Source organism: Heloderma suspectum, chromosome 4 (assembly GCF_057233095.1).
Source record: "Heloderma suspectum isolate Gila_16-S chromosome 4, 16-S_ref, whole genome shotgun sequence".
In the NCBI taxonomy this organism is placed as follows: Eukaryota; Metazoa; Chordata; class Lepidosauria; order Squamata; family Helodermatidae; genus Heloderma; species Heloderma suspectum.
The window spans coordinates 246,181,761-246,325,939 of record NC_139461.1 but is presented as its reverse complement, the minus strand read 5'-3'; the positions used below and the strand labels follow the sequence as shown (position 1 = coordinate 246,325,939).

General features: G+C 44.7%; 1 protein-coding gene across 2 annotated transcripts; it reads right to left on the bottom strand.

The window, feature by feature from the left end:
- Positions 1-72,400: 72,400 nt before the first annotated feature.
- Positions 72,401-143,199, bottom strand: MDFI (MyoD family inhibitor). Of its 2 annotated transcripts, none has more exons than XM_084853123.1 (5): positions 142,907-143,199; positions 142,424-142,531; positions 99,326-99,523; positions 78,105-78,371; positions 72,401-74,253 (listed from the first exon to the last, which is right to left on the bottom strand). In XM_084853123.1, the coding sequence occupies exons 2-5, from the start codon at positions 142,518-142,520 to the stop codon at positions 73,997-73,999; spliced, it is 819 nt and encodes a 272-aa protein (XP_084709249.1). In that variant the 5' UTR covers positions 142,521-142,531; positions 142,907-143,199; the 3' UTR covers positions 72,401-73,996. The 2 variants fall into 2 exon arrangements, with proteins under 2 accessions (XP_084709249.1, XP_084709248.1); XM_084853122.1 differs by having other exon boundaries at positions 142,376-142,531; positions 142,907-143,191.
- Between the last annotated feature and the right edge of the window lie 980 nt (positions 143,200-144,179).

Here is a 144,179-nt window from a genome sequence, read left to right as displayed (position 1 = left end):
GTGAATAAGGAGTTGACGGGTCGTGTGTCACTTTGCGCAGCCCGCACCGGTGGTGTAATGGCCACAGTAAGTGTCTGTAATTATACCCTGTCTCGCTGTATTTTGGCAGCCGTTGTGGGAGAACAGGCGGCTCAGTCACATACATAGGAGGAGGGGGAAAGACTTTGGGGGGGCAAATCCCTTGTATTACTCTCTGCATCATGGGCCAGCCCTTGCTCCTTCCTACCCCCTTAAGCGGCAGGTTTTCTGGACTTGGCCCACAGAATGAGTCAGCCTTGGAAATCTCCGGATTTCTCTTCTCATTTGTCTCCTGGCTATGGAGAAGGTGGGAGTCCTTATGAATGTGCCATAACATCTGTTGGCACCTTTCTTCCACTCTGCACATCATGAGAAGTGCCAGTCTCATCACAACAAAGACCAAAAGCCACAGATCAGATAAGCTGAAATTATCTGTTGCTTTTTGCATTCTTCTCTCCCCGCAACTCCCACCCTGCACAGCCCTCAGTTGTGACAGCAATGCTTCCCTTCCACTCTGGCTGCCTGCTTTGCTCTGGCTGCTTTGCTCTGACCTGGTTTTCTGGCTGACTCCATATACATGCAGTAGCCATTATCCATTTCCACAAATGATGTTTAATCAGCTTTTATGTTTTCTATCTATATCAAGTGAAAATGCTATAATGCAGATACAGTTTTAAACTTGCTCTTTTCTGTTTTTGATCCTGCTTGAACAGCTTTCACAAGAGACCCATTCCTAATTAACAGGTGTTACAGTCACTTGTGAAAACTATCTCTACCTGTGCCTTATTCCACCAAAGCTAGCACAGAACTGTTCCTTCCACCTTATTATTATGGAGGGGATTCTGTTCAGCCTGACCCTAACTAACCAACTACTCATCCCCTTTGGGAGAGATTTCGTCTCCTGGGTGCTGCCTTCCTGCAGGCCGATTTAAATGTGATAATGATCACAAAACAAGGGATCCTGATCTCCCTGGCTGGCTGCGTACTTCTGATATATTTAAAGAACTGCTTATTGTTTTGTTCTTAAACAAAAGATGTTGGTTGGATCCAGAATTAATCAATTACAGTAGACCTGTTGAAATTAATGGAACTTAAGTTAGTCATGACTATTAATTCTTTTCATTTCATGTCTATACCATTTCATTTCTCTGGATGGTTTACAAAAATTACAACCCAAAATACAACATAATAAAACCATAATATAAGATCTTAAACATACAACATTTAAAAACAATCATTTCCATTGATTTCAATGCGTCTACTCTAAATGTGACTAAGTCTAGATGCAACCCAATTTATTTTATTTTATTTGTTAATTTTGCATTAACTGGTCATACAGTATTCTTTCTCATGCATTTTCTGGAGTGTTCCCTGTACATGAGGGTTTGTGCATTTGAGGGGAGAAAAAGAAGCACTGCAGGTTGCTTAACTGAGGGGATGGAATATATTGCAGCTCTTTAGTGCATAAAGTCAGTAATGAAAGAGGGATGGCTGCCTACTTTAGTAGTTGTCTTCAGGCTCTATTAGGGCAGGGGTGGGCAACTTGTGGTCTTCCAAACACTGTTGGACTGCAACTCCCATCAACCCTCACCATTGGCTATACTAGCTAGGAGTTATGGGAGCTGCAGTCCAACAACATCTGGAGAGCTACAAATTGCCCAGTCCTATATTGGGGTGACCAGATGCAATAGAGGAAAAAGCTCCTGTATCTTTAATAGTGGAATAGGAAAACATAGAACCAGTGGGTGTTCCTCAGCACTCTGGTGTGTGTGTGTGTGTGTGTGTGTGTGTGTTAGTATTAGGGGTTTTTTGCAACTGCAGTTTTTAAATTGTTCTTTTAAAAAGAATGCCTGGAGCACAGAGAAGAGGGTTGCATCTAAGCTTAAAAAAAAAGTAAAGGTGTCCCCAACCAGTCGTGTCCAACTCTAGGGTGTGGTGCTCATTTCCATTTCTAAGCCGAAGAGCCAGCGCTGTCCGAAGATGCTTCCGTGGTCATGTGGCCGGCATGACTGAACACTGAGGTGCACGGAACGCCATTACCTTTCCCGCCGAAGCGGTACCTATTTATCTACTTGCAATTTCTTGCTTTCAAACTGCTAGGTTGGCAGGAGCTGGGACTGAAGACGGGAGCTCACTCCATCACGCGGCACTCGGGTCTCGAACTGCTGTCCTTCTGGTCTGCAGTTCAGCATCTTAACCACTAAGCCACCACAGCCCTTGCACATCTAAGCTTACTTCTGAGTAAACAGGATTACAAATTGGACTGTGTAAATCCCATTGATTTCACCTGAGAATGCCAGATCGCTAGTTTAGTCAATTTCATAACCAGATCTAATCAGAAACCTGATCTAGTCAGTTTCATAGCCCTTCCTTTCCAATTAGCAGGGGGCAAATGGCTCACGTAGATGGGGCCCTGGCTGGAAAACTTAACAACCCTGCTTGCTTGTTTGTTAGCTCTGAAGTGCTGACTAAGGAGCAGAAAGGCATGTGGCAAGCACCAGAGAAAGCAGGGGAATACTCAGGACATTATCCGCCTTCTCCAGGGACAACTCCTCCCAATGTGTTTCAATCGTGCATTTTCCTGTCCATATCTGCAAAGAGATTGCACTGAAATGCTTTTTCCTTCCTTAATGGATTTTCTGTGGTAAGAAAAAATACAGAAGTGATGGGAAAACACAGGAGGACTACAAACGGATGATGTTGCTTGGAACCTTCATAAAAAATAAAACTGTGTAAACAACGCATGGTGATTGCACATTAAGTCTCATCTGCAAGCACCCGCTGAACAATGCCAGCTAGGTTATAATGATAAATACCTGATGTAAGCCCTATGCAGGCATTCATCCTGCTTATACATGGGCTAGAAGTGGGGTGGGGCACACATACAAGCCCCACCCCCACTTTTCCTCTAAAGATCTTCATGCATTTTAGCACTATGGTCTGAAGGGAGGTTGTAAGTACATTTGAGCTTACAAACTTCCTCATGATCAGGAATCCTGATAAGCCCCCCCACCCCCCACCCCACACGCCTTCTCAGGTTTAGTCCTCACATGTTACAAAATAACACTACTACATTGTCCAAATCTTAGAAGATCTCTTACAGTACAGTCTTATATATGCTTGCTCAAAGGGAAGTCCACTGAGCTCAATGGAGTATACAATTGCAGCATTAACCATTTTGGGGGCTGTCCTTAGGGGAGATTTGCTGCAAATTCGGAGCATTTCAAGGTCATTTGCGGCACATTATGTCATGGCCAATCTGCAGCCACCCTGGAGATTTCCAGTGGAAAAACCAGATTTCCTGAAACTTCTATTACTCCATTTATTTCTTTAATTTGGGTTCTTCGCGTTTCTGGTGCTGTGTGCCCCTATCCTCCGCATTTACTTTGGCATGATAGCCATGCCAAGAGGTGTGTCTTTCACCTGGCTGACCTCACTGAGTCTTTCCAGCCTCCAGAATCTGCACTCCCATTTCACCAGTAATTAGCCTCCATGATAATACACTTCTCTGATGTTTACATTACTTCACTTCTCCATTGTTGTGTTAAATCACATCTCCAGTATTATGTCAAGTCACTGCTTTGATGTTATGTAAATTGACTTCTCAGATCTGGCAAGGTCTCTGGAGCCTATCATTGCAAGCTAGGGATGTACGAAAGGCACTTACCTGGTCCCGCTGCTTGCTTCGCGGTGGGGGGGAAGCGCTTCGGTTCTCCCCCTGAAGTTCAGGCCGGGGGGGAGGCGCCCCGCCTTGCCCGGCCGAAATTCAGGCCGCGGGGGGAGGTGCCCCGCCTCACCCGGCCGAAATTCAGGCCGGGGAGAAGCGCCCCGTTTCCCCGGCCGCGAAATACAAAAGTGAAAAAAAATACACACCCGTGATAGGCTACGTAACGATTTACGTAGCCTATCACGGCTAGATTTCCAAAGTCAGCTGTGATAGGCTACGTAAATCGTTACATAGCCTATCACGGGTGACTTTGGGGGAAAAAAAAAGTGCGTATGCAAATGGTGGCGCCCATGGGCGCCGCCATTTGCGTTCCTTATTTGGTCCTGGGTAGTCTACGTAAAGATTTACGTAGACTACGGCGAAAATAAGGGCAATGCAGCGTTGCCCTTATTTTCGCCATAGTCTACGTAAATCTTTACGTAGACTACCTGGGACCAAATAAGGAACGCAAATGGCGGCGCCCATGGGCGCCGCCATTTGCGTATGTGCACTTTTTTTTCCCAAAGTCACCCATGATAGGCTACGTAACGATTTACGTAGCCTATCACGGCTGACTTTGGAAATCTAGCCATGATAGGCTACGTAAATCGTTACGTAGCCTATCACGGGTGTGTGTGTTGTTGTTTTTTACTTTATTTTGTAATGGCAGTGGCGGCGGCCGGTCAGAAGACCGGCCGCTGCCCCCGCCCCCACTGAACCGCCACCGAACTGCCGCTGGGACCCGCCGCCGGGAGGGACATTTGAGGGAGGTAAGTCCCATCCGAGGGGGGCGGAGAATTTCACCGCCAATTTCGGGGGGGCCGAATGCGTTGGCATTCGGCCTCCCTGAGATTCATGGAGAAATTCTCTGCCATCCCTATTGCAAGCAGGAGAAAGTGCCCAGAGAAGGAGAAAGGGGTTGGGGAGCAATAACTCTACAACAGTTTGCTGGAATGGGGCAAAATTGTGTGTGGGGGGGGCTTCAGATGCTGCAATGGAGAATTGGGGATTTTGGCTTCTTCACTGAAAAGTATGCACATTGGGGAAAAGGGGGTGGGAGCAATAACTCCGTGACAGTTTGGTGGAATGAGGCAAAATTGGGGTGATCAGATGCTCTAATAGGGAGCCTTCAGATGCTGTACTGGAGAACCTGGGATTTTGGCTTCTTCAGGCAAAAATGGGGGAGCCTAGACAGGAGTGGGAAACAAGCCTCTCTCATTGGTTGAGCAGCCCCTGCCAGGTTGATAATGTTCCATTCTACTCCCCCCACCAAACCTGGAAGTATATTCCTCTGAAGTGTGAAAACCAGATTTTAAAGGTACGGTACACTCAGCTTTTCTTGCTTTGTGAGTCCCTGATGGACCAAATCCGATTCCATGAAAATCTGGATAATACTCCAACGCACTTCTCATTCCATTGTCATGAAGATCCGCCCTTGGTGGAGAAGTCCAGTTCAATATGACCGTAAATGGAGACCATGTCAAAACCACACAAACGGCTCCTGAGTCTTGGATCTGGCCAACAAGGTTACCTTGGAATTTGAAAAACTGTCATAACTTGTTCCTACAAAGACCTCAGTAAAATATAGGAACATAGGAAGCTGCCTTCCACGAGGTCAGAGATCAAAGAGAGGACACTAATAGGAAAGGGAATACAAAGCAGCAGCGCTGGCTGATGGCCCTTCTAGCAACTCACAATGCATAAAGATAGCCATATGTTTCATATTATCCAGCTTAAGTAGAAAGGAACATCAGAAGGATGATACTATGTGACAGGTGGTAAGACAGAGGTGGGCAACTTGTGGCCCTCCAGATGTTTTGGCCTATAACTCCCATAAGCCCTAGCTAGCATAGCCAATGGTAAGGGATGATGGGAGTTCCAGGCCAAAAACAACTGGAGGGTCACAAGTTACCCACCCTGTGTTAAAAGGTGGGATTTCTTTATAGTTCAATCTAATGTGTAAAATGTGGGGTTGCTGAACTTCTGGTATGGCTGGCCAGAGACCCATAAGATTCAGTATCATAATGTTATGTCCCACATGATTTCAAATACAGGATAATCATAAATCCATGTTAGTGGCAAGAGAGGCACCTTCTGGCCCAACATCTCCCATTTTTATTAGATTCCTCTCCCATGGAGAAGGGGCAGGGCCTAGGGAAGGAGCAGGGTTTGAGAGGGAAACCTTCATGGGCCCCATTTGGCCTGCAGGCTAGAGGTGCCAAATCTCTGGTTTGTAACTTGTGGGGAGCTTCTGTGCCTCCCCTCTCCTTTTTCCTGGGCTCCAACAAAGTGAGGAGCTGTCATTGTCACACTCACCAACTTGTCCTTAGCATCAACAACAGCACTTCACATTTAAGAGGCAAGAGTCTCTTGATTACTCTTGCAGCAACTTTACTCATGGTTCAAGGTGAAAGGTAAGGTAAGCTAGTTCTTTTCTTCTAACCACTTCTATTGACCATAAAGGGGAGGGAACCTGTTTCTTTTTAAATTCCAAAACACGTGGAGGGAAAGGCACATTCCCTCTTTAAGAAAGAAGAGTGAATTGGCCCTTAGTGCCACATCACCTCGATCTGAATGTGCTGCATCGACATATTGATAACTCTCCTCTCCCCCTCCTCAACACCTGCCACCCTGCAGTTTACACATGTCCTGACATGATCCCTGCCTTTCTAACCTCTGTTTTGACTAAACATAAGAAAACAAGCACCTGGCGATTCCTCACAACTCCAGCCTCCTTTAACTCATGCAGCGCCATCCCTGGGCAGCCCAAGCTCTTTTTATGTTGCCCATGTGCATCATTGCTCCAGTTGTCTCGGCGTGTTGCCAACCAAAGGTCTCAGAGGGGCAAAATTTGGGCAGCCTCCCTGCCTCCTCCTGCCCCAAATCCAAGTTCTGCAACACAAGATGGTATCCGGACAATTACCGAATGAAACCCTCTTTTGACTAATTCCATCTGTCAGGGGAAAACACAGATGCCATTGGGACTGTGCCGAGGAGATTGGGCACATCACAGGGAGCCGGCTTGCTGCGGAATCAATAAAAGTGTCTATTACAGAGATACAAGCTGCAGTGTTTTAGAGGACAATATCAATAAACTCTGGAGAGCTGTTCACACACTCAAATTGGAGGCTGGCAAGCAGATTGCTTCCCTGCGTCGGGGAGATCACGGCCATTGAAATATTGAAGTACTTGCATATAAACTGCTCTTTCAAGTATTTTTGACAAGGGTACTAATTAAATCTTAATTGACACCGCACTAATTAGCTTCTTAATTACATGGAACCACATAATTAGCAGCACACTCTGTGCTAATTGTTAATTAGGAAAACCAGGCCTCCCCCCTCCCCACGTTGTCTCTTTTAACTGAAGGGCCTCTTGTCTAAGAGAGGCTCTCAGAACAATAGGACTGGTAAATCCCTCTAGGAAGGAACCACTAGGGCTGTCATAGTCACTGCTATACCAGCCCTGCTGCTGTTGCTCTGAAGGCTGAAGGTTTGGAGGATGGGCTCAGGAGGCAACCCACTTCTACCAAGCCCATTGGTGGCCCCTTACCAGGGAAGGTGCTTAGACTGCTAGTAACCCTTGCCAACTGCTAATTAATTATTACAGTATTATTATTCAGCAGCATAACACAAGGTCAACATCTGGAGAGCTGGCCAATTAACCACTGCTGTGCTGGTTCTGCAACAGATCCTGATAGTGCCCCATTTGATGAACCTTTACTGAATCCAACAGAACTGTTCCGTATCCCTCTTCCAGACCTCTGCTATTTAACCCTGCCATGTGCCACATTCTTCATTTTGCCTAAATTCCTGATGGGGGGGGGAGGGTTCGGGGTAACTGTTTCCTTTCATAAATGAATGAGACCCTTGATTTAAACCATGGATATGTCATCATGTTTTAAATTACTCAGTGTGGTGCTTGCATTTAGTGTATGTAAAGCCAATCAACTCCTTGCATGCTATGGAATTTTACTTGTTCCTTCTCTTACAGGACAGCCCTATACATCTCCATTCAGAATTAAACTGCTCATTAAGTTCAGCAGGGCTTACTCTCAGGTAAACTGGTACAGGGCTGCAGCCTTTAATCCCTTCAATAGCAATTCACTGCAGCTGTAGTGACCAGATGCACTGGAACACATGGCTACTTTAGTTGTGTAGAAGAGTGAATTTTTGAAAATACAGTTTGTCAAGTCATAGTATCATGGAGAGGAGAAAAACTGCACCTGCAAAAATTATCTTTTAAGCAGTCATAATCATATTATTTTAATAAATACTAACATTTACTTTTCCAGTTCAAAGTCTAGATTAAGAGGGGAGAAAATAGTAGATTATTGGGCCAAAAGGAACAGTTTCTTCTAAAGAAAAGCATGGTGTTTTCAATACACCTACCTATCATATAGTTCTCTGTATTTTAGCATATTTCTTTTGTGTTTCCTGTTTGAAGAACGCTGATTTCACATAAACACATTCTAGCACTTAGCTCAAAGCATAGTGTGCACTATATTTTAACAAGTATGCAATGTACATTGGTTTCTCAATCCTGGGGCTGGAATATTAGATGTAAACCAATATGTTAATGGAGCAACATTTTTAGAGGTGTAAAAAGACCTGTCCTGACCTGACAGTGATATGCACCTTACCCTTCTCTATACAGCTGTGCATCCTGATTGATGGATGTGTCATTCAGGTGTGAATTGATGGTGATATATTATACTGTGAGGTTCTGGCTCATACTTTGAACCTGACATATGTGAATAGGATTTTGTATAGGTTGGGTTATGTATGCACATTTGCTAGATCGTGTTAGCATGTTATGATTACCATGAATGTTGCTTTGCAGATGAGAGCAATTCCCTATAGCAGACCATCTTGTAGTCCGGTAGATTCCATAGGACACAATACTCAAGACTCTTGACAGTTCAATAGAACAGGAAACCACTATTCCCAGTGAAATAATGGCTCCCCTGTTTCCCCTACCCTATAAGGTAGGGCTGCAGGGCCTCAGACCACACCCTGTTCCCTGGCCCCACCACCTTTGCCCCAACCACTAATCCTTAGTGGTTTCCTGGCTTTTCTTCAGTTTGTTCTCCATAGTCAAAAGTTGAAATGCCTCTCCTAAGGTAGTAAGATCTTTAATATGTTTTATTATTGTATGCCGCCTTGGGAGGGCTTCCGCCCTGAAATGTGGCCAAGAAATATTTTTAAAATAAATACATAAGCTAAAATATGCTGGTATTTTTGGCCCTGCCACATTTGCCTTAGACCCCATCTCCTCTTGATCACCACTCAAACGCAGCCCCAGAAACCTTCTCCAAAATGGAATTTGGCCTTCAGGCTGAAAGAGAATCTGCACCCCTGCCCGAAGCAGACCCAATTAGTTGACTTTGATCTTTGTTCAGAGCCTTTGTTCTTGTGTGATGCCTCTCATATGTATTTGCCAGCAGCCAGGCAACACACCATTGAATCTAAAGCATAATTTTGGAATTCTAAAGGGGTAGCCATATTAGTCTGTTGTAGCAAAAGCAACAGAGTCCTGTGGCACCTTAAAGACTAACAATTTTATTGTGACATTTTGTCATATGCATGAACTGCTTAGCCTCAGTTAGGCAGCGATCTTCACATGAATACAGAGAGAAAAACGTTTGTAAACAATGGAGCCAAAATACCATGAACTATGAGTTAGAAGTAGGGCAGTTATCTGCTAACTGAGTCTATACAAAATAAGAACAGTGTGACTTATTCACAAGAAAAAGATCTGGATAATTCAGTGCAAAAGAACCACATATGTTTAATGTTGGACAGAAGACTGAATGGTGGTAGGTGTTGTTTCCTACATCCTTCTTAAAGAACATGGAAGGCATTTATTCTTCAGTAAAGTTAGGGCAAATAGGAAGCAATGTATTCAAAGGTGCTTCCAAATGGAACATTTTGTGAGGGGCAGCGATGCTGCTTATATCAGTGCAGTCTATGCAGCAGCCGTAATGACCCCTGAGTGAAGTGACACAGATGAATTGGCAGCTATACAGATAAATCTCATGCTACTTGTCACCTTTTTGGCTCAGGTATCCTTTCTGGAATGAAGAAAAGGGAGATCTTCAAAATGCATGCTGCAAATGGTTGATTAAGACCCAGTACATCTTGATTCTGCATGAAACTGGTTCAGTTGCCACTGAAGAAGAATCTTCCAATTAAAAATGCTGTGGTCCTCAATACATAATTGTAAGTGCACCTTTTGAGGGGTCGTCTTCTCTTAATTCCCTTTAAGAGAAGGGAATTCTACCTTCCCTTTCTTCTTTCCTGAGGTATCCCTTATCAGTTTACCATTCGAAACACTGGGAGAAGCTGCCATCTGGATGCAGCCTAAGGTACAGAGAGATAAATTCAGAGAGCATGAACCAGTCAGAGTATCACATCTGAGTTCCATTCATCTCAACGGGAGAGATTTAATCAACATAGGAAGCTGCCTTACACTGAGCCAGACCACTGGTACATGTAGCCCAGTACTGTCAACACTGACTGGCAGCGTCTCTCCAGGGCTTCAGGCACGATCTCTTCCTAGCCCTGCCTGGAGATGCTGGGGATTGAAACTGAGACCATCCACAAGCAAAGCCTGTGCTCTATCATTGAGCTATGGCCCTTCCCCTAAGTATCGCCTTAACTCTGCTGTTGAAATCAGTCGTGTGTGAAGTGCTTAATTTTGGCTAGATTGTGCCTAGACTAAATAGTACGATGGATTTTCTTACTATAAAAGAACTGTTGGCCAATAGCAGGACAAGAGAAGTTGTGGGATCTCCAACAGGGGTTTTAAGGAGCAGCTGGCTGTATCTTAAAAATATTGGTCAGGTATTCCTTAATGCAGGAACCAGAAGAAATGGTCATTGATACCCTTTTTCAGGCCAAGGCTCCGAATTTTATATAATTCTATTCTGGTGTGGGAACTTGTGGCCTTCCAGATGTTTTGGCTTATAACTCCCATCAGCCCTAGTCAGCATGGCAATGGTGAGGATGATGGGGACTGTAAGTCAAAACATCTGGCGGGCTACAAGTTGCCCAGCCCGGCTCAATACAATAGTCACCTTACAGCCTTTAGTGGAGCATAGAACAGACTTTCAACCAGCTGCATAACATCCTTTTAACAATGCTTCATATATTACATTTTTAGTGGGTGCACACAGTGCACCTAATAAAACTAATGTGTGAGGGAGAGGAGCACATGTTTGGTTTTATTTATTTATTTACAATATTTGTATACTGCCCCATATCTAGAACAGATTTCGGAGCAGTGAAAACAAGCGACAAAACAGTAAAAGGATAAAAACACTAGATTAAAATTATGCTATTTTAAAAAACAGAGTACCAATAAAAACTGCGACTGGTCAATTAAGGAATGCCTCCTGGAACAGTGCTGTTTTCAGGAGGTGCCAGAAACAGCACAGTGTCGGTGCCTGCCTGACCTCCAGGGGCAGGGAATTCCAAAGAAAGGGGGCCGCCACACTGAAGGCTCTTCTCCTGGTGGACTCCAGTCGGGCCATAGGTCCATGTGGAACCACCAGGAGCATGCCCTCCGATGACCTCAGTGGCCGGGCAGGTTGGTAAGGGAGAAGGCGCTCTCTCAGGTATCCTGCTCCCAAGTTGTTTAGGGCTCTGTATGCTAGTTTTGAAAGATATGTACATGTGTCAAGAATATGTTGATTGGAGAAGCTCCCTGCCTTACCAACACTTCTTTAAATACAAGTGTTTGCCTCCTGGAATGTGAGAAGCAATCTGGATTGAAAGTTCATTTTGTTCTGCTGACCCTGCTTTACATGCATGTGTCTATGTATTCGATTTAGTCCTGTGCTAGTATAGCACCAAAGAACTGCATCTCTGTGCCGCTGAGTGCCCCGCTCCTACCTGTGCCTCTGATCTACTTCAGACTCTCATTTTACCTTTGAAGCATCCTCTTCCTCATTTAGCTGCTGAAGAACCAGCTTCAGTAGTCTCTTGTTAAGTGGCTTTCATTTCCACTCACTGCTTCTGGTCCTGCAGCACCAGTCCTTGTGCCTCTGCAAAGTCAAAACCCCAAGGCATGGGTTTTGAAAGTGTCTCTCTCAGACTCCCTCTCTCCTTTTAAAGTACAATTTTCCAGGAAATCTAACAGTGGCTTAACACCTGCCATACAGTTCAGCTTTCACAAGAGCCCGAAAGACTGCAGCTTTGGGACAGCAGTGGCTCCCTTTTTCTGAGAAATGAGGGGATGGGAGGGGGGAGAAAATATGTAGAGTTTCAATAGGAGGGAGGGCGAAAATAAGGAGCAAAGGAAATTATTCACATTTGACAAATCTTTCTAATTAGGGGCCAATTATATCCTCAGATTCCTAATTGGGATTCTGGCAGTTTTTCAGGCTTGTAGGGTAATTACAGTCTGGTAATTCTATTAAGAGGGAAATTTGGGAGAAATACCTTATCATAACATTTAGCTTTTGCCATCTGTGCTGATGAGCCATGGCAGGGGTGGAAATGTGGGACTTCTCCTTTGGGGCTTGAAGATCTTTCCTTGTCTGACAGGCATGCTCATTGAGTTGGACTTTCAGCTGTTGCAAAATGGCATCCTTCCACAGTAGTGGGGAAAAAAAGATGCAAGTCTTTTGCCTGTGGAACTTCTATAGGACACACACAGCGCCCTTGGTTCATAACATTAACTTTCCTCAGGCACCCTATAGGATATTGGACAAATATCCTACAGCTGGTATGTCAGCATCTAACATTAGGTTGGATTTTTTTTAAGCTTTTCCTGATGTGGTGTTCCCAGTGTTTTGGACTTCAACTCCCATCAGTGTGGCCAATAATCTGGGGTGATGGGAGTTGTAGCTCAAAATACTTGGAGGATATCACATTGGGAAAGGCTGTTTTAGGCCTATCACTTTTCTAAAGACCTTAGCAGCAGAGCAAAGATAAATTTACACAGATGAAGATCACTTATTAACAAAAATCCACACGGTTAGGAGTCTCTATTATTCATCCATATGACTGAGCACTCAGACTTTTCCTGTTGTGACCCTGCCCTCCCCTATGGTCAGATTTTCAACTGAATTCAACTTAGTGGGAACAGAGCCCACCCTGCCATGTATGGTGCAGGGGCGGCAGGAGGGGGGGGGCATTGACATGACCTCCCTTAGGCAGCATGATGAGAGGGAAATAGATGAAGGCAGGAATTATTGTCTGAATGGTACAGGAAGAGTTTAAAGTGTTGGGCTTAGTGGGGTATATGTGCACCATTTATGTTCCATTTCTGGCAAGGGGGGTGGTATTTGGGCTTTGCTTTGAGCAAAAAAAATTATTAGGTCGTCACTGGCTGGGAAAGTGAAAAAGTAGCTGATGACTAGAACTTGGGCTGCTTCCAGAGGGACGGTTCCTAGCGCTACCAATCAAAATACACTGTGCAGCTATTCTGTCTTTCGGTAGAAGAGATTCTCTGTGGTAAGAAAAAAGATGGGGAAAGTGAGAAAACACAGAAAAAGTGGGAAAACACAGGAGGGCAACAAATGGAAGATGACATCATCTGGACCCCCCGCCCCTGCATAAAATTCTGTGAATGAGGTAGGGCAATTTCACAATAAAAGTGTCATCTGGAAGCACCTTATAGTCCCAGACTATAAGTAATATGCAGTGGAATGCTAAACATGTCTACTGAGATGCAAGACCCACTGAGATCAATGGGCAGTATCCAGCGGTGTCATTCCGCAAACTCAAATAACGTTAGCGGAGCTCTGCAGAACCTTTCCATTGCTCAAGTGGCTGTTCATGTTTAATGTGCATTCTGTCCCCAATGCTGTTTAATATCTACATGAAACCGTTGGGAGAGATCATCAGGAGGTTTGGGGCTGAGTGTTATCAGTATGCTGATGACACCCAAATCTATTTCTCCTTAACATCTTTATCTAAGGAAGGTATGACTCCTCTGAATGACTGCCAGAAGTCGGTAATGGGCTGGATGAGGAGAACAAGCTGAAGGTGAATCCAGGCAAGACGGAGGTGCTCATCGTGAAGGGTCCTAATTCACATGTTGATGTATGTTCATTGTGAAGGGTCCTAATTTAGGTATTTAGGTATGTCAACCAGTTCTGGATAGGGTTGCACTGCCCCTGAAGGAGCTAGGTCGTAGCTTGGGAGTGCTTCTTGACCCAACCCTGGTCCTGGCACCCCATGTGGAGGCGATGGTGAAAAGTGCCTGTTATCATCTCCGGCTGATACACCAGCTATGCCCATTCCTGGAATCTGTGGACCTGGGAACGGTGGTGCACGCACTAGTAACCTCTAGGCTTGATTTCCAAAGTGCACTATACTTGGGGCTTCCTGTATATCTAATTTGGAAACTTCAATTGGTGCAAAATATGGCAGCCAGGTTGGTCTCTGGGACACTCTGTGGAGACCATATTACACCGGTTTCAAAATCGTTACACTGGCTGCCAGTTTGTTTCTGAGCAAAATATAAAATGCTGGATCTTGCCTTTAAGGCCTGATGGTCTGCGCCCAAGGTACCTTAGGGTGCACCTTCTCCCCTACGTCCCAGTCTGCCACTTAAGGTCCCCTGAGGGCTATCTGCTGCAGCTGCCTCATATGAGACTGGCAGCCACACGCAAGAGAACTTTTTCCTTTGCCACCCCTCAGTTGTGGAACGGCCTGCCGGTTGAAATGCGCCTGCTGACCTCGTTGAAGCTTAAGCAGGCAATAAAGACACTGTTATTCTGGCAGGCCTTCCCTTTTTTTGAACTCTTGTTCCTCTTTATTGACTCTTGTATACTGTTTTTATGCTGTGTTGGTTTTATTGTTGGATTTTTTGTTAAATTATTTTTAACTTTGTACACTGCCTAGAGTATTTGTGTATAAGTGGGTTATAAATTGAATAATAATACAATAACCAGTTGTGCAACTGCTTGTACAAATGTAGCTTTAGTTGGATTCTCCTCTTGGACATAGTTCAGAACCTAGTTTTCTGCTAACACAACATCATTTGCACTCACAGAATGACACAGTTGGAGACTATCAATGAAACTGATCCCTAATGGGTGTGCTTCGGATCAGCGATGGTGCACTCAGGACAGGAGGTGGAGCACAGATCCAGGCCTACACTCCAGGCCTACACACAGTGGAATGTACAGGGGGCCCACCAAACACAGCAGGGCTGGCATTTTGAAGTAAGTGAAGTAATACACAGTACCATCTAAATTAGGGGTAGGCAGCCTGGTGCCCTCCAGATGTTTTAGACTACAACTTCCAAAATCCTTGACACATTGGCTGAGGATGATGGGAGTCATGGTCCAATACACCTGGAATGCACCACGTTGCCCATCCTGGAAAGAGAGTTCCCCCAATAAGACATTTAAGTCCAGAGTCTAAAATTACTTAACTGCTATTGCTTAAGATTGCAGCCTTAAATTACTTTATGACCCACACTGCGCCAGCATTTTTAGAACTGTGCCTCTTTGCAGCTAAGTACCTTTTGCCAAGTAACAGATTGTGCTGGGTTTGTTCTCTTGTTTCCATGGTATGTATACATGCAATGTATTATCTATGCAAATTTTGGTACTGAGAGAACCAATTAGTTTCCGTTCTTAAAAAAACAATCCTGCCATCAAAATGTTTGTATTGATAGGAATTGCATTGTCATGCCAATGGATATATTTGAATAATCAGACTCTAATCTTATTAATACGGAGGGATAACTTATAAATGAAAACAAAATCCTTTTGTTTCCTGACAATACGCACTTTCTCAGTCATATTTTCAGGTGTATGAGTTAAGAACCTTACTTCCATTTATTAAATGAAAGCTGCGTTTCTGCAGTTGGAGATTAAGCAAAACTTGCAATTTTTAGTGAGGGAATAAAGGCATGACAGCCCGTGCCCTTGAAGGAAACAAGTGGTTAGACTACAACATGTAAACCAAACGAACCATTGAGGCCCACTGATAAGGGCTGTTGAACATACAGATGGACTCTTAATGGTGCAATGCTATATAAAGCAATTAGGGAATGAACTCCCCAGCGAGGCCCACCTGACACCAACATTGTTATCTTTTAGGCACCAGGTTAAGACCTTCCTCTACTCCCAGGCATTTGGCAGCATATGATAGGTTTTTAATCAGGTCATGGGATATTGTTTGGATGTGTGTCTGCTCTATTTATGTTTGTAGCTAAACTGTTCTTATATTATGCATAATACTGTATTTGTAAGGTTTTTAATCTTTGTAAACTGCCCAGAGAGCTTTGGCTATTGGGCAGTAGAGAAATGAAATATATATATACACACACACACACACGGCTTACTCCCAGGTGGGTGTGTATAGGATTGCTGCCTATATATCCTCTAGAAAGGTTCCCCAAATTCAGAAGGCTTTTGAGAAAACAATCATAGCCCTCACAATTTAATCTGGAGTAAAGTGACTGGCTATATGCAATTGACTTCCCCAATCTGGCGCAAATACTGCAACCAGTGGCTGCATTGGGATGATGGGAGTTGTAGTCCAACACATCTGGAGGGCCCCAGGTTGGGGAAGGCTGAACTAAAGCTAAAATGAAATACCAGTGCTCTCAATTGGCCTCTTTTAAAAACGTTGCTGAACTTTGTGCTGAGAGGAAAGGGTGAAATCTCCTCCTCCTTGCCAGACCCCCAAAGGGCTGTTGGTGACGCCTGCCTCGTAACAGAAAGCTGCTTTTGGCTCCTGTGATGTAAGTCTCATCTAAAAATACCACCTGATCGTATTTCATAATTTTTCAGATGCATCTGGGCAGAGCTGGCCCTGGCCATTCTAAAGTGCGCACTTAGGTGAGAGTCTCACTTAGGGTGGCCATATGTCCTGTTTTGTAGAGAACAGTTCTCTGTTTGAAGGGCTGCCAGAGGACTGATCTCTGTTTTGAAGGCGGCCTCTAACTGAAGGGCTGTCCGTTCCATGTCCGGTAAAATGATAACAAGCCATCATGAGGAAGAGCTGGGCCTTGAAGTTGCCCATCCACAGCACCTGGACAGCAGACTGAACAAGGCACCCCGATCACCTGGTCCAGTTTTGTATACTATGATGACATATACTGTATTTCTATTTCAATTATAGTAATTGTTTCTAAATTTGCATCTAGACATATGCATTAGCATATGCAAATTTGTATCCTTTTCTTGGGTGCGGCATGTCCTCTTTTTTGGCCATTCACGTGGCGATTCATGTCACCCTGGTCCCACTCCCACTACGCAGTAAAGAATCCAAGAAAGCTAAACCTTGCTGCCCTCTTTATTATTTTTTTGAATCCCTGGGCAGCAGCCATCAGCTGCATGATGTGAGGAAAAAAAGAAACACCTCCAGTTTCTTAAATGGGGGTGGTTGCTCCTAAGAAGCTTCACTTCAAGTGCAGTTGAGACCTGAGAGAACTGGAAGAGGGGTAGCCAAGATGAACATGCAGGAGCTCACAGAGATGGTGGCAGAAACCCCACCCAACACCCTTCTAATTATAATTCAAGTCAATTATTTTTCTCAGCTGCACTGGGGACTAATTCCCTCCCAAAGTCTCCCAGTAAACATTTTCCCAGTGCTATCAAATTTGCTACACAAAGGCAAGACAGAGCTGCAGCTTATCTCAGCTAAGTATTATTCCTCTATCTTTCACTATGTAAACCTACTCGCCTGCTGATAAGAGGCATTGCACAAAGGATCAAAGGAAGCAAGGCTCTTATGCAGAGAAGGGGTCTTCCCCTCCCCCGTGTTATTATAAATTTGCCAACACAGAAAGAGCTGCTTTCCATCCCAATAACCCAGATTAAAATAATTACCCCAGGCAGGTTTCATTAGCAAAAACCCAATCCCCCATTCCAGCGCCCGGGACAGGAACCTCCATGTTAGTTGCTTGGCGGCTTAGAAGGACTTCCATCCCTCCACAAGGATCCTGAGCTGAGTCTTAAAAGTGGTTTCATGCCCCCCACCCCTGCCACTTGTCCTTTCTTAGGGGTCTCATTAGCCTTTCATTTGGATGTCATTGAAAGAAAATGCCACCAAGAGTCTGCAATGGGATATACATTTAATAAATCAATAGTATTTGTTTCCTGCAGAAGAGGATGAGCCTATTGCTACTGGTACAGGCCAGATCTGTGATGATTCTGGAAGTGGGTCTTGTATGAACTTTGCTCCAGTCTAACGGCTGCTGGCCCACAAAGGCCGTGTTATCAAAGATCACTGTTTTTTTTAGAAAATCGGAGCCACTGTTGTTCATGGTCCATGCCTTTATTTCTTGTGCCCGGCTGTGATCTCTGGTCAAATGGGGGATTTCATATCCCTTCAGCTGTGGCCTGGGAAAAATTAAATCAGTCCTCACAGGTACTACTAAAATAGTACATGTTATGTTTTGGTTTGACTATTGTGGGTGCTCATTACGTAATGCCCAGGGCAAGTAACACACCTCACCACACTTTTGTCACTGCTCAGAGTAGCTGGAACTATTTTTAAATACTTTTAAACGTACCTTTTTTTCTGGGCGGCTGGGCACACTTCAGCATGAAGTGCTGGGCTGCACCCACTGGCCAATTTTATTTTCTAGAGACACCTCTGGGGCTGGAAGCTGGGACTTCACTTGGCAGCATGCATGCCTCTCAGTTGAAAATATTTTGTAATGGATGAAGTAAAGATCAGGAGGGTGGGAAGCCCGACGAGCACCAAGGAAGGTATCTGTGGGCACATTGGGCCCGCCTCACGCCCATGAGCACCACATGGGGGACCCCAGTGATATAGGATGTATGCCTAGCCACATAGGAATACTTGTTCATGTAGTCCTGTCAGACACGTTCTTTAGGGGCAAAACTGAATACAGCAGAGGCTGCTTGAAGCCTGACAGGTATGGGGCTAGAGAAATTAGAAATTAGGAAACTAGAGTGACTTGTCTTCTCCCACTTCAGCAAGGCTTCCGCATCTCTTCCCTAAATTATCATTGTAGAGCACAGGTGGACAACCTGTGGGCTGCTCTCTGTGTAGCCCACTGCAGAGCCCTGCCAGTTCTGTCCAGCTGTTCAGCTAATCAGCCATCAGCTGGGCAGCAGGGAAAAGATTACAGCGATTTTAGCCACATCAAAGTTGTGGGGGAAGAGACTTGAAAATCACTGTCCCTACACGGTGAAGTGCATCGGGATCACTGAGAGGGGGAGGTGAAAGCTTGTCCCCCAGTGATCCCATCCCCACTGAATGTGTATGAGAGTGAGGGGTTGGAGGGAAGGTGTGTGTGAGGTTCCAAGAGAGAGAGAGAAAAGGGGGGAGGTTATGTATGTTTATGTCTGTGCGCGTGAGAGGAAGGAGAGGCGAGGTTGTGTGGCTGCCTTTACCCTAAAGAAAAACCCTGCAGTCGTCCTGTTCTGGAGCCTTTCCACATTTACTGCAGGCTCCCAGACAGCAACCAGTGATTGCTGAAAGGGGAAGCCTTTATTTTTCAAGGTTCCATAGTGAATCAGCACCTTCTAGTGGCTGTTTTAATTGCGTAACATTCCAAGTTTAAAAGTTAGTTCGTTAGTTCCGGATCTTTTTGGGATAGAATAACCAGGAAATACCTCTGGATGTGCTCTGGAGGTTGACGATGTCATGAAAAGGGCCCACAAACTTCCATGAGTGAGCAATCTCAATAGCAGGATAAAAGCTCTGTGCGAAGGAGCCCTGTGTCTCTGTGTGTATGTGTCTGTCTGTCTGTGAGTGGAGAGAAGGTTGTGTGTCCATGTGCGAGAGAGACTATTTTATTCTCTCCCTTTACTCTGCCTTAAACCTTAAAGGCAGAGACTGTGAGAATATGCCCATTCAAAATGAAAGAGAAGCCCAGTGATAGAGAGGGATTGTTAGGTGCTTGTTTGTATTTGTTTCACACAAGACAGTGCACATGTCTCATGAGGAGATGTCAGGGCCAGCTGGTACGCTGGGGGCATGCGCTTCAGCACATAGGGAAGGAACTGCAACTCAGCACATCGAGACTTCCCAAAGATAGTGGACTTGTGTTGAACACGTTGTGTGTTTGGGTTGAGATGGAGGCTAGGCTCCAACTGTAACAACTTCGTCATACATACGGAGTTTACTGAGATCTACTCAACTCACATTCTTGGCATACCAATGGGAGTGAATGAATTAGCCTCCAGCGGAGGCTGTTCCCTGGAACATGTGGGAAGCAACATCCCATCTTTATCAACTTGATGCAGACTACATAGATGCAGTCAGAAAATACCTAAGATCTCCAGGCTACTTGCATCGCATTATAATAATGCATCCTAATGGCCAGGTGATAAGTGTGCATCATCAGCCTGGGTGAATGCAGCAAACAACTGTCAACTGATAGCATTCTAATGCTGGACAGGATTTACATGGCTGTGTTGCCCCACCGCAAGACATCTTTCTGCAGACACCTTACAGTACAGTTCCATAGAAATTCTAGTCCTGTGATTTATGAAACACCGAATGCCTTGCACTAACATGCATTGCACATACTTGATTTTTGAAGCTGAACCAATACGCACTGGCTGCTGACAATATGTGATGTTCCAAAGACAATGATCCTTGCAGATCCCTACCCACAAGTTAACTGCAGAGAAGAGAACTTTAAAAATTCTACCAATCCCTGATTATTTCTATGATGAGTGAGGGTGCGTGTGAGTGAATGTGCATCTCTGGGGATGTCAATGAGCAATGAAAGTTGCTGTTCCAAACAGCACTCTTCTGCTGGCATTTCTGGCATTTCCACCACCTGCAGAGGTGTTCATCTGACCCACCAACAGAATCATACAAAAGCAGACTGCCTCCAAGTGATGAGATTGGTGGGGAGCCTGAATAAAGGAGGTGGGCAGCTGTGGGGGTGGAGGAGGCAAAATATTAAAAGTATGATGGATTTCCTCTGTCTTCTTTCGAACGAATGAGCCAAAGAGACATCGAGGGGACTTGAGCGAGTGCCAAAAGGAATTTCCTAACTGCTCTTTCAACATCCCCTCTGCCTTCTTGGCAAGGACATGACTTCTTAAACATGAGGCAAGGCACAATGAGGCTGGGGGAGATCAGGATGGGGATGGGGAGGGGAGACGACGAAAGACCCTTCTGCCCAGCACAGCATAATCGGTTACCTATTAATCTGGCATTATTATTATTGTTATTGTTATTATTATTAAACGTCTCTTCTCCCAAATCATCTCTGAGCTGAAGCGATGTCCCCAGTAATAGCTCCATAAATTTCAGCCATAAAAAGTAATGGAGGGAGACAAATGAGATAATTAGGAATAAATCTTAGCGAGGTCTCTATTCATCAACATCCCCCGGAACTGGCCAATATTCCAAATCATTAGCAAAGCCCGTAATTAACAAAGAACCCAGGCTTCCAACGTTAATAAAGCTTTCCCGACTCTATATTATCAGGTAGCGGCTGACGAATCGGCCCCGTTAATATTATGGCCTTTGTTAAAGATCTCTCTTTCGTTCACTGCTCTCTCTTTTTTTTTTACTAAAAAAACCATGTCAGTTTTTTCCCCCTCTTCTGCTAAATTTTAATTAGATTTTGCATGTGCATCTGTAGAGGGCGAGTATAGGGACAAAAGGACATGGGTTTTCCTTTCATACTCAGCAATGCTGGCAAAAAGAAGAATTTTAACCGTGAGCTCCCCCCCCCCCATTTCTTTCTTCTGCTTCTATTCAGGAATATAAACCTCTCCTCTGGGTGCCTTTTTGAATCAGAGACCAGAACTCGTCCCCAAGCATTCCGGAACAGGGTTTCAAAAAGGCTCAAGATCAGTTTTCAAGGACTTAGTTCCCATTTAGATACTACTATAAAGTTATGTGCCTCAAAAGTGCCGATCGCCCAGTCGCTCACTCCCATTGTGGCTTGTCTGCAAAGGTTTTCAGAGAAGCCCAGCATCTCTATCTGCCTATGCATTTTTTTTCCAGTGGTGGGATGTTTCAGGGCAGCTTCTTTGGAGGAAGGAATATAAGAGACTTACAATACCTTGGTAGATATCTGTCTATTTAGCTACTGAACTGCTGAGAAAGAATGCAGAAAGAATGAGAAAGAATAGGAGTCCAGCTGCAAACGCTAGCTGTACTTGTCAGAGCTGGCCCAAGACATTTTCCGATGGAGGCAAAGGGCAAGGTGGCACCCCTCTCCCTAATTCCATGTACAGAAACTGACTGAACAGACTGTTGAATTTTACTTCAATACTGGCAATGGGATAGGGGCTGCCCATCATCACTGAGAGCAGCAAGCTTGTTTAGTTCTGTCCTTCAGCAGAGGGGAACCACGGGGGGGGGGGTCAAGGGGGACATCCGGAAGGCTGCAACCTGCTAGAATCTGCAACTTGAGGCAATTGCCTCACTCTCCCTAATGGTAGGGTTGGCCCTGGTGCTCCTTTCAACCCAGCAGGGTAGCAATGTGTCTTCTTTTACTGAAGACAGTTCTCTAGTGGAAGGGCTGTCAGAGGACCACTCACTATTTGAAAGATACAACCCGCTGGTCCCATCACCAGGAAGCATGGCTGGGCAGCTACTGAGGGTCCAGTGCTATTTCCTCAGAACTGGCCCCTTCAACCACCCACCCCCACCCCCTGTGATGCCACTTTCATTTCCTCCATCAGCACCACATCCTCTTCCTCCTCTCTCCCCACACATGCCTGTCTGCTGATAGCAGAATCAGGACGGTGAGAACGAGTGGAGGCCACCTGTCTCCCATGGCAGAGCAGGGTGGTGGCGGCATGCCAAGGAACCATGCGAACTTAGAGCAGGCCCTGACTGCTCCATTTATTGTCTACTCTGACTAGCCATGGATCTATTTCTCTGTTATAGTGCAAAGCACTATTTTAACCATTCCTGTCACAATAGATAATCATATGTTGATAATATTTGTTGCCCATCAAGAGTTAGCACCTGAACAGGCACGCACACAGGTCACCTGGTCACTGTCTTCCATATTATGGTGAGATGGACTCTATTTCTATGTAGATTCTAGTAATTATTTCTAAATCTATATCTGTACATACAAGTTAACATAAGCAAATCAGCAACCTCTTCTTTAATTATGTTTCCTCTTTTTTGGTGATTCAGAAGTGGCAACCCTAACTTCTGCCCTGGGACCCTCAACACACATCTCAGCTTTCTATCTAACACCCCTCCCCATGCAATCCACTTTTCCCCATGCCCCACTTGCAGCTACATCCATCCAGAGAAAGCTGGGGTTGACTTCTATATTCCAGGCAGCCAGTCAGCAGAGCTGGTTGTTAAAGCAGCCTTTCTCCCCATTTTTGGGGGTAGGAATACCTGTGTGATTTTCTTTGCCCCTTGAACACACTGGCAACGATGTCCCAAAAACAAGCAGCATAAGCACAAAACATTGCCTGTCCCCATCGGCACACCGTTCTCTCTAATGGCTGGCAGCTTTGGAGGACATGCCTAACTAAAACATCTCTTAGGGGAAAATTATGGGAAAGCAAATTCCTCACACAGCAAAGCAGCTGTCACAGTTCCTTCATCCTTGCATGGCCCATAGCATGTGACAACAACCAGCCATTCCTAGGCTACAGAATTACTGATGTAGGACACAGTCCTATGCATGTTTAGACAGAAAAAGTCCTACAACTCCCAGCATCCACCAGCCAGTCATGGATTGTGCTCTTAATTGGTTTAAAGCCAAATCTGGCCCACCTGGGTTCTCAATCCAGCCCTCCAGGGGTCCCCAGAGTACCTGTTCCCTCCCCATTCCCCCAACTGCCAGTTGTTTGGCAGTTTCCTGTGCATGGTTTGTTTCCCATTCTAAAAGCTTGAACTACCTCTCCTAAGGTTTTTTGTTGTTCAGTCATTAAGTCGTGTCCGACTCTTCGTGACCCCATGGACCATAGCACGCCAGGCCTTCCTGTCCTCCGCTCTCTCCCGGAGCATGCTCAAGTTCATATTCATTGCATCGGTGATGCTATCTAGCCATCTCATCCTCTGCCATCCCCTTCTCCTTTTGCCTTCAGTCTTTCCCAGCATCAGGGTCTTTTCCAGGGAGTTTTCTCTTCGCCAAAATTAGGTGGCCAAAATATTTGAGCTTCAGCTTCAGTATGTGTCCTTCCAATCAGCACTCAGGGTTGATTTCCTTTAGGATTGACTGATTTGACCTCCTTGCAGTCCAGGAGACTCGTAAGAGTCTTCTCCAGCACCACAGTTCGAAAGCATCAATTCTTCGGCGCTCAGCCTTCCTTATAGTCCAGCTCTCACAGCCATACGTTACTTCTGGGAAAACCATAGCTTTGATTAGACAGACCTTTGTCGGCATGGTGATGTCTCTGCTTCTTACTATGCTGTCTAGGTTTGCCATAGCTTTCCTCCCAAGGAGTAAGCGTCTTTTAATTTCATGGCTACAGTCACCGTCTGTGGTGATCTTGGAGCCCAAGAAAATAAAATCTGTCACTGCTTCCATTTCTTTCCCTTCTATATGTCAGGAAGTGATGGGGCTAGATGCCATGATTTTAGTTTTTTTAATGTTGAGTTTCAAACCAGCTTTTGCACTCTCCTCTTTCACCCTCAACAAGAGGCTCTTGTTGAAACTCTTCGCTTTCTGCCTTTAGGGTGGTATCATCTGCATATCTGAGGTTATTGATAATTCTCCCAACAATCTTAATTCCAACCTGTGATTCATCCATCCCGGCGTTTCTCATGATGTACTCTGCATATAAGTTAAATAAGCAGGGCGACAATATGCAGCCTTGTCGTCCTCCTTTCCCAATTTTGAACCAATCGGTTGTTACACGTCCGGTTCTTACTATTGCTTCTTGACCCTTGTACAGGTTTCTCAGGAGACAGGTAAGGTGGTCTGGTACTCCCATCTCTTTAAGAATTTGCCACAGTTTGTTGTGATCCACATAATCAAAGGCTTTAGCGTAATCAATGAAGCAGAAATAGATGTTTTTCTGGAATTCTCTTGCTTTCTCCATGATCCAGCGAATGTTGGCGATTTGATCTCTAGTTCCTCTGCTTCTTCGGAACCCCGCTTGTACTTCCGGTAGTTCTCGGTTCATATACTGCTGAAGCCTAGCTTGTAGGATTTTGAGCATAACCTTGCTGGCATGTGAAATGAGCGCTATTGTGCGGTAGTTGGAACACTCTTTGGCATTGCCCTTCTTTGGAATTGGAATGTAAACTGACCTTTTCCAGTCTTGTGGCCACTGTTGAGTGTTCCAAATTTGTTGGCATATTGAGTGCAGCTCTTTAACAGCATCATCTTTTAGGATTTTAAATAGCTCAGCTGGAATACTGTCATCTCCGCTAGCTTTGTTGTTAGTAATGCTTCCTAAGGCCCACTTGACTTCACTCTCTAGGATGTCCGGCTCCAGTTCAGTGACGGCACTATCATGGCTATCAGGGACATTCAGATCTTTCCTGTATAGTTCTTCTGTGTATTCTTTCCACCTCTTCTTAATCTCATCTGCTTCTGTTAGGTCCCTGCCTTCTTTGTCCTTTATCATGCCCATCTTTGCACAAAAGTTACTGGCAATAAGACCTTTAAGCTAAAATATGCTGGTATTTTTGGCCTCACCTCTTTTGCCCCACCCTTTTGCCTTAGCCACACCCACCACTGTAATGTGGCCCCCGAGAGCTTCTCTGAAATAGAATTCAGCCCTAGGGCTGAAAGAGGTTCAACACCTCTGCTATATACCAAGACCATAATAACATAGAATTAAATGTGCTAAAACCCACTGATTTCAATGGCCTTAAGCATTAAACATTGTTAACTCTGTGATAGTTTGTGGTCTGTAACAATAGTACAATAGTAAAAATACAGACACCAAAGTCATGATCCATTTAAAACCCACAAGAGAACTAAAACATTTTTTCTGTGCTTGAGCTATAATAATGAGTTGGCCTGGTGGGCCACATTAATTTTAAATTTAAACTATGCAATAAATGTATATTGATTAAAATGGTTGGGATGGGGGAATCAAAAATCCTCTTGTCAAATGTATTTATTTTTTGACTTTATGAAAGCGATTCACATTTGCAAATGAAAATCCAAAAATATTTGGAAATATTCAGACTGCTTCAGATATTTGGTTGCAACCCAGCTCAGTAGGAATGTACAGTATGGTCAGATCAAGGCATATCAGTTCATTTCTCTGTTTCTTCAGCTGTAAAATACCGCACTGTTTAAAAAAGAAAACAGCTTTCTGGTTCCTAAGGTCCCAATGCAAAAATGATTTATCTGAGATCACATGGCTTTATCAACACGAGGCATTGCCACAGATTATCTCAGAGTTTAAAAAAAAAAAAAATTAAAAAGGATGCTGAGACTCCAGCTTGCCTGAACTCTGAAATAATTTGAGGCACTCAGTTAGGTGGTCAAATAACTCAGCCCATGTGCTGAGAGATTCTCTCCAGGGGTGCATCCAGACAGAGGGCTCCTAGTGCTATCAATTAAGACACCGTGCAGCTATTCCATTTTTTCTTCCTTAGTGGATATCTTTTTGTGCGTGGAAAGAAAAAAGATGGAGGAAGCGGTGGGAGAACACGAGAAAGTTACAAGTTGAAGACAACTTCATTTAGAAACACACACCCCACAATATCATTCCGTGAAGCGGGCAGGGCCTCAACTGGAAGCACCACAGGCACAAAGGAATTCTAAATACATAAAGGCCCTGTTCAGACATCATGCTAAGGCATGATGGCTAGCGTTTTTGAGCTAACCATGATGGCTTAGTGTGATGTCTGAATGGCGTTTTCCCCAACCATGTTGGATTATTATCCATGGACTAACCACGCTCACTAATCACTTGCTGCAACATGGTTAGCAGCCCTAACCATGGCTTAGCGTGACATCTGAACAGGCCCTCATGGTTAACTGAGTGCATGCAGAGAGCTCCATGGCAACAGCAGCCAAAATCAGCCCAGTCCTGCCAGCGCTCCAGAGCTCCGTGGTCAAAATCTGCCTAGCAACACATGACGCAGCAGCTAAGAGCCAGCCTCCTCGCTCTCCATCCCTGCCCACAGTACAAAAATTGGAGACGCGCACGGGGAGAAAAGAAGCTTTTGATTCCACGCCACTGTTATTGGCACAGTGACCTTGAGCACGTAGCACTCCCAAACACAAGCACCTGTGTCCGCCACGATAAGGGGAATAATCTCCGCCTGGCTGGCATCTGGCCAAGCAGCAGCATCTCTGGCTCAAACAGTGCCCCTGCCCCCAAACCTGCACCCCCCAGCCCCCGTGAAATGGCCGCCCATGGCTGCTGCAGCACCGAGCACCAAAATGACTGCCTGTAGCAGTTTCCTCCACTGAGGCCCCAAAATGGCCATCTGCAGCAACTTCCTGCGCTGAGGTCACTGGGATGCATGGCGGCCCATCTGGAGGACTGCGGAGTTTAGTGGTAACCATGGTGGTTAGTGAGTGGTTAGGCTAACCACGCTGTGGGCCATGGTTACCTGCATGTGTGGCAGGGGCTCTTGCAGTGGTTAGTGCTAACCACCTGCACCATGGTTAGCCTAATCACCCTTTCCCAATGTGCATCTGAACAAGGCCAAATGGGCAGATCCTGATTTCCAGACTTGATATTACCTCTGAAACTCATTCCAGGAGCCATTTCCAGTGTGTATCAGTTCAGAATAAGCACTAGATTAATTGCTTTCAAGCTGTATTTGGGCCCATTGCAATGCAAAAATTTCTTACCTTGAAAACATGACAAATTTCCATTTAATTAATCTGCAGGTGACTTTGCTTTGATTCGCTGAGGCTGTGTGCCTTCAGATGTGAAGGGCCTCTTTGCCCTGTGAGCATAGAGTGACACAGCAGCCCACGACAGAGTGCTTCGCTCCACAGTGAGACTTGAGTGGAGATCTGGCTTAGCTGGCGGTGTGAAGTTTCAGGTACTTCTCTTCTTGAAGTTTGGTCATTAACTGCTGCTGAAAGTCAAGCGCAGGCTGATGGGATTTCCGCAGCAGATGCCTCTTTAATGCGGCACACAACTCAGTAAATGTTCTGAAACAGCCATTGGGAAAGGTGAGCACAGAGACGATCTTAACAATTCATTGAGTTTTTGTGAAGCCTCTTCCAAACGGGGCCTTGCTCTCTCTTCATTTTGCAGGGCTCATGGGCACACAGCAAGCAAGAGCTTAGATCACTGCCTCTCTGAAACCCATCCCTTCAATGACGATGAGACAATTGAAGGGGCCACCTACTTGACCACTTCCAGTTAACCCTGTTGATGGCTCAACAGGATGATACAGAGTGACTGCAGGGAACTGTGGGATGAGGATTCCTCAGTTTTGTTCCCACTTTTCTCCTTGCATCCACCCCGCCCCCAATATATTTGCATAATCTTGGAAACCCACTGTGAGCCATCAGTGTCCTGGCATAAGGGCACTAATGGGATTGCAACATGTATTACCTAGTACATTAGTACCATGTACTTTCAATACATAGTACATTCAGTACTTAGTACATCTCTGTATTAAAAAGCCTGCAAAGTCATCGATGAAAGCATGATAGCACTAGATTTTGCTTGGCAAGCTTGGTTCCAGTTTTTTTTTTTTTTAAATTCTATCACACGTACCTGGTTGGAAGTCATATAGATGCTTTGTTCTGTAAGAGTTGCCATGTTAGTTAACTGAACTCCCTGAAGTGGCACACTGTTTTAACAGTTTTATTGTTTTAGATTTTTAAATTGGTATTAGCTTGCTTAATGGTTTAATATGTTTTAGCTGTTTCAATTATTTAACGTTTTATACTGTTTAAATTGATTTTATCTGTACACCACCCTGAGATCTTAATTATATAGGGCGGGATACAAATGTTTTAAATAAATAAGTAAATAAATAACTATAAATGTTAGTCAGTTGCAACAAAAACAACAGAGCGCCCCTGTGGCATCTTAACAAGTGTATTGTGTCATGAGCTTTCATTGGCAAGATGGAGCCAACTTCATCAGATACAAAGAGGCTTTGTGTCTCAGAGCCTATTCTCCTGACCATTTTAGCCCCTGGAAGTCATAGGAGAAAGCTGTCCTGTCTGAGGTACAGTCACATCAGCGCATGGTGAAGTGGTTGCATCAACTTGCTGGTGTGCACAAGATTCAGCTTTGGCCCACCACCCTAAACCACCCAAAATAAAAGTTAGCAGTGGCATGCCAAAAGCTGGTCCTGTGTTTGCTAAGCGGCTTCTCTGGAATGTATCAATACAGACAGACGCAGCATCTAAAATGTGGGAGGAGCGACACTCCCTTTCACACATTCTTTCAATGTAGGCTGTTAATTCTTTGGGAACAAGATTCTCTTGTTCTTGTTTAGAGGTACACAATCATGCCTACAATAGTTAGGCTTAAGATCTTTGAAAGCTACACTCCTATACCCACTTGGCGGGACTTACTTCTCAGTAAATATACATAGGGTTCAACAATTAGAGTCCTGAGTTATACAACTTTTATACAACTTTTCAATCGAAGCCAATGGGAGTTCCCCAACAAAAGCAACCAATGACTCACTGCCGTTGAGAGCCGACGCGGTGCAGTGGCTAGACTGTTGAACTAGGACTGGGGAGGCCCAGGCCCTGGTCCCCTCTCAGCTATGAAACGCACAGGGTGACTTTGTACCAGTCACTGGCTCTTAACCTAACCTACTTCACAAGGTTGTTGTGAGGATAAATGGAGGGCAGGAGGACCATGTAAGCCGCCTTGGGTTCCTTGCAAGAGGAACCCAAGGTGAGATATAAATGTAATAAAAAAATAAAAAAGTAAATTAGGCAGCTTCCGTACATCAAAAATTTTAGGTGCACATCTAAACATTTGCGCATCCAAACCTGTAAAGTTTGTGTCAAGAATGCGATACACATGGATCTGCGCAAACACACGTATCATACAGGTCTATTCATCAGGGAGCCAGAACTGGAAGAGACAAGGGCTGGCAAAAGCTTCCAAGCTTCCTGTTTCTATTCCCACGCCACTGTACGGAGCAGGAAGACTAAAGCAGTGTTGCTCTTTATTATTTATTAAAATGTTTTAATACTGCCTTTCAGTCAATAGACCAGGAGTAGGCAACCCGGTGCCCTCCAGATGTTTTGGGCTACAACTCCCACCAGCCCCAGTCACCATGGTCAATGGTCAGGGATTATGGGAGTTGCGGTCCAAAACATCTGGAGGGCACCGGGTTGCCTACCCCTGCAATGGACTTTCATGGCAGTGTACAATATGTTTTTAAAATGCTTGTAAACCCATTTTTACGTGCGTTTAAAACAGAACGGTACAGTACATAAGAATGAGAGCAAGAGCCAGCTCATTCTAACTAGGGGTGTGCTCCAGGTTTGGCTGAATCTCAAATTCCAAACTGAATAGGTCTCGCTCTGGGAGATCTGAATTGAAACAGGGCTCATCCAAAGCAGATCAAACCTAGTTCTGAACCTTGCTGAAGCGTCCTTAGTAATTTGGATTTGGAGGGGCCCAGAGATCCAGACAGCAAAAGTGTCTGCAAAAATGGATATGGGAGGGGGAGCAGGGGGGGGTCTCACTTTGTGGCTAAAAGCTCCAGCTTCTACTCACAGTGGATGGTTTTAACAGGCCTTTCCAATCCCAGTGCTTTAGGGCACAGATGCTGAAGTAATGTATCAAAGGACGCCTATTTCCAAAATGGTGCAGGTTTCTTAGCTAGGGCCACCTCTGTGCTCTATGCCATTTTTATAACAATTGCTCACAAAGAACTTTGGCGGTGGGCGAGGGAAAGCACATCCTTTTTTGCAAACCTCTTGCGCCAAAACAGCTACACTTCATCTGAAACTTGGCAAGCTTGATCCCTTTAGAAGGGGCAACTATCTCCACAAATGGCATTCAATTTTGCTTAGAAATAAAAAAAAAGGTTGTCAGCAGTCCATTTTTTTTAAAAAAAACAACACCAACATTTAAAAGCATCTAGCACAATAACAACAACAACTCTGCACCTATTTGTCTGACGTTTGGCTGGTTTCATCTCCTCTCAAGGGGATATTATGCCTGAAAATGTCAACCAATTGCCAAACAGTACAAAAAGTTACAGTCATTTGTTGATTTCCAAAGATAGTCAACATGATTTCTGATCGATACTCTGATGTGCCCTTCCTGAGCAGGCCCATAGCCATGGATGGGGTAAGGGGGCCTTGGTCCCCCCTAAATTTTCTCTGCCCCTCTAAAAAATTTTTTAAACCAATACTTAAAAAACAGTTTACAATTTTATGTTTAAAAGGCCTGCAAACCAAATGAAACCCCCACACACACTTTTGGGGTGGGCCATGCAGAACTTTTAGGCTGGCTATGAGACAAATCAGGTGGCCTCCAAATTGCTTGGAGGCAAACCAGGCTGTTATCTGAATCACCAAATCAGGCAGGGTCTGATCCAAACCTTGTGGTCGGTGCACACCCCAATTCTAACAGTCATGAAAAGCTGAGTCAAATAAGAATGTCTTCACTGTTCATCAAAAGACAAGCAGTGAAGGAGGTACTCTTAATCCCTCTGGGAAGAGATTTCCACTAGTGGGGTACCACCACAGAAAAGGCCTTGCCCCCCGTCCCCACCAACCTAACCTCATTTGGTGGTGAGAAGTAGGCCAGGGCCTCAACCTACAAACATAAAGTGCAGGCAGGCTCATATGGAAGCAGGCAGTCCGGGAGATATCCTGACCTCAAGACAGGTTTGCCACCTCACTGAGTGACTGTGAGAACTATGCCTCATGCTGCAACAAGAATGCATTGTTTTTCTGGGCTGTCTCTTCATGTAATGAGAATAGATGTTGTATAGTGACTCAAAACTATTACTGTGAAATAACAAGACTGTACCAGAGAAACACCAATTTGACACCAGCTGAATAACTGTCCCTGTGTCTTGCTCCAGTTCATATAGAATCATAGAATCATAGAACAGTAGGGTTGGAAGGGGCCTACAAGGCCATCGAGTTCAACCCCCTGCTCAATGAAGGAATCCAAGTCAGAGCATCCCTGACAGATGGCTGTCCAACCTCGTCTTGAAGGCCTCCAGTGTGGGAGAGCCCACCACCTCCCCAGGTAATTGTATTGTAATATGCATTCATTACAATGGGCAACTCCTGTATATTTCTGAATCTTTTGTTTTTATGACTTCGGAATTTCTTTTGGTCTGAATGTGCTCCTCAGCTATATTTATGGATCCCTTTCTCTCTCTCTCTCTCTCTCTCTCTCTCTCTCTCTCTCTCACACACACACACACACACACACGCAGACACGCTGCAATTTACAAACCTGATGAACTAGAGCCTTTTTCTTCACTGATTGTCCCTTGTTTTTAATGGGCCTAAATTGACTTGAATCCAATACTCTGGCTTAATTTTTTTTCTCTCTTTCTGGGTTGGGTTTGTAAAAGGGGACAATACTCCTAGTTCTCTAATCCTGGGGTATTCATATCTGGGATTTTGTTTTTTCCCCATGATTTTAACAAAAAAAGTACCATTTGAAAATTTAATAGTTTTTTAAAATTTTGAATTTAACATTCTGATTTATTCTCACATATAATATGAAAATAAAGATGATATGATTACACCAGGGGTGTCAGATCAAGCATGATTTGAAACAGAGCTAGGGCCTAAGAAACCTGGATCCTTGTCTACTCTTAACTGACAAGATAGAAACAGGGTGGCTACTTACACGTAGCCAACAAAGAGGAAAGGCATCACTGAAAAAGAGGATGAAGCAGGACACACATTTGCACATGCTAATTTGTATGTATAGATGCACATTTGGAAATAATTACTATAATTTCAATAGAAACACAATCCATTTTACCATGTGGGAAACTCTGTGACCAGGTGATGCGTGTGCCTGTTCAATCCTCTGTCCAGCTGCTAGCTGTTGGTGGACAACTTCAAGGCTCTTTACTCTCCCTTCCTTTATGTTTAAACCTGATTCCTTTGTCTTCCTTTGAGCATTTCTACATGACGCTTTAATTGCACACTCGTAATTGGTCACTCATGGGCGTTTGTGGGTCCTTTACATGACGTTGTCAACTTTCAGGGTGTCTCCTGCACTTTCTGACCTTTATCTGGCTTTTTAAGAGTTTGGAGATAACCCAATAAGGAACGTTAGTCTGATATATCCGCTGTGTGTAATTGCGCTATAACCACAGTGCCATCTAGTGGCTATAAAATGAAACATATAGAACTTGCCAAGAAAGAAAGTCCCTTATTCAAAGCATGTGTCTGCCTGTGTAAAGGAGCCGATCTTAATCCCACAAAGAATCTGGAAGCAGAAGCCCCAGTAAGGATGCAGGATTTTAGCCTGGTATGGTGCAGCCCTTTCTCTACACAGCCATTCAAATAGAGGGCCATCCTCTGTAAAGTAGGACACCTTGCCACCGTCAGTAGAAACCTTCATGATTACACTACAGGCAAACTGGTTTAATAGTCCTGTCCCTCTCCTGAGGGAACTCTGGGAACTGTAGTCTTGTGATAGGTGCAATGGTTCAGGGTCTCTGACAGAAAATTCACATCTCACACCAGACTACAACTCGGGATTCTTTGAAGAAATCGTGAGAGTTAAATTGAAATAAAACCAAAATACATTTGGACTCTGCCTCTGCCAACATTTTGGTTCTTCTTGCCTTAAAAAAGAAAATTCCACAGAGAGCTGCTGCTTATCATTGCCATCTTTTAAAATCTAGCCCTGTGGATAATTTCTGGGTCCATTTTTATAATATAGGACCAGATTTTCCAGAAAGCAAAAATCTTTGTCTCAAGTTAGTTTTTTTTAATGGGGTTCGTTAACAGGGCTAAGCTTGAAGGCTTTTGCTGCTTATGGGGGGAAGGGTGGATTTTTCACACCTGCGTCTAAAGGTTGCCAAAACACATTTGCTTCATATAGCTCTCCAGCAGAAGAAAAGCTGCTCCCGTTCCCCTCAGCCACATGGCAGGGACAGAGGAGGAGAGCAGAGTTTGACTGTGGGACAGTGCCAAATCATAGTTAAATAGTCCCTGGAAATGGTTGCGGCTGGGGGGCGGGGGACATTTGGAGGGAACAGAGCATCTTGGGTGTATGTTGGGTATACAGAAGCAGTTGGAAGGGACAGGCTACGTGTATGGCTCTTGGCCATATAAAAATTTCAAATACAGCTCTTGAATTCAAGACTTTTGGGCTCTCTTGCTTCAGCAGATCAGTCGTTTTCTGGAACTGGCCAGATCCCCAGCTGCTGTAAACACAAATTGTTCTATGGAATTCAGAACAGACAAGTCCATTTTTAACCAGCAGGGGAGGGCTGACCCCAAATTCTACGTACCACCTTGCCCGAGGGTCAGCTCACCCCTCTGTGATATGATTTCTTTATGGTGACATGCGGAGGATATTATTGGCAATTGAAGGCCACAGTTTAAATGGTAGGGTGAGGAGCTGGCTCTCTAAATGAAGGAGGATTGAATTAATAATCAGCCATGAAACAGGCCACCTTTCAAATGTTGGAAAGGACAGCTGTGCTCTTGCAGCTGACAAGAAACTGAGGTAGTTGCTGACCCAAATGGCAGATGGAAGAATAGCATGCAGACTAAAGGAGAGAGCTGATTATTTGATAACATCTGGAAGCTATTTATGAACAATATTCTCAGTCAGAGCGAGGTGCAGAATTAGTAGACCAGCTAGGCTGATTTTTATAAGAGGGACCACTTATGCAGATGGTAAAATAAAGGAGGCACGTTCAATAGTGGGCAGAATACAAGTTTCCTTTTATTATTATTAATAATCTGTTAGCATCCATGGAGACCATTGTCCAGTAATGGAGCCTTCTTAGGCAGTGTGTAGCGTGTGAAGGGAAAGTAACTTCTGATACATCCAGAGAGCCTACAGCGTCAGGAAAACAGCTGAAACACAGCCAATTCAATCCAAATCTAAATCAATCGTATTTGTGATTTGGCAATTTTCCTTTTTGCATGTGGACATTAAAACTAGATATAATACAGGAAGGGCTGAAAGAAAGAGAAGAAGTCCTTAATGGGGGACCTCCTGCCGCCCAGAGGCCAGGGCTAGGCAACGAGGTGCCAGCAGGCACCAATCCACCCCCAGACACCTTTCTTGGCAGCTGCCAAACTTCCCTAGCCCTCCCACTTTTTTTAAATTAACATTTTCTGCAGTCACTGTCAGGTAGGTTTCTGTTGGTGCTGAAAACTATGGGTTCAAATGGGTTTAGTGTGTTGGGGCTCAGACCTCACCTGTACCCTGTACTCAGTCTTTTGGGCAGGTTACTTGTCCTTTGCCTTGCCTCCCACGGCAGCCATTTTGTGGTGGTGCCCAGGACAGTTTCTCCAATTGCCAGATATGGCCATGACCCAAAAGGGTTGCCTACCCCTGCTGCAGGCTGTTCTGGTGCAGTAGAAGATGAGGCATCCCATACATTTCACAGTTGACCAGATGAGGAAATATTATGCTGGGGCTGATCTGGGCTTGCAACCAAAGGTACACTCAGCAGGGAAATGCAGCCACTCCCAGCTTCCTGACAATGAGTGTACTTGTATGATAGAGGGCACATGCCTGGCACATCCACATTTTTAGGTGCACACTTAAAATTTCTTAGGTGTGCACCTAAAACTGTAAAGTGAAGTGGCTGAGTAATGCAGTTCTGTGGGCCTCCGCAAACTGAGATCATTTGCCCCACAGTGATAAGGATGCTAATATAAAGTGCTGTCTTTTTTCACAAAAGAAAGCACCACAGGGAATCAATTAACAACAAATGAACAGTACAAGAAGTTGAGGACACTTTAATTCTGTTAAGCACAATAGGCCTCATCCTGGTCTTGGGAAATCCATCCCTCAGGGCAGAATTAGAGAACATTTCTCAGTCCCAAGAGAACAATCCGTCCCATGGTACGCATGAATCCAAGAACCTAGCAAATGAAATCCAGATTCACCCTGAAAGTAGGAACTGTAGCATTAAGAAAGCATTGACAGTCTCTGGCTAAGGGGAAAATGACATGCAGTGCATTCAACTGCAGCTGAATCCCAGCAAGATGGCGGCACTGTGGATTGGTGGTTCTCAGATCCGGAATTAGGAGAATAGCCTGCTCTGGACAGGGTTGCACTCCCCCTAAAGGAACAGGTGCACAGTCTGGGGATATTCCTTGATTCCACCTTGTCACTGGAGGCCCAACTGGGTGCAGTGGTGTGGAGTGCTTTCACGAGCTCCAACTGGTTCATCGGCTACCACAGTTCCTGGACAAGGAAAGCCTGGCCAAAGTCATTCATTCATTCAAAGACAGTCAATTTGAAATAGCAAACTCAAAACTGGCTTTCAAAAATGATTCCTCTGAAATTTTGAATATTGAGGTTTTGAAAATGCCAACATTTGTGACAAGTTAGTTCTTCCAGTACTAAGTATCTTCAAGTTAAACACATTTTCTGAAATATGAATTTCAGAGTTTTCAGTTCGAGTAGTGCAGTTAAGTAATTTTGGACTCTGGATGTAACGGGCTTACAGAATAGTAGTAATTACTTTAAATAGTAATGTGTATTGTTTCACTTACTTCGACGTATGGAAAACTAGCACTATGGCATTTCCCTCCCTCTGCTCATTCTGCCCCAAAGTCCTGTCCTAATAGTGCCACTGCCCAGTTCTACAGAATCGCATGAATGAATGTGATAAATGAATGAATGTGAATATGAATAGCAAATAAAAAAAAGGGAAAGATTTTCTGTATGCTTCTCATGTGGGAGATTCCATTGCCTTTCACTCTGAATGCATTCAGACTCCTAGCTGTGTGCCAAGGAGCAGAAATGCTGTCGCTGTATCTTTGTTTTACTGATATAGGAACCGAGGCGTCAAAGATCCTTTCTCCAGACTTGAAAGAGATGGGATCTTTCTAAAGTTTGTTTTTAGAGGCTTTTTCTTTTCTCACTTTCTTTCTTTGCCAGCCTTTTTATTCCCTCCAGCAGAGGGCAGTGGTGCGTCTCTCTGGTACACACACTTCACTTGACTTGACTTGACTTGTTAGCCAGTTTATATTGTGGTGTCAAGAAAGCAGGCGTTCAAGGCCGATGAAAACGTTACTAAAAGAGCCGCACAAAATAGCTGGCTGCAGGTATAAATACGACACAGCAGACCAACATTTGCCCTCAGTTATACCCATGCAAGCCCTTTTTGAGTCTCTGTGGTTGCAACAAAGCAATTAAACACAGGATTTGGCCAGCTGTCTTAGCTAAGCAAGATACAGCCCAAGTTAATTACAAAACCCATCCAGACCTCAAAAGCAGCTGAATACACACACTCCCTCCTCAGGGTCCTTCCTCTCCCAGCGAGTTCTGCCTGCATTCATTTGTAGGGCAGGGCACAATTCACAACGTCTCTAACACTGAGACTCTTTTAAATGGTCCTGGCTCAAAAGGTTCCCAAACCCAAGTTAAAATCACCATAGGAGAATTCTAGGGAATCATATATTTGAGCTCAAGAGAAAGAAATATTGGACAACCAAGGGCCCCCATGAAATATCGTACTGGGTAAACATACCTCATCTCCAAAGGTACAGACATGAGGGGAAGAAATCTGCCCCCCTAAGCTATGTCTAGGCAATGAACTGATGGTCAGCGGGTGACGGAGAGCAAAAGAAGCTGGTTGGTCCATAAGAAAAATGCAAAAATATACAGTCAGGCAATAACTTTTATTAGGCCCAACCAAAATGTCACAAAACAGTGAGCTTTTAGTTTACACATAGGACTGGTAGGAAAAAGAAACTAGTCCCGTTTTTTTTAAAATCCAGCAGTTACCAGGATCTGTTCCTAGCATTACAGAAACAAACAGGCTCCTTGTAGATAGAGAAGACAAGTAAAGAGAAAGTATATTTCCTGACCAACTTAAAGGCAGTGCTACAGGAACATGTTTGAATAGGACATGCCCTTTTCCATTCCACTCCTCTCACCATCACCAGTTTTCTTTTTTCTTTTCTAACTGACATTAAACATCCTATGGCTACTGAGCATGCTCAGTCCTTACTGAGCTGCTTTTTTGCTCCCTTGGGTGTGTGTGTGTGATATATATATGTGTGTTGTGTGTGTGTGTACTTCTGCAAACCTTGGGGTTCCCTGAACATGCTAATACCTCCCTCTTGTTTATCAGTTGCTCCATTTTGGCTTAATTTCTGTTAGCACACACCATCTGAGTTCACTATTAGAGGGAGTGCTAGAGAGGGAAGCTATAAAGCATCTAGAAGGCAAAAACCTATGCCTGGGTATGTTTAGGATGGAGAAACTGAGGATGCTTTCAGATGGGGGGCTGATAGCGCTACCAATCAAAAGGTATTGCAAACCTATTCCATCTTTTCTCCTTAATTCATCTTAACAGTCCTTAAGAAAAAAGACAGAAGTGGTGGGAAAACACAGGAGGTTTATGAATGGAAGATGATATCTGGACCCCATGTAAAATTCTGTATTTAAGGCAGACCAATTGCAGGATAAAAGCCTAGTCTGGAAGCAGCCTAAGATTAAGCAGGGAATATGTGTTGCAAAAAGCTATGTTTTGATCTTGCAAGCCCAAGTTGCTAAAATCTCCCCTCTTTTTAGTTTTATGATCATGTCATTTAATCAGTGCAAAGTGAATTTAAGCCTGCTCGCTCTGAGGTGGAATTATTCCCCATTTCACTTTTGAATAGTCAGTGATTTGTGGCAAGCTATAAGAGGCACCAGCATTCTAGTCTTTCCAGTGTGTCCCAGAAGTTTTGTGAAAGAGTTACAATGCGCAACCCATGACTGCCCCACACTGGCTCCCAGGAAACTTCCAGCATCTGTGAAACTGATGTGGCCATGTAACAGGGATCTGAATCCTATGAAACACCACCAGCGCCAGCGTGTGCAGGAGTGAGCCAACTATAAAACTGCTACATTAAATCTTTCTGCAGCAATAAAACTCACCTTTCACTGGGGACGGGGCCAGCATGGAGTGTGAAGATAATCTGATGGTGTGTTTGTGCTGGGATATGATCTGTGTCTAGGGTGGTGTTTAAAATCCATCCTTGGGCAGGGGGTGGTTTGTAAATAATCCAGCTTTTCAGAGCAATCCCATTGACAAATGTTAACTGAAGAGATAAGGAGAACAATCAATTATTTATAGAGTGAAAACAGCTTCTGGTCGCCCATCCAGTTGCAAGCAAACACTCCCTAGGCTCAGTCACTTGGCAGGATTTCAGACCACATCTGAGCTCCTCTCTGCTACCTCCCCCACCCCCCTTGAGATCTGAGAACTCCTCTATCTGATCAGAATTTCTAGTGGACTTCAGCATCTATGAAGGAGGGTACTTTGAGATATTATGGTGACCCTGAGTCAGGCAATACCTTTATTAGGACCAACTTCCACAAAATCGTGCAAGCTTTTGAGTTCCCCACAACTCTTCATCAGGCAAAAAAGCGGGGGATAGGGGAAGAAACAAAGTCCAAACAATCAGAGGTGGCTCTATAATGGGGGCAAATGGGGCAGTGACCCCCTGCCTGTCCTTCATCCGATTGTGGCAGAGAGATCCCCCCACAACCAGGTACATTTGCTCCACTGTTTCCAAGTGCCACACATGGTCTTTGGCCCTATCCCCCACCCCACCAACCTCAGTGGGCACCACCCGCCACTGAAAACAATTGGCCAGGTGATATGGTCATGAGTATAGATAGACCCAGTCTCAAAATGGAGATCTGCAGTCTGAATTAATTAGCCAGTAGTAGGTGTTGTAGGGGACCCTTCGTTCTTCAATACGAAGCCAGTCGGCCTCTTCAGCTGGCTTCTTCCTAGGGTGGCCACTTATGGATCACCAAAAAAAGAGGAAATGCATCATCAAAAAGAGGACACCAATTTGCATTAAATTTGCCTATGCTAATTTATTTGTATAGATCCAAATTTAGAAATAATAATTATAATTTAAATAGAAATAAAGTACATCTCAGCATAGTGCGGAAGACTGTGACCAAGTGACCTGTGTACCTACCTGCTTAGTCTGCTGTCCAGGTGTTAGCTAATGATGGGCTTGCACCTGGACAAACTGATGGTTCTTCATCTTGAAACCAGAACTGGACAAGACAGCTCTTCAAACAGAGGACAGATCGCCACCTTACCTGTTGCTTTTTGCTCCTGCATCTTTCTGTGCTACTCCCCATGGCCTGTGGTGTCTCAGTCCTGGAGGCCAGGTTTCCTCAGTCCTATTCAGGCATTATTTTCTGAACCTGTGGAGGGAGGGGAGGTGCTGAGTTGCAGTTTAGCCCCACCCCAACATCCCTGTGCACACCAGCTGCATCCCCAACCATGCTACGTCAAGCAGGAGGATGTTTCACATCCACATCCATTTGAAAGGGTGGAGGACTACAGTGGGCATAAGCATCATCACACAGAGGATCACACAGACTGCCCATCTATGCACATCCATCCCCTTGCTCCCAGATGAATGCAAAGAAGAGCAGGTGTTTTACTTAAGGTGGCTCACTAGTGTGGTTCTGTCTTTGTCTGGGGTTCACCAAATGGTTCCTTCTAACCTCTGAAGCAGAAGTGAGTCCTTGCTATGCATGGTTCCTAACACACATTGCCATCAATTTAAGGGAAGAGCCAACCATTGAGCTCCTGTGACACAGTGATGGCTCCCCAATGTGAATATCTGTGAATCACAGCATTAGTTTAATAGTCGTGTAAGGTTACATAAGTGTGCAAGCAAGCTTCTGAATAATAAATCCTGCATCCAGGTGGGGATATACCCAGTGGAGGCTAATGGCTCCGATGTCAGTGGGGCGGTGAATCCGCTCTGAGTTTCAGTCAGAATCGGTCAGAACTCTAAAGGAGCTACCCAAGGTAGTTTTGCACCTTGGATAGCTCCTTTAGAGTTCTGACTGGTTCTGACTGAAACCTGGAGTGGATTTACCTCCCCACTGACATCAGAGCCACCAGCCTCCCCTGGATATACCCATTAATGGAGGATAAGGGTAGTCATGATGGCTAATATGCTACCTTCTGCATGCCTCTCAGTAACAGTTGCTATTACGCTTATGCCCTGCTTCTGGGTTCCTATGAGAAAGCATGTTTGTTTGGCCACTACGGGAATCAGTATGTGGGAGTAGATAGGCTTTTGGACTGATCCAGGAGGGCTCTTCTTATGTTCTTAAGGGTGCAATCCTATGCATGTTTAGACAGAGAAAAGGCCTACAACTCCCAGCATGCCCCAGCCAGCCATGCTGGCTGGGGCATGCTGGGAGTTGTAGGCCTTTTCTCTGTCTAAACATGCACAGGACGGCGCCCTAAGTGTAAGGTCATGCAAAGCTGAGGACAGACACAAAGGCCAGTAGAAAATGATTCCATTATGAGAACAGAGGGCTTATAATGAGTCAGGCTTACTGTGGCTCAGCCTTGTTTTCAGCACCAGCTCAGCCTCAAGTTGTGAAATATGTGTCATTAATCATAAAGTTTTCAGTAGGTCTCTGGACACATACAAAGTGAATTTCCGTAACCACAGCACTTCTGCACATAGCTGGAATCAGTAGTGCAACTAGGTTAGTTTAGACCCTGGACTTCATGGTCTTATGCCTCCCCTTTAGACAGCCATGTGTATTACATCAGTTGTGACGCACACAACTCACATTTTGCTTCTCCCCACCTTGCTATTCCATGCTTTAAACTGCTTCTGCATTCCTGATATGTTAGAGCAAAACAAACAAACAAAATTCTTTACCAACCCAAATAACAAAAGAAATGCTCTGAGCATGTGTAGTTTCGCATTCTAAGCTCACTTACATCATAGCAAAGGCTTGACTACGGGAACAAGAGGGAGTTTGCTTCTGCTGCCCTGACGCTAAACATATTTACTTGGGAATAAATGTCATTTTGCTGTAGGAAAGGATAATATCTTTTTAAAGTAAAAATAACAAAATGAGCATCTGGAACTGTGTATATGCCCAGCCGGATGACCCCTGACTATGAAGAATTAGAAGAAACGTTGTGGCAGTGAGCAGTGGCAGCCCTGGCATGCCCATGCCAGCCCAGGTGAAGATGCTGGGACACTGCCCCATCACTTCCTGCTCTCTGGGTGGTCATTTGGGGGCCCGCTTGGCTGCAGGGCTCTGGACATCAGCTGTGACATCCAGCTCTAGCTGTGCTACTGGCTGGAACTGGGGGGGGGGGGGCTTCCAAATCCAACACCATAGCTTCTGGATAGCCCATGAGACCCAGAACTTCAATCTTTTTAGAAATTAACCACTACAGGGATGTGTGTGTGTGTGTGTGTGTGCACGCGTGTGCATGCATGAGAGACAGAGAGAGGAATGCAGGCAGACCATTCTTTTTCTTTTAAAGGCAAAAGAAAAAGAAAAAAAGTTGCCATATTTTCACTCCATAACTCACAGAGACATAAGCCCATTCAGTGTATTTCGAAGTGGGTTAAAGGTATGTCCCTTAATTATCCTCTGAAAATATTCTCAGTTAATGGCTTTCAAATGTTGGCATCTGTCCTTTCCTTGTGCACTTTGGCTGCAACTCCTCCAGGACTGAGATATTTAAACACCATCTCCTCTCCGATTTCAGCCGCGTGTTGTAAAGAAAACAACTCCTGCCGGCTGCAGCAGGAAATCACTATTTGGCTTTATGAGGTACCTCTTCCTGACAGCCCTGGCTGAAAAGTCTTTGCTAGATTTACAGGGTTAGCATCCCACAGCCAGCACAAGCCCCTTTGCTCCCCACCATCACAACGCCTCCTGGAAAAGGCCGTGGTGGTGGGCCTGGAATGTGGCGCTCTCTGGAATAAGAGACCCTTGCTCTATTCCCTTGTTACGTTTGGCCATGACTGGAAAAAGGAAGTGACAGGGAAAGGAGGCCCTTGCTAGCTGCAGAACCAGAGACCAGGGGTATAAAAACCGGGAGGCCCAAAATATAGTCCAAACGCAGAATAGTGTGCCTGTGTAAACATGCCGTGGTAGAGGCCTGAGGCAGAAAGACATGTTTTGCTCCAATGTTTCAAACAAAGGAAAACACAACACTTGCCTTACCCAGCCAGTGATAATATGAGACCTTTCATTTAAAAACTACCCCCCCCCTCACACACACACACACACACACACTTCACTCAGAAAAATGGTTCATGGCACTAAGCAAAAGAAAAGAAATAGCTTCGCACAAAGGCACAGCTTGCCACTGGGCCAGGAATGAACAGACAAATGGACATTGGACACCCAGAACCAAACTTTAAGCCAGTCATAATTGGGAGGTACTATGCCTAAAAGAGTTCTGAGGGTGCTATGCTCTACTTATTATAATTCAGCAGGGATTGAATGCCTTGCCCATATCACAGGCTCATGAACCCCCTGGCAAACAGGACATGCACTTTCTTTCTTAGTGAACAGTATTTATTTATCATTTAAAACATTTTTACCCCGCCATATAGCCAAAAAGCCTCCCACAGCGGCTTACAAATATCAGTAGTATGATAGTCCCTGCCCTCAGGATTACAGTCTAAAAGACATGACACACAAGGAAAAGGGGATGGGAAGGGAGGAGGAAAGAAACAAACTCAGGCACCTGTTCTTAAAGTTACAGTTCTTTATAATGACCAGCTGGGATGGAAACACTTCAGGTGGCAGGTAGCCTCTTGGAATGGCTGCTGCTAGGTTAGGGCTGGCATCAAGGGTAGGCACAGTCGGGCACCTGCCGAGGGCCCACAACCCACCAGGGTCCCACTGACTAGGGCCCCCTGAACTTTCTCCTACTCTTCACCAGTGCAACCTGCTTGTTCACCTGCCTCTCGCTCTGGTCCAGACACTGGTGGTGGTGAGAAGGAGGAGCAGCAGATGCTGCTGCCTACTTGCTCTCTACCTGTCCAGCCAGCCAGCGGTAGCAGTGATGAGATGGGGGAAGAGGAATAGCAGCTGGTGACAATGGCAGACTCGCTGCGGGAGGGGCCCACTGAGGGTGTTCTTGCCCTGGGGGGCTCAGCAATCTGGAGCCAGCACTGCACTAGGTGGCTGTTGGTGAGTGTCAAGAGCCAGCTGGTCTCTCAGCAGAGAGAATGGCCTAGCCCTGCTTCCAGGGGAGGCTGGTGGCTCCGATGTCAGTGGGGCAGTGAATCCACTCCAGGTTTCTGACTGAAACCCAGGGCGGATATATCGCCCCACTGACATCACAGCCACCAGCTTCCACTGCCTGCTTCTCTTTAGCTGCTCTGCAGCCTGCTAGAATGGATGCAGGTAGGTAGGTTAATTAGAAAGTTAATTTCAGAGGGAACAAAGCCACACATTTCTGGCCAATTAGAGGTTTGTAACTAATCTCTATATTGAACGGCGGCTGCCAACGAGGAAATTTGATACAAATCATAGGAATTTAGGACTCCAGTAGAATTCACTCGTGTACTAGCTAAGGGTTCCTACCACGACCAATCAAAAGACATTTGTCCACCTCTTCCACCTTTTCCTCCTTAATATAATTTTTGTGGAATGAAAAAAGAAGGAAGAAGAGGTGGGAAAACATGGGAGGTTTACAAATGGAAGACAAAGTTGTTTGGAACCCTGTAAAATTCTGTGAATGAGGCAGGGCGATTGCACAATAAAAGCTCCTCTGAAAGAACCCTAAATCAACCTTCCAAATAGGTCCACAAAAGCTTATTACCTCATAAAAACCTTTAATAGCCTACTTATTTCTATATACCTATACGAGTCATGTGTGGTCTAAAAGGAAGTGGGGTGAAGAAGAGAACCAGCTTTTGCAGAGTTTCGTTGTCTGCTTGCCTGAGAGTGAGACCAAATTCATATGAGCTTCTCAGCATCCTTCTTTCATTGCTGGCGTGCATCTTTAAAGGTACTTTTATCAGGGTTTTCTAGGGGAAACAAACGACACTTGACATGAACAGTGCAATCCTATACATGTCTACTCACAAGTAAGTCCCATTGTTCTCAAGGGGGCTTACTCCTAGGCAAGTGTGCATAGGATTGCAGCCTAAATGCATCTTCGCATCCAACCTGCAGGTTTTTAAAACTGCAAATTGTGTGTGTGTGGGGGGGTGATAATTAACCAGAGCACAGCCTCAGAGCCACTGTGGAGAGGGAATGTAACCCTTTCTTCCCCTGCTTTTGTCCTGAGGAAAATCCCCCTTCTGAAGCTGGCATTTGCTTCCGCTGTGTGTGTGTCACATTGGCACCAATTCCTCTCCACACCTGCCCTGATCTTGTTAATTATCAGCCCTGCCCACCAGCTGATACAATTTGCATTTTTTAAAAACCTGCACATTAGGTGTAAAGATGCATTTAACATCATGTCAAGTTTAAGCCCTAACTGATTGATACTATGTTGGATGGTGTATTTAAAATCACATTTCAAATGTCCTTTTATTTTTATTTTTTTATGCCCCCTATGATGAGATGAGTTCTACCTGAAGTGACATAGCAGCATGGGAATCTTTTTCATCCTTCCACCTTCTCTGGTGGAACTGACAAAGCCAGGGGAAAGCTGTTGTTTCTTTGACAGGATTTTAAAAAATATCTATTTATTTATTTATTTTCATTTCTATACCGCCCAACAGCCAAATCTCTTTGGGTGGTTCACAAAAATTAAAACCAAACAGCACACAATAAAACAATATAAAACACATAGAACATTAAAACCACAGTATAACACTACAACCAGAATAAAACCTAGCAGTAGTGCAGGGATTTAAAATACAGATTTAAAATAGCAAAGCTAAAAGTCTAGAAAGTTAAAATGCTAAAATGCCTGGGAAAATAAAAAGGTCTTCACCTCGTGCCAGAAAGAATACAGTGTAGGTGCCAGGTGAACCTCACTAGGGAGCTGATTCCACAGCCAGGGTACCACAACAGAAAAAGCCCTCCTCCCAGTAGCCACCCGCCTCACTTCCTTTGGCAGGGGCTCACGGAGAAGGGCCGCTGATGATGATCTTAAGGTCCGGGCAGGCACATATGGGAGGAGGCGATCCTTCAGGTAACCTGGCCCCAAGCCGTTAAGGGCTTTGAATGTTAACACCAGCACTTTGAATCGGGCTCGGAAATGGACTGGCAACCAGTGCAGCTGAAAAAGTACTGGCATAATATGAGCTCGCTGGCCAGTCCCTGTTAACTGCCCTATTGTGCTGCCCTATTTTGGACCAGCTGAAATTTCTGGACCGTTTTCAAAGGCAGCCCCACATATAACGCATTGCAGTAATCCAGATGAGAAGTTATCTTATCAGAGTATGGATAACTGTAGCTAGGCGATCTCTGTCCAGATAAGGGCATAGTTGGTATACCAGCCTAAGCGGATAAAAAGTGCTCCATGCTACTGAGTTCACCTGTGCCTCAGTCAAGTGACAGTTCTGGATCCAAGAGCACCCCCAAACTACAAATATGATCCTTTACAGGGAGTGCAACCCCCTCCAGAACAGGTTGAATATCACCTAGGCAAGCGGACGAACCCCCACTAACAGTACCTCCATCTTGTCTGGATTGAGTTTCAGTTTATTGGCCCTCATCCAGTCCATTACCGTGGCCAGGCACTGATTCAGAACAGCCACTGCCTCACCTGGGTTTGATGAGAAAGAGAGGTAGAGCTGGGTGTCATCCACATATTGATGGCACCTCAACTCACACCTCCGGATAACCTCCCCCAGGGGTTTCATGTAGATGTTAAACAGCATGGGGGATAAAATAGAGCCCTGTGGAACCCCATGGCATAATTGTCATGGCATAGAGCAGTAATCACCCAGCACCACCTTCTGGAGTCGGCCATCCAAGCAGGAGTGGAACCACTGCAGTGCAGTGCCTCCAACTCCCAACCCAGACAACCTATCCAGAAGGATACCATGGTAGATGGTATCGAAAGCCTCTGAGAGGTCCAGGAGAATCAACAGGGTCGCACCCCCACATCCCTGTCCTGGCAGAGGTCATCCCACAGGGCGACCAAGGCAGTTTCCGTTCCAAAACCAGGCCTGAAGCCCAATTGAAATGGATCTAGATAATCCATTTCATTCAAGAGTGCCTGAAGCTGTCCTGCAAACATGTAGTAATGTTTTAATAATAACATTTATTATTAAAACATTACTACATATGAACATCAGCCCTGGAGTGTCTATGCATACCCTTTTGAAGGAACAACAACAACACCTTCTGGTGAAGCTGGCAGGATTTTCCCACAACCTTGTCAATTCCACCAGTAGGTGGGGGAAAATAGGAGTGAAATATCAGGTAAAGCAAAAAGGGTGGTTTAAACACTGACCTTGTTCACACAACATGACAAGCTAATGTATGGGTTGAGTATAGGTTCAGTGTGTGTTGTCACTGAACTGTGGGTTGTTGTATTGTGTGAACCCAGCCGTGGTCAGACTGCTAGCCTTGTTATGATGGGAATACATCCGAAGAAGGGCAGCATGAGCCAGCATCCAGAGTAAGCACACGTGGGAACATCTTCTTCCACACCAACTGGAGGGAATGTGGTGACATTTAAAATATTAAAAAGTGTGCAACCCAACTTCCCCTACCAGCAACCCCCTGCTTTGGAGGGAGCTATGGGTACTGGGTTCAAAGTGGAGAGGAACGGATGAGAGTTTGTCACACACCCCTGGTGTGTCCACCAGGAGTGGGGCTTTTATAAATCTAATGTATCTCAATTGCCCATTCAAGACCAGGCCACCTCAACATACCTTGCATTGCAGGAGGGAACAATATAAGGGAACAGTATATCGTTGCTGGGAAAATTCATTCCCTCCCACCACCCCAGCTGTTGTGAGGGTTGCAGCTAAACTCAGAGGGAACAGGGAAGTCTGAGGTGGGAGGCCAGATGACATCAGCATCCCTGCTAATGAAAAAGTGCAGGGACTGTGCACCTGGGAACCCCGACTGCACTACAGCACTGCCCTAAGGTGGGGAAAGGCCTGTGCTTGGGCAACCTATGGATTGCACTGTACAGGGTTAGAAGCATATGTTGAACTGTGGCCATGTGAATCAGCTGAAACAGGGTAAGAAATCGAATCCCATGTGATGATCATTGAAAATGCCTGTGTGATTTCATCCTCATTCTACTTGCCACAGGCAACTAGGCAAATTGGCAATTTACAAGCCTCAGTGGAATTGGTACAGTTGGAGGGTATGTAGCCCTCCACCTTCTGTCAATGTCATCTCCTCCTGCCCTGCGGTATACCATTCCCTGTAGTGTGAACACAAGCCAAGGGGAAAGCATTAGAGCCACCAATTGCTATATTATCCAGGCAGATCTGGAATTCTAAGTTGGCACATCACTGCCACTACAGAGGCTGTGTGTTGTTCACCCCCTGTTCATGCAGCTGGGTACAGCTGGGCATCCAGTGATCTGGTTTGACTATGGTAGGGCAGAGAAGAGGGATGGAATGTAATGAAATCAAGGCTATTGGGGTTCTTACAGCTCCTTTGGAAATTAAGAGCAGACTAGCTTTTAATCCGTGAAATACGATTGGCCTCCAATGTGCATATATCTGTGGAATGGGAGACTGAGCATACGCGACGATTAAAGTAGGAAAGATCTGCCAGCCATGTCACAGTGGCAGTGCCAGCTTTCAAAGCAGTAAACCCGTACCAGTTTGGTGTGAAAAAGAAAATCCGCTCCAGTCACCGGAACAGTTGGACAGCACTTCTGTGAGAATGGATGTAAACTAAACTGTAGTAGAGTGGCCACCCAGGGTTTTTTGGGAAGGGGGGCGAGAGTGAGTGAAGAGGAGGAATCATTTGTTATCATTATCATTGTTGTTGTTGTTTTATGCTGGAGCACAGTCATTATTTAAGCAAGACTGAAATCTCACTGGCCTGCCTGGGAAATGGAGATGATAACATTTCCCTCACTACTAGTGTCCTTTGTTTGTTTAGACTCTCCAAGCCAGTCATGGGCAATCACATTCCACAAAAGTCTGAAAAGCCACAACAAGCATGTTAATGGGACCTCAGTGCATCACTGCATATGCAAGCTGTCTTGGAGTTGCTCCACACACGATGAAATTCCCACATGGAAGACATTTCTGCATGACTCCTGTGCATAGATCATCATGTGTAGCAATTCTACAAAAATGTAACTTACTCTATGCAATGTAGTGTACATGTTTTGGGAAGCCACAACCATAGTGGCTTTCCCACACACATATGCAATTAATTACATGTGCAGGATCATCATGCATGACAACACATATGCATGCTTTTTGAGGGAATCATGCAAAATCCTTACACAGATGTGACGTCTGTGTTGATGGGCTTTTCTACATGAGGCTTCTATCATGCACTCGCCATTCCCTACTCATGGTTGTTTACGAGTTCTTTAGATGATATTGTGACCCTCCAATTTTGCTTCTGTGTCTAACCAGCACTTCTGGCGAGTTCTTTTTGAGCAGGGAAAATGAAGTATTAGTTGTGAAGGTGAAGAAAGCGTGATTTCCTCTTGTGTATTTGCGCTTTTCCATTATACCACAGTGTCACCTAGAGGTTATGTAGTGGAGAAAAGCAGGAAAGGAAAAGCTCCTCGTGTAGTGCTTGGAGCTCAATTCTGCAATGAAACCAAAAGTATAGGTAGCAGATTCAAAGACGTTTAACAGCCTTATGTAGAAAAACCCGAAATGTCATCATTTGAATTGTGATTTGGTTGGCCTTCTTTAATGGCCTAGGATGGGTTCTCAGTCTGTCATTTGGCCCTGTTCTCTATACTCTTTGTGACAGTGTTTGCCAGAAACCAATGGGTTTCTGGACAGCAGTCTTGTATCAGCTGGGGCCAGATTTTCAATGGAGCTCAGAATTATGGAGACCACGGCCGGCCGTACCATTAGGCAGAGTGGGGCAATTGCCTCAAGCAGCAGATCTTGAGAGATGGCAGCAAGGTGCTGGAGGAAAACTTGTGTGCCATGCAGCCTGCTCTGTGCTCCCTAGGTTAGCCTGCTGCATTCCAGTGCAACTGAGAATGCTGTACCATTGTCAGTGTTGAAGACAGATTCACCTGGCAGGCCAGTTGGCTTTCATACACAGAATAGGAGAGGGTGCCATCTTGTTCTTCACTTCAGGCAGCAAAATGTCTTGGGCCAGCCCTGATGGATACATAGGGCAGTACACAGAGTAGATGCATTGAAGTGAATGGGCCTAGTCTGTGTAGGACTACCATTGGATACTGCCCATAGGGGCTAAACTCTTAGGAAAATCCACTCTCTCCTTTGGATGCTGAGAGTGAGTGTAAGCATTCTACCTAGCACAGCTTGGGACCACAATACCTGACAGAATGCCTCTCCTGAAATGAACCTACCCGTACTCTGTGTTCAACATCTAAGGTCCTCCTCCTGGTGCCTCCTCCGAGCAAAGCTCGGAGGGCGGCAATGAGGGAGAGGGCCTTCTCAGTGGTGGCCCCCAACCTGTGAAATGATCTCCCCAATGAGGACCACTTGGCACCAACATTGTTGTCTTTTTGGCACCAGGTTAAGACCTTCCTCTTCTCTCAGGCATTTGGCAGCACATGATGAGTTTTTAATCAGTCCTGGATCTGTCTTTGGTTATGACTGACTGTTCAAAGTTGTTTCTAGTTATATGTTATTTTTGTGTATATTGTTTGTGTGTTTTATGTAAATAGCTTTTAAACTTTGTATATTGTATTTTAATGTTTTAATCTCTGTAAACTGCCCAGACAATTTTGGCTACGGGGCGGTATAGAAATGTTAATGTTAATAATAATAATAATAATAATAATGATGATGATGATGATGATGATGCACTTCTGATCTATACAGCATTGCTTTGTTTGCCGATTTGCAACTGGTAAGAACAGTCTATGTCCAAGAAAAAAGCTTAGTCACTGAGGCATTTCTTGAGCAAGAATAAATACTCACATATGATTCTGAAGAAAAATCCCCTTAAATGCTGATATCACTAGATAGAGATATTTAAATCCTTTCCTCCCCCCTCTGCCACCATAGGTAACTCCAACCAAATTGCACCTTTTCTCCTCCAACCTGGTAGCAATGCTTACCAGAACTTACAGAAATATGGCCTGTGCTCAATCGAGGACGTGCTGGAGAAGTCAAAGTTCCCAGACAGATTGCAGTTTGGCACGCAGAGGGCCTAAGTCTGCCAATTTGGCCTGGTTTCCAGTATTGCAGGATCCAGAATGCTTCTGTTCCCACAAGACATTACATGATAGCAACGCAGATCAGACCTGGCTTTTCCACTCCTAAGCAACTAGGCAAACAGTTTCAAGACAGAGCAAAGGTCTTGTGTCTGGGAACTGTCTGGAGGTAAATGCAACGCAGGGTAAATTCAGCATTATATTGAATATGTCTAATATAGAAAAGGTAGATAGCATATCTTTTTAATGTATTTTACCTGTGCATAAATAAAAAACAATATTGCATTTAGCTGCACATACTTTGTGAATCAGATTACCATTCCCATTAAAAAAAAAGATGGGGAATTGAGGCAGAGCATGATTCAATCACTGCAGAGTGTATCCATGGCAGAGGTGGGATTTGAACCCAGACCCTATTACAGCTCATTAGACCATACCTCTTTACTGCAAATGGTGCTGATAGCCAGTGTAGTCCAGCTGCTGGGATATAGGTATTTCATATTAGAAATGGAGGTTCAACTGTGAAGTTCAGTGGGTGAGCTTTGAGCAAGTCACGCTATCTCTGAGTTCAATCTGCCTCATGGGGTTGTTGTGAGATTCAAACACCACTTTCAACTCCTTGGAGAACATATGGGATACACAGAGTCAATAAATAAACACATCCTTAGTCTGCAGGTAGTTTTGCTGCAGGAGCCATGTAGAGAAGGCAATAGGGAGTGCTGCGCCAGCCTCCCCCACCTTTGCCTCTATAAATTCACTATTATTTCTCTCTCCCTCTATCCCCTTCCTGCCTGGAATATTTGTTTCTTAGAAGGAGATGAAAACAAGCAACTCAGGTTGGTGATGTGCCAAATGGATAGATGTGGCTTAGTAGCCACCAGTTGCTGACCCCATGGCTGTTAAACTGATGGGGTGGCTTCTTGTACAGCCTCCAGGTGAAATCTGAAATTGTAACTGAGAGTGGTATGGATATTTTCCATTCATCTTGCTGTTGTTAACTGATAAATCCCTAAATGGCATGGGACCAGGGTGCCTAAAGGACTGGCTGATCCCACATGAACCTGCCCCGCTATTAAAATTGGTCTCGGGCCCTGCGCTGAGTTCCCCTACCATCTGAAGTAAGATGCGCGGTGACTATTTCATGCTTATTTCAGTGAGCACTTTATTTGGTTCAATTTTTAAAAATAAGAACTTACCAAAATTCACCCATAAACAAGACAAAAAGAACTTGAAATTAAAAAAAAAAAAAACCTGATTGAAGGACAAAGCAAAACTGACACATTCGTCTGTCTTCACATACAGCTTTGAGTGCTCAGGTCTTAAACGTTTGTATTGGAATCCTTGTGTATTCAGTCATGTTTGTGATGCTGAATTAGGGTTGCTTCTTTTTCTTGAGAAGCCCTTCATTTTCAAAGCTACATGGCAGGTACAACACAGTCCTGTACCTATTGAATTTGTCAGTGCAGATGGGTGGGAATTTTATTCAGTTTTGTTTTGGGGCAGGAACTTACCAAAATGTACACATTTCTTCATACATTGGGGCAGAAAGAAATTAGATTTTTTAAAAAAAAAATGGAATGTGGGAGAAAGCAAAATTGACACGTTTGTCCATCCCTATCAGAGATGGGGCCTTTTCTGTTGTGGCGCCCCATTTCAGAGCTCTCTCCCCGAATATATATATATATAGCTTGGTGTCATAATTTGGCACCAGGTGAAATCTTTTTTTTATTTTCCTGACCCTTTTAAATGTGTTTTTATGTTGAATATTTTAAAGATTGCCTGCTGCGATTTGATTGTTTTGCATGTTTTGTTTTGTTTTCAAATTGAACTTTTATAGTATTTATGTCTTATAAGCAAGCCACTCTGGGAGCCTTGGCTGAAGAGCAGCTAACAAATATTTTAAATAATAAATAAAATGTTAGGAGCAATCCACATGACCATTTTTAACATGTCGAAGTCAATAGAGTTGATATTTCAGTGAACTTTGGTGTATTGAAGCAGTTTTGTTCACTTTTCTGGTGAGGCCTCTAGTGTAGTAGATCTCCCTAGATAACTAGTTTGGCCTTATCAGTTGAGCTATTCAGAAATGCCTCCTGTAAAGGCATAACTATAGCCACTTTTTCTACACACAGCAAACCTTTCTAGCATGTTCTTTACTTTGTTGGGTATTTATTGTCTTTGCAGGTTGAGAGGGAAGAGGCGGGAGAAAAGTTCTACACACACAAAATCAAGCCAGCAATTGTCTGAAGCGAGCAGGACAAGGTGAAGCTGCCGAGACTACAGCCGTCAAGCCATTTGTTTTCTGGAGGGAAAAGCAGCAAGTCGGCTGACGGATCTGAAATGTTAATTTCTTCCAGCTGTTGTCAGTCTGGCAGGCTCTCAAAGGAAGTTTAATAGACTGCAGCCTTCTCCGCTTGCCCTCGTCCCTTCACCGGCTCGGCTTAGCAGAGGCAGCATAGCACAACCCAATGATTAAACAAAAGTCCTCGTCTTCCTTGGATTTGTTTTTCTTTTTTGGCTTGGCTCATTGCAGTGCCATGTGTTTCCCTGCCCTTTAAATTTTCAGCTTGTTAAAGGGGAGGAAACCATTTCTGCAAAGAGAAGGCAACTGGTGGGGGCCACTTTTAAATGAAAACCAAGTCAGGTGACTGGGCCTTGTTGGAAGCCATTTCACGGCACTCCACAGCATGTGCCAGTTTGGTACACAGCCAGACAGGAAGAAGGATGAAGAAAGTTTTTGCAAGGCAGAAAGAAAAGTCATCTTTGATTGATTTTTTAAAATGTAGCTAGAAATAGCATATGAGGCCGAAAGCAATGATTGCCATAAGTGCAAGGAAAGTGCCAGAGTGAACCAGAGTACAGATGACTTTACTATAATATACTGTGATTGACAACAGCCAGTGGCAGCCACATCCCATGGTGAAGGAAAGGATAACCACAGCCTGGACTATTCCACTTAAATGCTAACCTCAATAAGGGTCTCAGTGCGTCTACAGATCAGCCAGGGAAAACACCCAGAAAAGCAATATATCTGCCAGTGGCTCTGACCAGACACTGAAATTTTCCCAGTTGTGGAATGCAAGGTACTTTGGTCCATGTTAGTCCCTCATCTTTCTACAAAGCTGACCAAGATAGCATGAGGTGTGCAGTCTGTCCACATGGCTGGCTTCTGTTCTCGGAGTGAGTCCTGCATGGGGCATCCCAGTAGAAAAGGTTTCCCTGGGACTATTTTTTTGCATCAGCAGGTGTTTGCTAGAGCACCAGAAGAGGAACATGAGAGACTGTGGTTTCAACGTGCCCCTACTGTTCGTTGAGAGTCAAGCTGACTTTTTTATATATAATAACAGACATAGGTGGAAGAAATCAAACATGGAGAAAAGTTTGGATCTTCTGACAAACATGATTGCTCCTAATGTAATCTTCTAGGCCCAGGACAAAAAAATTGTAAACTGAATGTAGATCTAGATCTGATCGTGGACGCTCAAAACTGCACTTCAAACCTAATATCAAAAAACATTTCTATTTGGGAAGAAAGTGAAAAAGACATGATAGAGAGGGGAAAATTTGTGTGAGGAGCCAATATCCACTAAATATCTTGGCTCAATAAACCCAATCATACTCTTTTTGTATTTATTCAAAGCCCACTGAATCCTTTCCCTTTAAATTGCATTTGTTTCATTTCCTCCTCACACAATAACTAGGTGTGATAGGTCTCTCTTATACCCATTTTATAAATCATAGAATCATAGATTCATAGAATAGGAGGGTTGGAAGGGACCTACAAGGCCATCGAGTCCAACCCCCTGCTCAATGCAGGAATCCAAGTCAGATGGATTTGAGGAAAATGAGGAATTGAGGTTCAGACTAGATAGACCATGACATGACCAAGGGCACACAGTGGGTCCATAGCAGTGATGTGACCTGAACTCAGGTTTTCTAGAGCTAAGCCCAGTTCTGGGCCACAATGTCTCAATAATTCAACTTACAGATATAAATCCTATGGCTATGACTGTCACAGCTAGGCTACCTAGCTCCTCAGGCAATTCAACACAAGAGCCCTTTTTGTTTTCAGACATTTATTTTCACAGATCAGGTTCTGCAGATACGCGTTCAAAAGACTTGTAAAATAGCTGGCAGCACTTCAACTCCTCACCACAAACCATTGGCTTCTTCACAGCATGGGCTCCTCAACTTTGCTCAGGAAATTAGGCTAAAATCCTTTCAGCATTGTAGTTCCTGGCAAAAGGTTGTCATACGTAAACGCAATACCAAATTATCATAAACAAGAGTCCATAGAGTTACTAAGGGAATTCAGACCTGGTAGATATCAAAGCATTAAAGACGTTGTTTCCATGAGGTCTCGTCAGCTAGGGCCTACTTCAAATACCGGGGTAGGCCTAGTTAACGCCCCTCTTCTGACCACTCTTCCTGACCTGGACCTTTAGCCCATAAATGCAGAGAACGTCACAGGGGGCGTCGCTGCTCCTCCCTCTTGATTTGATGTCTCACCCTGGGTGAGATCCCCAATCCCCCCGCCTCCTTAGAATCCTCTCGTTCGCCAGTTCCCACCATCTCAAGCAATAAATCAGTGATGTGACATGATGCCTTCTCTTGCAGCTGTCCCAGATCTGAAGTTACACTACACGTAGGCATGTAATCAGTTGTAAAGTCGGTCTGCGCCAGGTTCCCAGCCTTGAGGTTTCCAACACAATCCTGGAGTCTAAATCATCCCTCTCTGATTTGGAATCAGACCCAGACTCCTCGGTGTTAAGGCCCTCTGTGGTGCTTGGGCCAGTCCCACCAATGACCTATAGAGCTACGACCTCGTAGATGAAAATCCCTGTTCAGATCTTCACCCCCTTTCTTCTGCCACAGAAAGCTCTGCGGCAGCCCCTCTTTCGAGGTTAGTGTCATGACCTGAGAAGAGAATGGGGAGAGGGAAAAGTGGGTGTGCCGGTGGGAGAGGAGGGGAGAGAGGAGGAGAGGCCAGAATCCTAAAACCTCTCAAACCCTGCCCCTTCCCCCAGCAGTGCAACTCTACTAGATAGACTCAGAGTGGAAAATAGTCTAGTGGAAAATACTGAAAAAAAGGATGGAGAGGTGAAAATCGCCTCCCGTCACTCCTCCTGCTTTGCGGGCAGCCAGGGGCAGTCCATCCAGATAAGCGAACTAGACGGTCGCCTAGGGCGCCAAGTTAAGTGGCATGTCAAATTCAAGGGAAACCCCCCCCCAAATATGTGTGCATACAGAGGGGATATGACCGAGGCTGTGGAGGTGAGCGAGGTGACACGGGATATCCTCCTGCTCAGCTGCTGCTTCCAGTTGGAGGCAGGGAATGAGAGGTTCCCCTTAAAGCAGCCGCTTCCTCTGCCCTTGGAGGGCTGAGGCTAGGGGCTGGTAGTGCCTTTTTGGCCATGTCGTCCCAAGGATGCAACTGGGACCCTTCTTCCGGGGAATCCGCCTGGGCATTGTGGATGGGACTTCTGTTCCTTTGCAGAGTGGACAGCTGTGCTCGTCTCCTTTGTTGTTTTTATCAGCCCCTCTGTGCTGATACAGTGCTTAGTAAAACAACAACAACACACACACATTTTGGGTATGTTTTATTATAAATGATAATATTTCTGCTTCTGAATATGAGCATGGGGGTGTGTGCGTGCCTCTTCATTAAATGGAAAACAGGGGCAAAAAGTTTCCCAGTTTACAAAAGCCCCACCCTAGATCTGCCCTTGGGATTTGGGGGTGGAGGTGCCGATTGCATGGTTCTTGAGCACCAGTTCCTGGCAGCTAGTCTAACGCCACCCCTGCTGGCAGCAGCCTGGCAGGGCATAGGATTTTTGGAAGCCTTTAAAATAAGACACTTCTGTCTAGCAGGCAGCAATCTAGTAGCATTGCACTCTTTTGCTGCAATCCTATACACACTTATCTGAACTCAGCGGGGCTTATTCCTGAACAGAATTGCACTTCAGATGCACTTAAGGTCAGCAAGGGAGGCCCTCCTCCGAGTTCCCCCTCCATCTGAAATGTGAAGGCTGGTGATGGGCTGGTTCAGCAGTCCAGCCTGACATATCCAAAGCTACTGCTCTGAGTATGTGCGGAATATTATGCTTACGCTTGCATCTGACAAAAATAAAGAGACGGGTGACATATTGCAGGTTACTACCTGTTTTTAACCTTGATCAGATGCTGACAAGCTGGAACTGGTTTGGACGAAAAAGGGCCATGCTGATTTGACAGAACTTTTAAGAAATAAGAGGAGAAAGTGTACTGAATGAGGGTGGGGGGAAGATGGGAATTAATGGGAGAGATTAGTACCAAGGGGCCCAGTATTCCAGTAAAACTGAAATGAGTGCTACAGCTTCAGTTCTATGTTTTAGGGATTCAAACAGATGCTCACAAAAACATGTATGCATATATTGCTGATTCTATGTAACAAATATAGTATGTACCACAAAAGTTGCACAATGGTACAAATGAGATCAATTTCACTGAGAAAGAGAAGGCACAAGAACTCTCACAAAGAGAAGAGAAGGATATAAAAGGAGGGGTAAGAAAAGGAGGAGTTCAGTAAGCAAGCAAGAAGAGACGACCTAACACAATTCGCCCCAATTGTGTGAAGATCTTTGGTTAAACACCTTTTAAGAAAGACTCTCTGATCAACAGACTCCAGGATGGGGCTGCCTGTTCCGTCATTAAAAGCCTTGGTCTGGACTGACCATAAAAGTCCAGGACCTGCTTCCACTGGAAGACCAGAGGACTGGCCATCCCCCTTTGCCGAAGGTGTAACATTAGCCATGCAACAGCGAAGAGTTGGAGCTTTTGTGTGCAATTGAGTTGTATTATTTGGTCACCTTGGGGCGAATGCATCAGATTTGTAATTAATACAACTGAGTTGTACCTTTTCTCTTTTGTGGTCTGGATTTCTGTTCTGGAGCACATGGTCTATAAGTATAACCCTTAGGCTAGTAATGAGGGAGACAGCCTTAACGGTGGTAGCTTTATGGTGATGGAATGCTCTCCCTACAGAGGCTTACTTCATCCCTACATTGTTGTTGCTTTGGCTCAGGGCTAAGACTTTTAAAAATACTCCCAAGCCTCTTAAGATCTGTTATGATGATCTTAAGTTATGTATTTGATTATGTTTTGAAGATATTGTGGATTATTTATGTTTGTAAAGATATTTTGTATACTAGTGTAAAGCCCATGTTACCAGGGGTGCTAGTAGTCTGAGAATGCTTGGATGAAAATATGTTTGGCTTGTGACTGAAACAATTTTCAGGGGGCATTTCCTTCTTTCCCTCCCTCTTCCTCTCTCAACTTTCCAGTTATATCCCACATCAGCTTCCCTTCAATGAGCACCCCAATAATATGACCTCTTCCCACTATATTAAAGCAAGCCTCCCCCTGCCATACCAAATGGGGTCTTCCAACCCAACTCCCTGGCTCCCTCCCTCTCATTCACCCACACAATTAGTGTCCCTCATTCCAGTAAGAACCCCCTCCCATTATATGAAATCATAGACAGACCCATGTCTCCTCTGTCTCCTCTGTTGCAGGGAAAAGGGGTGTTCTAAGCCCACACCCAAGAACCGCACCCACTTAGGCCTGAAAAACAAAAGGTGAGATGGAGGGAGGGAAGAGAAGAAAAAACACCGCTTTTCTCTCACCTGCCCTGAGTCGGAGCCATCCAATATGGTGGCAGTCTTGCATCCCACCCACTCCTGCCACATCACCCCAACCACTATCCCCCCCCTCTCTCTCTCACACACACACACACACACACACACAAATACACAAACCCCACCCGCATGCAGGACTTAACGGGAGGGACAGCAGCATCCCCTCCCTCCTCACTCTCTCTGAAACAATACAATTGGGGAGACCTGTGACTGTTGCCCCTAGCAACTGTCCCACAGACTAGCAGTGCCCTGTGAAGCCTGCCTGTGAAGCAAAGTGAATAAAAACAAACAGAGGCAGAAGCAGAAAAAAGGAAACTGGGAGGATACAAGTAATGGAGGTTGAAAACATGATGTTAGATCAGACACTGTTTGGCACAGAGCAAATAAACCATCACGAAACCATAGAACAATAGGAGACTGTTTGGTGAGGAGGAAATAAACATATTGTTTTGCTATTAAAACACAAGCTTTAAACTTTTTCAAAGTTTCAAAATTTTCTGCATGTCTACACTGCTTAAGCGTCAATTAAAAAAAACCAAATGAGCAAAATCAGTCTGGTAGACCTCTAGTAATAAGCATTACACTACTGTATTCTTATATAGATTTTAGTCCCTGTGGTACTGATGGTGGCTTTAGCTCCTGTGATTTGCTGGATTGTAGCTCCTTTTCTTTGCATATTATTCATTGTGTTGGCACTTGTATTTGGGGGCTGAGTCTTAGGATTTTAAAAGATTTGTAGGTTGGACAAATTAGTTTTAGCCAATTTTATAATTTGTACTATGCCTAAAGAATTTAAGGGAGCTATCCTAAGGCCCTTAGACACCATTTGAGGGGCCATAGGATATTTTGGATTCCCAGATCCCTGCTCCACCCCCTCACCCTCACTGCCAGCATGGAAAGAACTGTGGCGGCTGCTCTCCAAGTTTGGGAACTTGACCTTGGAAGAGGAGGAAAGGGGGCATATTGGTGGGCAGGGAGGGGAGGAGACAGGATTGGCCAGGATATGAGCTATCCTGAGACCTCTCCAGCTTCCTTCCCTCTCCTTCGAAAAGCCCCAGCTAGATGGGCAAAAAAGCCTGTCTAGCGAAAATGCAGGGCAGGAGGACAGATTGGTGACGATCACCTCTGCTGCACCACCTGTTCTGCACTGGATCGTAAGTTTCCGAGTCTGGAGGCTTACGATCATCGAGAGCGGAAACAAAATGATTGTCCCCTAAATTAATTAATTAACCTCGCTTGTGATTGTCCAGGTCACTAGAAGCCATGTCAGCATGAAATCCAATGAAGGCAGAAACACATAGTCAAGAGATGGGTAGGCATACCTGTACGTTTATTAATGACACTCTAAGCTGATTGGATGGATCAACAAAGGCAGTCTCAAATCAGCAAGAGTACTAAAGAGATGGCTCTTGTACTACTACTAATCAAGGGTTGTTGTTGTTTTTAGCATACTGACAGCTATGCTTCTATTCAAATGTTTTTCTCTATCCATAATGTTCAAGGTCAACATCTTCATCTTCATCTGGCTGGACACCTCCCCTGAGTCAGGAATTCAGCCAAACCTCAATTGTTAATAAAGAGAAGCACATTTCCAAAAGCAATTTCCATGCAGAGGCAGAAGGCTGAATGAACTTCTGTGCCTTAATGCCTTTCCCGAGCTGCATAGCGAAGGCAGAGTGCAGGGAATGTAGTTCCCTTGCAGTCAATTAGCAATGAGACAATAAACTTTCATTATTAATATGCTCCATAATAAATTGCTGGTGGTGAGGCTGATGAAAATTAAACCTCTCCTAAATGTAATCTGTCAAAGGGGGCCTCTGGATGAAATTCACTGGAAAAGCCATCTCACAAAGCCCGGCTCACTTGCTGCTTAATAGATCCGTTTGGCGTTCCAGAAAATAGATTCACATCTAAGCTGATCTGTTGGACATCTTGATCATGTACATTTCAGAAACATGTCAGTACTCATCCAGACATCAGGCTGGAGCAGGAAAAGTTTGCTTGTCCAGGGCACTGTACAAAGTAACCAAGACTTAGACATTATTGTGGGTGCAACATCACCCACTGCTGGAACATAAACAAGCTGCCTTATACGGACTCTGACGACTGGTCCATCTAGCTCAGTATTGCAGCCCCCTGCAGATGTGTTGGGCTACATCTCCCATCATTCCAAGCTAGTATGGGGCCCTTCTTGCTAGCTGGGAATGGTGGGAGTTGTAGTTTAACATAATCTGGAGGGTGCCAAGTTGAGGAAGACTGGTCTACACTGAAGTAGGTCTACAGGGTTGGTTCCTCCTAAGATTTACTAGACTCTAAATCTAGTAATCTTACTAGACTCTAGTAAGTCACGAGCTGCCTGATAATCGAGCAGCCTCCTGCTGCCCTGATGGACTGCCACCGTGTGCTGTGATAGGGGTGGCGGCAGCGGCAGCGGCAGCAGGATGGGATGGGAGCCAAGAGGGAAGCTCCGTGGCATTTCTCTCTCAGCTCCAGCCAGCGCTGTCCGAAGAAGCTTCCGTGGTCATGTGGCCGGCATGACTGAACACCGAGGTGCACGGAACGCTGTCACTTTTCCCGCCAAAGCGGTGCCTATTTATCTACTTGCAATGTCTTGCTTTCGAACTGCTAGGTTGGCAGGAGCTGGGACTGAAGACGGGAGCTCACTCCGTCACACAGCACTCGGGTCTCGAACTGCTGTCCTGCTGACCTTCCAGTTCAGCGTCTTAACCACTAAGCCACCGCGGCCCCTATGATGACAGCTATATCAGCCATTAAAACCAAGTATCGAAATAAAGTGAACTGTGAACCAGACATTCTAATTTCTGTATCACAAAGTGTTAAACCAAGATTTTCAAAAATAATGACACATATTCAATCACACTGCTCTCACTAAAAAGATGATTATTAATAATATTTTTAGTGAGAGCAAAAAGGGTTTGCTCTCACTACATTTAAAAAAATTAAAATATTGTTTCATCTTCATCTCATCCTTTTAAAATTTCTGTTACTTTCTATTTTGGGGGTATGTTTTATAATATACATAATATATTAGTACAGTAGTACAGTTATATAATTTATAAATAAATACATATACATATATTGGGGGTGCATTCTCAAAAATTCTTTACTGACAGGGGTGCGTGATCAAAAACATTTGGAGATCACTGCTCTAGACGGACAGATTGGCTCCAAACTGATTTTCATTTGCTCCAGAGATGGTCTCAAGGCACATCATAACTGCTCTGCTACACACAATAGCTCACTGTTCAACAAATAGCAATTTGCTGCACAAGGCAAAGGAAGCGATCCACCAAATATTGCTGCTGCACATCCTCATTTCCCTTTTGTAGGACTTGCACCCATGACCAGAAGTACTTTGCTAGGTCCAGACAAGGCTCCTGTGTCTTTCAGAATTCTACAGAAAGGGAAAATTCTTCCAGGTGTGACTTCTACTGTCATTACAGCAATGTGGTAGGAAAAGCTAATGCAATTCTCCCTTTATGCTACTCCTAAAGGTGCCAGGACAAATTTGGTGCCAGGACAAACCTGCCAGGACAAACTTCCTAACAAACTTTGCATTCATAGAGCATGAGAGATTGCTACTTAGCAAAGATTTTGTGGACGCAAGCCCCCCGTTTAAGATAAGTCAGCCCACTTGATTTTTTAATTCTATCTAATATTCTGAATAAATGCTCTCCATTCAGTTTCAACTGAGCTTAAATTCATGTCTTTACCTACTCAGGACTGATTTTCAAAGTCTCCCTGAGCACACAGTGCCAGGTGGCAGTCATTCCTGGCCAATGACCCACAACCCCTTGGGAAATTGTCTGAAAAGCATGACGTACAATGCGTCACTGCTGCCAACGTCAGGGGAAGTGGGCCTGTCTGGCCAGCTGGCACTGCGCAAACGGGAGAACAACAAACCCATTTACTTTCTGCCCCTGCCCAGTCAGGCTGCTCGGGCACTACGTGAGCCACCAGGCCTGTGCCTCCGCATCTGGACAGCTCCTCGTTGCTGAGAGGCTTCCAAGGGAACTGTAAAAACCAAGTGTGGCAGGAGATTAATTAATTGAAACTGAGGACATCTGCTGTTAATTAATTCCCCAAAGCAGAGTTAACTCTTTCCTTGCATACTGCCTGTCTGCAAGTTTCAGAGCTCGCAGCCTTGCTGTCCTGCCAACATTTAGGCCAGGCCTGCAGCCTTGGGTTGGGGAGAAACGTTCAGTGGAGGCTGGTGGCTCCAATGTCGCTGGGGTGGTGAATCCACTCTGGGTTTCAGTCAGAACTCTAAAGGAACTGTCCAAGGTGTGAACTTTAGAGTTCTAACTGAAAGCTGGAGTGGATTCACCACTCCACTCACATCGAAGCATCAGCCTCCACTGGATAGGTGACTTCTGGGCAGAGGTAGAGTGATCAGGTGCAACAAGCGCAGGATTCCTGTCCCTCGACTTGCGGTACAGAAGGGGAATTTCAGCAAATGCAGCTTTTCACATCCCAGCAGCACCGTATCATGACAAGCTGCACCTGCTGGCATTTTCTCATCTCCTGGTAAAACTCAGGTGTAAATAAGAGGCTGATGGAGAGGCCGGCTCTGGCCCCCAGTCAACAGAAAGAAATGCCACCCAAGGAAATGCCAACCAAGGACAAGAGAGTTCCCATCTCTTCCTTTCTTCCATTGTAAGAATGGGGGTAGAGCAGAGGTTTTGATCAGATTTCACAGAATGTTATACTGTACTCAGATTTCATCAATTAAAATTGGAGCGTTTATTTTTCAGACAGATGTTTCAGTGCCTACCATTTACGGTTGCCAACTTTTCAACCAGCCTCTTTTTAAAAGGTCTTTTTAACAGCAGTGTGATGTGCTGAAATTACCAGCAGCAGAGGCTGGTGGCTCTGCGGTGAGTGGGGCTGTGAATCCATTCCGGGTTTCAGTCAGAACTCTAAAGGAGCTATCCAAGGAAGCACCTTGGATATTTCCTGTAGAGTTCTGACTGGTTCTGCCTGAAACCTGGAGCGAATTCATCTCCCTACCCACATCGGAGCCACCAGTCTCCACTGATTACTAGATGATAATAGGTGTGTTCCCCTTCTTGCACACACATGTTTAACTGAGTGTGTGTGGGGGGTAAACAGGACTGTGCCCCTGGTGCTGACACACCCGCTGGCCTTGCCCCTCCAGCAAACACGCACACAGAGTTACGCATGCAGGACTCCTCCACTCCGTTCGGAATCCTAAACAGTCAGGGTTCCTGATGGCAAGGAAGAGCCCCATTTGTATAGGGGCCTCTGTTATTAACTTTGAACATACAGCTACGGGGGCGGGGGGGGGATGGGCAGAGGCTGCCACCTGAATCACAATTAGGTTATGACCTTTGTTGAATACAGGGTGGGAGAATATCTGTACATCCCTACAGACTGGGAGATGCTTCACTGCTGATTTCCACAGATCAAGCTGCAGTTAAAAGCACAAAGGCAGGGCAGCTTTTTTTCCTGGTTGGTTGGCATATCTGCCACTAGTCCATTACCTGCCTTTTCTACATGAGGATTTTAACCTGCCAGTTTACTGAGGCGTCTGCTTCTGGATTCTTTGTGGGATTAAGATTGGCTTCTTTACACATTTTTTCCCAGGTTTTTTTCTTTTTCTGCTGTTCCATTACACAACCACTAGGTGGTGCTGTTGGTATAGAAGAATTGTGCAAATACATGAGGATTCTATAATGCCAGTCAGAAAAATACCAGACTTTCCTCATTAGAAACACCACCACCACCACCACAGTAATGGTTGCAATGCATGGGAGAGGCTCTGGAGGATGACAGCATCATGTAAAGGACCCACAAACTACTGTGAGTGAGGAATCATGAGCACACAATAAAGGCCTCATGTTGAAAGGCTCACCAGATTGGGTGATAGCAGGGGTGTTGAACCTCAGGACCATGGGCCAGATTCAGCCCACCCGGGGTCCCAATCTGACCCTCCAGGGTTCTCCAGATGGCCACACCCCCTTCTCCAGTCTCCATTCCATTTCCCTCCAGTGCTGATCATTTGGGGGTTTTGCGGCTTCTGCACATCCTCCCTCCTCGATTCTAAAATGGAGAAATGCCTCTCCTAAGACTTAGTTACTGACAGTAAGAGCTCTAAAGTAAAATCTGCTGGTATTTTTCGTATTTTGGCCCTCACCCTTTTGCCCTGCCCCTTTTGCCTTTGCCCTGTCCACCACTGGAATGCGGCCCCTGAGAGCTTCTCTGTGTTGCATAATAGGAACAACTCTGCATGCTTCCAGACACTAGGGGGTGATAGAGAATGTCCTCTAGCTTGACCAGTTCCTATTTCCTGCTCCCTCTCTTTCATCTTCCTTCTTCCTCCTTTTCTCCCTGCCTCTACAACAAGCAAGCGCCACGCAGCTGTCTTCCTGAAGGAAGCAAGTAACCATATCTCATGCCTTTGCTCACTTACACTCACACACGCAGCTTTAGGGGGTGCTAACAGTGTTTGCGTTAGCCTTCTCTGACGATGTGTATAAAAGCACTAATTAAGTTGATTTGAACTTCTTCTAAACTGGCTCTAGCCTGCGTTTATTGGCTCCAATATTAAATGCTGTGTTGCCACTAGGGATGGCGGAGAATTCCACCACGGATTCCAGTGAGGCCGGATTCTTTAGAATCCTGCCCCCGGAATCTGTGGTGAAACGGCCTCTTGCCCCCCCGCGGAGTCCCCCCGGGACGGTACTTACCTGGGGCGGTGGCGGATGCGGTGGTGGCGGATGCGGCAGCGGCAGCTCCGGCGGCTCCAGCAGTGGCAGCTCCGGCGGCTGGTCTCCTGGCTGCCGCTGCCATTGCTGTCCTGGCTTGCAGCCGTGATAGGGTATGTAAGAATTTACGTAGCCTATCACAGCTGGGTAAAAAACAAACAAACCACCCAGCGTACGCAAATGGCAGCGGCTACGGCAGCTGCCATTTGCGTTCCCTATTTTTTGCCGATTTATCTTACGTAAATATTTATGTAAGATAAAACGGTGAAAAAAAGAGGAACGCAAATAGCGTAGTGGGTGCTATTTGCGTTCCCCTTTTTTTCACCGTTTTATCTTATGTAAATATTTACGTAAGATAAATCGGCGAAAAATAGGAAATGCAAATGGCAGCCGCCGTAGCCGCTGCCATTTGCGTACGCTGGGTGGTTTGTTTGGTTTTTTTACCCAGCCATGATAGGCTACATAAATTCTTATGGACCCTATCACGGCTGCAAGCCAGGATGGCAATGGCGGCGGCAGCAGCCCGGCCGAGGCCGGCCAGGAGACCAGCTGCCGCTGCCGGAACTGCCGGCCATCGAGGATTCCAGGGGGGAGGACCGGATCACCGCCCCCACCGTCGAGGATTCCGGGGGGAGGGACGGAGCGCCTCCCCCCCACCGCAAAAGATTCCGCGAAAAGGTAAGTGAGTTTCGTACATCCGTAGTTGCCACGCTTTCTCTTTATGAGGCAACCAGATGTTCTGTGAGTCACACCAGACTTTCCAACACTCTGAAACTGAATTTGGCCTTTGGGCTGAAAGAGGTTCAACACCCCTGGGTTACAGTGACTTTATGCTCCTCCAAAGATGAAGGAGATAAGGCTAGTCGTGTCTCTACCCCCACTCCCTCATTGCCATTCCGTAAGAACATGCTTCTGCTGCTGTTGAAAAGGTTTTTTGGTGATCAGATTATTTATTTATTTATTTATTTATTTATTTATTTATTTCGTTTCTTACTCGCCCATCTGGCCGGTCACCTGGCCACTCTGGGCGATGTACAGCAATACAAATAGTTTTAAAACAATAACATTCTACATTAATCCATCATATTTCTAAAAATACCCTAACCCACCCCAAAAGCCTGCCTGAACAACCACGTTTTTAATGCATGGCGGAAGCTCATTAAAGAGGGGGCATGGCGGAGTTCCACAGAGTGGGGGCCACCACAGAGAAGGCCCTCTCCCTTGTCCTCAGCACCCTAGCTGTCCTGGCTGATGGGACAGAGAGAAGGCTATCTGAGGCTGATCTTGTTAAGCGGCCTGTCTGATGTTGCTGGAGGCGCTCCTTAAGATAGGCTGGGTCGGAACCATATAGGGCTTTAAAGGTCAAAACCAACACCCTGAATTTGGCCCGGAAAACAACTGGTAACCAGTGCAATTCCTTCAGCACCGGAGTGATGTGAGCACAGTGGCAGCTGCCTTTAAAATGTTGGCTCATGCCACATACTGCAGCTTAATTGGGAATCCTTTGTCCAACCATCCTCCCTCCCACCTGATGTGATAAGCCAGTGTCAGTGCAGCACAGACCCAGACTAAGCTTTTCTACATGAGGCTGTTAATCTACTGTATCTTCTTTTGGTTTTGTTGTGGAATGGAGATCTGAGCGCTACACGAGGAGCGTTTCCTTTCCTGCTTTTCTGCTACATAACTTCTAGGTGACACAATGGTATAGCAGAATAGCCCAAATACGCAAGTGAAAAAAGCATTTTCTTTTGCTTTTACAATTAAATACCGCATTTTCCCTCTATAAAAAAACTTGCTGAAAGTGCTGTTTAAACACAGAGGCAAAACTGGATGGTCACAACATCGTCTAAAGAACTGGAAAACAACCATGAGTAGGGAATGATGAGCGCACGATAAATGGCTTGTGTAGAAAAGCCCTAAGAGAAAAGACCAAGAATGCAGGAACCAACCAAAATAAAGTGGTGGGGTTATAGGTTATGAATAAACTTTGCTATAGAGCAGGAATGTGTCAGGACTTAGTCAGGACTTCTCTTGTTACTCTGGTGGTGCAGGACAGAGAAGTGCTTCCCTGTTTCCCATGCCATTGGTGTAATATAAGACAGTCTACCCAAAGAACTAATCACGGGAAGGGACTTGGAAAATGCCCACATCACTTCATCTGCTTTGCTTCTTATCTCCTCTCTCTGAATTCAGAAGAAGAAAGGGGAGTTAGCACCAGTTTCCCAGCCCCTTGCAGCCAGCCAGCTACATTGCCCATGACCCACCTGTTTCTCAGCCTCCTTCACTAACATGAATTGCTGGAAGAATGAAAGCCTTGTATGCTGTTGTTGCTGGATTCAGTGGGGAAGAGGCGGGTAGAAACAGAGCAAAATTAAGAGACTGAGGGAAGGAAAAAAGGGGGCTGCAAGACGGTTATCGTGTTTAGCCTCAGCTAGTGATTCAGTTTTTCAAATCAGGATTATTTACAACTCTCAGCACAGTGTTGGTCCCAGATTTTGGGGGTGGGGGGCTTGGACAAGATGTGCCTCCCCTCCTATGTAGGCCACCTCCTTGCCACTGTTTTACCACTGCACATTCACTTGCCCTCTCTTTCTGGGCCCAATCTGCTCCACTGAACAGAAGAACAGGACAAGGCAAGTAGGGGCTGCTGTTCCTTCTCCTTGCTCTTGTCACTGTGAGCTTTTCTACACAAGTCAATTATTGTCTGCTTGTCATTCCCTACTCACGCTTGTTTATGGGTTCTTTAGATGACACCATGACCCTCTAGTTTCACTTCTGTTTTTAAACAGCACTTTCAGCGAGTTTTTTAGAGCATGGAAAATGCGGTATTATTTGTGAAAGTGATTCCACTTGTGCAATTGTGCTATTCTGCTATACCACAGTACCACCTAGACTCCAAGAGGCTATGTAGTGGAAAAGCAGAAAAAGAAATGCTCTTCATGTAGTGCTTGGGTCCTTTCTCAAGGAAGCTTGGCCGGCACCTACTTGGTTGTCTTTTATATGCCAAAACCCTTAAAAAAATTATCCCAGACTTTCTAAGTACTTTTGTACAGTCCACCTCCTGCTGTTGCTGCCACTCTTTTATGCTGTTTGATTTGTGATTATTGCTTGTTGTATTTTATTTGTTTTACCATGTTATTCACCATCCCGGAATCAACACTGGAGGGAGACATACATTTCTGAAAATAAATAATACACCAATAGATGTGGCTCTATTAAGTTGTCCTCCTCCCCTCTTCCATCCTGGTTTACACAATCAATTACCACAGTTAACCAGGTGCCAAACCCATGAGATCAGGCCAGTACAAAGCAGCAAAAGAGGAGGCAGCCATAGGGTTGAATCCAGTGCTGCCATTCTATGAAGGGGATCCAGCGGAAAGTCCCTGCTGTGGGGAAAGGGGCGAGGAGGCAATCTTTCCGATTCCCCACTTCCCTCTGCACTGCTGCCCATGCTGCTCCTCAGAGCCCCCTATCCCACCAGTGGACTTTTTCAAGAGGCACAGGGGAAAGGAGGAATCGTGAAGATTGATTCCCCACCCTCTCCCGCTCAAGCACAAGTGGATCCTGGCTGAGCACTACTCTGGATCCAACTCATTGCTCCTCCCATACCACCGCATCAGCAGTCTTTCTGCCCATTCTCCTCCCTTGCTTACTGTGGGGCAAAAGTAAAGTTCTGATCTGGAGCAGAGTTGCAAAGGCCCTGGTGACAGCCAGCAATCCTGTTGACAGTTACCCAGCGTAAAAGAAAGATGAGACAAGACAAGAGCCCTTTATCCTTTCAAGGATCACTGGTTCTCTTTCTAGACAGAATAAATCTGTGATCCACCCGAGGCCTGTAAAACTGAAGCGAATTCTGGCATTGTTATCCTACAGAGGGTTAAACTATAAATTTGGGAATCTCAGTTTGGAACTATTCTCTCAGCTCTTCATTGAAAACCAACTGGGTAATCTGTCCCTCGCCCCCCCTTTTCATCTTGTGTTTAGTACGTAGTCATCTGCCTCTGCCAAGGTATTTTTAGGATGTCCATGAAAGCTAATTAGGAACATGTTATCATGTGTGTAATTAATTAGCCAACATATTTCATATTTTGTAGAGTTCAAACTATTTATTCTTTCCTAGCAAAACACCCATCATTATGGAAGGAGGAAGGCCCGTGGTTATTTGGAGGGACTCAGTGGTGGAGGAACGGAGGGAGGAGATGCATCCCATAAGTCAGGTGCAGCCTGAGCAAGAGAGGGGGGTTGGGGGAAAGGCCTAGAGAGCAAGTGAGAGGTGCACTTGTGGAACCAGGCCTCATCTGGCCTTCTGATTTACAACGCCAGTGGACGGGCTTCTTCTTTCTTCTTTGATTTAAAGATACATATATATAGAAAACATTTATCAGCCTCTTTCAGGCTCCTCAGTACTTCCTGAGGAGTCCCACATTCACAGACAACTGGGATGCTTCCAGGCAGAAGGCTCTTGGTGCTAACACCCAAAAGGCATTGTGCCACCTTTTTTCCCCTGAACAATTTTTTTTTTTCTGTTTAGAAAAAAGACAGAAGAAATGGTGGGAAGCAGAGGGCCACAAATCAAAGATGTCCTTGTCTGGACGTCCTGTAAAATTCCATGAATGAAGCAGGGCAAGTGCACGATAGAAGCCTTGTCTGGAAGGTCCGCTGCTCTTCAGTTGTAGAACATCTACTGGAAGTTCACCAGTGTGTGCTACCGATGGACAATATTTGGGAAGGCAAATTGTGCACATAGCATCCTACTCTCAGTGCTCGCTCAGGACATTGTGAAGACATCAGCAGCCATTTCCTAGTCACTTCCTCTCTACTCCCTTTTTCAAAACACTGGTGGGGAAATATGAACATCAGCAAGGCAGCTAAAGATGGAAACTGTGCCATGCTGCTTCCAATTCCTGTACCACACAAGTGTGTACACTCTGCTTGCTTGCTTGCTTGCTTTTCTATTTTTTACTGTGGATCCTGGCTCAGGGGAATCTTCTCCCCATTACTATCACTGGCAGTTTGTTAAATAGCTGGCAGAGATTGAGCCAGGGCTGGTGAGCTGCCAGCAATGGCTAATTAGCACCATAAGTGAGGCCTGTTTTTGGGAGGCTGAGGAAGGGCTTCAGCTTCCTGCCAAGGATGCAGCTTGTCTGGACCAACTAAGGGCTGATCTAATGAACATGGTAAAAACAGTTCTCTTTCCCACTGATTTCCATCAGGCCCTCTTACCTACTGAGGTCTTCATACATGGCCTTTTCTCACAGTATGTGATGAAAATGAGGCTTATATCCAAGAGACTCCTGCAGACACCCTTTCTAGGCTTGGAAAAATAATTCCATCCACATACAGAACTAGGTGTAATGAAGGAAGGTTCTAGCCTAGTTTAGTTTTCTACATGTAGGCCTCAGTGAGGCTTAGTGGATGTAGCGTGCGTGCACACACACACACACAGAGGCGCACGTTGTCATTCGAGCCTCCACCCACCAAGGTACAGCCCAGACACACTTTGAGCTCCAGGAGGCCTAGTAGTGGATGATCAGCAAGTTTGGCCCGCTGAACCTGGATGCAGGATAAGCATTCAACTACTAGACCAAGCCATCATGCAATGCTAAAGAATTAATAGATGTGCAAAGTTCACAGTGAGGGTCCTGAGTCAGAACTGCTCCCACGCAAACCCCTCCAGGGATGCACACAAAGAAATCGCACTGTTAACACGTCTTACATGTTGCACAATGGGAAATGGCACAACACAACCTAACAATAAGTAAGTAAATCAATACACATTGAATTAGTAGGAATGAGAATCGGCCTGAACTGTCTCTTCATTCCCTGCTCATGGGGCACTCTACAAGATCTGATGCTGCAGGACTTATGGTGTCAGTTGTACCGTTCAGTTATGTTGACCATTAATCTCGTTTTGTCCAACGTGAAGGAAGCTAACCTAGGATGGGTAATTTAGTTATTTTTTAACTGCTCTGGAGAAAGGAAAACAGGGTGCGCAGTGGAGCAAGAGTCTAGCTTAATTGGAAGTAATCCTGCTTTGGGTTGTTAATGATCAAGGGCATCTAAAGCAGCCACAGCTAAGGGATGTTGTGCTGCTGGAGTTACCACTTCTCCTAAGATTCGTAGTTGCTATTGCTGGTCCAGTTGCCAAGCATCATTGCATTTACTGCATATCTGAGAATATTTCCAATTGCGCTAATTAAGTATTACCTTAAATTACTCTTTACAGCTCCCCTCCTCTCATCATTTCCCCTTCCCTTTAAATAAAATGTCAGTAATAGTTGCTGCAGCAGAGAGCAGAACTGAAGTCATACTGTCCAAAGCCAGGAGTTTACTATGCCACAAGGGGCTGGATGAAAACGGGGGTGGCAACAGAGGTGATTGATCTTGCATTTCTGCATGCAAACTAGCTAACATTTTCATACATGTAGCTGGTGTTCCTTCCTCAAATCAGATGCAGCAGCATAAATCATTCAAAGCATGCAAGTTTGTATGGAAGCTAGATCATAATTTTATTTGTGAGTTTCAGTGCTTTCAAGAAATTCTGTAGCTGTATGAGTGTATTTTTAAAACGACTTCATTTGAATGAATTTCCTAGCTCTTATTTGTGGGGGATCAAGTCTAAAATAAGTAAATTAGGATGCCACAAGAGTTCAAAATCCAAAGGCTACAGGAGTTATAGGATTTTGAACCAGAACTTGATATATCAAACCATTACTGGCACAGAGATATTTTGCCAGTCAATATTTAAGAAATCTCTCTCTCTCTTACACACACACACACACACACACCCCCACACACACACACCCTACCTTCATATGTAATGTGAGAGATACACTCCAAGAAACGTATCAAGAAGCTGATTCATGCTCTCACTTCCCTGGTAGCTACAGTTAGGACTGTATCAGAATTCTGGAGTTCTTTCTAGCTATTCACATAATCTTGAAGAGATATCTAGTGAGACCGAATTCAGATATTCTTATGCAAGCTTCATTTCCTGCCTGTCCCCATCTGGAAGAACAGCTACCCCAAAGGTCCTTCAAACAAGATTTTTTGTGTGTGCTTGGGTATGATAAGTACAAAATACACACAAGTGCATCAACTTACTGACACTAGCATGTGGTTCGTTTCTTTGTTTGTTTATAGAAACAAGCCCCCTTGGGCATCATATTATGTACAAAAAGATCTCCACTGAAATGGCCCTTCCTCACTGGTGTGCAGTAGTGGCCAGTATGCAACATAGAAGAATGATCTGGGTCAGAAATGAAAAACTTTTATTTACAGTAACAAATAAAAACGAGACAAAATATAAATCCTTCCCATCCTGAAAGGAATTGGGGGACTCAGTATGGCAGGGCTGCCCATCTCTGGGTAGGTACCAGGTGTCCCACCCCCTGGCGTCCCAAGACATGGTACCAATTTGAATGGCTCACTCAGGAGGTTGTCATGTCAGCAGTTCGAGATCTTGCCGACGGGTTACGAAATATACTTGTGCCTTTGAGTCAGGCCTAGTTTCTGCCACTTGTGCAGCAAAGGGCTGGATGCGTCTGATCTCAGAAGCTAAGCAGGGTCAGCCCTGGTTAGTACTTGGATGGGAGATCAGAGAATCAGGCTTCCTGCACTGAGCAGGCGGTTGGACTCGGTAGGCCCCTTCCAACCCTATGACTGGAAAAGGAAAGGAGCAGCAACTTCTCTTGGCCTCTTCCACACAGATAAGGCACATCCCCCAGCCTGTTAAAAAGCCTCTTCAAAGTATCTCTGTCAGACAGTAGAGACAGCTAAGCGGCTCTCGAATGAGTGTGTACGCAGTGGAGAGTGGCGTGTACTGGTCTCATGGGACTATCCAATCTCAACACTGACGTCCACAGCAAAAGGATGACTAACAGATTGGTACGGGAGGTGGGCAGGGCTGAGATTGGATTCCTCTTAGAGAGTTCACAGAACAGGTCAGCTTCTCTTAGCTGACAAAGGGATCCTCACCAATCCATTTCTCATTGAGTTAGGAGCTGCTCTGAGGCTTTGGTCTCCTTCCGTCAGGCCACTGGAAGAATCCAGCTATAGCTACAGTGCCGAGGATGGGCCTAGAGCAGCTGCATGAAAATATTCCTTCTTGGCACACTAGGCTAGCTGCCATTCCCTTGGGTGCCTAAGATGCTCAGTAGCCAGCCAGGAGGCGGCAAGACAGCCAACTAGCTGGCATCAGTCCACATAAAGCGCTGGCAGCCAACCAATTAGCATCAGAGCTAGAGAAGTGTCCAGCAGCCAGACGGCAGCAGGACCTGTTGGCCAGTAGGTGGCACAGTGTACTAGAACACTAGCCAAGAAGCAAGCAGCACAGCATTTGCCCATGATCTTTGGCCCTGTTATGACTGCTCCAGATTCCGGCTGTGCAGCTATTCTTCTTCTGCTCTTGGCTCAGGCAGCAGGAACACTGCTCTTCCCCAGCTTCCATTAGGAGGAATCTGGTGGGAGGGGAAAGTGAGTGAGTGAGTGAGTGAGTGAGAGAGGGGGTGGGGGAGAGAGAGGGGGGGGAGAGAGAGAGAGAGAGAGAGAGAGCGCACATCCACCACTTGTCCTTCAAGAATCCCGCAAATCTTTCATGTCAATCTGGAAAAAAGAACTGCTTGTTCCCAAACAGTTTTTGAGCCTAGGGTTTTGGTTCCAATAGAGTCAGTGCTGTCATCCTCCTCTGGGGCTCTTCTCCTGCTCCAAACTGAGCTTCTTTGGATCCTGATCATTTGATGGTGGGGGAGAACAGTGGAGAGTTCAAGATCAAGTCTCTCCCTGTCCACCCCACCCCAGCATCGCACTCAGGGCCCCTATTCAGGGAACGAGATCTGGCTCCAGATTTCAGGAAGAGAAGCACAGGCCACAGCACTCCATGCAGATCTCCAGGCAGTCAGCTGACTCGCAGCATGCATCAATAATGCCGCAGTCCATGTCACAGGGCAGGTCGCAATCGGCGCATTCCCCAGAGCCACAGCAGCAGCAGCAGATGCAAGAATCCTCGGAGCTGCAGGAGCCACAAGTGGCGCAGTCCAGCATGATGTTGCAGAGGGTCAGGAACTCGCAGAAGAGGCAGGAGAGGATGCAGTGGACACAGCAATCTGGAAGCAGAAAGAGGAGAGAATATCAAAAAGCAGGCAAAAGTTAGCCAAGCGTGGGAAGCTGAAGTAGTTCAGGAAGAGAAGTGATTGGGCCAGAACTGGAAGGCAAGACGAAATGGAAGGCAACATTGTGCACAGCTGGAGCACAGCAGTATTCTGCAAAGGCATCACTCCCAAGTTCTACTGACACCAAAAAGAGCATTAATGTTGAAACCAACCAATTCCATTCCGACATTCCAAGGCATCTACAACCAGCATGGTGACGGTACTTTAAAGATCCTGCAGATGCTAGGGCGAGGGCTTCAGAACACCCCAGCCCTGCCTCCATGACTCATAGTGGGAACTGATGGCATATTAAGTGAGTGAGTGAGAGTGATTCTCTGGGAGGTTACAGCTAAGAGAAGAGCATCACTTTGGCAGTTAGGAGATTGTTCTTCCAGACTGACAGCTTCTAGTGGCACTACCATTCAAAAGACATTGTGCAGCTATTGCATCTTTCCCTCCCTGATGGATTTTCAGTGGTAAGCAAAAACATGGAAGAAGTGTGGGAAAACACAGGAGGGTTTCAAATGGAAGAGGGCATCTGGATCCCCTGCAAAATTCTGTGAATGAAGCATGGTGATTGCATAATAAAGGCCTCATCTGGAGGCGCCCCTGGTCAGTTGGAGAAAATTAACCATAACACTATGTACAGCAAAAGAAATTGTGGCCAAGGCCTTCTCTGGGAGGATACTGAAAATTATCCATCAAATCTCTCCCAATGCAGATCTCAGCATAGGCCAGATGTCCTACAACTGGCACAAAAGGAGGACAGACAGAGAGCATAGATAATTCCAGTGACCTGCTGGGACGAACAGCCACTTGACTTCTATTGCAGAGGTGGCCAGCCCACTTCAGCAGTCAGAAAGATGATGTGCAATTACAAGGTCTGGTTTGGAGCTATCTTTCCATCTATATCTTCCTTCTTAAAAACAACACACACCCTGCCCCCCCACATAAACTATGTCTTAAACTATGCCCTAAACACATGAGCATCTGCTTGCATGCACTCATACCATTGCTCGCTACTCTTTCCCATGTCTACCTTGCTTTTTAGACTGCAAACTCTTTGGGGGAATGGGCACATTGTTTTTTAAAACCATATGAGTGCATAGTGTACTTTTAGGCCTGAATTCTCCAGTGTGGTGCACGTGAGCCCCAATGTGTCCACAGAAACCTCTCTTGGTGCCCATCAGCCTCCTTGCCCCTCCTGATTTTTATTTTATTTCTTAAGATTTTTTTTTTAATTATTAAATGGGAGGCTGGCGTGCTGAAAAGCAAAGCACTGCCCTCCAGCACTATCTTTATTTGGGTTCGAAAGAGTGCTTTTGTCTTTTAGAGCTCTGTCTAGTACTTAGGTTCTTGAGCAAGTTACTTTTCTTTTAGTCTCACTAGTTTTCCTTCTGGGCAATGAATGTTTAGCAACCAGCCATGCCCACTATGACAGCCATTTTATGAATGAGCAACCCTTCCCAAAGCAGCCATTTTGTAGGAGCACCCACAACATCTTCTCAAAATTCCAAATGTGCCCACTGACCCAAAAAGTTTGGAGACCCCTGTTCTAGGCATTGTGTAAATAATCCATGACCATTCATGTTGGAAGGAAAGGTGGAATTACAGAAAGGAGAAATGGGATTAAATCTCCTGACCTCCCCATATTCAAGCTTAGAAGGCATTCCCTAAACATATTGTGCCTGTGACTGGTCAGGCAAAATGGCTCTGTAAGCAATTCAGCATGCAAAACCACCCCTCAGTACAGGTAATGCTCTCTTGTTCTTGTACAAGGGCCACACAACAGCTTCACAGTAAAGCAAATAAGGATATGTCAGCACAGGAAGCATCTCCCACTCCTGATTAGTGCTTTAGCAGACAATGGGAAGTATAGGAAGACGTATTGCCTCTAGCCAGAAGAAGTATGATGTGCCTACATCCCCTGTAAAGGCTGCATTCCCCACCCCCCATTTGCCATGTCACTAACCACTTACTCACTGGCGCAGCTGCATCGCAAATCAGCATCAAAATATGCCAAGCGCACAGGCTTGGATCCAGAGGTAAGTTTATTCATTTGTTTATTTGCAGCATTTGTATGCAGCCCCATGTCATAGCGTTCCCTGGCTGGCTTACAATAAACAAGTGTAGGAAGCTCACAGTAGGAAAGTGTCCCATCCCCTCCTCCTTCACCCTGAGGCCACATCTGCCTGCCAAAGCGGAGGGCCAAATAAACTAGTATTTTCTTGTCTGTATTTTCTAGTATTTTCTTGTCTGCTACAGTTCTACATGATCAAGTCAGAAGAAACAGTCACAACAAGGGTTAGGTACTTGGCATCCAAGATGTTAATAAGCTACAAAGTGACCCTGAATTTTCCAGTTTAAATTGAAACATTTCTGGAAGTGGCAGGTATAAAACTCAACAGTTTTCCAGGCTAAGAAGTTCTGGAGAGCAGTAACAGATGACATGATAACCAATAAGACAGCTATGCCCATTCCTGGACAGGAACAGCTTGACCACGGTGATCCATGCATTGGTAACCTCAAAATCAGATCACTGTAATGCGCTTTACGCAGAGTTGCCTTAAGGCTGGTCCGGAAGCTACAGTTGGTGTAGAATGCTGCAGCCAGGTTGGTAACAGAAACAGCTTATCACCTGCACATTATACCTACGCTGAGAGAACTGCACTGGCTGCCTATATGCTACCGAGCTCGGTTTAAGGTTTTGGTATTTGCTTAAAAGTACCTAAACTAAACAACTCAGGACCAGAATACTTACGAGCTCACCTGACTTCCTACCTGCCTCTTTGGCTGCTACGCTCATCAGGAGATAGCCCCCCGGTGATGCCCAAGATTTTGTAGGTCTGATCTATGACGGCTCAAAATAGGGCCTTCAGGATCGTAGAGCCCACTCTCTGGAACTCCCTACCACTACAAATTAGACAGGTGCTGACCTTTCTGGGTTTTCGGCACCTACTGAAAACATACTTTTCCAACAAGCATCCCAGGAAGGTAATATTGTCTTATGTATATAGTAATATACTGTATTTAATTATGATCTTATACTGTACATTGTTTAGAAATTTCTTTTAATGTAAGTGTAAATAAATGCTGTTTAATAAATAAATTAATAAATTAATAATATTTACATAACACTAATCATATACAGACTAGATGATTCATTCTTGGAAAAGTTGGAAGGCTCACAATCTTATGACATTGTATTGTATATTGTATATATTTGAGTAAGCTGGTAAACAAAAATATCCATAAAACAGTTTAAAAGATTTCATTGACCCAGGAAATACCTTGCAAAGGCAAGACATATCAATCCATGCCCTAACAGGTGCTGGGAAAAGTCAACACCACCACAAGACCTGGAAATAGCATTTTACTTTCAGTCATCATTCAGCCCTGCTTCTGTCAGTTCCTTGCAATTATAGTCCCTCCATAATGTGCCTGAGTTTGTTCTCATATACATCTGCCCAAGGGAAGAAGGGATTATGAACTCATAGACAAGAACACAACATAATAAAGCTTTAGAAATACACATGTCATTGATTTCTAAAGGCATTTATACTTGAACTACCTGAAAGCATTTTTTAAGAAAATCTGACTAGTTTTGGAGGGGGAGGGAGGAATAGCAGTAAAAACATATTGATACATTATGCAGACTATTTTTTCTACCTTAAAAACTATGGAATAGTTTCCTGGATTCCTGTATTGAGCAGGGGGTTGGACTCGATGGCCTTACTATTCTATGATTCTATAATTCTATAACTCTAATCAGTAACTATAAAATATTAAAGAATGGGGAAAGGTACCTTCCTGTGCTTCAGTAGGGATCTGAGAAGATGTAGATTTGGAGCTGCCTTTGCTCTTTTTACTGATCTGGCTGTTGATTGAGTGATGTGACTGTAGCTTCCGGTGTGGCTTCTGGGAGCTGGATAGTGACCTGAGTTCGGAACACAAGACACCATTCCCAGCCTCGCCATTGGAACTGCCAAGATCATGCCCAGCACCATTCTTCAGCAGAGGGACACAAGTTGAAGTTGGAGGAGTCCGGAGTGTTACTCGACTATGGGGCTGGCCTGTTGGGGGGAAAAGGGCAGAAACAAAATTGAGCATAATTGAGCATAGTACCAACATAATTGTGGCAGAAATATAACCAGGACTCCATATTGAACTCAAAAGGGCTGAAATATGTGCAATTCCTGTAAACTTACTCCCTTAGAGAACGTAGCTTGGATTTCCAACCATTTGTCCCTCCACATTTTGCTTTTAGTCCCTCCCTTCCCCTTTCTGTACATTTCCTTTCATCCACATAATAAGTAGCAAATGAAAACACAAACCTTGTATATCCCAGAACATCAACAATACAGGCAAATAACGCGTCTTGTGCTGCATGTATTGTTCCCTGTACAAAATACAAACTGAGTTTTGTGATTTGAGACTCTAACAGTGCAATCCTATGCATTTCTACTCAGAAGTAAGTTCCACTGAGGTCAATCAGCCTTACTCCCAGGAAATCAGGTTTTGGATTTCAACCTAAGTTATTTTACTTATTTATTGTATTTCTATGCTGCTCCATAACTGAGATTCTTCGGGCTGCATACATAAAAATTATAAAAACACAAGAAAACAAGAAGTATAGAAATAAAATATAAAACAGCACACCAGAGAGATATCAATAAAAAATACAGTCCAGTCTTAAAACTCTAAAAACCAAACAATCTCAAAATCCATTAAAAGTCCCTCTAAAAAGGACCCTTAAAAAGCCTAAGAGAATAAGTCTTCACCCTGCATTGAAAAGAATACAAAATAGGTGCCAGGCAAGGGTCTTTCAGGAGGGAATTTCACAATCTAGATGCTACCACTGAGAAGGACCTTTCCCTGTTAGCCACTTGCTAGATCGCACTTCACGGTGGCATATGGAGAAGTGGCATATGGTGGCCTCCAACGATGGCCTCAAGGTCTAAGTAGGTTAATGTGAGAAGAAGTGATCCATCACTTGGTCCCAAATGGTTTAGAGCTTTAAGGCCTTTCAAGGTTTTTTTGTTGTTGTCCTGGCATTGTTTCTTAATAAGTATAAGAAAGTAGAGGGAGGGAATTACAGGGATTTTGGCTTGTATATTTCAGAAATCAATACACAATCTAAAGTTAATGAAACCCAACATATTCCTCAGGGAATAGTATTCTAACTGATGGTTTTCTCCTACACACCTTGGGTAGTATCCAATACGACACGAGCACTGACGTAAATTATGCTGCGCTAGCAAAAGGGACTTTAGTGCAACCCCAGTGGCATTAGCTGGTGCAATGGAATTCCCTGAAAAACTCATCGTGCCAGCTAACACCATTGGCATTGCATAGAGGTCCCTTATGCTAGCACAATGTAATGTACATAGCACTTGTGTTGCATTGGATACTGCCCCCTTTTATCACAATCATGTCTGAAAACTGAAAAAATATATATACTAGTTATAAAGATGAGGATGTGTGAGTAACACCACATGCATTCATACTTGAACATTCATATACCAGCAACATCTAAGGCCTGAGGAGTGGACATTTTCCATTATCGTCCCCAACCGCCATCATAAATCACCACTGCCTTTTAAAGAATCTTATTACGTGTCATTACGCATTCATTCTCATTTACTGTTGGCCGCTTTGGGGACCAGTCATAAGGGAGAAAGGAAAGTTATAAATACTTTAAATAAATAAATATGCCCACAGTAACCAAGAGGCTATGACTTCCAAAATGAGAGGATGTTGTACTGAACACATGTGAGAACTGAATGCATCCAATTTTCATGAAAAGTGAATGTCCAAATGCCTAATGTAAGTGTCTGAACAGCAATGGGGATTTGAAAAGCCCACCCAAAACTTATTTGGATGTAATTCAATTTTACTTCAATAGCACTTACGTATTAAAAAAAACTGCAGGGAGGATCACAGCTGAAGACAAAAACTGAAACCACACTAGCCCTTGGAGCCATCTGGCAAAAATTTGCTTGAGTGCTGCAGGCATTGTGGCCTCCTGAAATCATTGTTCGTTCTTCCTTGGGGGTGGCGGGGAGGAGAGGAGACCTGCTTTGGGTTCTGCAGGCTGTGTGTGGAGCCTTGGGAAGTATCCATCTTTATTTTATGCAGCTGCGCTCCCTTCCCTGGACACAGCCAGACAAACCTCTACTATGAAAGGCATGCAGGAGCTGGGGCCTGTTATCCCCTTCCCCCTCCAATCCTCAACCACAAATCATGCAAGAATAAAAGAATAGTTATTATAGATCACTGTCTGATTGTGTCAACGTCGCTCTATTTGCTTCAGTAGAAGTTACATGGTATGTGCGGCGGGGGGAGGCAAGGGCGCACAAAGGTCCTTCGCTGCTCTGCCACGTATACAGCCTTGCCAGATTTCAAACATGTACTCCGGCCCATCGAGAAGCAAGAATGTAAGCAAACTTGTTCTGATCTAAATGGCAGTATACTATTAATTTTGGGAGGCAAGAGCCTAAATAACTGTGGTTTGGTGAACACTCAGGATGATATAACACTGTTACTTGAAATGTAAATGGATATGAAATCAATTTTAAGAGAGAGATGGGAAGTGAAGTGAGAGTAACTTGCCTAAAGCCATCAATAAGTGGGTAGCAGATCTGCAGTCCTTTGTTTCAGGTCTAAATCTAGTATTTGGATTATAGTTTAAATTATCACATGGCCATGCAGGGCTTTATTTTTAAAGCCATGCAGGGCTTTATTTTTAGTTTTTTCTGCACACCACATCAGCACACACACATAACAACCACGAAGGAGCGTGAACTTAGGTATTCATGAACACCAACTCCCCCAAATTTTAGCCAAACCCATCGCCTTCTAAAAACAGTGGCTATGGAGGCCAGGTCTCCCTGTAATCTGAGCACTACAGAAGTGATCATCATGTACATAAAACTTATGATGCACTCCTAAGATTGTAATCTCATAAACAAACTGCAGCTTGGCATTGCTCACTGGAATAATCATTTAAATTATCTTGGCCAAGGAGAATATTTTGGGGAACCCAAGCACAATTTCAACCAGCACCTAGTTTTCATCTTATATGCTGTGTCTAGTTTTCAGTTTATATGCTAATGGAGTCTAGGCCAGGATAGAGCTAAGCAAAAGGATGAGATTGGCCACAAAACAAACAACACTGCCCCGCCCCCCGCCCCCCAACTAGGACTTGTGTTTTTCCTCTGCTAGACTTTACATTTCTCTCCTCATTCTGATCTGTAAACAAGCAGTGATTCAGCAGAAAGGCTTGAGGGCAGAAGGCACCTTGAGCCAATCCTGGGAACAGAAGCTGCATTCTCTCTGGGGTGTCAGCTGGACAGGGCTTCTGGGCTTCTGGGACGAAAAGGGCCAGGCTGAGTCATACTGAAAGCATCATGCACAACCTTTAAATACAAGATGTTTCTTGTCTCATGAGACTGAGGAGCCAGGCAATGCACAGTAGGTGGCCAAAGGACAACCTCTGTTTCTCTACTTTGGGTAAGCTGTCAAAGGGTATTAAGATTACACAAGGTTCTATTTTGACTCACATGGTCTCAAAGAGAAAAGAAGTGGGACTCTAGATATTGGGAGTCATAGCTGCCATTTCCTTGAGCTGAGCACAGAGAAGAGGGCTGACTGACCTGATTTTGGCCCTGCCAATGGAGACATTTGCCTAATCCAAAAAGGGTGATCTGAGCATGCAAATTGAACTGAACTACTTCCTTCCTACTGTTCTCCCACACACCTGCGTAGGAGGAAAAAAGCACTGTCCAGTGATGCCATTCACCAGTGTGGTGGTGATGGTTGAATATGTCCTTTGTGTTTACATCCTGCTGCTGCAGAAGGAAATGTACGGCTCATCAGCGCCCATAATATCAGAACTGCAAGGCAGCTAGTCATCCTTGTTCGTAATTTGTTCCAGTGCTCAGAAAGCATGTGAAGTCATTAACATTAAGAAAAGAATGGCAGACACTTTATGGCAGGGGTGAGCAAAAGGTAGATCTCCAGATGTTTTGGGCATCAACTCCCTTATGCCCCAGCTCACATGGCCAATTGTCAGGAATGCTGGGAGTTGAAGTCCAAAATGTCTGGAGATCTACTTTCTGCCCACCCTTTCTGTATAGTAGCTTCCCCCAACCTGTTGCCATCCAGATGTTTTGAACTTCAACTCCCATCAGCCTCAGCCCACATGGCTAATGCTCAGGAATGCTGGGTGCTGTCATCCAAAACATCTGGAGGGCACCAGGTTGGGGAAGGCTGCTGCATACAGGATACCTTATTATTTAAAAGCTTATAGGGGAGTATCAGTGAGGCATGGATAAGCAGAGTGCTTCATTGCAAACCCAACCACATGCATATGTACACACACAGAATGCTAAGCTAGACAAGCAAAACTTCAAGAAGATTCTTTTACTTAACAGTGAGCCAGAGCTAATGGTGTTCAATAAAGGCTTCATAAAATAAGCATGAATGTATGTTCAGTCTTGTAGTGTCCTGTTAAAATTTTGCCTAAGAACTGGAACAGTGAGGCTTGACTTTTTGTGAGTGTTACTCTTCTACTGGAGACTTCATGTTCAACTGTGGGAGACTGCTGGATAATGAGCTCATTCACGATTATGAAACATCCTCTATCATACCTATTTTTAATATATTTATGAGACTTCTATACCACATTTCAGCTGACAGTGCCAGAGCGGTGTACAAAATAATATAAGAACACATTAAAATTCACTATTAAGACATTCTAACGTAATAAAAAACATGGACCAGCAAGAGCAGCGGTACAGAAGAAAAATTGCAATACTAATAAGTGGTAATAATTTCCAAAAGCGGAAAAGCCAGTAGAAGAGCATTCCAAAATTTTTTGTTGGAGACAGGTGTTGGATATTGTCACTGTTTATAGTTGCTAAGACAGTGCTTCCAGACAAGGCTTCCAGACAACGCTTTTATTGTGCAATTGCACTGCCTCATTCATGGAATTTTAGGGGGGGTCCAGACGTCATCATCCACTTGTAATCCTCCTGTGTTTTCCTTCTGCTTCTCCCATCTTTTTTCTTACCAGAAAAAAAATCTGCTAAGGAAGAAAAGATGGAATAGCTGCACAATGCCTTTTGATTGTTAGTGTGCTAGGAGCTCTCTGTCTGAAGCACCCTATGTTTGGTATTGGAAACTGACAACTGTACCTACCTATACACACAAAAGAGAAAGAAAAGGCCAAGTTAAAAGTATTTGACAGATTGTCAAGATGGACGAAGAGACAACAGCTACTTTCAAAAAGGAGTTAGACTCGTTATGACAATAGAAAATGGATCCTCTGGAATTCTCCACTGGAATACAACCAGTAATGTTATAAGTATAGAAAGGAACAAACTTTGGCAATAATTTCTCAAAGAGAAAGAGTGAAGGCTCTGTTTCTCATGGAAACCAGACTGCTTTCCACGTAAGATAGAACTGAAAGTGGAGCCTCTCAGGAGGCTCATATGGGCTAAAGCAAAAGATGTCATTTGACCCTCGTTACACAAGGCATTAACCCCTCTTTCCTCCATGCCACAGTCTCCATCCAATTTGTGCCCCCCTCCCCACCCCGCCACTTTGGGAAATAAATATAGACCCATTCTCGCCTCTCTAGCACCTTCCAGAAGTTTTCTTCCATGTGTTCAAATGCCATGTGGAGGGGAAGGGGGGGGCTGCATGCATTAGCCCTGCTCCACTGTTCATGCAAGGGTAACCCCAATCATCCAGGTTTCCCTACTATAGGGAGAAGCCTACTCCAACCTGGTGCCTTCCAGTTGTGCAGGACTGCAACCCTCAGCATTCCCCAGCCAGCCAGTATTCTATTGGAAGGATTTCCCTCTAACTTGTTGTCCTCAATGCAGTTAGACTGGGGGTACAGCTGACAGGGACATCATACCCGGGGGGTGAGGGAACTAGTGCATGCAGCCATGTTCTACCTTGTTGTTGTTGTTCAGTCGTTCAGTCGTGTCCGACTCTTCGTGACCCCATGGACCATAGCACGCCAGGCCTTCCTGTCCTGCGCTCTCTCCCGGAGCGTGCTCAAGTTCATATTCATTGCATCCGTGATGCTATCTAGCCATCTCATCCTCTGCCGTCCCCTTCTCCTTTTGCCTTCAGTCTTTCCCAGCATCAGGGTCTTTTCCAGGGAGTTTTCTCTTCGCATTAGGTGGCCAAAATATTGGAGCTTCAGCTTCATTATCTGTCCTTCCAATGAGCACTCAGGGTTGATTTCCTTTAGGATGGACTGATTTGACCTCCTTGCAGTCCAGGGGACTCGTAAGAGTCTTCTCCAGCACCACAGTTCGAAAGCATCAATTCTTCGGCGCTCAGCCTTCCTTATAGTCCAGCTCTCACAGCCATACATTACTACTGGGAAAACCATAGCTTTGATTAGACGGACCTTTGTCGGCAAGGTGATGTCTCTGCTTCTTACTATGCTGTCTAGGTTGGCCATAGCTTTCCTCCCAAGGAGCAAGCGTCTTTTAATTCATAGAATCATAGAATAGTAGGGTTGGAAGGGGCCTACAAGGCCATCGAGTCCAACCCCCTGCTCAATGCAGGAATCCAAGTCAGAGCATCCCTGACAAATGGCTGTCCAGCCTCGTCTTAAAGGCCTCCAGTGTGGGAGAGCCCACCACCTCCCCAGGTAATTGGTTCCATTGCCGTATTGCTCTGACACTCAGGAAGTTTTTCCTGATGTTCAGCCGGAATCTGGCTTCCTGTAACTTGAGCCCATTATTCCGTGTCCTGCACTCTGGGATGATCAAGAAGAGATCCTGGCCTTCTTCTCTGTGACAACCTTTCAAGTACTTGAAGAGTGCTATCATATCTCCCCTCAGTCTTCTCTTCTCAAGGCTAAACATGCCCAGTTCTTTCAGTCTCTCTTCATAGGGCTTTGTTTCCAGTCCCCTGATCATCTTTGTTGCCCTCCTTTGAACCCTCTCCAGCTTGTCTGCATCCTTCTTAAAGTGTGGTGCCCAGAACTGGACACAGTACTCCAGATGAGGCCTAACCAGTGCTGAGTAGAGGGGAACTAGTACTTCCCGGGATTTGGAAGCGATGCTTCTATTAATGCAGCCCAAAATAGCATTTGCCTTTTTTGCAGCCACATCACATTGTTGGCTCATATTCAGCTTGTGATCGACGACAATTCCAAGATCCTTCTCGCTCGTAGTGTGGTTGAGCCACATATCCCCCATCTTGTAACTGTGCATTTGGTCTCTTTTTCCTAGGTGCAGAACTTGGCATTTGTCCCTATTAAATGCCATTCTGTTGTTTTCTGCCCAGCACTCCAGTCTATCCAGATCACTTTGAATTTTGTTTCTGTCTTCCAAAGTATTAGCTATCCCTCCCAATTTTGTGTCATCTGCAAATTTGATCAGCATTCCCTGCACCTCCTCCTCCAAGTCATTAATAAAAATGTTGAAGAGCACTGGGCCCAGGACTGAGCCCTGCGGTACCCCACTCGTTACCTCTCCCCAGCTTGAGAAGGTCCCATTGATAAGCACTCTTTGAGTCCGATTCTGTAGCCAACTGTGGATCCACATGATCGTTGTTTCATCTAGCCCACTTCGAGCAAGTTTGCTCATCAGGATATCATGGGGCACTTTGTCGAAAGCTTTGCTGAAGTCGAGGTATATGATGTCTACAGCATTCCCATGGTCTACAAGGGAGGTGACTTGATCAAAAAATGAGATCAGATTTGTCTGGCAGGACTTGTTTTTGACAAATCCATGTTGGCTTCGAGTAATCACGGCATTGTTGTCAAGGTGCTTCCAGATGGATTGCTTTATCATCTGCTCCAGAATTTTCCCAGGGATTGATGTCAGACTGACTGGTCTGCAGTTCCCAGGTTCCTCCTTTTTACCCTTTTTGAAGATAGGGACAACGTTAGCCCTCCTCCAGTCATCTGGCACTTCCCCGGTCCTCCATGATTTCTCAAAGAGAATAGACAGCGGTTCTGTAGCAATTTCATGGCTACAGTCACCATCTGCGGTGATCTTGGAGCCCAAGAAAGTAAAATCTGTCACTGCTTCCATTTCTTCCCCTTCTATATGCCAGGAAGTGATGGGGCCAGATGCCATGATCTTAGTTTTTTTAATGTTGAGTTTCAAACCAGCTTTTGCACTCTCCTCTTTCACCCTCAACAAGAGGCTCTTTAGATCCTCTTCGCTTTCTGCCATTAGGGTGGTATCGTCTGCATATCGAAAGTTGTTGATAATTCTCCCAGCAATCTTAATTCCGACCTCTGATTCATCCAACCCCGCGTTTCTCATGATGTACTCTGCATATAAGTTAAATAAGCAGGGTGACAATATGCAGCCTTGTCGTACTCCTTTCCCAATTTTGAACCACTCGGTTGTTCCATGTCTGGTTCTTACTGTTGTTTCTTGACCCTCGTACAGGTTTCTGAGGAGACAGGTAAGGTGGTCTGGTACTCCCATAACTTTAAGAATTTGCCACAGTTTGTTGTGATCCACACAATCAAAGGCTTTAGCGTAGTCAATGAAGCAGAAATAGACGTTTTTCTGGAATTCTCTTGCTTTCTCCATGATGCAGCGAATGTTGGCGATTTGATCTCTAGTTCCTCTGCCTCCTCTAAACCCAGCTTGTACTTCCGGTAGTTCTCGGTTCGCATACTGCTGAAGCCTAGCTTGTAGGATTTTGAGCATCACCTTGCTGGCATGTGAAATGAGCGCAATGGTGCGGTAGTTTGAACACTCTTTGGCGTTGCCCTTCTTTGGAATTGGAATGTAAACTGACCTTTTCCAGTCTTGTGGCCACGGTTGAGTGTTCCAGATTTGTTGGCATATTGAATGCAGCACTTTAACAGCATCATCTTTTAGGATTTTAAATAGCTCGGCTGGAATATTGTCATCTCCGCTAGCTTTGTTGTTACTAATGCTTCCTAAGGCCCACTTGACTTCACTCTCTAGGATGTCCGGCTCAAGTTCAGTGACCGCACTATCATGGCTATCAGGGACATTCAGATCTTTCCTGTATAGTTCTTCTGTGTATTCTTGCCACCTCTTCTTAATCTCATCTGCTTCTGTTAGGTCCCTGCCTTCTTTGTCCTTTATCATGCCCGTCTTTGCACAAAACGTTCCTTTGAGATCTCCAATTTTCTTGAAGAGATCTCTAGTCTTTCCCATTCTGTTGTTTTCCTCGATTTCTTTGCATTGTTCATTTAAGAAGGCCTTCTTGTCTCTCCTTGCTATTCTCTGGAACTCTGCATTCAATTGGGTATATCTTCCCCTTTCTCCCTTGCTTTTCGCTTCCCTTCTTTCGTGAGCTACTTGTAAAGCCTCATCAGACAGCCACTTGGCTTTCTTGCATTTCTTTTTCTTTGGGATGGATTTCGTTGCTGCCTCCTGAACAATGTTACGGACCTCTGTCCATAGTTCCTCAGGCACTCTGTCTATCAGGTCTAATCCCTGAAATCTATTCCTCACCTCCACTGTATATTCATCAGGGATATGATTTAGGTCATACCTGAACGGTTTAGTGGTTTTCCTGACGTTCTTCAATTTAAGCCGAAATTTTGCAAGAAGCAGCTCATGATCTGAGCCACAGTCAGCTCCAGGTCTTGTTTTTACTGACTGTATGGAGCTTCTCCATCTTTGGCTGCAAAGGACATAATCAATCTGATTTCGATATTGACCATCTGGTGACGTCCATGTGTAGAGTCGCCTCTTGTGCTGTTGGAAAAGAGTGTTTGCTATGATCAGCATGTTGTCTTGGCAAAACTCTATTAGCTTTTGTCCTGCTTCATTTTGTACACCAAGGCCATGCCTGCCTGTTATCCCGGTGATTTCTTGACTTCCTACTTTAGCATTCCAATCCCCTATGATGAAGAGGACATCTTTTTTTGGTGTTAGTTCTAGAAGGTGTTGTAGGTCTTCATAGAACCTATCAACCTCAGCTTCTTCGGCCTCAGTGGTTGGGGCATAGACTTGAATTACTGTGATGTTGAATGGTTTGCCTTGGATTCGTACTGAGATCATTCTATCATTTTTAAGATTGTACCCCAGTACTGCTTTTCCCACCCTTTTGTTGACTATGAGTGCTACTCCATTTCTTCTAAGGGATTCTTGCCCACAATAGTAGATATGGTGGTCACCTGAATTAAATTCGCCCATGCCTGTCCATTTTAGTTCGTGTTCTACCTACCCATGCATTTTTTAAAAATAAATTAAAAAAATGCATGAGAGGAAAACTTCTCAAACAGGCTTATGTCTTAATGCATAGTTTGGGTCCGATTTATTACCACAGTCATCCGGAGATAGAAGTTAAACTAGAAGAGAACCACTTGCCCCAAGCTACTCAGATTATTTCATGACTAAGAGGTAGTGGCTGAGGCAGAGCAGTAAATGGCACCCCACCTCCACTCACCCAGGTGCCTGGTACCCAAATCTAGCCAAGTCACTTTGGTACACGAGACAAAAAAATCCTACGAGCGTCTCTCTCCATCCATGGCAGTAAAAACAAAATAATAACAAATAATTATTTGCTACCCTTTCATGACACCCAACATATCTGCTGCCTGAGGCTGCCACCTCATTCTGCCTAATGGTAAGGCCAGCCCCGAGGGGACCTGAACCTTCCTGCCTGACATCCAAAGCCAATGTCCTATCCACTACACCACACTTGCCCCATTCATAATAGGCCTGTTTGCACGATCATTGCAGCCCACTGTGGCTTATTTAAGCCACACCAGGTTGTGGTGCGTGCTGCCTGCCCTTTTGAATATTCAAGCCATGGTGGGCAGTCATGGTGGCTTATTTTGTGGTGTGAACCCAGCTAGGGTGGCTTATGCAAGGGTTACAACAGCCATGGTGGTAGTGATTGTGTGAACCCAGTCATTGTGTCATGGTCAGGTTTCAAGGCTACAGTCTTCAAACTATTCTAACTAGCACAAGTTCCCTTTACATCCATATAGTCCTTGCCAATACAAAAGCTTTTTGAATTAAACTGTCTGTTAAATAAAGTACCCTTGTTGTTTTGACCCATCCATGACCCGGGTATGCGATAATCAGCATTCTGAAAAGACTTTGTGCTGAGGTTTTCATTCGGACAGAATACCACTTGTAAGGTCCCTCCCTGCCTTTTTTGATCTCAGAAACCACACATTAGCATGCTGATGGCAGCAGCACTCAGTGACCACACATGAAAGTTGCTCACTTAATGCTAATAGCCTGCAGAATCCAAGTACACCTGCAGCTCCTTATCTGCAAAATGATGGAAGCAGATTCTTTCTCTGTAGGTAAAAAAGTTTCTGGGAGGGGAGAGAAACCCCATGCTATATGCACATCCATCTAGTTTTTCTGTTTCAGCTTCAGGCTAAGAATGAATTTCACCAGCCGAGTTCAAATGGAGCCCATGAGAATATGGGTTCACACACTGACATGACCTTAACTGCAGTGGCATGAGTGAACCATTATAATCATCATTATTTCGGGGATGAAATTATAGAGTGGTGAATCCCCTAATCAGATAATTACAGGTGGGAATTCCACTGATGATAAGAATTTCGTTCCCAGCCATTTATTACTGTTTTTCCTGGCTCTCCAACACAGTCTCCTTTTTCAAACCAGGCCAACACCCAATATACCATTAACAGCTTGGATTGTTTCTAACAGGTCTCTCTGATCCTGGGGTGATGAAGGGCAAGTAGCCTGAAGACCCACTTGGTACAATCCATGGGGAGCTTCTCAAATGCAAGCCCATTACAATGAACAAGAGTTGCACACACATTCTATTCAAATCCCTTTGATTTTTATTTTGGTGGCTGGGGCAGGGGGGTGTTGCAAAATTAAGCCAGGGTATATTAATTAATTAATTACACACACACACGTATACACACATTCTATCTATCTATCTATCTATCTATCTAAAGGCAGCATTCAGCATTTTCAGGTATTTAGCATAAGCAGAAATACGATTTTTCTTATTTGAAGTAAGAGAAATGTTGTTTTTCAAGCAAGTGTTTTTATATTAATGAAGCAAACAAACTCAAATTCCTCTTAGTTTCTCCCTTGCTTCTCTCTGCCCAAAATCTTCTGAAGAGTGATGGTCCTATCCGCTGTATAAGTGCAGCCAAAAGCTCCGATTCAAAGTCCCAGGAACCAACAGAAATGTTGTACTCTGATATGCAACAGCACTATGACTAACCCCTCGATTTGGGTACCACCACATTTATAATGTTGTATTGTATCCAGGGCTTGTGTCCTTGATTTGTAGCAGCCTTCCCCAACCTACTGCCCTCCAGATGTTTTGGACTACAACGCCCAGAATTCCTGACCATTGGGTCATGCTGACTGGGGCTGTTAGGAGCTGACATCTAAAACATCTGAAAGGCACTAAGTTGGAGGAGGCTGATCTAGGGCATCCCATTTACTTCAGCAAGGATGATTTTATTCAAACATAATACACTAGCATCAAATGGAAGAGAACTGGATTTTATGTAAAGTTGTGCAGACACTCATGGGATTATTAGCCCAGTGTTCACTGCTCCTATCGGCCAGTGAATTTAGTGACTCAAACGTCTGTTCTCCTCTGTTTCCACTCCATGCAGTAAGTGGTTTTTTAATATGAAAAATAATGTGAACGATGTTGCTTATGACGCTCTTGCAAGTAAAAATTCTACTGGTTGTAATAAGAGGGGCAAACCACATGCCTGAAGAGTTCTCCTTTGGTACAACCATTTCAATTTTTTGTACTTAATTTTCTTCAAAATCAGTCAAGTTCTAAACATTTTTGAAACCGACTTTTAAAAGTGATCACGCTGACACACCAGAATACCAAAGTGCCTAGTGTACAGCTTCTTCCTGTTCAGCCATGTACTGACATTGCCATAATGATCCTGAACAAGATCGGGGGTGCTTCCAAATGAAGGGCTTCTAGCACTCACTGTCAAAAGGCATCATGCAGCTGTTCTGCCTTTCCCTTCTCAAACAATTTTTTTCTCAGAAGAAAAAAGGACAGAAGAAGCAATGGAAAATGCAGGAAGGCTACATGTTGAAGAGGTTGTTGTCTGGAACCCCCCCCCCCCCAGTTCCATGGATGAGGCAGGGCAATTGCACAATAAAAGTTTTATCTGGAAGCAGAGTGTAGTTTGCCGGTCAGAATGTGGACACTGAGAGGCCCAACAACAAAACCAAAACATTGGACTACCATTACATGCATTTATGTATAACGTGTAAAGCCGTAGGAAGGCAGATTCTTTCCCATCTTTGGGGGGGGGGGGGTTAATGTGCTTTGGAAGGAATCTACCACCAGACCAGAGGGATAAAATGTTCAACTACCTAAAGGAAGACTTTGCACAGAGGGTTTCATTCCCTTCAACCACTAGGCAATACTCAAAATTTGGCTTTAATTGACTTTTTACCTACTGCATCGCCTAAAATTAATTTCCATCTTTGCTAATATAAGGACTGCCATGTTTCTTGGTAATTCTGTGTAATTTCTTCATAATGCACGTGTGTTTTGCTCAAGACAAGAGGCAGATCTGAGTTACAGATGGCCTTTATCTTTTCAGAAAGGGAGAGCAGCCAGTGCTTCTCTCCCCAGAATACACTGCTAGGTGTCATCTAATACCTGCTACACCTAACAATGACTAATTCGTTTCATTTGCAAATCTCCATTTTGAGACTGGGTCTAAAACTACAGACCTTATGGACACAGCATGTGGCCAGATATTTGGACTTTACTATTCCCTGCCCCCATCCCCTATTTTTGTACCACCTAGCATGATGAAGAGTTCTGGAGAATGCAAAAGCTTGCACACTTTTGGTTAATTTTGGATGGTCCTAATAAAGGTATCACCCAACTATGGATTTGATATTTAAATATCAAATTAACCTGATACAACAGAACGACACTGTATTTTTGTAGGCAACAGCCACAACTTACAGACATAGGTCCCATTTGTACATTAACATGCTACATGTACTTCCCTGAGTCCTGGTGAACTGATGTGGTATTATTATTATTATTATTATTATTATTATTATACTTATCTATATCCCGCCTTTTTCCCAATACTGGGACTAAAGGCAGCCTTACAACATTAGAACTTCTACAATTAAAACCTATTAATAGAAATATAAATACAACTGTACAAAAGTTAAAAATATAATTAAATCACCAATATTAAAATTGTAAAAATATTAAAACATTAAAAGACAACCACCACAACAAAAATAATATCCATACGTCACATTTTCACAGGTCCAGACTAGCTATCCCCAAAGGCCTGCTGGAACAAAAAAGTTTTTGCATGCCTACGAAAACATATCAAGGAGGGTGCCACTCTCGCCTCCCTGGAAAGGGAGTTCCAGAGCCTTGGGGCAGCCACCGAGAAGGCCCTCTCCCGCATTCCCACCAGGTGTGCCTGTGATGATGGCGGGATGGCAAGAAGGGCTTCCCCTGAAGATCTCAGGGCACAAGTAGGCTCATAGGGGAGAATACGGTCTTTCAGATAACCTGGACCCAAGCCGTATAGGGCTTTATAGGACATAACCAGCACTTTGAATTGTGCCCGGAAACAGACTGGGAGCCAGTGAAGCTGTTAACAGGGGAGTTGTATGCTCCCTGTAACCAGCCCCAGTCAGCAGTCTGGTCGCAGCTCTTTGAACCAGCTGAAGTTTCCGAACACTCTTCTGAGGCAGCCTCACGTAGAGCATATTACAGTACTCCAAATGGGATGTAACTAAGGCATGTGTCACTGTGGCCAAGTCAGACATCTCAAGGAATGGGTGCAGCTGGCGCACTAGCTTTAACTGTGCAAATGCGCTCCTGGCCACCGCTGAAACCTGGGCATCCAGGCTTAGGACTGAATCCAGAAGTACACCCAAACTGCGAACCTGTGTCTTCAGGGGGAGTGTAACCCCATCCAGCACAAGCTGAATCCCTATTCCCTGATCTACCTTTCGACTGACCAGGACCACCTCTGTCTTGTCTGGATTAAGCTTCAATTTGTTTGCCCTCATCCAGTCCATTACTGCCAACAGACATCAGTTCAGCACCCCAACAGCTTCCTTGGAATTAGATGAAAAGGAAAAGTAGAGTTGGGTGTCATCAGCGTACTGGTGACACCAAACCCCAAAACTCTGGACAACCTCCCCCAGTGGTTTCACGTATATGTTAAATAACATGGGGGACAAAACAGAACCCTGAGGGACTCCACAAGCCAATAGCCAAGGAGTCAAACAGGAGTCCCCCAGCACCACCTTCTGGGTCCGCCCCTCCAAGAAGGAATGGAGCCACTGTAAAACAATGTCTCCAAGTCCCATCCCAGCGAGACAGCCCAGAAGGATACCATGGTATCGTGGTTAGTGTGTCAGACTAGGACTGAGGAGACCCAGGTTCAAATCCCTACTCATCCATAAAACTCCCTGGATTATTTTGGGCCAGAAATCATCACTTAGAATAACCTACCTTACAGGGTTCCTGTGAGGATATGTATGCTAGCTTGTGCTCTTTGGAGGAAAGGCAGGCTATAAATATAAATAAAACAAATACACTCAGTTCCATTTAAATGAAGGCATAAAGGGCCTTACAGCCTGTCTCTCATATTCATCCCCAGAGTAACTCTGTAGATGACTGACGAAATAAGCTGCTCAGAATCATGCAGTGAACTTCAAGGGCATCTCTACACCAGCTTAAAATCCTGCATTTAAAACGGGGCTTTCTGCTTCCATTTTAAATGCAGGATCACGACTCCCTTTTTTACTTGCTTCTCCCCCCCCCCTTCTCCCTGTATCTGAGTCTTCCATTATCTTTCATTGATCTCGCTCCTCTTCTTGCCACTTTTACTCTTTTCACAGAGGAAACTGAAGTGGAACACAACAGGGTAATTTGGTAGCTCATTATCTGTGATCTATTTAAAAACAGAACAAAGGGCATTTAGTGCAGGAGATGCCTCGAATGATCACGGCGTCATGTAAAGAGCCCGCAAACTTCCGTGAAGGAGCAATCTCAATTGCAGGATAAAAGTTCAGTTTGAAGGAGTCCCAGGACAAAGCCAAGATTTTAACCAGAGCCATCTTTATCCAAACCTAACGTTCCATCCATTGTGCCCGTCTGCCCCACAACATCATTTGATTTTTTTGTTTTGCTTCATCTGAAGAAAAGCCTTCTGCTAGGCAACTGATTGGTCATTAGCTGCGATCATCATTAAAGCATCTGATTATCTTGCTCTAATTTCCCAATTTAAAGCAAAGGAACAGGGTCAAAATACATTAAAAGGTCAATTTTCAACAACAGCTTTTATGACCCAAAAGGTAACAGTTATTTATTTATTACATTTCTTTCCTGCCCTTCCTCCAAAGGGTCATGGTTGTTCCTTCTACCTGCCGAAAAAATGTTATCCTAACAACAACCTGTGGGTCCTAACCCAGCTCTCTAGCCATTTATGCCACACTAGCTCTGGACGAGACTAGCATAGGGCCCCAGTTGCTGATGGGTTGGAGTGGCTTAAAAACCAAAAGAAAGTACTGCCGGCTAAAGAGAAGTCTACCTCAGACTACCTAGTTACAATGATACTGTGAGAAATGCTTCACCTACAAATCCTCTTGAATATGGAGATGCACCATGGATCAGACGAAGGTGGTGCAAGCACTTTATTCCTAGTAATGACCTGTGCTGTGGAGGGAGAGGATAGTATTTATAGTCAGGGCTGGCTCCAGGTTTTGGGGGGCCCTTGGGCAAGATGCCATCAGTGGGCCCCTGCCTGAGTGGTGCCTCCTACTCCTCGCTCCTGACCCCACTGCCCTTTCACTTCTGCTCTCCTGCTGGACCTGGTCTGTACAACTGCTAAGCAGGAGAGCTCAAGACAGATGAAGGATGCCACTCTAACGCCTCACTCGGGTCACTGCTTGCATGCTTGGGAAGGGCAGGTGAACAAGCACTGGCAACAAGGAGGAGGAGCAGCAGCAGCAGGGCCAGGAGGCTCGAAGGCTGACAGCGGGCCCCCTACAGGGATGTGGGCCTTTACAGGTGCCCAGCCATACCTACCTCTGATGCCAGCCCTGTTTACAGTGTATATACAAAATCAAAAGGTTCTCTTGAGGAAAATCTTGGCTTCCTTTCCTTCAGGCGAGTCGGGAGTGGTTGGAGGGCTGATGGCAATGCGTGGTTGTGTGTGTGTGTAAGTGTGTAAAAACATACAGCAGAGGGACGGTGGTAATGCAACATCTGGGAGCCAAGCTGCTGAAAGCTCAACCTCCACAGAGGGTGCAGCATGACTGCAGAGTGACTCATAGGTGCAGAATGTCAACAGGCATGCAGCCCAGCACCAGATGCTCAGAGGCAAGCATGTGGCCTCACTGCGATGGCATTTCTAGCGCACTTTTCTCCAGTCACCTTTTGTTCTACTTATCTATCTGAACAACAGGCAATTTGTAGGACTCACCCAAAGTCTCTCTGCTCTTCTTTGCACTAGTTGGGGAAATTCCTTGTATGACCTTGGAGACGAAAGGCTCTTTTAGTATACAGAAGGGATCTCTCTGCTTAGGGCTTTATGCGTTACACGTGAATGTCTCTGATGACAGCCCGTTGTCCCCCTTTTTGGAAAAGCTGCTTATGGAGGGTGCTACTGAGAGCAGGAAAGTGGGATGAGGTGTGCATCACCTTTCCCCTAGCTCCCGTATCTGTGCCCCCCCCCCCCCATCACACCCTCCCAAAGCTTCCAGAAAAGGGTTGTTAGGCAACCATTACAAGTGCTTGCATGTTCGGCCTTTATTGTGGCTTCTGATGCTACTTTGTAGCAACACAGATCTGTGTCCCAAGACCTTTGTCAGCACCACTTTAGAGTGATTAAACTTTGGCTGGCCAGCTTCAATTCAAAATAAAGCTCGCTTTTCGGGGCACCAATATTAGGCAAGGATTGCTTTGTTAATATACAATTCTGGACTCCATCCCTGGCTCAGAGGCCTGGAACTGCACAGGCCTCGCCTGGTGTTACTTTTAATAAACACAGATTTCAGGCTCCTGGGTCAATGTATGAGCTGTTTGGCCAGTCATTATTCTGGAATCACAGATTCAGAATTCACTTCGATCTCCAATTGGTTTACGTACTGAGGAGTGAAGCAAAGGCTGGAGTAAATTAAAAAGACATCAGTGACCACTGACAAAATCAGGCATATTTAAGTTCTGGAGTAAGCTTCCAAATTAATAAATAGCAGGGATTTCATCCCTGGTATTTGGAGATGAGTACTATGTGATGGCATGCAGAGTTCCTTAGCGAAACACTTAAGTGAACGATTGTGAACGATTCTTCTACAGATTACACAGCAACAAACAAGGATTTGCAGCTGAGTATATACTTAACAGAGTCCCAGACAATCTCAGCTCTCAGATGAGTGTAATTGTTTGTATACCCATGTAATGTTCATGTGTATTCAAACTTCTGTTTACCACATACCAGGAGGTGCCTCTGGATCGCAGCAAAGGAGAAAGCGTGGTTCAGGCAGGGGCTTGCAACCCTGGTCTTAATCAGTGGTAGGGAAGATGTGATTCTCCAAATGTTTCTGGACTCCAACTCCCATCTGCCCCAGCCAGAATGGCCAGTGGTCAGGGATGATGGACTATGGTCTGCATAGCCAATGTCAGGGATGATGGAGAGCCACAGGTTTCCCACCACTGGTATAAACTTTAAAAATGGTGGGTATACAAACCAAAGTGCAATTTATGAAGAGTAGGGATTCTCCCATTTTATGAAATCTTAATCAACAGAGGGAGTGATCCTGTCTCCGAGCCCGGGGGCAACCGCCTATCCAGTGCAGGGCAGGAGGAGTGGTGAGGAGCGGATCTCCTCCTCGCAAACCCCACCCTGCTTTCACTGCTAGACAGCCGATTTTGACTGTCTAGCTTCGGGACCACAAAGCGCGGGACGCGGCGGCCAAATGACACATAGGATGCATCGTACTGGCATTTCCGACCTCCCCGCCCTGGGCTGCCCCCAGGAATGCCCCATTTTTGCTGCTCCACACTGCTCTTCCGAGCATGGAGCGTGGGGCCGATCCATGCTGCCTACGGCGGTGCGGGAGGGGGTGGGGGTCGGTTGTCTGGGAACCAACCTCAGAGCGTGGGCTTCGAGGTTGGTTCCCAGGAACTGACCTATCCTATGGCTGTCTAGCTGCAGGATTGTGCCCTAAATCTGCATATAAGTAAAACAATTGTTCTGAAGGAACAAAAAATGCACAGAATAAATAATTTAGATAATTCTTAAGGGATAACACCTTAGAAGACACATTCCCTTCTTTATGAGAAGGGGGAATGCCTTTCTGAGATGACACCTGCCATTTTGGTTATTATTAATACTTATATAAAAATAATGCCATTAAAAACATAATAATACTGTCCTATCAGGGGCACTTTTAAAAATTCTTCAAGCCAACCAATTAATTAACTAAATTTCGTAGACCCTAGAAAATAGTATGGCCCAAACTGCTTGTAATACCTTGCTCTGTAGACAGAGTTTTCATCTTAGGACAGGGGTGGGCAACTTGTGGCCCTCCAGATGTTTTGGTTTACAACTCCCATCATCCCTCACCATTGGCTATACTGGCTAGGGCTCATGGGTGTTGTAGGCCAAAGCATCTGTAGGGCCACAACCTGAAACAAATGGCTACTTCTATTTGTGTCAAACAAACACAAACACACGCACCACAATGTCATTTTAGAATGGTTACACTTGCCACTCTTTTTTCTGCATAAGAGCTGCATATTAACTGGTGGGAACGAGGGAGAGGGCCTTCTCTGTGGTGGCCCCCACTCTGTGGAACTCCCTCCCTAGGGAACTCTGCCATGCCCCCTCTTTAATGAGCTTCCGCTGCGCATTAAAAATGTGGTTGTTCAGGCAGGCATTTGGGGTGGGTTAGGGTATTTTTAGAAATATGATGTTTTTACAGTAGAATTTTTTTGTTTCAAACTGTTCTATTATACACTCTGTACATCGCCCAGACTGGCTAGGTGACCAGCCAGATGGGCGATTAATAAATTTAACAAACTTTTCATTCTCATGAACCAAAGACCTGCAAAATGCTTTCTGTTTCTGATTTATGCACGCTGTTCTGCACCATACCAGGTATGTCACCAGCTTCTTTCCTCCTTCCCAACTCTGCCTGCCTTTACCAGATGCAGTCAGAGGATTTCCCTTCACCAACAGGTGCCACACTAGCAGCTATGGAGAAAGGGTGGGACAGGCAGGACCACATGAACGCCACTATGTTGCGCCTGTACACTTCTTTTTAGAAGAAAATATTCCTGTTGCAGCATATGTACAAAAATGAAAGAAAACCAGTGTAATGTGCGGTATTGTTGGCATGTGCCTCCAAACAACATGAAGATTGTTAAAGATCTTCTAACTGGAGAACCTATAATTCTTTTAGTGCTGATTTCCTGTATGCCTGTTGGCTATACCCTGCTATACCCCACACATACACATGCACGCACACACACACTAGGGTCCCAATCCGGATCAGGGCCCGTGTGTCTCCTCTAGAGGAAAAAAAAAGTGTCTTAGCTGCTAGATATAGATTTAAATATCCATGTAATTTGGTTGTGTGTGTATGTGTGTGTGAATTTAATAAATCAGATGGATTAAAGGTGGGGAACCTCAGGACCGGAGGCCAAATCCACCAGCCTGTGGTCCCAGTCAGGCCCTCTGGGTTTTTCCAGATGACCACATTTCCTTCACTTGCCCCCAACCAGCAGTCATTCGGTTTCCCAACTTTTGTCCCATTCTAAAAGGTTGAAATGCCTCCGAGAAGGCATGGTTACTGGCAAGAAGAGTTTTTAAGCTCCAGTATGATGGGGGGGGGGATATTTTGGCCTCACCCCTTTTGCCTTTGGCTCCACCCCTTTTGCCTTTGGTCCCACCCATGACTGAAATGTAGCCCTCTAAAGCTTCTCAGAAACTGAAAGAGGTTCCCCATCTCCGAGATAATGAATATTAAAAAGGAAAAGGCAGCGGTGACAGGAGGACAAAACGTACGCGTCACCGCTTCCGCTACTACTGCAAAGTCATCCTCAGATTTTGCCTTGGCTGTTCCATTTCCCAGAGATCTGCAAGATGCTGAATGTTCTTGTGGTGGGTTTTCCTCCTTCACATCTGTGGTCTGATTTTGAGATATGGGTGTTGGTGCTACCGCTGAATTCGGAATGGAGGAAGGGCCCGCATTTGTATCTTGGCCTGAAAGAGATGAGGGGGTTCAGACATGAGTACTGCTTTATCCATGAGATAGCAGGCTTACCTGGTGACTGAGGCCCTAGAAAGCAAGTATCTTCAAGATGGCTCTCAGCTGATAAAAGTAGGATCAACAGTAAAGTAACACAGCTGTTTACACACACACACACACCACAACACAACACAACACACACCTTGATAGGGTTTCAGTTTGAACAAACATCCCTGTTCAGACCAGGCCACAGAGTGATGCATTAAAAGATTAGGTAAAATACGTTTAAATATTTTTACTAACCTGTTGAAAAAGACAAAAGGGTGGTTCAAATGGGTATCAAGCATTGTGCAAGGAAGAGAATAGTACAAACGCCTTTGCAATCTCCCTTGTTGCCACCCTCCGATCCACCCTTGGAGGAGGCACCTGGAGAAGGGCCCCGATTACAATCATAGTGCACAAGTAGGTTCATACCGGGAGAGGTGCTCCGTCTCTTATGTGGAAATCCCAGGTGTCACTGCCACTTTTTGTTTGGCATGCAGTGCCTTTTTCCATATCAGGTGCACCTTTCTCCAGCCCTGCAGCTCCATTTGGGGGAAGCTGCACATGCTGGATTTCTGCCTGTCACACACCTATCAAAGGCACAGGAACCCTGCCAGAATGAAGGTGGCAAACCCTAACTCTGAGGTCTCTACAAATGTGACCAGCGAATGGATGGAATGCCATACTAAAGGTTTGCATCTAGGAAGGGTTGTTTTCTGCCAGACCTATGCAACTTGCTTGTCACTCATTGGAAATCACTCTATATGCTTGCTGGTTTTCCCATAGATTATATTAACTGCAATCTCAGCACCCCTGCTCCTTAAACCCCAGAGAAATGCAGAGAGTTTTAGCCCCCATTAGTATATGCTGGCGCATATGGCCCGCAGGGACCAGCACAGGCTATCCAGACATGTTGGGGGGCAGGGGAGGTACTGCCACTGCCAGGGACACTTCCAGGGTATCTAGCTGTGTGCTACAGCAATGAGCTATGTGCAAGGGAAGGTACTAACTTGACAAAAGACTGGATGCAACTGAAGAATTCTACTGGTTTGAAATGGGACCTACACAATGGAAATAATGATCAGACATACATGAGATGAAATCGTAAATTCACTGAAATTGAGACTCTGGGAGGGTGGACTGACAATCCATCTTCTCACCATCCAGCAGCACCCCACAGTTTCACCCACAGACCTGTTCACCTTCCCCCCACCCCGCCCCCCACCTTAAAAGCCCCTTCCTGCTCCTGCTTAGCACTCAGAATAGAAGCAATTTACACACAAGATGAGCAGCTGGAGTGCAGCAGCTTGGAGGGATGGAACCACACTTTATATAAAGTAAAATTACATCTTAGGCAAAGAGAGTGAGGCCAAACACCCATAATTACACTGACGGTAACACAACAGGGCCTACTCGCAGCCAGGCAGGGGGCTGAAGGCAGGAAGCCAGAGGCCTTGGACCCATCATTATATTGGATATAACAAGAGGTCCTACATGCAGGCAGACAGGGAGGAAGGGAGACAGACCGCACTCACGTAATTATAGCGACTGTAACACGGAGCCTAGCATGCAGAGTAAGGGCTGGATCCACAGCCTATTACAGGTAATAGGCAACTTTCTTTAGCTTTCAGAAGGATCTGCATCAACCAACCACTTACTCGCTGGCATGGCAGCATCGCAAATCAGCATCAATATATGCCAAGCGCACAGGCGTGGTTCCAGAGGTAAGTTTATTCATTTGTTTATTTGCAGCATTTGTATGCAGCCCCATGTCATAGCGTTCCCTGGCTGGCTTACAATAAACAAGTGTAGGAAGCTCACAGTAGGAAAGTGTCCCGTCCCCTCTTCCTTCACCCTGAGGCCACATCCACCCGCCAAAGCCCTCCTTGACAATGTGGGAATGGGTTGGGGGGGGATCCCGCAAAATTTGGCAGACCTCTGCCTGATCAACGCATCAGCTCCCCCCGAACCCCATCCCACGTTATTCAGGATCCCTCCCCCATTTTCTGGAGACGTTTTTTGAGGGGCACAGATGGCTGCTGAAGGGACAGGAAACTTTACTTTTAAGTTAATTTATCTTAGGATCCAAGCCATGGAATATAAAAGTGCCCAACATGAAGTCTCAAGAAATAAAGGATGGAAAGTTGAGAAAGCAGAAGAAATGTGTGAGAGGATCAGGCCTCGAATATGTCAACATATTCAGTACAAGGGAGAGGGACAGAACCACTGTATCCAGTGCTTCATTTCAAAAACAAGAGAGCTCACGTGTCCCCAGAACTTATACTGTTTGCTCTGCAAGCCCTGCTTAATAATCCTAACAGTGCAGTCCTATCCTTGTAAGGGTATATAAGATTGCAGCCTATATTTAACAGGAAATATGCTATGATTTAAATAATAATAATAATAATAATAATAATAATAATAATAATAATTCAGTAGTCTTCAACCTTTTCAGGCCTGTAACTCACCTTTAAATATAATCTAAACTAGCATGGCCAATGGTCAGGAATTCTGGGAGTTGACATCTCAGGAGCTTTTCTACACAAGGCTGTTAACTGCTATATCTACTTTTGGTTTTGTTGCAGAATGGAGATCCGAGCTCTGCACAAAGAGCTTTTCCTTTCCTGCATTTCTGCTACATAACCTCTAGGTGGCACTGTGGTACAGCAGAATGTCGCAATTACACAAGTAGAAAAATACCTTTTCTTTGGCTTTCAGAAATAATACCCCATTTTCCTTGCTCTAGAAAATCCCCCAGGAAAGTGCTCTTAAAAAACAGAAGTGAAACTGGAGGATCATGATGTCATCTAAAGAACCCATAAACTGTGAGTAAGGAATTATAAGCACATAATAAATGCCTCATGTAGAAAAGCTCCAAAACATCTGAAGAGCTATCTTCTGCTCACTCCATGATCTAAGCCAGTGGTATAGTGGTAAATTTGGAAGTGCAGGTGTTCATCATGACAATCCCCATCACCTTGCCCCCAAGGAGATTCCAAAAATGCAGGCAGCTGTGTTGATCCGTATATCTATATATCTGTGTGTACAAACACACAAATCCCAAAGAACAGCAGTACATACCATAATACCCAATTTATTAGGATCGACTGACAGTCATAGGATAGTGAGCTGGCAAAGGGCAGTGTAGTGGCTAGCATGTTGGACTTTGGCTGGAGACACCTGGGTTCATATCCCTGATCCACCCACCTTTGGTAAACAAATGTAGTGAACATTAAAGCACCACGTATTGCATAGCTTGCCATTTATGAAGCTAATGAGGCTCATTCTGAATGGCTCATAACAGACTGTATGACAGCAATGTTACTTTCTAGCATACTTTCAATGTAAAGGACCGACATCTTCATGTCTGAAAAGTCATGGAAAGTGCAGGAAAGGCTCTCTCCAGGTAAATGAATGAATACAGCATTATGAAAAATCCATGGGAGAGAATTCAGATATAAACACAAGGTCACTTTTATCACTTCCTCTTTGGCAGACAGACATACAGACACAGGAAACATACAAAAGCTCACGGAAACTTTTGTATTCACACACAGTGACAGAGAAGACCCACAGAAAAACCCTGCTTCCTTCAAACAGGACAACCCAAAAGGACAGGAGAGGTGCAGGCAAGCAGACAGACACACAGGGAGGGGATAAGAGCCATCCCCCACTCCTGCTTTGTGGGAGGGAGACTGCATGAGAAAGGGAAAGAGAGGACAACATGTTCCCCAGTAACATGAGATCCCCAGCTCAAGATTTTCCAGGAGTTTATTTTCTCAGCACCAGGGGAAATCATTTTATCTCAAAGTCAAGAAACCAGTTCTAGCAGTTTTCATCTCTACCCAGGAGCTTGTTTTTGTAAAGCTTATAGGTCTTTATTGCCCATTCAAAACCAAGCCACCCCAAAATATTATTTATTTGATTTATACCTTGCTTTTCTACCAAGTAATGGTACTCAAGGTGGCTGACAAGAGAAAAAAGTAAAAACTGAAATAGAACTTCATGAAAATAATCATAAAACAAAAACATTAAAAACATAATTAAAAGAAAAATAATAAAAGAAAAAAACGGCACCCAACACAACAGACCAGCTAACATGACAAAGGCCTCCCAGAATAAAAACACTGTTGCCTGTTGGCAGAAGGTCAGCAGAGGGGAAGTCAACCTAACCTCCCTCAGCAAGCAGTCCCAAAGCCTGGGAGCGGCCACTGAGGAGGCCCTGATGGTGGTGGCACTGAGAGAAGGGCCTCTCCTGAAGGCAGGCTCGTGTGGGAAAAGGCAGTCTTCTGGGTAGCCTGGTTCCAAGTCATAAGAGGGCTTTATAGGTCATAACCAGCACCATGTATTTTGTCTGGAAACAGATTGGTAGACAATGAAGCTGTTGCAACAAGGGAGTCACGCGCTCCCTGTAACTGGCCCCAGTCAACTGTCTGGCTGCAGCATTCTGGGCCAGCTGAAGTTTTACAAACAGTTTTCAAGGGCAGCGCCATGTAGAGAACATTGCAGTAGTCTGAATGGGATGCAACTAAGGCATAACCGTAGCCAGATCAGACATTTCTAGGAATGTGTGGCGTTGGTACAGTAGCCTCAGCTGTGCAAACACGGCTATCCCTGCTGTAATTTTGCATTGCAACAGGGTAGCTGACAACAATAAATTGTTGCTGGGAAAATTACCCCCGCCCCCCAGAATATTGTGAGGATTGCAGCTAAGCTTAGACGGAACAGGAAAGTTTGAGAGGCTTGGCAGATGCCAGTCATCTTGCTGATCAACTGGTGCTTCAACTCAGCAAGCCCTGGCTCCACTACAAGACTGATCTAAACATGGTGCTCCCCTATTTCCCGTTTTTTAGCCATGCATGTCCATCTTCTGGCTTTTCTCTCTAATGCAACCAGATTAAATAGTAATGGTCAAGCCCCTCCTAGCTTGGTTTGGACATAAACTGAATAAGCTAAGCTATTCAGTTTATGACCCCCCACCCCACCCCACCCCCACACTATTGAAAAAGCTCAGTTTATTTTCCAACCCAATCCAAATTAGGATTAAAATATATTAAAATATTGATTACAAATATTTCAAGTTTCTAGAACGGGCTTGGGAGGCTTGGGAAATGCCTCTTATAAGGCTTAGTTACGGGCAGTAAGAGCAGCAAGCCAAAATAAGTTCGTATTTTTGGCCTCGTACCCTTTTGTCTGTGGCCCTGTGCATCACTGGAATGCAGTCCCAAAGGGCTTCTCTGAAACTGAATTCGGTCCTGGGGCTGAAAGAGGTTCTGCACCTCTGACATAAAGACACAACTTTCTTGAGGCTAAGCAGAGCAGCTCATGCAGCCTTCTACTTCCTCCAACATGCATACACAGCGATGGAACAAAACCAGAGCCACACCCAGTGGGAACAAGCCACACCAGGCAGGGAGGTATTCAAGAGGAAACTGGAGTGTTCCATTACCGGCCCCTTAAGATACAGTAAATACACCACAGTAAGCCCCAAAGTGAGGCCTTAAGGCCTAAAGAAAAGGAGAAATTTCAAGGAGTCTGAAGCCTTGTGGGGGAGAAAAGACCAAGAAGGCTCACACTTTCCATGAAATATAAGCATTCAAAGTGCACTGCACTTTTCCTGACCCAGTTCAGCTGTGCTCACTGAACGGCACTCAAGGGACCTGTACGTGAACGGTTCCCTCTTCAGCCTGTATGTCACATTGGCCCATGCTGGATAAAGGGGCTCTCTGAAAGCCCTCTCAGACACACACACACACACACACACGTAGCCTTGAGACTAAAAACAGGAAGACAAATATTGGTTTGGCCTACCATTTTTCCCTCCTCAGTACTGGAATTCTTTTAAGACAAACCCTCCCTTTCTGAAGCTATTTTATCAGCAAAATATCTGCTAGATTAAAGTTTCTACATTTTTTACTATCTGGAAAAGGTTCAAAACATTATCCAAAACAGTTTTATTATATATACTTAATTTTGTATAATTAATATTTGTAAAACAGATTGAATTTTGGATGAAAGAACAGATTATTCCCTGTTCTGCCATATCCCTTCACCTTCTCCTAGGAGGAAGTTGTCACATATCATGAGTTACTTCAGTCACTCATGGCTTTGCAGGAGGAATGTGGTTGCATCACTGCAGCAGTAGTAAAGGATTTGCCAGAGTACACCTTATAAAGCTTCAGAGTATCCTGGATTTAAGGTATTTTTATAAACACATAATTTTAAAATGAGCTGTTATTTAACTTAGATACTCAATAAAAATCCCACCAACAGTACAATTCTATACATGTCCATTCAAAAATAAGTCCCACTGACACAATGCCATACCCACTTACCTGGGAGTAAGCCCCATTTAACTCAATGGAGCTTACTTCTGAGTAGACATGCATAAGATTGCACTGTAAATCTCTATGGAACTTTGACTACACCAGTTCTGCTTGCTGGCATCCATTTTCTAGATTCTTTGAACAAACTATATTCTTCCAATATCTCTCAATGTATTTCGGTAGATTAATCTGTTTATGCTTTTCTGGGTACAGTTGGTTACATTGTCAGTGAGTCTTGGGGCAACCGTGTAGGCAAACAGCTCCATTGTTGTTGTTCAGTTGTTAAGTCGTGTCCGACTCTTCGTGACCCCATGGACCATAGCATGCCAAGCCTTCCTGTCCTCCACTCTCTCCCGGAGCGTGCTCAAGTTCATATTCATTGCCTCGGTGATGTTATCGAGCCATCTCATCCTCTGCCATCCCCTTCTCCTTTTGCCTTCAATCTTTCCCAGCATCAGGGTCTTTTCCAGTGAGTTTTCTCTTCACATTAGGTGGCCAAAATATTTGAGATTCAGCTTCAGTATCTGTCCTTCCAATGAGCACTCAGGGTTGATTTCCTTTAGGATTGAGTGATTTGACCTCCTTGCAGTCCAGGGGACTCGTAAGTCTTCTCCAGCACCACAGTTCGAAAGCATCAATTCTTCAGCGCTCAGCCTTCCTTATAGTCCAGCTCTCACAGCCATACATTACTACTGGGAGAACCATAGCTTTGATTATATGAACTTTTGTCAGCAAGGCGATGTCTCTGCTTCTTACTATGCTGTCTAGGTTTGCCATAGCTTTCCTCCCAAGGAGCAAGTGTCTTTTAATTTCATGGCTATGTGCCAGGAAGTGATGGGGCCAGATGCCATGATCTTAGTTTTTTTAATGTTGAGTTTCAAACCAGCTTTTGCACTCTCCACTTTCACCCTCACCAAGAGGCTCTTTAGATCCTCTTCGCTTTCTGCCATGAGGGTGGTATCATCTGCGTATCTGAGGTTGTTGATAATTCTCCTGGCAATCTTAATTCCAACCTGTGATTCATCCAACCCGGCGTTTCTCATGATGTACTCTGCATATAAGTTAAATAAGCAGGGCAACAATATGCAGCCTTGTCATACTCCTTTCCCAATTTTGAACCAATCGGTTGTTCCATGTCCGATTCTTACTGTTGCTTCTTGACCCTCGTACAGGTCTCTCAGGAGACAGGTAAGGTGGTCTGGTACCCCCATCACTTTAAGAATTTGCCACAGTTTGTTGTGATCCACACAATCAAAGGCTTTAGCATAGTCAATGAAGCAGAAATAGACGTTTTTCTGGAATTCTCTTGCTTTCTCCATGATTCATCGAAAGTTGGCGATTTGATCTCTCATTCCTCTGCCTCTTCGAAACCCCACTTGTACTTCCGGTAGTTCTCGGTTCACATACTGCTGAAGCCTAGCTTGTAGGATTTTGAGCATCACCTTGCTGGCATGTGAAATGAGCGCAATTGTGCGGTAGTTTGAACACTCTTTGGCATTGCCCTTCTTTGGAATTGGAATGTAAACTGACCTTTTCCAGTCTTGTGGCCACTGTTGAGTGTTCCAAATTTGTTGGCATACTGAGCGCAGCACTTTAACAGCATCATCTTTTAGGATTTTAAATAGCTCAGCTGGAATACTGTCATCTCTGCTAGCTTTGTTGTTAGTAATGCTTCCTAAGGCCCACTTGACTTCACTCTCGAGGATGTCCAGCTCCAGTTCAGTGACGGCACTATCATGGCTATCAGGGACATTCAGATCTTTCCTGGATAGTTCTTCTGTGTATTCTTGCCACCTCTTCTTAATCTCATCTGCTTCTGTTAGGTCCCTGCCTTCTTTGTCCTCTATCATGCCCGTCTTTGCACAAAACGTTCCCTTGAGATATCCAATTTTCTTGAAGAGATCTCTAGTCTTTCCCATTCTACTGTTTTCCTCGATTTCTTTGCATTGTTCATTTAAGAAGGCCTTCTTGTCTCTCCTTGCTATTCTCTGGAACTCTGCATTCAATTGGGTATATCTTCCCCTTTCTCCCTTGCTTTTCGCTTCCCTTCTTTCCTCAGCTAATTGTAAAGCCTCATCAGACAGCCACTTGGCTTTCTTGCATTTCTTTTTCTTTGGGATGGATTTAGCTGCTGCCTCCTGAACAATGTTACGGACCTCCGTCCATAGTTCCTCAGGCACTCTGTCTATCAGGTCTAATCCCTGAAATCTATTCCTCACCTCCACTGTATATTTATTCATAAGGGATATGATTTAGGTCATACCTGAATGGTTTAGTGGTTTTCCCTACCTTCTTCAATTTAAGCTGAGATTTTGCAGTAAGAAGCTCATGATCTGAGCCATAGTCAGCTCCAGGTCTTGTTTTTACTGACTGTATAGAGCTTCTCCATCTTTGGCTGCAAAGTACATATCAATCTGATTTCAATATTGACCATCTGGTGATGTCCATGTGTAGAGTCACCTCTTGTGCTGTTGGAAAAGAGTGTTTGCTATGATCAGCGTGTTCTCTTGGCAAAACTCTATTAGCTTTTGTCCTGCTTCATTTTGTACACCAAGGCCATGCCTGCCTGTTATCCCGGTGATTTCTTGACTTCCTACTTTAGCATTCCAATCCCCTATGATGAAGAGGACATCTTTTTTTGGTGTTAGTTCTAGAAGGTGTTGTAGGTCTTCATAGAACCGATCAACTTCAGCTTCTTCGGCCTCAGTGGCTGGGGCACAGACTTGAATTACTGTGATGTTGAATGATGATTTGCCTTGGATTCGTACTGAGATCATTCTGTCATTTTTGAGATTGTACCCCAGTACTGCTTTTCCCACCCTTTTATTGACTATGAGTGCTACTCCATTTCTTCTAAGGGATTCTTGCCCACAGTAGTAGATATGATGGTCACCTGAATGAAATTCGCCCATGCTTGTCCATTTTAGTTCGCTGAATCCCAAGATGTCAATGTTCAATCTTGCCATCTCATGTTTGACCACCTCCAGCTTACCTTGATTCATTGATCTGACATTCCAGGTTCCTAAACAATATTGTTCTTTACAGCATCGGATTTTCTTTTCACCACCAGACACATCCACAGCTGAGTGTCCTTTCGGCTTTGGCCCAGCCGCTTCACTCTTTCTGGTGCTACTTGGAAATTCCCTCTGCTCTTCCCTAGTAGTGTATTGGACACCTTCCGACCTGGGGGGCTCATCTTCCGGCATCATATCTTTTACCCTTGTGATACGTTCCATGGGGTTTTCTTGGCAAGAATACTGGAGTGGGTTGCCATTTCCTTCTCCAGTGGACCACATTTTGTCAGAACTCTCTGCCATGACTTGTCCATCTTGGGTGGCCCTGCACGGCATAGCTTATGGCTTCACTGAGTTATGCAAGCCCCTTCGCCACAAGGCAGTGATCCATGAAGGGAATATGGCTCCATACCTCATATGATTAGGAGGTATCTATTAATGTGAGCAGTATATGCTCATTTGTTCACACACAGTTGTCACTTACAGACAAGGTAATCTTCCAATGCCATCAAAATTGATGATACCATGATATGGATCAAACATTTTCCCTGAGGGATGCTGCTGCTGCCCCTATGGCAATGAAAGCTAGTGATAGGCCAAGTCTGCCCAGCTCAATGTGGAATTGGATCATAGGAAGCTGCCTTATACTGAGTCAGTCCATTGGTCCATCCAGCCCAGTACTGTCGACACTGACTGGCAGCAGCTCTCGAGGGTTTCAGGCAGGAATCTTTCCTTACTCTACCTGGAGAAGCTGGGGATCAAACCTGGGACCTTCTGCATGCAAAGCAGGTGCTCTATCACACTGGGCTACGGCCACTCCCAGGGTCAGCAATTATAAGTATCACTGGAGAATTCTCCGGAAAAATAATCTGTTTCCAAGAGTTCTAAACTGACTAGTCATTTTTTGTGCACACGTGTTACCTTTCTGGGACACATGTACATTCTCGCAGTGCCAGTTGGGAACTGTAATGCAGGCAGTGGTGGAGTGCAGGCACTCATCGTGACAGTCCCCCACAGACATGCCCTAAGGGAGAGTTCAAAAATGCAGGCAACTGTGTAGATCCATATCAACAAACCAGTTCTAGTGGTTTTCATCTCCATCAGGAACAGGTCTTTTGTAAAGCTAATGGGTCTCAATTGCTATCATGCCCCCACTGGAGAAATCCTTCTCAGAGGAAGAGCTACAGCTCCCAGAAACTGAGGGCACCCCAGATCAGTCACTGTCACCACACCAGGAAGAGCCTGGGTCTTCAGGAGAGATGGCTATATTCTGTATTCAACAGACTGTATTCAACAGATGCTGCTATGGTTCCATGCTGTTGGTCCCCTTCCATATCCTAGGACAGCAGATCTCCACTTGCAGCAGATGAAAAGTTTCAGATGAAGAATAGATCCAGAAAAATACTAAGAACTTATGGCACTTGGTTACTGCATCATTCACAAATCTGACAAATTTTGTACTAGACTGTGGGCTGATCTTTACTCTTCAACAGTTTCTGATGTGTGTTTTCGAAACATGTGGTAGGCTATAATGTGGTACAGAAATTGCTTTACCAAGTGGGTATTTTGGCCAAGTGGGTTGCTGCTTTGCCCAAATTGCAAGGCAATGGAAGAGTTGTATGGAATTAATCCTACAGGCTGAGAAACACCTGTTTATGTATTTATTTTATTTAAAATATTTTTATACCACCTTTTGACACAAAGATTCCTTGAACATCATGTGCAGGTGGAAGAGGCTGAGGAAGGCCCCGGAAAGAGCAATCCTATTGGGATAGGTGGCCGCCTCCAAATGCCTATCCAGTGCATGGCGGGAGGAATGGGGAGGGAATCCTCTCCTCTGTGCTCCAGCTGCCCTGCATTCATGGCTAGATGGCTGATTTCGGCTGTCTAGCTGCAGGACCGCAGAGCAGGGGAGGGGAGGAGGCCAGACGATGCATAGGAAGCATCGTACCGGCACTTCCCCACTCCCCACCCCGGGAATGCCCCCTTTTGCCCCACTCTATGCTGCTCTTACAAGCACGAAGCCCAGGGACATTCCATGCTGCCTATGAGGGGGCAGGGGCGGGCTCAGAGTCCAGTTCCCAGAAACCGACCAATCCTATGGCTGTCTAGCCACTGTCTAGAGGCCATAGGACTGCACCCACAATTTCTTTCTAATTCACCAAAACTGTGGTTTTGTGGTCACAATATCACATTATTCTCATGTTCCGGAAGTTTCATTCAACAACGTGGCTGCCTAGGTAGTTCTCCACCATGGGGAGTACCAGCAGTTAGCATGGCAAATCAGGCAATCTGAATTCTGTCCCTTGTTTTGCCTACATTTTAAGTCTTACTTTAATAAAAGACTGCCTTGTGGCATCTGAAAACTCTTTACAGATTTATTATGGAATAAGCTCGGCGGAACAGAACACGGGCATCTTCAGTCGTGTACTGTACAAGTGAGGAAAACAGTGAGGAAACTTCAAGCAAGCTATAAGAGAAAAGTGTATGCTTTATCTAATTCAAAACCAAATTCTCAGTGTACAATAAGCAAGTTAAACAGACCTGCACATATTTGCTTATTTTGCATAATCTATTCTCGTTCTACTAATGGGAAACTGATTCCAATGGTGTTAATGTGTTGCCCTTTTTTATTGTTTTTAGTTAATTGCTTACTTGTATTGTATTCTATGGTAACTGTAGTTTTTACATCTATGCTGTAAGCCAGTCTGAGTACATCTGTAGAAGAGCGGGACAGAATTAATTAAGAATTATTTATTATTTTATTAGTGGCAAAGAACTATTAAAAGGATGGAAGCTCCCACACCCAGATCACTTGAAATCCTACTGAGCCTCTTTCTGGATTCTGAGAGTGAGGGAGCAATCCTATGGCCGCTAGACAGCGGCTAGACAGCCATAGGATATCTGGTTTTCCAGGAACCGACCTTGGAGCCCGCACTCCAAGGTCGGTTCCTGGAGAACCAGCCTCCCCCCACTTCCGCGCTGCCTCGGAGGCAGCGCAGAACAGACCTGTGCTCTGCACTCACAAAAGGAATGCAGAATGGCTGAAAAGGGGCGTTCCTGGAGGGCGTTCCGGGGTGGGGAGGGTGGAAATGCCTGTACAACACATCCAATGTGTCATACAGCAGCCTCCTCCCCCACTCTGCCCTCCCGTGTCTAGACAGTCGGCTGTCTAGCCGAAAATGCAGGGCAGGAGAAGCACAGAGGGAACGATCCCCTCCATCTTTTTCCTGCCCTGCATTGGATAGGCAGTCACCTCCAAGGTCAGAGGCAGCCGCCTATCTGGTTAGGATTGCACCCTTAACTAGATGTTTCCCACATACTTTCAAGCCTGCTGTCAAGGTTCCCCTGTTGCCTACTGAATACTCCAACAGCCAAAATCAACACTCAGACAAAAGGGCTGCTTTCCAAGGCTTTAATTCCATTTATTCTAATGAGGCATACAGATGCTAATAGCTTGAGACTCAGAGAAACTACAAAGGAACAGCCATCTAGGGGTTCTAAGGGTTAGGATGTCAGTTGATCTCCGTTTGGGAAAAAAGCAGCAACTCTCTGAACTTAAGGGGCGGGAGGGGAAGATCTCCCCCTCTCCCGTGATGGTTCTGGGCGCAGCTGTTGACGTCGAGCCAATTGGGCTGAGCGAAGCTCGGCCCTTGCGATCTCTTGCTTGTGCCCGCGTCTGCGCCTCACATCTAAAAGTTCAGGTTGTCCCTCCCTTTCCATGCCTGGTTCGCTGTCACTCCCAGGGATGTGAGAAGGGGGGGGGCTCCCCCTCCAGCTGCGCCTCTGAATTCTGAGAGAGTTCCTCCCCCACGAGTTGTCTCTCCTCCTCAGAATCAGAGCTGCTTTGTGACTCTATGGGCTCAGATACAACCCTGACATCTATCCTCTCTGCCATGAGGGCTAGAAACTTAAAATGAAAAGTAAAAAAGCCAAGATGCACCCCAAACCAAATCCTATGTTTTTTCTGTGTGCAGAATATACACAGGCCTGTACACAAGCTCAAGCAAAATTAAGAACATTTTATATTTTCCCAGGGGATACAATTCTCTACAATTTATTCAAAAGGTTGCTTGCAATTTTATTTCATGTGTACACCCCTCTAGGTTCCTGCCAGATCTACAGTGTGATCTGAAGCATGTTTACTTAGAAGTAAGTCTCATCAAGTTCAACTAGACTTACTCCCTAACAAATGTGCTTGGGCTTGCAGCCTCAGAGCTGCATTGCCAAACCTGTTATTTATTGCTTGTTTGCACAGTATATACCACAAAGGGTCCCCAAAGTGGTGGACACTTCTAAGCAGTGCTGTGATATAAGTATTAACTATTAGTACTTCTAAAACTTAGCATGATCTCTGTATTCATGCTTTTGAGCATGCAGCAGGGGAAAGAGCTGCATGGCAAAAAGGAAAAAGAAAAAAAGAGGAATCTGTCATTTGTGTTTGTAAGCAGAGAACTTTGTATGTGTCAGCAATTCATTGAGATTTTGCATCATTCTTTCAGAGAAAGAGATGTAAAAATAGGTTTGGTTGCAGACGAAAACCCACAATTGGGAGGATGTGTTTTGGTGGCAGCTGGGTTCTGTGAATTGTCTTCAAAGCTATCATTCTTGTGGGCAGACACTTAGGTCTTTTAATAGGGAGGTCAGTGCCGTGGTTTCATGAGGTCTATTGCTGCAATCCTGCATGCAATTCACACATGCCAATGTCCCATTATTCTCGAGTGAGAGAAGGACTTCACACTTGATGCTTTCCCCACAAGAAGAGCAACTCTGTGTAGGAAAAACATATACATCAACAACTCTTCTGAAGACAGGCAATCGTTTCTTTTCCCACATACAAGCTTCATCTTCCTGACACATATTGCCACAGCTACATGAGTGGCAATGTAAATGCCTTTCCTCCCTGCTGATTCTATGAGAAGAGGACTTTTTTCTGCACCCTTACCTGAGCAAGATGTGATGCATAAAGCTTTTGTCTACATGGAGAATAAGAGTAACCAACGATATGGATTTAAGCAAGATTATTATTTATTCTAGTTCAAAGTCCCCCATGTGGACACTTCATTCTACAGCATTGTGGGGGTAGGGCAGGAGGAATTAAATCAATGTCTGTTCCCATTGCATCTGCTAAAAAGGAGCAACAATATTTAATATTCTGGTCCATGAGTTTGTTCTCCAAATGGGTCATTTACTTTCAGCCTGAAATTAAAGCACCAGAATATTTCAGATTCAGAGATATTTAGAAACAGTGCCCCAAGAAGTCTGTATCAATGCCCCAAGAATAACAACCTCATAACTGTGAATACAACGTCCAGTGTCCCAAGTTGTCACGGTTGCAGTAGCAACCATTCATGACATCATGAGATTTGCCAGATTCCCCATCTCAGCTGACTATCATTGTAAGAGGTCCCTCCATAAAACAACTTAATGCTTTAATTTTAATGTTGGTTAAAATGGCAGCTGTTCTTATTGAAAGTTGCTTCAAGAATGAAGAAATGGGGGAAACAGCTTATCAAAATGGAGATGTCGTACTTCCCACAATTCATTTTACATTTGTATTAATGCACAGATGAGCTTGAAGGCTGGGAGAAAGATACATATGGTACAGATCATCTTCAAGAGGTTTTGGAAACTGCAGACCTTTCACACAGACTGTCATGCCAAGGAAAATTATGGAGAGTCTAATTAAGGACATGCTGGTACAGTAATTGTATAACCTTCTCAGGTCAAGCCAGCACAGGTTCTTCAAGGGGAAATTGTGCTTCTCTAACCTATTAAGAGATCTTTTGAGAAGTTAATTGAAGATTAGATATATGGGAGCTAGTGGACATCATTATTAATGAGAATTATAATTTGAACATATCCAGCTCTTTCACGGCAAGTCACACTCATCCCTTAGCTTAGGTTTAATTCATATGGCATCGTCTAGGCCAGTGACAACATAAGATCACCCAACATTAGGTTATTAATATGTGTATGCCTGAATGCTCATGTATAGAAGTTCCTAAGTAGTCAATGCCTAGATAACCACCCCAGGTAAGATCTAAGGGTGTGTGTACAGTTATTTTATCACCCTGATGATACTGACCATCTAATACCATATGATACTGACACCGCATGCCAAATTGAAACAGTGTGCGATTCAAACTTCGTCGAAAATCAGGGTGTGGATGTGGCAGAAGCAGCTTAAGCAAGAGCTGTAGAGCTTTCTACTAGGATGAGTCAGCAGATGGTTACATAGGAATTGGTGCCATTACACTTTAAAGAAGTGTGTATATGAGGGAGAAAAATATCTGCACCAATGTAACCGAGTTCTGTGCCAAGAACAGCCAATTTCTGCAACCTGTACAAACAATGCATATTAAACAAACTTGCTAATTTTTTGCACGCTATTCTGCATTTGCTAGTCATGTGGAACATTGAAGAACAGTGGATGGCCCCATCACTGGAAATCCAGCTCAGCTCCCCCTACTGGCTTCTTGGATTTCACTAGGTATTACCTATGCACTTTCAAGCCTATCTTCATAGTATTATGGGCTAGAAATATGTTTAGAAAAAGAGAAAAAACTGATCTTCTCAGGATGCCCAATTCTGCAATCAGTACCAGTTTCTCTGTTCTTGTGCCATGTAATTACGGAATACACCCTGCCAATATTCATAATTATAAAGTTGTTATTCCACAAAACTGAGGCATGAAGACTGGATCTCAGATGTATTCAGGGCAAGGCAGTGCATAAAAGTTGGAAGGACTCTAAATGTAACCTAGACCAGCTCACATAATACATACATACATATACATGAAAGATAGACTAACAACAGAGTATTAAAAAAATACATTTAAGCTAAACATTTCAGCTTCCACCCTCATCAGTAGCTGGGCTGCTAACTGGGTATCAGGAGTGTCAGTTTGGAATGCCTGGAGATGAAAGTTCCTTAGGAGAAAAAGCAGAGGTATGATTGCTGAAGTGCTCACAAATTGTCCTCCAAGCCATTTGGACTAAGAGTTCTCAGTCTACAGATCCAAATTTTTTCCCTTTTGTTAAGCATGTCAGTGTCTTTTGTTTGGTCTAGTGGAAGCAACTGTACATCTGAGAGACTATATGAAGGTGAGTTGAAATGTCTTGCAACAGGCTGCTCCAGTTTTTTTTAGTAAGAATTGCAAATTTCTGATTATGGAATCTTGTTCTTAGGTCCATTGTAGTTTTGTCTACATATTGCATACAACATCTTTCTTTTTTTTTTACATTCAATTAAATAAACCACATTAGTAGAAGTGCATGTTAACAACTGCCTAATGCAATGAGTTTTGTTAGTAACTGTGCACCTGAAAGAAGTGGTTTCTTGGAGGTAATTGCAGGTAATGCAACAAGTTGATTTACAATGGTATGATCCTGGCTTGCAAGTATCTTGATTAAGTGCAGCCTTAACTAACAATTTATGCAGATTGGGTGGCTTTCTGAATGCGATGCATGGTGGAGAATTAATGGCTTCTGTTAAATGAGCACAATAGGATATAATAAGGTAACCAGCTTTAATTATCTTGTGGTAATTAGGGGCAGCAGGATGGTATCCCACAACAAATGGAATGCGATTTTCTTTCAAAGAATTAGCCTTTGCATCACAGAAAAGGGTATCCCTGATATTACTGATGCTCGATTGATGTTGTAGCCAGTGATGTGACTAGGATATCCACATTGTTGGAGATGTTCTTTAAGTTCGTTATATCTTCTTGAGAAGTTTTCTTTGTTATTACAAATGTGTTTTATCCTAAGAGCCAAACTATATATAATGTTCTTCTTTAGATGGTTTGGATGACATGACTTGAAGTTAAGGTACAGGTGGAAATCTGTAGGTTTACAATACAAGTCTGTGACAATTTGATGGTTTTCAATGCTTAAGAGGACATCCAGGAAAGGTAATTTTGGGTTTTCAGTTGTGGTGTTACTGGTAAATGTTATCGCTGGGTGGATTAAAAATCTCCAAGCTATCTCTTCCATAATCCCAGATGACAAAAATGTCATCTATGTAATGCCACCATACGCTAGGCTTGTGGGAAGCAGTTCTGCAGATAGTTTCCAGTACTGGTTCATTGGAGGTTCTGCTGTTTAAGAAATATGTTAAAGCAGACAGGCCATCTTTGGGGGGTATGTTAGTGTATAAAGAAGTAACGTTGAAGGATGCAATGATGGTATCATTATTAAATCAATGTTCTTGTTTTAATTTTTCAATCTTCATAAGGAAATCTGTAGTGTCCTTAATATATGAAGGAAGTTTATGGACTAGCGGTTGAATTATGGAGTCAATATATAGTGAAATTATTTCAGTAACGGTATTGTTGCATGAAACGATAAGCCTTCCTGGGCTGTTGTTTTTAATGGATCTTTGATAGCATGTAAAATCTCCCTGCTGTAGGGCTGGGGTTAATTAGAAGATCAGCAATTCCTCTGTCCAGTAAGTTTTTATGCAGGAATTTATGGATAAAGACGACAGGTGATTTTTTTTTAATATTTAGGTCAGCTGTGATATCATGATCAAGGAGTTTGTATATACTGCTGCCATTTAGTTGTCTCAGACCTTCAGAAATATAATCCTCAGTCTTCATCACAACTACAGCTCCCCCTTTATCACCTGTTTTTTCTCATTTGAAGTTGGTTGAGGGCCTCTCTTTCTTCTCTTTTTAGGTTGTAAAGACACATCCATGTTTATGTTCACCAGTTCTTTTTAAACCTGATTTGAGGAAGGTTTTTAATACTGGATTTCTATTTGGGTTTGGAGTCCAGGATTTTTTGGGCAGGAATTGCGAGAGAAGATTATGGCATGGGTTCAAATATGAGTTTTGTTATTGTTATGGAAGTATTCTTTTAGCCTGCATCTTCTTTCAAATGCCTTAATATCAGCATTCATTTGGGCCAAATCATGCTCTCTAGGTGTAGGGCAGAAGTTAAGGCCTTTAGGGCGCAATCCTATGGGGGCAGGTGGCCACCTCTGAACTTGGAGGTGACCGCCTATCCAATGCAGGACAAGAGAAGTGAGGAGGTGACCGTCCCATCCGCGTTTCAGCCACCCTGCATTTACAGCTAGACAGCCGATTTCATCTGTCTAGCCATGGGACCTCAGAGCACGGGAAGCAGCAGCCGGATGACAAATAGGATGTGTCATACCGGCATTTCCGACTTCCCCGCCCTGACATGCTCCCAAGAATGCCCCATTTTTGCCGCTCCACACTCCTCTTCCGAGCGTGGAGCACGGCGCTGTTCTGCACTGCCTATGAGGCAGAGCGGGATGGGGTCGAGGTTGGTTCTCAGGGAACCGACTTCGGAGAGTGGGCTCTGAGGGGCTGTCTAGCCACTGACTAGCGGCCATAGGATTGCTCTCTCCAACAGAAGTTTAATTTCTGTAAGGGAAATTCTGTCACCTGTCCACTATAAGAGTGTTCTTTGAATTTGTGAAGTTTGGGAAGTACTTTCGGTGCATAGTCTCACTGTGTTGAAGTCTTCTAAATCTTCTGTCTTTACGTTTTTTAGGATTTACTATCTTCAACATGTGTATAAAAATGTGTTTAAAAATAGAGTTCCTAACCTTCCTATTATTAGGGAGCACAGGAACATTGTAATGTAAGATATCCCTTTAGAATCTTTTTTGTCTGAAGGATCTCAGAAAAGTAATTTGCTTGTAAATATACTTTTAAAAAAAGAGAGCTAAAGTCTGGCATATTTAGGCACATTTCCTGATTTTGAAGTTCTTGTTGCAATTTTGTTTTTAGGATTCCCACTTTATGTACATAGTGGTCAATCAAGGAGGAGAAAAGGCACATATTCATTTCATGTCTCTTCATCTCACACACACACCCCTATATTATTTATTTATTTAATTTTAGTCCATCCAATAACAAGAGATCTTTGGGTGGATTACATAATACTAAACAAATAAAAACACACCCAACAAATTCCAAGCAAAGATAACAATCAGATGCAAATACAATATATAAAAGCCATTCCCACATTCTATAGCACCTAAAGATTCTCAAGTCTACTGTATAAAGTCTAGAATATAGAATTCTCTACACACTTATTTACATATCCATCTCCTACACCACATTGCATAGAGTCTGCCGTCACTTTTTAAATCTGTTTAGAATGGTGTGTTAGCAACATGGCCGTCCTGAAATTCTGGACACCAACGCTGGCCCACATGAATCACTTTTGTACTGATACAAAATAAGATTTCCATCCCATGTTCTCTACTGGCAACCTCAATTTTTCACTTGGAGAAGATCAAGGAACAAATAAAACCACATCCTATATGAAGATACAAATCAGAAAACCCAGATTGCAACACTTCCTAATGCGAGTCAGCATGTAGTGATTGAACTCTGTGCAATAAATTTGCCAGTGAGACAGTTTTGTGGCTATCATGAGTATGCAAAATGGTTAATGCTGACTAATCACAAAGCTCCTGGACAAAGCAAGTTACAGTCCATAGAGGTAGCCAATCTCTGCTTGCGTCTAATTCAGGTACACCACCTTTTGCGTTGCAATTTAAAGTTGCCAAACTAGGTGAGCAATGAAGATGGCATGAGAAACAAGCTGGATTGAGAGAACAGCAGCCTGAATGTTGTGTCTTCACAAAAGAGCAAAATTCAGGGTCAAATCCCAATTCACACTTTATGTGGCAGACACATTTGCTATGTGCACACTGTGTGTCTCAGGATAAAGGGGAAGTGTGTATAAGTAAACACATCAGGGATATAAGCAAGAGAACCAGGATTGGCTGTAGCTGCTTTGCATGTAGTTGCTTTGCATGTGTCCACTGCACTTTTATAAACGAGCAAGTCTCTTTCAAACTTCATGGTATTCGCACCAAACATGACTGGACAAAAGGCAAACATGTTTGATGTGCAAAGTCCAGTTCAGCCCTCACCTATGACAACAGTGCACCTACATCCTGAAGAAAACAGCATCTGCAGCAATAACACCAATTTTCCAGAATAGCGACTACAGCCAGCTCTGGTAAAAAGACAAGTAGAGTTGTGAAGGCTATAAAGATGCTATCATTTCCCATTTATTTCAGTTACTGCTAAGCAGGGCTAGGCTTGAAACAGCGACACAATACGTGTTTTCATAATTAAGGTGCGAAGGAAAATGCATGGCACTATACAATGAGAGCTTAAGAAGGGCATGCTGTTACCACAGAAATGAGAAACAGAGCAACTAGTGCCAACTAGTGTTTAAAATTCCAGAAGCAAGCTTTCAAATCACATAAAATTCTTCCCCAGCCTTAGGTGTGAGCTAAGGAATGTCTTGGAAGTACATTTATTGCATGCTCTGATCTTTAGAACTGGTACACTTTCAGATGTTCACATCAGGTGAATAATAAGATCCCCACCCCCATTCCACCTATAGAAGCTGACCGGACTGGCAGTTGGATCTTACTTCTACACTGGTGATGGGATAGCGCCTTCCGCCTCACCGGAAGGCAGAAGGCTAGAGTGCAGGGCAGGCTGCATGGAACACATCACTCTGTCCTCCAACAGAAGGGAACAGCCAGGGGGCTGCCACTGCTGCCCTCTCCACATCACCCAGGACCTGCTGCCTGAGATGACCACCTCACTCTGCCTCATTGTAGGGCTGGCCCCGGTAGCTGGAGAGGGATAGCAGTTAAAGAGGAGTAGTTTACTTCCAAAGCATACCCAGGTAACAGTTGCAATAGCATATTCCTTTAGCAGCTGAGCAAGCCACCGCAACATAAAAACAGTATAAAATAATAAATAATTAAAAACAGTACAGCAAAGACAACAATAAAGCAGAGCAGTGACATAGTCCTTTACAGGTCAGGGAAAGCCTGTGTAAACAAATACATTTTCAAGAAGGTGTTTGAAGCTTGCCACAGTTTCTGCCTCTCAAACCACATGGGGGAGAGGGTTCCAGAGGGTGGGTGTCACCACTGAAAAGGCCCAGTTTTGTGCTATTACCTGACAACATTCTATTGGTCAGGGAACTACCAATGAGGCCTCCTCTGAAGACCTCAGGGGTCAACTGCAAGACATCACCAATTCTTTCAACCTATTGCTTTAAGTCAAAAGATTGCTCTAAATCCAACTACAAAACCATTTCACAAAACTTCACCTGAAGGCCTCAGATCTCATGGTGGCCTTTGTGACATGAATTTGGTTTTCCCTGATGCATCACCTGCCCCTTTCATTATTTGCCCAGGGGGAGAGGAGATGGACAGAAAAACCCAGTTCATGCCGTGAATGCTGAAATAGGGCCCAAGACAAGACCTGATGTCACCGGTGCCTGCTAGCATTCATATCTGAGGAGACCTAACCCAGATCTGGAACCATTTCAACGGTCTCAAAACCAGTCTGAAATTGATCCATTTTTGCCAGGCTCTGAAGATACAATAACAATGTCCAGGTTTATGTTAATACCTTTAGTTCATGCTGTTTTATTAATTAGATGGTTTACTTCCATGCTGCCTTAATTAGGAAGCAAAATGCAACATGTCAACACGAACCTCCCAGTCAGCACAAAAAAGCAGACCTGGGCCACACCCTTATGGATTCAGGCACAAAAATGTCAATCCACACTCTGTGTATTTTCCCAAAGTTTAATGCAATAGGCTAGTGGGGTGTAGAACTTGATGCAAGGAGCAACTCCTGCTGACGTCACATGCCCTTTAATATTGACCGTCCATGTACAGACCGTCACAGCCTTCCTGGAATTTACAAGGCTGGCTGATGCGGACAGATGATCTTCTCTGTGTGTGAGAGAGCAAGCAATAAAATGCGTAATACACACAGTGCTGGGAAAGATATGTCCCAGGTGCTCTCAGCAGACCTTGAGGGGAATGGAAACTAAAGAAAAGGTCATCTTATCCAAGAACAACACACACAGAACTGGCCAGAGGTCAGCTAGTGATGCCTCTATCTCTCCTTCCATTGTAGGGAAGAATAAACCTTGACTGGATTTTTATGCTTCTGTAATCTCCCATATCTTTCAATACAATAAAAGATTTTTTCCTTGAGTTCCAGCAGATGCCTGTTGTTCCACCCCAAATTCATTTTGTTACCTGTTTTTGAAAATGTTCAGAGATGCTATTTCATTCAGAGATGAATAGAAGCATAACCAGTGGAAGCTGGTGGCTTCGATGTCAGTGGGGCAGTGAATCTGCTGCGGGTTTCAGTCAGAACCAGTCAGAACTCTAAAAGATCTATTCAAGGTGCTTCAGATAGCTCCTTTAGAGTTCTGACTGGTTCTGACTGAAACCTGCAACGGATGCATTACCCCACTGACATCAGAGCCACCAGCCTCCACTAAGAATAACACATCTGAGCTGTGTGCTTCCAGCTAAAAGTAATTGGAAAATGCAATTGAACACATCTTGACAAATTTCTGAAATGCATATATATAATTTAGGACAGCCCCTAACTGCAACTACCTGGACACTAATGTTTCAAGAATCCAAGTGGTAATCTGTTTGTTAGTCTTTATTGACTTGGGGCATCTCTACACCAGCCTAAAATCCTGCATTTAAAACGGGGCTTTCTGCTTGCATTTTAAATGCAGGATCACACCAACTCCCTTCTTCACCCGCTTCCTTTTCCCCCTCCCCTTTCCCCGTCCTTCTCCCCGTATTTGAGTCTTCCATTATCTTTCATTGACCTCGCTCCTCTTCTTGCAGCTTTTCCTCTTTTCAGGAGGGAACTCAAGCAGCACACAATGGGGTAATTTGATAGCTCATTATCTGTGATCTATTTAAAAACTAAACAAAGGGCATTTAGTGCAGGAGATGCCCTGGAGGTTAACAGTGTCATGTAAAGAGCCCACAAACTTCCATGAGGGAGCAATTTCAATCGCTCCGTGTGAGGAAAGCCTTGATCGCCATATATTAAAAAAAAAAAAAATTAATGAGGTTCGGGATCTTTATTTTTCTTTGGTTCCATCTAGGAAGAGTGAGAATAGTTTTAATACAAACATCCAGAGTATCTGAACTTCTCAGAGCTTCAAAATAAATTCTCTCAGTATAGATGAAGGATCAGAAGGGCTGGAAATCAGATGCCACTACTTTTATTACTGCTTGTACAGTAGTTCAGAGAAGACCTAAAGTAACCCCACAACCATCACCACCCTCCCCTTAATGATCTGTTTTGGTGAGCATTGTAATAAATACACCTTTGTTCACACTCTGCCCACTTAGAACAAGAGAGATACTAGACAATCAAAAATTGAGAGATTGGAGTGGATTTTATTCCTAGTTTGCAGATGGCATAATTTAAGCTCAGGAACAGGGTATCTTCTTACCCTAAAACCATCTTTCTTGTAGACATAGGACTGTATCCAGTGTTAGTCTAACCTAAGTCCCATTCATTTCAATGGGTCTACTCCAAGTAGAACTAATACTGAATACAATCAACTATATTGAAAAGAAAAAGAAAAGAGTCCTGATCTCAAAATACTGAACATTAGATCTTGATAATTTATCTTAACTAAGGCTAACCAAAAACAATGAAACAAATTGAGAGCTGTTGTACTGCAGAGCTAAGAGATTGAACTATGAATCAGGTTGCCCCTGTTTTGAATCTCCCCTTTACCACTGCGTAGTCTTAAATAAGCCACTCCGGCCAGGTTCCTATGTAACAAGAAGCCACTGTGGGTGATTTTCCCCATGGGATTTCTTGTTGTGGCAGTGGCCATTTTAAATATTCAGGGCGCCGTAGCTTCTCGTTATGTGTGAACTCGGTGAGGGTGGGTTGTTGGGGTGGTTGACAAGCCACCCGCAACTCTAAAACAGCCTAAGAGTTCTGGGTAGCTTGTCAACCACCTCAACAACCCACCCGCTCTGAGTTTGTATATAACGAGAAGCTACGGTGTCCTGCCCCCACCCCCGGATGCCCTGAATATTCAAAATGGCCATTGCTGCAACAAGAAGCCCCACAGGGAGGTTCACCCATGGTGGCTTCTCGTTACATGTGAACCAGGCAATGCCAGATTTAGGAGCAAGCCAACTAAGCCATGGCTTAGGGCCTCATATTATGAGGGGCCGCTCAATACTTTGGAGATAATGAAGATTTATTGTAATTGAAATAGCTGTGTCTTAAATAACTTTGCATAGCAAATCCACCACCAAAATTCTGAAGCCTGACCTCCCCATCCCAATCCACACCCAGTCCCAGCAACTTCCCTTCCAGGGCTGCTGGACTACTTGCATCAACCACAGGTTGCCCAGCCTCACCTCAGAGGAGACAATGGGAGCTAGGATTACTGCAAATTTGTATGTTTTGTTTCGAATACCAGTATTAATTTTTCATTACATTGCTACTTCCATTAACTAAGTTCTGATCTCTGCAATTGCTCTTGTGTTTCTATAAATCAAAAGTCTTCAGTTTCATATTTGGTCATTAAGAAATCATAAAGTATTTGATAATGCAAATAAAACTTTTTGCAAGAAGTACCTTTCATTTAGTTATTTCTTACTGCATCTTTGCCTATGTATATAGGCAAATATAATGGTCTATCTTTCTATTATAATGTAATACATGTTTTTCTCTTTATTTTTTATGGTTTGGGGCCTCTGAATCTTGACATGGCTTAGGGCCTCAGCATGTTTTAATCCAGCCCTGGAACTAGGTCACTCTCTCAGCCACAGTTTCCCTATCTGCAATATTTAACAGTACTGGGATATAATGATTTACCTTACGGGGTTGTTGTAAGGATTACTACTACATAATGAATGCGAAGAGCTCTGAATACTTGAAAAGGCTTTATAAAAGTAATATACTTTTATATTTGTAACTGTTTTACTTGCTTTCTTCGGTTCAGTCTGGCTGTGAGGAATCATCATTCAGCAAAACAAAACACTAAACAAGCAACAGTCAGAGTAAGGAATCCTCCATTTTATGGGATTTAATGACCAATCTTTCATTCAGCTCTATCAGCGCAGATCAAGTTAAGGAGTCTATGGATGGAAAGAGCACAGCCCAGAGCCTGGCATGCATGCGGTTTTATAGTTCTGGGAAAGAATGAGAATATGAAACTCAAGAATACCCAAATGGGATGCTGTTTGGTTTCTGCAACTAATAGAATCTAGTCAGGCAATTTCAAAGGAACACCAATTAGAAATTAGTGCAAGAATGCAATGTTTAAACAGCAGAGAGCAGATCCCAGAAGGGGAATTTATTTGTTTTGCTTTAAAATTGGAACCTTTGAAAAGGGCAAAAGGCTGCTCATTGTTCTTCCCCCCTTTCTTCTGTCTAGTATTATTTTAAACATATGTAGATATTTCACCAGTTGCAATGAAAACTAGAGAACAGGCTTGCCACTTCCTGAAAGACAACGTTCTGGTACCTGGACAGAGCTGGGGTGGAGCCCACAGAAAATGCTCTACTAGTCTAAGGAAGTGGTGGGCAACTTGTGGGCCCACAGATGTTTTGGCCATCAGCTCTAGTCATCATAGTCAATGGTGAGGAATGATGGGAGTTGTAGGCCAAAACATCAAGGAGGTCACATACATGATACCAGGCCAACACAGGGTATTTTTTTTGAAAAACCTAGACACTCACCATGTTACGAGCACAAAGAAGTAACTAGAAGTGCATTATTTAAGTAGGTGAGCCCAGCTACAGACTATGCAATATCAAATGATTAACACACACATGCAGCATATGCTTAAGGAATTAAACAGACATTCTAGAAAATACTTATACCCATTTTACAGTTGAGAAAACTGAGGCTGAACACACATACGCACACAGGATGCTCATCCTCCCTGGCTGCTGCTGAAGCTAGCAGCTGAAAGGCTCAGTGGCTGCCTGCACAAGCTAGCCATCCCTTCCAGCCCAAATCAGTTTCTTCACATCACTTTAACTGCTGTGGCAGCTGCACTAGCCAGATTCCACAGGTGATTGAGCGGGTGGTGGCGATGCAGATGAAGGCACACTTGGAAGAATCCGATTATCTAGACCCCTTTCAGTCGGGCTTCAGGATTGGGCATGGGACAGAAACGGCCTTGGTCACCTTGGTGGATGATATGAGGAGGGCTCTGGACAGGGGTGAATGCTCCTTCCTTGTTCTCCTCGACCTCTCAGCAGCTTTTGATACCATTGACCACGGTATCCTCCTGGACCGCCTGGAGGGATTGGGCATTGGAGACACCGTATTGCGGTGGTTCCGGTCCTTCCTCTCCGGCAGGTACCAGAGGGTAGCACTGGGAGATGAGGTTTCGGACCCGTGGCCACTCACTTGTGGGGTGTCACAGGGTTCCATCCTCTCTCCCATGCTATTTAACATCTATGTGAAGCCGCTGGGGGCTATCATCAGGAGGTTTGGGGTGCGGTGTCATCAATATGCGGATGACACGCAACTCTACCTCTCATTCAAATCTTCACCAAGGTTGGCCGTAGAATCCCTGTCCAAATGTCTGGAGACAGTGAGTGGCTGGATGGGGAGGAATAAGCTGAAGCTGAACCCTGACAAGACCGAGGTACTTTTGGTGGGAGACAAGAGGAGGCTGGGGGATGTTGACCTGGTGTTGAATGGGGTATGGCTACCCTTGAAAGACCAGGTCCGCAGCCTGGGGGTCATTTTGGACTCCCAGCTGTCCATGGAGGTTCAGGTGTCAGCTGTGAGCCGGACAGTGCTGTATCAACTCCATCTGATACGGTGGCTGCGCCCCTTCCTTCCCGACCATCTGCTCCCATCGGTAGTACACGCCCTGGTCTCCTCTCGTTTAGACTACTATAATGCACTCTACGTGGGGTTACCCTTGAAGACGGTTCAGAAGCTGCAGCTGGTACAGAACGTGGCAGCTCACCTGATTAAAGATGGCTGCCAGCGAGATCACATCACTCCAGTGCTGAAGGAGTTGCACTGGCTACCAGTTGTTTTCTGGGCCAAATTCAAGGTGTTGGTTTTGACCTTTAAAACCCTATATGGTTCTGGCTCAGCCTATCTTAAGGAGCGCCTCCAGCAACACCAGACAGGCCGCTTAACAAGATCAGCCTCGGATGGCCTTCTCTCTGTCCCATCAGCCAGGACAGCTAGACTGGTGAGGACGAGGGAGAGGGCCTTTTCTGTGGTGGCCCCCACTCTGTGGAACTCCCTCCCTAGGGAACTCCGCCATGCCCCCTCTTTAATGAGCTTCCGCCATGCATTAAAAATGTGGTTGTTCAGGCAGGCATTTGGGGTGGGTTAGGGTATTTTAGAAAATGTTTTTATTGTAGAATTTTATTGTTTTAAACTGTTTTATTATATGCTTGTACATCGCCCAGAGTGGCTGGGTGACTAGCCAGATGGGCGATTAATAAATTTAATAAATAATAATAATAATAATAATTCCAGAGCGAGCCAACTAAACTCCTCTGCACCTTCATTGCTCTGCTGGTCAGACAGGGCACACGACAAATCAAATTTTTCTGCCTCCTTGGCAAGCATGGTGTCACATACACACACACACACGCTGCTTGGTCTCTCTAGGTCTGCATAATGTATATATGCACAACATCAAACAATTAACAAGAAATGAATGGGAAACTGGGTGACAGAAAAGAAACGGCTTTTGCCCCTCTCACCTTACAACCAAGGAGAGGCATACCAGCCGGCTGTTAATTTTCCAGCCAGCTGACAACCCTACTGTAGAAAAACATGCTGTTACATGCTTTGTTATGGTAGGACAGGAAAAGCTGGATACAACATATCTATAAGAATCCGTTGGTGGAAGTATTATTATTGAACTAGGAAACAGTCAAAATAAAAACCACATTCAGATACGGTATGTATAACCCCAGTCTTCTTTAATTAAGAATATAAGATAAGGACATTAGTTGGGGATCAGCAATTACAGGGAAGATGTAGTTAAAGCACGACTGTGGTATGTATTTTTAAAAGAAGAGATAGTTCAAGATGGCAAAATCTATGAGTCTAGGGGAAATAACAGTAGGCCTTCATTATAGCATAACATTCAAATAAGGCACTTTAGCACAAATGAAGCGAACATGGAGTGCATAGGAACTTGACTTCTTTGGGAAAGTTTTTGTTGAATGTAAAAACTTTCAAAGGCATCTCATCAAAAGTTTATGATTTATTGTTACAAGAAGAAGCGGCTGTTAAAAATGCAAAGGTTAAAAATTAAATGACTGTGGGGAAGAAATTAACTGATGAAAGGTGGGAAACCATATTTACTAATGAGATAAGCTAATAGAAATGGCATAACTAAAGAGAAAATCATTATAAAGTTTTATATAAATGTTATCTCACCCCTTGATAAGATAAGCATGTTCACCCCTTGATAAGATAAGCATGTTCAATATGGGTATACTAGATACATGCTGGCAGAGTTCAAGATGAACGGCTGATGACATGCATATGTGGTGGAGTTGTGAGGTGATTCAGGACTATTGGAATAAAGGAGCAGAAATTATTAGAGATAAATCTTCACACTCATTACTTATGTCTCCAATAAGGTTTCTACTGTTGGATATATAGAAGATCTGGTGCAAAAAAAATCGTCAAGAAATGGCTGCCAATTCATTAACAACAGCAAGAAATGAGTTATCTAGTAAATGGAAGACTGCTGAAGCCCCTGGATACCCAGACAGGTTTAAAAGGACTTGGAACATTTTGTATATGGTAAGGTAATCTGGTAAGATCTGGTGATGGAAGAGAGAAGTGGCCAGAGCAGAGATGGGGTGGGGCAGGGGAGAATGCAGGGCAGAGTAACCACCTAATCCAAAACCCAGAAGGGTGGAAGGGGGGAGAGCTGAAAAGGAAATAAGTACTCCAGCTCTAGGGCTGGCATACTCTTCCCCATTTGGGTGTGTGTGTTGGTGAAAAAGGAGGGCTTTGGATCCAACAGATCCAAAGCCTTCCCACATAAACCCCACCATGTCCCCTTTTGGTCAGTACTGCTGCTGGAGCACCGGCGACTGAGTGGCATGGGGTGAGGAGGTCTCCGGCCCTCATGGCAGAGGCTTGCGAAGGCTGCCTGTGGACTTCCCTCTTTGCAGGTAGAGGGGGAGACTTGCGTTATCCTATGGCCCCAGGGACATCCTCCCAGAGACTGTGGGATTGCAGCCTATGTAAGGTAAAAAGTTATTACAATCATTAGATCCCATTTGTAATATATTAGAATATGCCGTTTAATCATTTTGTTTCCTTAGACATATTAGCATTTTGACTGAACTATTGAAGATACTTCTTGGTAGATTGAAATGTACCAAGTGAATTAATTATCAAGTTTAACTGATACTCCTGCTGTTGACATTATTGGTGTTGATGATTTATTTATCCTAGGAGTTGGAATTTTTCTGAGAAATAAGTTCTTTTTGAAAATGGCTAATATTAGACAGAATGGGGATCAGAAAAGACTTGCTTGCTTTCTGATGTATGAATTTCAGTTCAGAATATTGACCACATTATGAATTTTGTATGTATATCTTTATAACCAATTAAAAAAAAAACCCTTGTAGAGTCCATGAAACAATGCCAAGGTTTTGCTTTGTTTTAGGACAAAAAGAAGAAAAATGTTGTCAAATGGCACATGTGAATGTGGGTTTTTTTTATGGTTTCCTGTAGGTGTGCATCATGTGCAAATCAATTTCTGTATACAGGCTTGATTTGGCGACGTTTCAACCTGCAACTTTCAACAAAGGAAAATACCGGCCAACACTAATGAGTCAAGGAAATTCTAGGTTTCTATGTATAATTCCATTTGTTCAGCATACATAAAAACATACACGGATCCATAATGCACGGACCATCATCACAACTGCCTAGTCTTCCCTAGGATTTTCACCTGCGTTAGTTTAATTCTGATTAAAGCATGTTTCCCGCTTCCTTCAGAACACAAACTTCAATAAGCAGCCTTCAATCAAAGCTCACACAGATTTAACTAAACTCTGGCCTGAAACACATTTCTAATGTATATAAAGACATTTCATGCCGCTTTTCAGCCCTCAAAAGGGCCCCAAGCCAGTTTACAACTAGGGTGGTCACTTATACATTGCCGCAAAAGAGGAACTGCATTGTTGAAAAAAAGAAGACAAAAGAGGGCACTGATTTGTATAATGATTTGTATATGTTAATGTATATGTATAGATACAAATTTAGAAATAAGAAGTATAATTTAAATGGAAATGCAGTACATCTAACCATAGTCGAGAAGACTGACCAGCTGACCTGGGTGCCTGCTCAGTCTGCTCTCCAGGTGCCAACTGTGGATGGGCAACTTCAAGGCCCCTGCTGCTCTCCATCCTTATGGTTCTTTGACTTTAAAGCAGACTGGGTGGCCCATCAAACAGAGGACACCATCAAATAGAGGACTACTAGCTTTTCAAAATAGAGGACTATCCTCTGTAAAGTAGATCACCTGGCCACCCTATTTACAACCAGAAACGTATATCCTAAAACAATAAAATGTTTTAAAAGTTATTTTAAAGGCAGCATCAAAAGCAGAAAATTAACATACTGCTTAAAAACCCATAAAAGCCTCACAATGTCTTGCACGCCTGTCTAAAAACCATCAAAGGCGGGGGCCAGTTGAACCTCTCTAGGGTGAGAATTCCAAAACGTGTGCTGCTACTGCCAAAAAACTTGTCTCATGTCATTACCAAGTGCACCACCATCAGCGGTGAAACACACAGCAGGGCTACGGATGACAAGCGCAAGTGATGGGCAGGTTCATGTGGGAGGGCATGGTCCTTCAGATATCCTGGGCCCAAGCCATTTAGGCTTTATAGGTAATAACTAACCGCTTGAACTGGGCCTGGAAACAAACAAGAAGTGGTGTAATATAGTCTGAATAGCAAGCACCAGAAAGCATCCTTGCTGCCACATTTTGCATTAATTGCAGTTTCCAGACTTCACATTTCCAGTCCCACATCTGCAACACAGTAATGTAAGCTGGATATAACTAAGGCAGGTGTAACTGTTCCCAGAACAGTCAGGGTTCTGTCAGGGCTCAGCTTCAGCACTGCAGTGGGTCTTGTAGGTTATAGCTCAGATTTGATTAGAAATAGCCTGGAAGGGCTTTGGCCTGTTCAGCCTCTAGCATGTCAGAGTCTGTGTGAGCTTATCTCTTTCAGTGTTCCCAGAGCAGAGCCGGGGGAGTTACTCAGCTTTGTGTCCACCTGCTGGTTTGGCCTTGGCAGGCAGGGAGGCTGGAAACTGTCTGTGAGAGCCAGACAGAGGTGGGGTGGGATTTGCAGTAGGGTCACCCAGGTTGAAGCGTCAGTGCTGGAGGGCTGAGCAGTGACACTCTGTTTAGACAGGGGCCATGCAGAAAGGCCCTTGTCTATCAAGGGATCCGGAGGGGGTGGCTTACAGTCACTCCTTCCCCTTTTAAGCTGATGCAACGGTGAACAGCCTTTGCTAGGAACACCTCATCTTCATTGCGTGAAGGCTTCTCTGTTTGGATCCATCATCGTCTGGTCTTTTGGAGGCACTCTGCACATGGACTCTCTCTTCATTGGAACTTGGATTGCTAAAGACTTGCCATGAAAAGTACTGGGAGACTGCCTGGGAATCAGGCTTCCTTCATTGAGCAGGGGTTTGGACTCGATGGTCTTGTAGGCCCCTTCCTACCCTATGATTCTATGATTCTATAACTTGAGCTCTCATTTGCTGTGGATTGTGTGCCTTTGTTTGTCGTCAGCTCAGCGTTCCAGAAGGCTGGGTTTGATCTATGACTTTTGGACTTTCCTCTGCCTGGACTCATGCAACATGGAGTTACCAATGTGAAAGCTGTGGCATGGAACTCCTTGCGTGTTTGGATTTACCCTTCCCTTGGTCTTGATAGGCCTCGACCATGTAGCCTGGAGTTATCAACAAAAGATTCAAAGTTGGACTAACTCTCTGTGGGTATGGTTTTGTTTAGGCCTTTCAAGAATTTACCCTTTGATTGCCTGAGGGATCATTCCAGGAATCATTCCCATTCTTTGTCCGGGGTTTGGAACCCTGTGTATGGATTGGGTTAGATATGCCAAGAATCCTGAATCCCTTCCCTTGTGCTCAGAGCCATGGAGATGGCAACGGGGAAACCGCATTGATGAGGGTCTCAGTCGCAGTGGTAATGTTTAGCTTCGGACTGTTCTGAAATTACATAGAACCTATAGCTACTGACCATCAGCTATATGATTTCTGAGGAGTGTAACCATTAAGCTTTTGCTGTGGGATTTCCTGCAGTAAAGAAATCTCACTGATTTGGGTGTACGGTGTCAGAATGCCTGAGCGTGTGTGCTGGGGGGGATCAGGAAACCTGACAGCCCCTGACATCCATGCATTCAGCACATTTGAAAGATGGGCCTATGCAGATAGAGTTGTATGTACATAGGCTCACCAGGAACCCTTCATGCTCTAGGTTGTCAGTCACATGGTGAGCCTACAAGCTCTACGTGTATAGGTCCCCCCTCAAAATGTCACACTGAATGCACGGGCATCCAGTGAGCACTGCGGGTTCAATTGTACACCTCTTTAATGACACCCAGAAGCATTTTTACCCAATTCCCCAAACTGTGGATGGTCTTGGAGATGCCATAAAATCCATTCGAGGAGATGGAAGAACAAGATGCTGATTTCATTGATCGTAGTCAGCACTTTAGCATTTTGTCACAAGGTAGAAAGGAACTGCAAACCGTGGAGAGCACAGGAAAGGAACAGCATGCCTATGCCAGCCTCTCCCAACCTAGGATCCCCAAAATGGTGTCAGACTACAGTTCCCATCATCCCCAACCAGCATGACCAATTGTCAAGGATGATAGGAGCTGCAGTCCAACATTATCTGCGGACCCTAGCTTGGGAAAGGCCAGCCTATGCAAACAAGTTATCTTCTTGGTTAAATTGTGTCCACTGCAACCGCTTTGGCAAGTCAATCAATGCCCTGTAGTCTCCATCTGGTTCAATCTGCCATTTGATTACCAAGGTACTTTGGATAAAGTTCCCATGAGCAAGCCCAGAAAGATGCTGGGACTCAAGAAACTATGCTTCCCTAATGAAATGTCATGAGGTGACCATGTGGGAAATATGACATTTCCAAATGTGAATAAATAAGCAACAGCAAGGACTAGATATCTGATGGATGCATATAAAAAAAGTTAACAAGTGCATTTGTTGCCAGTGGCTGCTTCAGATTAGGGCACAATCCTATGCATGTTTAGACAGAGAAAAAATCCTATAATTCCCAGCATTCCCCAGCCAGCCTTGAGGGCTGGAGAATGCTGGAAGTTATAGGACTTTTTTCCCATCTAAACATGCATAGGATTGCACCTTTAAACCCTGTACTGTAATTCCATAGCAAAGTAGGAGGCCATCTTTGTGTACCAGGTGCAATTCTGGGTTTGCCTCCAACAAGTGGGTTAAAGATGGTTAGATTTTGAAAGCTTAAAACCATGGAACTATGGGACAATGTATACCTCTGAAGATTTATATTTATACCCTTCACCTCCTAAACTTTGTTCAGAGCAGAGATGCCTGTAAAGGATAATACAATAGGCAGTGGTGCGGCTAGGTAATTTTAGACCCTGGACGATGTTTTTTATGCCCCTTGTGTGTTAGACAGCCATGTGAATTATTTCAGTTGTGATACACACCATTAACATTTCTCTTCTTCCCCTCCTCCTGCCCATTCCATGCTTTACAACTGCTTCTACATTCCTGGTATGTTAGAGCAACAAACCATTTGCCAACCCTGATTAAGAAAGAAATGCTCTGAGCACGTGCAGTTTCATATTCTAAACCTACTTAAATCATACCATCATCACAACTACAAGAATAAAATGGAGGCCCACCCTCACCCCCTTGATGATAAAAAGGTTTAAATGAGCCATCTAAGTGTTGTTATGATGGCAACCATCTCTGCATCTGCACATACTAACGCATCATGGATCTCTCATCCTAGAGAAAGAAATTGTTAAAGCTTGTCAGAGTTCCAGACATCCCAACCAGGAATCTTCAACCTTCACAGGCTTCTGTGAATGCTATCATTTATCAAGGGAAATTCTAGACAACATTTTTAACAGATCCCAATGGACAGTAATAGCTCTCTAATCAGGCAGTGGTCCAGACTGGCTCAAGCCATCAAACCAGACTGGTTCAAGCCACCAACTGGTTCATAAACCTCTAGGCTGAATGCTGCTTCTCTCCTCGCCCCTGCTTCAGCCTGACGACCCTGGCTTATAGTAAGCCAGAGTTCTCAGGTTCAGATGTAATGAGGAACTATAGCTTAAGTTAATACAAGCCAGAATCTTTGCACCAAAGCCAGTGTGTGACAGCAGGGAAAGGATGAGGGACGGGTGATCAGCCCCAGCACTCATGGTTTATGAAACCTCAAATGATCACTCAAACCAAGCCACTGTTTTGTTCTGTCTTTTCGCCATACATTGCACAAAAGGACTCTAGTTCATTGGTAGACATTACTGTAATAAAATACAACAGCTCCTGCCAAAACTGCAACTTTCTTGGGTGGAAGATTTATGAAGGGATTGCTACATGTACCCCTGAAATGAACTGGCTTGCGAGAACTAACACCTTGACATTTGTATAATGTTTTGAGCATTCTAAGTGTTTCACAAAATTGGGGGTGTTCAGATGATCAGAGGCAGAAACCACACTGCATTGGTTGTTTCCTCCGCCCCTGCGTGTGCCAGGATTACCCTAATTACCTGCGCCACATGGCGGGTTTCTGTGACGTCTGAAACTGGCACACAGCACAGCCGTGGTAACTTTTCACCCACCCTACAACCCCTACTGTAAGCCATGGATTGTAGAGTGGGAGAAAAGTCACCACAGCTGCGTTGCGTGTCAGGTTCGGACAACATGGCAACCTGCAATGGGGTACAGGTAATTGGGGTAATCCTGGTAGCACAACAGGCATGCGCGGGGGCAGGGGAAAGAACCAACTCTTCCCCCGCTGATCGTCCGAACCTGGTCATTGTCTCATTAATATTTACAAACACCCAGGGAAGATAGATGGGTACTGCAGGTAGGAGGGCTGAGTGTCTTGCCCAAGGCCAGCTAGTGAGTTCACAGCCGAAGTGAGATTTCAATACTCTTAGCTACTGCACTGCAGCATCTCCGCCCCTTGTAATAGAAAATATAGTCCTCAAGCTTCTAGTTCAACTCCTCCATAAGGTGTTTGAACAGACAGCTTAACTGTGCAAAGGGCTTTACTACAACAGTCAATTTCTAGACTATCAATAGTGAACCAGTTTTTGCAGTGTACAATAGGAGCTGTTTATGGAGGCTGCGACGTGCTATGACAACAGCTTTGGACAGGAAGTAGCGAAGGCAGCATCCCCATGGAACTGTGCTCTCCAAAACCCTGGTCTGGCGCTCCACATTGAACTCGTAGGTGAACTTGCACCATAGAAAAATGTGACCTCTTCTGTTTCACTTCACTTTGACAGGATGCATATGTGCATGCACACATCTTCTTTATGGTATCATTCCAGCCCCTGCTTTTGCTCCGTATGAATGTATCCATTCAGATTCCAAGTTATCTCCACTTTGTGGAGTCAGGAGGCTTCCTCACCCTACCCCGAAAAGACTTAATTACAGTGAATACAGGACAAGTCACCTGGCTACCACTACAGCAAGGAGCCTTCGTTATTTCTGTGCATAATGTAATTATACTGCTGATAAGAGTAAATCAGCAGTGTGTTCATCGCGTACACAATGGTTGCATTTGGATGCAATACTAAAATATGGTTTAGTGCTTTGTGAATGAGCCTCAGGCTTATGCATCCTCCCTTCCTCTCCTTGGCCACTGAGAGGAGATTGGAAGTGTTTGCTTATATTTTCAGCCAACTATGCAGGGCTGGCCCTACCATTAGGCAGAGTGAGGTGGTTGCCTCAGGTGGCAGGTGCTGAGAGGAAGCAGCAAGGTGCTGGAGGAGAGAGCTGTGGCTGCTAAGCGAGCCTGCTACCTTCAGGTGTGGTGGAGGATGAGAGGGGGAGCCTTCTTGTCCTTCACTTGAGGCAGCAAAATGTTTTGGGCCAGCCCTGTAACCATGATTTATCATGATGTCTGAATGCAGATCAGACTGTGGTTAGTTTTAATCATCTTTTGTCAGAAGAAGCCAACTTCAAACCATGGTTTATTATCCTGGTTTGTTCAGACAAGCCATACTTATTCACAGTTTCTCCTCCTTTGGACACAATGACAAACCATGGCTAGCTGAAAATAGAAGCAAATGTTTCCACTCTCCTCCTTGTGGTCACTCTGAAAGAGGAGCAGGGAGGGAGGAGCATGTTTGTGCACATAATGCTAAAGTTCGATGAGCAATCATATAGCAGGCTGGCAGTGCCTTTCAGTCAAATCTGTTCCCCCCATGCTGTCAACAACGGCACTCCAAGGAAAGGTGTAATCCGATTTCAACAGACCCACTAACCTCCAAAGTGCATGAGGTGCAAAGTGCAAAGTTCTCCCACATGAGGCTTAAGGCACCCAGGAGTCTCTCTCTCACACTACTTATGTGAACATTTGATCCTTGACTTTGCAGAAGCAGAAAAGAGACATTTGTGAGTGAGCGTTCTTGTCGGCGTAGGTTTTTCCGTTTGCATTATAGACTGACTGAAGTAAGACCATGAAAACATCATGCACAATCTGTTTTTCCTCACTGAAGTTTTCTCAATAAGATGATTGGAAGTTAAGGCAAAGTTGACCAGTGTTAGGCTGAACCAAAGCACACTGCAAGACCATTCCTTCAGTACTCTCCTATTACTGGGTCCCTTTGTCCTTTCTCATTGTCATTCCTAGTAGCGGTGTGGTTGAGAATCTCATATGTTCAGGACTAAGTACCTGAAGCACCTATAGGGCAAGGAGCAGGCAGGACAGAAACTTAAGCTGCATCCACATGAATATGAAGTGAAAAGCTGAATCTATGGTAATTCATCCCCATGACTTCATCCTGTATCTGTCTGCATGAATCAATGCAGAGCCAAGAACAGATTCTCCATGTTTGGAGACAGTATACCTTTGATTACCAGAGTCTGGGGACAAACAATAAGGTATGGCTAGTATTTTTCTGCTTCTGAGCTCCTCAGGCACCCGGTGCACCATGGTTTCAGAAACAATGCTAGACTTCCATTACAATTCTAAACACGCTTACCAGGGAGTGAGTCCCACTGAACATAAAGGGACTTCTGAGTAAACATGTATAGGATTATGCCGATGATTAACTTTTAGCCTAATCCAGCAAGGCAGTACTTATGCAATTGGTCCAGGGTGAGATTGCAGAATGCACAGCCCATGCTTCTTCAAGACAGGACCCATGGGATATCAGACTGGAAGAAAAAATGGGACCTCCTGTATTTGATTTGGACATTTTCCATGGAGATATACCCATGGAATACATTGATCCTTGAAGAAAAGTGCTTCTGGTGAAGAAACTAACTAAAGTTTGAACAGGCCCTTATAGTATGATACTATACTCAGAAGTAAGTCCCGCTGAGTGCAATAGGATTTCCTTCCAAGCAAGTGTATGTAGGATTGCAGCCTACAGCCCAATCCCATGCATGCTTACTTACCATGTTCAATGGGACCACTTATGCTCTGGTAAGTATGCGTAAGATCACAGCCTTAGAACCAAATTAGTTGTAACATGCAGATATGTGTGACTCGACCGAATAAAGGCATTACCCTAATAAGGATTTTGGAAAGTACCCGAACAGTCCTTTTTTAAAACAGCAAAAGCCAATTTCAGTGGGAAGAGAAAAGCGGTTGAGGGAAGGGTTGCTTCACCTTTCCCCTACCTGTCACTTCCCTAGCCCAAAACCTCCCTCAGCAGTTTTTCCCCCATGGAGTTCCAAATGCAGGAAAACATTCATTTAGAATTCCATAGGTAGGAAGCTGCTGCTTAGGGCGGAGTGGGTGGGGAGATGAGGAAAAGGTTAAGCACCCACCAGTTCTCCAAGGCCAATTACCCACCCGCAACCTGAAGCACTTTTTAAGCAGGAAAAGCTTAAGCCAGTGTGACGTAGTGGTGAGTGTTGGACTGGGAGTCAGGAGATCTGGGTTCTAGTCTCCACTCAGCCATGGAAGCTCACTGGGTGACTTTGGGCCAGTCACAGACTCTCAGCCTAACCTACCTTACAGGGTTGTTGTTGTGAGGATAAAATGGAGGAGGAGAAAGATTATGTACACCACCTTGGGTTCCTTGAGGAGGAAAAAAGGCGGGATATAAATGTAATAAATAAATAAATAAGCTGCTGTCAGAGTAAACTTGGCCATTGGTGCATATTTTTTAACACATATACGAACTCTGAAGGCTATAGTTATCCATTCAGAATTGCTAACCTAGCTGGTGATCATGAAAACCAGTTCGCTGCATGTGCTATAATGTCATGGGAGTTCAGAGTAGCTCAGAGAATTCAGCTTCCTAGGAAAGTCAACCTTCTGTTGTCGTTAAAAGGAATTTTCTTACAGATTCCTCTTTAGGGTTGCAAAGAGATGCTTGAAAATACAAGCAGCACCTGGGAAAATTTCAGAAGCCAGAGGAGTTGCTGAATAAAGTTTCCAGTAGTCAAGAGACCAAGGCTTACATTCCATATATAGCTTTTTGCCCCTCCCAAAGACTAACAGAAGCAGCCTTGAATAATACAGAGAATAAGAGGAATACAACTGTGCAGAATTCATACAGTTTGCAGAATTCTGCTGTTCTTGTTGCAGAATTTGATTTTGGTATTTGCACAGAGTACTCACACAGCTCTGGACCATTTCTTACTTATGCAAAAGAATAAGTAAGAGATAGAAAAGAATAACTCATGGTTGCTAGATTGGTTTTACTGGAACTGTAAAGAGATACCTTCAATACAAGAATGGCTGGGGAAATTGTGGGATATTCTTTTATTAGCGAAATAATTCATGGCATTCTGCAAATCCTCAAATGCATTTGAACATGTTAATGAAATATGGAGCCCAGTAGTTGTTTTTATAACGAATTCTTTGTCACTGGGTCATGTCCAATTTGAATGGTTAAACCCTATATTGACAGTAATAAAATTATTTTTTTTAAAAAAAATAATAGTTCATGAGCTAGTGGTGAATGTGGGGCTAGTGGATGGTAGCGTGAGACCTTTATGGGGAAGATCAAGGGTTGAATCTTCTTAGGGCACAATCCTATGCATGTTTAGACAAAAGTCCTACAACTCCCAGCATTCCGCAGCTAGCATGGTTAGCACACTTGTGCTAATGCACATTAGCATAAGCAGAACAAACTTCATGTACATCCCTAAAAAAAAATCTGATCCCATCAGTGAAAAGATGATGGATCGAAAGACACCTGACAATCCACGAAACACAGATGGAATGGATTTCACAAAATCTGTACATCCCTACTTGTGGCCACAGTTTAAAGCTGATTCATGGAGCTACCATGTTCTTTGCAGCCTACATGTGGTGTTGCTCATGGCAACCTTGCAGGGTTGGCCCTACCATAAGGCAGAGTGAGGCAACTGCCTCAGGTGGCAGATGCTGAAGGACAGCAGTGGCACCTGAGCCATCCAGCCATTCCCTTCTCTTGGAGTCCAGAGCTGTGTGTACCACACGGCCTGCCCTGCACCCTCTAAGCTAACCTACCAACCATGGGTGTGGTGGTGGACGCTACCCCATTACTGTGTTGAGGTAAAATTCAACTGCCAGTCCAGTTGGTTTCATGGAACAGAGAGGGTGCCATCTTGTCCTTTGCCTCAGGCAGCAAAATGACTTGGGCTGGCCCTGCAACCTTGTCACTGGGTACAGAAACTGTCAGCATCTTAATGTGGTGAAAGAGCCAGAAAACATACTTGCCACGAGCGTGGAGGGGGAGGGAGCAACCATAAGCAGGGTGTTCATGTGCATTAGTCCTCAGATGACAAGCATGAGTGTCGTTTGAAGCAGTCACCAGATGACTTCACACCACTGGAAAAGAGGAAGCTCCCTGATACTGTGTCACACCATTGTCCATCTAGCTCAGTACTGTTGACGCTGGTGGGCAGAGGCTCTCCAGGATCTCAGGCACAGCTCTTTCCCAGCCTTACCTGGAGAAGTTGGGGATTGAACCTGGGACTTTCTGCTTGCAGAACATGTGCTCTACACCCCCCCCCCACACACACACACACACATTCAAGTCCTGATTTTTCAATGCAGGCTGATAGTTGGCCACACCATTTTTTCAGGCACCACAGAGCTGGTGTAGCACACATTTTAAGAGCCAAAACTGTGATTTAGGACAGCCTTCTCCAACCTGGTGCCTTCCAAATATGTTGGTCTGCAACTTCCATCATTCCCAGCCAGCATGGCGATGCTGGCTGGGAATGATGGGCATTGCAGTCCAACACATCTGGAGGGCCCTAGGTTGAGGAAAGCTGATCTAGAAAGTCTGGCTGAAGTTCAAATCTCCACCCAGCCTGAATTCATTGGGAAGGCCTTAGAGCTCGGTATTAGGGCAGGAGACCCAGGTTCAAATCTCCACTCACCCATGAAGCTCACTAGGTGACCTTCGGCCAGCCTCTGCTCCTTGGCCTAACCTACTTCACAGGGTTGTTGTGAGGAGAAAAAAAATAGGCTGCCACCTTGAGCTCTGGGGGAGAAAAAACAGGATATAGATGACTGGTGTTGTAGAACAGAATATATGGAGGGCACCAGGTCAGAGAAGGCTGGTCTCTATTTTATTTATTAAATTTATTTCATCTATATCCTGTTTTTCCTCCCCCAGTGCTCAAGTTGAGATTTGAACCTGGCTCTCCTGAGTCCTAATACTGTGTCTGAGAGAGAGTGACTCGCCGAAGGCCTTCCCAATAAATTCAGGCTGGGTGGAGATTGGAACTTCTGTCAGACTTTCCAGATCAGCCTTCCCCAACATGGCTTCCTCAACATGGTGTATGTATTTTGTACTGCAGCACCAATCATCCCTGACCATTGGCCATGGTGGCTAGGGCTGATGGGAGCTGTAGTCCAACACATCTAGAGGGCACCAGGTTGGGGGAGGCTGATATAGAACTACCATCTTGGGTTCTTACCTGAAACCAACCCTACGTATACATCTATCAGAAGAATCAAGTGTTTGTTCCCTGTTTGCCCCAGTGTTCCCCTTCTTCTGTTTTCTCCCGTTTCCAGTGTTAGACTGTAAGCTCCTCAGGGCAGGGGCCTGTCCTCTTGTGCTCTGTAAAGAGCCATGCACACTGAACGGTTAAAGCAGGCTCAGAGGAGTGCTCCACAATTTACGAAGTATTATAGCTGTAGAAAGCTGGCTGAAAAGGACAATCCATCTTGAAACTCTGGGACTTGAGGACTGCACAGCGAAATAGCCATCACCATCCCCGCACCCGAACTCAGCCCACGGTCCCACCTTTTGAACCACCAGCTTCCAATGTGAATCGGCCGTAAGGCGGGTCAGCACCAGCCAGGGGCACCTCGGCCGATCCTGCCCCGAACCCCCAATGCAGTGTGGCCAAGGCTGCTGCCTGGATGGCGGAATGCCCCCTCCCCACTTCAGAGCAGGCTGCGGCCCTCCCGGCACCCATCCCAGTGCTAGAGCCCGAAGCGAGCTCTGCTGAAAGGATTAGGTGGAACAAAGGAGAAAGCTCTTTCCTGGCTGCAGCCCGGGTCCAGAGGATGTTATTAAGTTTAATACGATCAGGGCTCGGAGAGGGCGGTGGGGGAGGCCGAATCCCGCAAGGGGCGGGCCCGGAGCCAGCGGCACACGACGCCTGGAGGAAGACCGAAGTTCTGGTGCGAAACTCGTGTCCCCCCCCCCCCCCCCGCCCGGCCGCCCCAGCCAGCCCGTAAAGCCTGCAACGAAGTTCAGGGCAAATCCAAGCCCTCCGTCTCCCCCACCCCTTGCAAAGCGCTCACGTCCTGCAAGGGCGCACGAGACAGGGGCTTCGGAGAGCGCAGGAAGTGGGGGGCTTGCCCTGGGAGGAGAGAGGGAGACCCTCCGGCCCACAAGCCCCCAGATCACGCGTGGTGGCCGGGGGGCGGGGGGAGAGATCAGCTCGAGGAGGGGCGCGGGCGCCGCTGGATTTCGAGCCCCGGACTCTGAAAGCTTCCTCTCGGGGAGAGAAGTTACAACTGTTGTGTGCGCGTTCAACACATACACAACCACCACCCCAACTTTCCGAAATACGCATGCTGGGCCAGCTGATGGGGTTAAAACCAAAGCGTCCTTCCCTCGGTAATTATTGGGGGGGGGGCACGGTTGGATGGATCTGCCGCCGCGCCAGACTCTCTGTGCGTGCGCGCAAGTGTACAATGTGGGCCAGCTGGCGCGGATTACAGGAGCTTTATAAAACTTCATGCATACACGCAAAGTTTCGACGGGGGGGGGGGGGGCGGAGAAAGAAAAGGCAGCCTCTCCCCCTCGCTGGGGTTTCCTGTTTTAGAGCAGTTGAGAATCAGGCCTGCACCCCCCACACACACACTCAGAGGAATCCACGATCGTCTTTGCAAAATTAAGGAAAATGTAAAAGAATGTCCAAAAGAAAAAAAAAAGCGCGACGCGCTTCAAGATACATACCTTCAGAAATGCCCCCGAGTTTCGGGAAGCGGAGTTGCCCGCGCTTACCTGTGCCGGGGGATGGGAAAGGCGCCGGATCCAGCGGGGGGTCTCCATCGAGCGAGTCCGAAGAACGGCTGGGGAGCCCGCTTCTCACCTGGGACATCGGACTGAGCCCTGCGGGAGACGCCACCACACGCAGAGAAAGTCACACGCGCGGAGAAAGAGCGCGAGGGAGCTCATGGAAGACGCTCCCTCCGCCGACGGCCCGGAGGGCGCTCTCCCGTGGGGATGAATCAGCCGCTGAGGTGGAGAAACCGCACCACTCCAGCCCGGGCTTCCTAAAGTCTCTCCCCGCAACCTTGCCCCGAAGGCCGTTCCGTTCGCCAAAGGAACCCCAGCACGACCCAAACTTCTGCTCTACACACCTTTCCGTCCTTTGCCAGCTGCTTGGCGAAATCCTGCAGCAGCCCACCTCCCTCCCCCCCTCCCCACACCGACACCCCCCACCGGATAAGACTGGGTTTTTTTTACGGATGGGAGAGGACTTACTTTGGGATGAATCGTCAACAGCGCTCCCACAAGCCGAGTGTCATTTTATTGTCTTCTCCATGTGAAACTCTCTCCACCTACCCTGGGGCTTAAACGGGGCTTAAAACACAAAAACGCTTGGCTTCGGCCCCCACCCACTCACTACGATTACTTCATAAAAGTTTCCCGCAGAAAGATATGCGAAAACTGGGAAGAAGCGCTAGACGGCTTTATCTCTGCAGCTCGTCCTTTATTGCAATGTTTAGTTACAAATAGGCAAGTTTTTGCCTCTCCCCCTCACCCTGTTCCGCTCTGCCTCCAGCCTTTTACACAGGAAATTGCATTCAGCCTTGATTACTGAGTTTCCTTCAAGCAAGAGATATTTGGAGTTCATACAACCTATAATAAGTTGCTTGGCGCTAAGGTTTTTTTTAAAAAATGGCAAAAGTAAACAAATGCTGGCACACACCACACACTCGCACACCAAATTCCACAAACCCACTTTCGCAAAGACAAGAAAAAAACGGAGGCTGGGGGAGAGGCAAAGTGGAGTGAAACTGATTCACACTCCTGTGAGTGGAGTGAGAGAAAGGACATCTCTAAATTTACATGTGGCAGATCTTAAAAGTCAAGGTTTGTGTCGATGTGGGCTACACTCAAATTTTTAAAAAAGCAACCATTGTGAATATAAACAGTGGTAGGAGTTGCAGTGTTCCGAATTCAAGAACTCTCATGGGCTGCATAAAGAAGGGACTTGGCAAAGGATGTCTCAAGTGACTAAAAGAAAACCTAGCGTACAGTCTCTACGTTCAAACATATTCACAGAACCATTGCACAAGTGGTATCCTAGGGGAAAGAGCTTGAAAATCATGTCTCTGCTGAACCTTTATATGCAATGGTCCTTGATTTGGAAGTCGGCATGTCTTAAATCAGGGATGTGGAACACCAGGCCCATGCCTGGGGTCCCTATCTGCCCTCTGGGTTCCCCAGATGGCCACACCCCCTTTCCTGCCCCACCTCCTTCCCCCAGCCACTGATGGTTTGGTGGCTTCCCAGCTTTCCCCATTCTAAAAGAAATGCCTCTCCTAGGGCTCAGTTACTGACAGCAAGAGCTTTAAGTGACAATATGCTGGTATTTTTTGATATTTGGCCCTGCCCCTTTTGCCTTTGGCTCTGCCCACCACTGGAATGCAGCCCCCGAGAGCTTCTCCAAAACTGACTTTGACTTTCAGGCTGAAAGACGTTCAACACCCCTGTCTTAAATTATCGGAGTGGCAACAGGCCTGCCTGCCAG

Excerpts from the sequence above, each read along its gene's own strand:
- MDFI (XM_084853122.1), bottom strand. The coding sequence starts at position 142,520 with ATGTCCCAGGTGAGAAGCGGGCTCCCCAGCCGTTCTTCGGACTCGCTC. Across the intron at positions 99,524-142,375 it reads ACTCGGGGGCATTTCTGAAG|GCCAAGATACAAATGCGGGC; the intron begins GTATGTATCTTG and ends CATCTCTTTCAG. Across the intron at positions 78,372-99,325 it reads AGTAGCGGAAGCGGTGACGC|GCCAGCCCCATAGTCGAGTA; the intron begins GTACGTTTTGTC and ends TCCCCCCAACAG.